Source organism: Poecilia reticulata, chromosome 12, assembly GCF_904066995.2.
Source record: "Poecilia reticulata chromosome 12, P_reticulata-male-v2, whole genome shotgun sequence".
Lineage (NCBI taxonomy): Eukaryota > Metazoa > Chordata > Actinopteri > Cyprinodontiformes > Poeciliidae > Poecilia > Poecilia reticulata.
In genome coordinates, this window is record NC_088841.1 from 5,631,196 (window position 1) to 5,753,091 (window position 121,896).

General features: G+C 40.6%; 2 protein-coding genes and 2 long non-coding RNA genes across 5 annotated transcripts; 1 reads left to right on the forward strand and 3 right to left on the reverse strand.

Annotated features, from left to right (window-relative positions):
- Nucleotides 1-7,571: 7,571 nt before the first annotated feature.
- On the reverse strand, nt 7,572-18,297 carry LOC145554317 (uncharacterized). The gene is made up of 3 exons (XR_014090323.1): nt 8,383-18,297; nt 8,067-8,204; nt 7,572-7,958 (listed from the first exon to the last, which is right to left on the reverse strand). It is a non-coding gene; the product is annotated as an uncharacterized LOC145554317 (long non-coding RNA).
- A 984-nt stretch (nt 18,298-19,281) lies between these two features.
- On the reverse strand, nt 19,282-98,817 carry ap3b1a (adaptor related protein complex 3 subunit beta 1a). The gene is made up of 29 exons (XM_081613869.1): nt 98,322-98,817; nt 95,458-95,533; nt 95,283-95,357; nt 91,673-91,768; nt 90,607-90,767; nt 88,687-88,753; nt 83,132-83,314; nt 82,766-82,918; nt 81,421-81,518; nt 80,700-80,754; nt 80,539-80,610; nt 79,692-79,754; nt 79,473-79,605; nt 79,286-79,395; nt 78,418-78,594; nt 77,356-77,542; nt 76,515-76,645; nt 75,341-75,506; nt 74,907-75,081; nt 72,781-72,919; nt 71,125-71,294; nt 68,633-68,804; nt 67,094-67,142; nt 47,962-48,065; nt 35,535-35,763; nt 32,915-32,999; nt 31,891-31,988; nt 29,614-29,752; nt 19,282-20,583 (listed from the first exon to the last, which is right to left on the reverse strand). The coding sequence occupies exons 1-29, from the start codon at nt 98,489-98,491 to the stop codon at nt 20,430-20,432; spliced, it is 3,687 nt and encodes a 1,228-aa protein (XP_081469995.1). The 5' UTR covers nt 98,492-98,817; the 3' UTR covers nt 19,282-20,429.
- An 8,047-nt stretch (nt 98,818-106,864) lies between these two features.
- On the forward strand, nt 106,865-121,217 carry LOC103473303 (secretory carrier-associated membrane protein 1). 2 transcript variants are annotated; one of them, XM_008423417.3, is made up of 9 exons: nt 106,865-107,201; nt 113,769-113,846; nt 114,873-114,980; nt 115,293-115,404; nt 116,222-116,350; nt 118,426-118,585; nt 118,671-118,772; nt 119,059-119,176; nt 119,248-121,217. In XM_008423417.3, exons 1-9 carry the CDS (start codon nt 107,145-107,147, stop codon nt 119,395-119,397), a joined length of 1,014 nt encoding a protein of 337 aa, XP_008421639.1. In that variant the 5' UTR covers nt 106,865-107,144; the 3' UTR covers nt 119,398-121,217. The 2 variants fall into 2 exon arrangements, with proteins under 2 accessions (XP_008421639.1, XP_008421640.1); XM_008423418.3 differs by lacking the exon at nt 106,865-107,201 and adding an exon at nt 112,280-112,610.
- Nucleotides 116,344-118,473, reverse strand: LOC103473302 (uncharacterized). The gene is made up of 3 exons (XR_534997.2): nt 118,385-118,473; nt 118,165-118,276; nt 116,344-117,226 (listed from the first exon to the last, which is right to left on the reverse strand). It is a non-coding gene; the product is annotated as an uncharacterized LOC103473302 (long non-coding RNA).
- Nucleotides 121,218-121,896: the final 679 nt, after the last annotated feature.

Here is a 121,896-nt window from a genome sequence, read left to right on the forward strand (position 1 = left end):
TGAGACCGGAGCACCAGACTGAAGACTTTTTTCATCCAGTTTTGACAGAAAGAGAGAAAAACAATAAATCATGCAAACAGAAATGATTGAGTTTATTTTAACTTATCATGCGATTAATTGATTTATTGCTTACTGCAACAGGCCTAGGTACGACACATTTCTATGTGTTTTATTTGGTGCTTTACATGCATTTATTTTTCAAATCTAAATCTACACAATTATTTTCAGAATCATCATAAAGTAACTTCTAGTGGAGGACCAGAATGGGTTACAAAATAAACGAATAACTATTCTATAAGATAATTCAATGTAAATGTACTAAATTCACCAAAAAATGTCCCATTCAATTATTATTATTATTCATAAAGGGTTACGGTCTGCAAAGTTTGTGAACCTCTGTAGTAAACAAACAGCTCAGTGAAGACCAAAGGAGAACGCTGTGGAGAAGTTTTAAGCATCATTGGGTTAAAAGAAGAAACGTCCCTGACCTTAATCTGAAATGGACTGGAAATTCACAGCCAAGGTGGGAAAAATTAGTTGACAAGACGACTAGTGATGGGCCAGACAATACCGAGACTCGACAAAGAGATGGTAGGGGGCGCTAAATGCAGGACAAATCTGCAAGAACATGTGAGATGATTCAAAAGACTTGACACTGGTTGATGGTCTGTCTTCCAGCAGGACAACGATCCCAAACATGCAGCCAGAGATCTAATGGAATGGTAGAGGTAGAATGGTCCAGTCAAAGTTCAAAGATAAATATGGATGTGAAACTGACTGGAAAATAGACGACCAGAGAAACTCTCGATTTTGGACTTATTTTGGGTTTTCTTTCCTTCCCACCATTCATGCCCCATGTTGTGTTGGTTCTGCCACATGAAATCCAAACACGACACGGATAAACTCTGCGGTTCTTCCAGGGGTTTGAATACTTTTTGCAAGGCAGCATGTTCAGTTATAACAAGGGTAAGCGGAGACCTTGAGTGGAGCTGCGCCCTTTCGCCTCTCTGCCGTCGTTCATACCTGGAGCATAAAGGAGGGAGGCTCTAAAAAAACCTTTTCAGACCATAAATCAGCATCATCAGCGCCAGCAGCAGCAGCAGCATCCTGCACTCTGAGAGCCACGCTGGCTGCACGCACCTAAATGTCACTACATCCCTTTATGGCCTCTGCATGTTTGGTTGCGCAAAACAATCTCATCGGACATTATTGATGTTACAGATGTTATAGTAATCAAATTATCGGCCTGTGAAGGGCCCCCGTGTCACAGCGCCGTGTGATGAATTATAGGAAAGGTCACTGGCTGCTGCTGCTGCCGGAGCGTTGATGCTGACGCTCAGGTGAAAGGATGCAAACACTGTTTTCATTTGATTTTTTTTTTTTGTCCTGTTCAGCTGAGGCACGCGGGGCTTCGGCTACGTCTCCAGCGAGGAAGAACGAGCTTTTTTTTGTGACGCAGCCTTTACCTTTTTTTGTATTTACAAGTGGCAGGAGAAACAAAAAGTGTTTGTTGACAATTCTGAGGAAAGTTTTCTTAAATTTAAAAGCATAAAAAACTAATCATGAGAGTGTCATTATGCCTTCAGTGCTTTGTGGAAAGATTTTTTTTAGGTGTGACTATAAGCTAAAGGTGTTCGAAGCTGATTATAAATGTACTGTTACAAATTGAAAATGGTTTTCTGGGGACAAACAGGGTTTTGTCTTTTTTGTTAGGCTACGAGACTAATTATTTAGAAGTCATGAGGTCCTATTTAAAGTTCGACACAATAAGGAACATGACAAAACATGTGGAAGAAAGTGTTCTATAGTCAGAAAATAACAATTTAGCTTCCTAAAGCTACATTAGGCTGGAAATAAACGCTGTAGCTCACCCTTTATACACATTTCCCATAAGTAGAACACGGTGGTGGCAGCAGTATGCTGTGGAGATGCTTTTTCACAGCAAGGACAAGGCAGATGGTTGGGGTTGGTATGCAGGGAAAAAACATGCTAGAAGCAAAACAGCTCACCTTCCATAAGGTATCTAACAGAATCGTCTGATTCTGTTAGATACGTTTCCTTATTTTAAGCAATTTGTACCCAATATTTGTACTATTTTCCTTTTTGCTTTTGAAAGGTGACTTTTTGCAGCATAATCATCTTTCAAGGTAGGTACACTGTAAAAAGAAAACAGGTGATCCATGTTAAATATAGGGCATTACAAGCAATCACATTAAATTTACCCAAGTAAATGTATTACGTTGTCATGTTAAACAAGCGTAACTAAAGGAGGTTTGACAAAATTTTATTACATGTGGCAGATTACCTGTTTATCTTGTTTTTGTTGGGGGTTTTTAAGTTGGAGCTCCATTTATCTTGAAGTCTGACATTTTCAAATTCAAAAATATTTTATCGATCCCAAGGGGAAATTAAATTAGGTTTATGAACACAACAAATACTGTCATTGCTAAAAATAAATAAATAAATCTACCTTTTGCTTTATAGTAGATGAGTCAAATGTGCTCAACAGCAGCACTTTCGGTTTAATTTTTGATCAACAGAGTGAGATCGTCCCGCTGGTCCTTTCAGAGCGGAGAGAACCGGCTGCTTAATGCGGGAAGCTCCGCTGTCACTTCCGGCCGCATTAATCCAGGCGCAATTAGGTGTCAAAGCGCCGCTGCTCTCTGCTGTGATGACGGCCTTGAGGCTGAGAGAGAGAGAGAGAGAGAGAGAGAGAGAGAGAGAGAGAGAGAGAGAGAGAGAGAGAGAGAGAGAGAGAGAGCCCTAATCAGGAGAGTAAACTCCGCTATATTTCAATTTGGGAGGGCGCTCTTCCGCTCCGGGGGGCTGTGGCACCGGTGATAAATAAAACGCCCATTTACTCCCCATTTCGCCCGCAACGCAGACATCCAAAAAAAAAAAAAAAAACTGCGCTGCGCCATCGGCCCCGGTAATCATCGCCGAGCGCGCATTTTTTGGACGCCGAACATAAATCACGCAATTGGAAACGCCGTGATTAGAGGAGGAGGGGGAGGAGGGGGAGGGGTGCCAAACTCAAACAAATGCAGCGTGTAACCTTGTCAGCTCCTGGAATCATCTCCAATGAGAAATGAAACAAAATGGAACAATTGACTCATATCCAAACAGGAGGAGATGGAGGAGCGGTGTGTGTGTGTGTGAGGGGGGGGAGGGGGGGGGATCAGTTCCACGTGAAGAAAGAAAGGAAGAAGAAGGAGGAGGGGGAAAAAAAGCTCAAGATAACAAGATTACAACCTCCTCGGGTGTAATCCCTCTGTATTATGACACATCTGTTATTAAGAAATGTGACAAAGGTGGCCCCCCGAGTGGCCCGGGCCCTAAAGGCCCTTTCAAATGTTAACCAGCAGGTTCCCGGAGCCGCTCCGGAGTGCTAATTGGCCGATTGAGTCCATTTATGTAATCCCTGCGCTCCCCTGCTGCCCTCGAACCCTCCGCGCCGCCAGTGGATTTCGGGCTGAAGTGCCGCACACGGTTCTCTATTCAAATACTTCCATATGACAACTGCTCACAGAGCGCTCCAATTAAAGGCCAGTCACTTTCCATTTGGGCCGCGTCAATGGATCTGCGCCGTGTGCGTGGCGCAAACAAAAGGACGCTTCCAAAGCATTTAACTCCCCCTCCCTCATACATCCCCAAAAAGTGACCGCTGGGTGCCGCCCCTTCAAAAAAAAAAAAGCCCCTCTTGGGGATTACAGGCTGGACTTGGGAAAAGAATCGGGGCTGCGCTAAAGAGATCCGTGGCTGTACGTGCTCAGCAGCGTGGAAATGAGATGCGCATTTAAATCTGGGAGCGGCTGGGTCCACGCGCCTGCCAGGGAAGCCCGGACCGGCACCGGCACCGCCCCACCAGGCCGGGCGGGGCGGGGCCGGGCCGGGCCGGGCTGGGGTTAATTAAGCGGCCTTCAGAGCGACAGAGGCAGGAGAGGCCAGCCTCGATTCTCCCTACATCTGTGATTTCAGATTCATCCCCGGTGGCAGAGGGGAGGATTTTAAATGGTAAATTAGCATTCAGATGAGAGGCGGCTGCAGATGACACATTCTTCAGAGCAGCATTCAGAGAAACAGTCCGCCTGTAGCAGGAGGTTCATGCAGCCAACTGCGGCTCAGAGCAAACTCTCTACAAATGTCTCCGTAATGTGGAACACGAAATAAAAAATGTATATTTCGGAAAACATTTTTGTGATGTCAAAATAGAATTTAATCATCACTAAGTTTGATCTATCTGCAACTATTGATCCCATAAAGTCAATAGGCCATGCAACACCTCTCGATTAAAATCTCAGTTCATAGACAGTCTGAGATTTATGCCATTCACTTGGATTCCCCTTTGGTTGAATTTCAACCAGCCAATCTGCAAACATAAGAAGAAGTGGTGAATGATGACATCGATTTTCTCAGCCTTTTCAGAACTGTAGCATGTCTGTAGTTTTAGCAATGGCAGCGGAGGAAGTGAACCAAGCTGATCAGTCCGTGTTGGCCACGCTTCCAAATATTGAATCAACATGAACAGCCATCTTGTTCCGCTCAGCACTTCTTTCCTTGCAGTGCAGGATGGTTGTTCACAGCACAGACAATTTCCGGTAAACTTCTCACCGTTGTACTGCCATATTACATATGTCACGGACAAACATTTGGCAATTGGGTCAAATTTGGAACTTCAGCAGAGTCCATGCCTCCAGGAAGATTTTTTTTCTCTATAGCCGAGAGTTCAGCCCAAGAGACCACTTTGTTACCAGGCTAGGAAAGCAGCAGAAAACAGCTGAGATCTGGGAAAGCAAGTGAACGTGTCCTTCTGATCAGAAAGATTTAGGGTGTTTTTACGCCAAAAGGCTAATTGTTCAAAAGACTCGGTTCTGTCTGGGACCAAAATTGTAACTTTTGTTGCATTTTCAGCTGCTGTGATTCCCTTTCACACTGCACTGAGTCAAAGGAACCAAACTAATCAAAAAACCTGTTCCCCTTCTTGCCTGTGGTGGCGCTGCACCAAGAACCATTGAGGTAAATGACCTGAAAACCTCTGAAGAAGACAAGAGCTGAACTTTCTTCTTCATAAAATGCAAACAAAAATGGAGCGGGGGTCAGATTTTAGCAGTTGTAGGATTTCACTTTTGTTGTTGGTAAAAGACCACGAGTCATTTCTCAAAGTAGCGCTAGACTCGCGTTCGTTTTGTGTGTTTACTCTGAACGCCTTCCACTATAGTCTGCTACCTGCTCTTAAAGCAGCCTGCAGCTTTTTTGGCAATCATAGATGAATTCAAACCCCACCAGAGTTCACTTCAACTGAGGTCCCCTATGGTTTTGAGCCGCATCAGAGTCTGATTGTGCATTCACGCCTTCCCAAACGAACCAGACTTTCTAGGCAAACGAATAGAGTTTTTTTTTTAAAGTGCACTAAACAGGGCTGGTGAGAATTCAGCCTCCTCAGTCTTAGCTATTAGTTACAACACTTTCAGTCCGGCTTCATCCACAGCTAAAGTTCCACCTGAATGACTCTAGTTTTGTCATCTTTATGTTTGAAGGTGAAAAGGTCAGTCGTAGTTCTGCTAACATGGCATGGTTTTTTATTTAGTTTTGTCTCAGTTTTAGTCCAGAAAAATAGTCATAATTCAAGAAGTTTTTCATCATTAAACTAAAAGGCTGTTTTGTATTTTAAATGACCTCACTGTATTTGATTATCTATAACTCAAAATCTGCAACACTGGCTGTGTTTCCATTACAAACTGTCAATATTCTGCTAATGTTGAAAAAAAAAAACGACACAATTTTGCTATTGCTGTGTTTCCCAATTAAAATCACACATGAATAAGTTTGTTTGTGCAATAACTCATTAAGAATGATACTGACCATCATCCTCCAACTACTTCCTGTTTTCTTCTTCGTGGTTCGCAGCAGCCGCAACATCGGTTTGTTGGTCAAATGACTCCTATGATGCGAAAGAAAGCGTTTCCATTGCAGTTTTGCGAAATAAATTTTGATACTGCTGAAATGTTTTTTTCCTTATCCTAGTGCCAAACTTTTTTTGAGCAAAAACCAAGAGTTGCTTTCACACTCGTGGTAGCATGAGACGGACTCTATAACCCACACAAGTGGCTCAGGTAGTGCAGCTCATCCAGGATGGCACATCAATGCGAGCTGTGGCAAGAAGGTTTGCTGTGTCTGTCAGCGTAGTGTCCAGAGGCTGGAGGCGCTACCAGGAGACAGGCCAGTACACCAGGAGACGTGGAGGAGGCCGTAGGAGGGCAACAACCCAGCAGCAGGACCGCTACCTCCGCCTTTGTGCAAGAAGGAACAGAAGGAGCACTGCCAGAGCCCTGCAAAATGACCTCCAGCAGGCCACAAATGTGCATGTGTCTGCACAAACGGTTAGAAACCGACTCCATGAGGATGGAATGAGGGCCTGACGTCCACAGATGGGGGTTGTGCTCACAGCCCAACACCGGGCAGGACGCTTGGCATTTGCCAGAGAACACCAGGATTGGCAAATTCGCCACTGGCGCCTTGTGCTCTTCACAGATGAAAGCAGGTTCACACTGACCACATGTGACAGACGTGACAGAGTCTGGAGACGCCGTGGAGAGCGGTCTGCTGCCTGCAACATCCTTCAGCATGACCGGTTTGGCAGTGGGTCAGTAATGGTGTGGGGTGGCATTTCTTTGGAGGGCCGCTCAGCCCTCCATGTGCTCACCACAGGTAGCCTAACTGCCATTAGGTACCGAGATGAGATCCTCAGACCCCTTGTGAGACCATATGCTGGTGCGGTTGGCCCTGGGTTCCTTCTAATGCAGGACAATGCTAGACCTCATGTGGCTGGAGTGTGTCAGCAGTTCCTGCAAGATGAAGGCATTGAAGCTGTGGACTGGCCCGCCCGTTCCCCAGGCCTGAATCCGATTGAGCACATCTGGGACATCATGTCTCGCTCCATCCACCAACGTCATGTTACACCACAGACTGTCCAGGAGTTGGCGGATGCTTTAGTCCAGGTCTGGGAGGAGATCCCTCAGGAGACCATCCACCTCATCAGGAGCGTGCCCAGGCGTTGTAGGGAGGTCATACAGGCACGTGGAGGCCATACACAATACTGAGCCTCATTTTGACTTGTTTTAAGGACATTACATTAAAGTTGGATCAGCCTGTAGTGTGTTTTTTCACTTTAATTTTGTGTGTGGCTCCAAATCCAGGCCTCCATTGGTTAATAAATTTGATTTCCATTGATGATTTTTGTGTGATTTTGTTGTCAGCACATTCAACTTTGTACAGAACAAAGTATTCAATGAGAATATTTCATTCATTCAGATCTAGGATGTGTTATTTGAGTGTTCCCTTTATTTTTTTGAGCAGTGTATTTTAAATATACTATTAATATATTAGCAATGTATTTAAATTACACTTAATTTTTTATTAACTGCTATTAATAATAAACTACAATTTTAATTACTCATAAGTCTATTCATACTTTGTACATTGCATGCAAACTACGCTTTAGAACTACGCTTTACACTGTTCTAGGCTACAATTACATGGAAAGATTAATTATACAAGATGTTCAAGGTAATTAAAATATTTTCTTTTATTACCGACATTTTAAAATTGTCCAATTTTACTCACAACTTTATGAACTTTACATAAATTATCAGTTTACACATCAAAAGTGAACACAATGAACATGAAAATTGAAGTGTGACAATAAAACATGACAGTGAGGATCAATGACAGAACATTCTCGTTCACTGCACCTTACAGGAACCTACAAAAAAGAACAATAGAGCAATTAAACAGAGAAAGTATTTGTATTTAAAGAGAACAGAAAAATGGCAAATAAAAAAATAATACTTACAATTTTAAGACGTTGTGGACTCGCCATGTATGTGACATCATAAGAACTGATGATGATTGGGACCGGATGCCTGGGGTGGAAAATCATTTCTGGGTGTCGTCTTTGCCTGTTGATGTTAGAAGTAGAAAAAAATAGTCAGCAATGTCATAGAATCAGTTGATGTTGGCATCAACTATGAAGCTGTTTTAAGTGTGGACTTAAGGAGACAAACTACCTTAAAATCTTTCCATCCATGATCTGAACACACTGATCCTTGCAGGGTGGTGAGGGGGGCTTGTGGTGCCCATCTCCAGCAGCCATCAGATGAGAGGCAGGGTTCACCCTGGACAGGTCACCAGTCCATCACAGGGCCCTGAAAGCCAACAACAAATTTAAAAAAATGAAAGATAAATGTTAGATTAACAAGAAGAGAAAAATTATTTCCAGTTACCTTTAAATCAAATCATGTTTATTAAGCACTTAGTGTTGGTAACACAGCAGTTTTTGTTGTTGAAAATGTATCTAGCTCCTTATTGAAAAAACAAACTTACATCATGAAGACGATGTGAAGGTTCATCTTCAGAGCTGGTTGGTGATCTGGTGGAGTCAGATTCTTCTGAGACAGGAAAGCCTTTTGTTTTCTAACACCTGATTTCTCTGGCTTCCTCTTTAATCTTCATTTGCTTAGACTGCAAACATATGTTGAAGATAAAAACATTGATGAAGGAGTTAGAACAACCTCACAATATCAAAGTCTCTCTGTCTTATGGAGCTTAATTAAAACCAGGTTAGTTTATGAATTAAAGTATAAGTCGCAACAAACAGCCTCCATACAGTTATAACATGAAGCTGAATGATTCCTATTGTAATAATCATACAAGTCACAATAAAATTGATAAAATAATTATTTAAGAAACCAACGTAAGTTATATATCTTTACTGCACTGTTTATAATTAAATGAAGATAATTAATAAGCAAACTTACCACCAGCTAGCAACACTTAGCAGCCTTCGTCCCTCTGGGCTCCTTTTGTGACCCACATTTCCATCGGTTGTTGTCCCGTTGTGTTGTCGTCTAACTTGGACTAGGACGTCACCAGCTTGAATTTACCAGAATTAGTAACTATTGTCAAGGCCCTCTCTACTTTTAAGGCATTATGCAAGTAAAAATGGCGAATTAGAACAGTTTGTTATCTTCTCTGCGTTCAAGTATTTTCTTCTCTTTGTGGCGTTTTTTAAATAAATGAAAGTGTGCAATACCGCCACCATCTGGTCTGGAGTGTGAACTGGAGCTAATGCCGTTGATTATAAGGTTTTACATCACACATCTGAAAATTGATTGGATACTTTCTTAAAAATTACATCATGATTATCCAATTATGCAATTTTAATAAATAGTAAAAGATTATTAAGGCACTTAAAAATTCATACATATTCATTAATATTTTGCTCACTTCAAGTATACTTTTATTTAATATATTAAAAGTGTATTTTGGTACAATTATGTTTCAGTGTTTAAAATGCTAATTTCGAAATTGGTACAAGTGCATTTTTAGTATACTTCAGATATACTTATAGGTAATACACTTAATAATTAGTATACTTAAAGTGTACTTTCACAAATTTAAGTATGTTTGAAGTATACTAAAGTACAAATGTTTTTCACCTGGGTTACAAAAAGGTAGAAAACAACATGTATTTCTGCATTTGCAATTAACAGAAATATTGCAGCCCCACTAGTGAGAAGAAATGAACTCGAATGAGGAAAAAATAAAAAATAGACTAGACAAGAACATGAGCAACGACAACCGTGAGGAGGCGAATCACGATTAGAAAAAAAAAATGGCGAACTCAAATTCCACGAACCAACAATACGTTCATTGAAAACAAGACAAACAGGCACGCCGAGGCACTTCTCCCCTGATTTCCAGCCTCCGTCTCGGCTTTTATCATCATTGAGAGCCCGATGCGGACGCAAAGTGTTTGCGGGCTCCGAGGCCCGGCCTGGCACTCATCTCCTGGTGCTTTATTGTGCGCTCGCCGTGCCATACAGGTCTTCATTATGAGCATCTAGAGACTCAGTGAGGGAGGCGGGAGTTGGAGGGGGGCTTTTGTGTGCCTGTATCCTCGTAGTTTATGTGTCTTTAGCACCGCTAATACGCCACTATGTCAGATGGAGTCTGTTTTAGTGCGCGAGCCTTTATGGGCGGCAAATTGGTGGCGAATAGGACAGCGGAGCACTTTAGCAGCACTCACCTTCTCCTCACCCCTTTTAACTTATTAACTTATATTAACTCAGTTTAAACCTGTCAACAGGGCTCGCGCGCGGATCGCAAATAAATCCCGGCAGCTGGGCGTGGAAGAGTGAGCGAAATGTGTTTACCGCCGTGTGAAAAGGCCCGCACGCGCGTTCGCTCGAGGCTTTTTTTTTTTTTTTTTTTTTTACCTCGCAGTCACTATTAATGAAGCCAATCTTTATTTTGACCGCGTGATCACTTTTTAATGCACTTGAGTGGCTTTTAAAGCGCAATCAAATGCTAATTAAAGGCCAGGGCTGACCATAAATGCTCTTTCGTGTTTTCGTTTCTTTTTTTTTCCGTTTCTTTTTTTTTTTTTGAGCATGCTCTCAACTCCAGACTGAACGCAAAGCATGAGTCAATTGTTAAATGCATCTGCAAGGAGGTCGTTTCTATGAACTGTGCGCTTCACAGGAGGAACACAACAACAAGAAAAGAAAGGAGTCCGATCATAAAAGCAGGCTTTTAAAGAATTTGTGCTGAACTGGTTTTGTTTGTCCTCTGAGAGGCTCATCCAGAGGCATACATTAGAACAGGTCTTTAATAGTCATGCTAGCCATTTAAAGACGTGGCATGGCTATTTTTAAGGGATTTCAGATGCAGAAAAAAGGGGGAAAAAAGGACTTCCACTTCACCATCCTTGATTATTTTTGAACCAAAATAAAAATTTCACATTTTGTCAGGCAGTAAACATCCATCAGTTTTATTTTGATTTCATGTCAGAACTCAAAGTGGCGCATAACTGTGGTACATTGTTTTCCAATGTGTATGTATGTACAAATATTATATTTACAAGCGTTGTGTACAATATTCCCATCAGCTCTGACTAGCTTCCCTGTTCCTGCTGAAGAAAACCCTCCTGACAGCATGATGCAGCCACCACCGTGCATCACTTTGGAAACGCCGTGTTCTATTTTACCAGTCACAAGTAAAGTTTGTTGGTTGAAAAGTTGAATTCTGAACTTATCCGCTGCACATGCTCAACTGAAATGAGGTCTGGACTTTGACTGGGCCGCTCTAAAATATAAATATGCTTCAGTATGGCCGGAAGTTTGGCACGTGGATCGCTGTTCATCTAGCCTTTTCAAATCCTTTGCCAGCCTCAACAACTTTCTACAACCTGGGCAGCTGCAGGGATTTTTTTGCCCTCACTTTATTTTTCTTCTTTTTAGATAGTTATGACGCATAACCATGGCAACAAAGTATTGCTTTTACATCTTGGAGCAGACGATTAGCATCTCTAACCTCTAGCCAAATGGCCAGACAGATCTAAAGTGGAGCGGTGAAAGCAAATGAGGCAGATTAGCGGCGCTTGCTAACAATTTACGCCGTCCAGGACATTTTTCTGTGGAATATCGCATCTTCTGTCCAGATGTTAGCATGTGACGACAACAACGAGACCGTCATCCAGCGACAGTCTTCAGTCAGAGGCCTCTTCAGATTCAGTGCATGACTGACTGCTACTGGAGATCCTTCCAGCCCACGGCGTCACCATCCTCAACGACGACGTTCGTTTTCCTCCGAAACAGGGTGGGAACAGTCAGTAAATCGAGGACAGCATCACCTGATTTTCTCAGGGGCATTTCAGTCACAGGAAATGTACTTGGCTCATCCTTGTGATTTGTTTAAGCCGCCTTGTACAAAGCATTTAGTAACCAGAACGTGGATGTGAGTTCAGAGTAGTCTCGTTTGTTTCTAGGACTGATTAATGAAGACGTTTCCTCATAAACCGATGCTTTATTCCGCATCTGATCTTTTCCCAAACCGCAATTTCAGCTCCTCCTCCAGCGACGTAACATAAACGTCCCCAGTAACGCGCTAAGCAGTCACAGAACCACAATCTCTCACCCCCCAAAAAACAATCACAATGTAACTCCAGCACACCGCTGGGAACAGTAATTGTAGTGATTATGCTTTGCAGCCATTCCTGTGTTTCTTGTATCGTAATTAGATTTTTTTTTTATCTCTCTCTCTCTTTCTCTTTTAGTCACACCGAAGTTTCTTTTTAGAAGCTTCTTTGGAGCGTGGAGACTAATGACTACATGTTTCCGCGCCGAAATATTCAATAAACGGCTCATTAGGGCTACAGACACATTCAGCTCCGCTGATTTGATTTTTCACTCTCCTGTTTTATTTATTTTTTATTTTTTCTCGGAGTCGTGTATTTATCAATCTGCGGTCCGGAGGAGATGAGAGGAGCGATTCCTGACAGGTTACTTGATCCCTATACTGCAGGATGCAGTGTGTTGCAAAAGTATACTTATACTTATTATACTTATTAAGTATACTTATACTGTATACTTTTACTTATACTTTTTACTTTTGTAAAGTATACTTTTTTATAAATATATTTGAACTTAAAAAAAGAAAGAAAACATTTTGACGCATTAAAGTCACAGAGTTAATTTCTGTGATGTGATAGTCCAACAAAAAGTAATTCAGAACAACAAAATTAAAGAAAAAATGAAAATTTTCCCTTGTTTCCCCCCCAAAATGGAGATCTGAAAAGTGTGTCATGCATCTGTATTCTCCCCTTTTTGACACAGATTTCCCTAAATAACATCAAATGCAAAGACCAGATAGAAAGTGGTAAGTTGAGCACTCAGCTCATTTTCTTTATGGAAGGAGACATGGTCTTATATGGTGGTGGCAGCATGATGCTGTGGGAAAGTGTCTCTCCACCTCGGATGAAGCTTCTTACCCAAACATGCTCTTTAATGCATAGGATGGTTTCTTCTAGCATATTTAGCAAACAAAAAAAGTCCAGAAAATCACAGTATTCTCAGAAATAAGTCATTTTATTTTTGTTTTGTTCTGCTTTAAAAATCGGTCTATTTTGAATTTCTCCCTGCACTCATACTGAAACATTTTTGAATATTTGCCATCCAGCTAAACATTTTTTACCACTTTACTGTCCTAAACATCGTCACCAAAATGAGCCAAGGTCAGCCAACAAACACTGACGTAGCCAAATTCCCCACCGAACTGGTCTCTCCTTTTCTTCACAACTGCATAACCAGCAGGTCAACAGTTTAAATCAGGTATAATGACTAGGTGGATTCTTTGTGTCTCCAAACACCCAACAAGTGACCCATGCCACTCATTACTTCAGCTTCTACAAAAAGCAATATGGCTGCCACATGGAAGAAAGGCATTTTTTCCTGTATTTAAACCGCCAGTATTTTTGCTACATCGACCTTTTTGAGATTTGCAACCTGTTATGTTTTTCATTCATTAAAAACATACCTGAAATGTTGCCGTGATTCTTTCAAACATATTTGAGAAATCCTGTTATCTCCCATGGCAACCATTCAACTCTACCAAATTCCTGGGTGGACCAAGCTCCACCTTCGAGGATGAAGTTCCTCCTCAGCGTTGCAGTGTCCAAGCTTCAGAGCGTCTGCCTCACGGTGCAGCCCCTCAACCGCGACACCCCCACTCAGCTCCTTCAGACTAGCCAGAAGCAATTAGCAAACACCTGCTGAGCGAATTATAGGAGCTACTTCTCAGTGCAACGCTGGTAAAAACTTTGTTAAAGGGTTAATAGAGGAGACGTGATGACTTCCTGTAGGTGAAGTTTCAGAAAGAGCAGGAGTTTCTAAAGAGACAGAGGCCCAATTTCAAGACGTTAAATATCAAACTCAGATTTCTTTTCAGTTATATTTGATATACATCGTATTTTTATAAAAACTGAAGGCAACTATTACTTGATTGTTCCATGAAATGTCACTGTGTGTCTGGAAAACACTGTTTAATGAAAATAAAGAACTCACGGAAGATGAAACATGAAGATCCGACTTGGTGGAGGATAACATTCCTACACCTGTCATGGTGATGCCGTTAGTCATTAGAGGTATTGCTGAGAATTAGGAGATAATGATGTTGGGGGTCATGATAGTCAAACATATTCACAACAATTCAAAAGTGGACAATGACTTGTGCAGGTAGTCCAACTGGGAGGTGAACTCTTTGCTCTACGTACCATGATGTACACGTTGCTAACAGATCAGAGCGAGTGCTAACATCAGTGGTTAACCAAGATTATAATGCTAGCTAGAGGAAGTCGTCATCATCATCTGAAAGCAGCCTCACAGGTTTTCTGTATCCATCATTTAAAAACCCCAAAACGTCATCTGCACAGAGGAGTCAGTGGATTTGTTGCGGATTGCAGATGGGAAACAAACACATAAAGCTTATTATAGGAAGTAGTCCCATCAGTTCTTATAAAACTAACGCAATTGCAGGCACTTTGCCTGAGGACGATATTTTCAAAGCTCCACTAGTTTGTTTTTTTCCCTACTAGCAAGAAGAAGAAGAAGAAGAAGAAAAAAAAGCTACTTTGGCAAAAGCAACTTAAGACAAGAAAATACTTCAAGTTTTCTTTATTTCTACCAAGTCATAGTGGAAAAATGTGCCTTCCTTCTCTCTCCTTCTCTCTTTCTGGATGACAACTTGATTTTTACGATTTGGGGATGTTTCCAGAAAATGGATGCAAGTCGGCGCGACGTCCTCCGAAGCAGTGATGGAAACACGACTGTGTGCGAGAAAGATCCATTTCCTCGGCCCTGGCACCTGCTGTGATGGGCTCTGGGGTGGAAACGAGAGAACGCGGAGCCGCCTCTCCTCCCCGTCGGCGGCTCCCTCAACCCGGCCGGCTGGTGACAGCTTGATTTTCGGCGCCTCTCTGAGGCAGAGCAGAGCGCGCAGACGTGACGGGTCTGTTCTGCTGGTCTTATCACAGCCTCTGGCGTACAAAGAGGTCGGGAGCGGAGATGGAGAAAGAAGCGGAGAGGACAGAAGCAGACACCGGCTGAGGAACCGTCTGTCTGACCAACCAGTGAGATTCATCTGTCGTCAGCCAGGTCATCTTGGATCATCCCAATGCAGACCTGACAGGGACTCACAGATACGCACGTAAAAATGGTCTAAACAAAGGCAAATTGATAAATCCTTTACCAATTTGCAAAAAACTCGCATAGAAATAACACTTTAAAGGGGCAGTATTACCATACGTAAAATGACATTTTTTGAGCTTTTCCTCATGTTATGTCAATCCCTCTTCAAAAATGTACCTGGAGTGTTGCTGTGATTCTTTAGAACATTGTTTGAGAAATCCTTTCATCTGCCAGGCAAAATGCCTGGATGGACGTGGCTGCAGTTTTCACCACTGAGCTCCTTCAGACTAGCCAGCAGCAATTAGCAAACACCTGGTGGAACATCAGCTGAGCTCCGAGCTCATTATAGGATCTACTTCTCAGTGAAATGCTGGTTAGAAACGCTGCTGAAGGGTTAATAGAGGAGCCATGTGGTGATGACTTCCTGAAGGCGGAGTTTAGAAAGAGCAGGAGTTTTTAAAGAGACAGAGGCCCAATTTCACAAGGCCTTAAAATACAAAAATTACTTTGAAGTCATGTTTGATACATAAAGCATTTCTATAGCAACTCAAGCTAATAGTTATTTGATTATGCTATGAAATGGCACAATGTGCCTGGAAAATACATAATCCAGTTTGTTCTGAGGTCATTTTGCAGAATGTCATCACAAACCTTTAAATTTGCTGAAACTATCACCGGTGCTCCCTGATCAGATTGTGTTTAACGACTAATAACTAAGAAATATGAACTCAACAGTGAGAAGGAGTTAGGACATTGTTTTACCAGGAAGTTCCTTGAGATTATCTTTTTAAAGGGGAGACCTAAACACAAGGGTAAAATGGTTGGTATCCCTCTGCCAATGAACGTAAAACCAACAATGGTCACTGAAATAACTTGAAATTGACAAAAGTGACAGCAAATATAATAACCAATGAAAATCAGATACGGGTTTTGAATTGTGTCTCAACAGAACCACGTTTAAAAAACAAACTATTGAAAATAAGCCTGGAAAAAAACTGATGCTACCTGCAGCTTAATTTTGGGTTTTGCAACCTGCTGAGGAAATCACTGCGATCAAAAGATTCCTGTCGCCGTCGAGGAAACTTCTGGAACTGTTCAGATATTTTTGTTCTTATCCTCTCATGTGTTTTTAGCTCTATTTTGCCTTATGATTACAGTGAAATATAATCCCCTTCTTTTGCAGACTTTGAAAAAATTAGACCTTCATTTGTGAATATTTATTAATAAAGAGCTACATGATAATGGGACATTCTGATTTGTTTTTCTCTCCATCTGGCCGGATGAAGAGAAGCATTTGCCGTTGTTTTTTCTTGGTCATCTGGAATTGATATAATTGTTGTTGTGAAACAGGATTTGAATCAGCTGCGTCTCTCGTTCATACAATCTTGTGCTATTGAAGGCAGTTGCTCATTATATTACTAGATGAGCTGCTTATGAAACGGAAATGATACAACACGCCAATGACAAATGAATAATTAGCACTAATGAATCAGGCCTCGTCAACAAACACCGATGTAATGATCTTTGGATAATCGAAATGTTTTCTCCACTGCTTGCTCTTTTCTCAATACGGTAATGGACTCAGATGATATGAATATAGGACATTATAGACTTTTAATAAATTCCCACGTTTTTAAGAAGTGGCAAATGAAAATTCTGTCTCAAATGAAAGAACAAGACACCAGCAAAGGTTTTCTGTTCATTTTTCACTACAGAATACATTATTCAGTCATAAGCTAACAGAGGCTAACAGAGGCTGGAGAGGTTAAGACTTTCCAGCACATGATCACTGGAGCGTATACACGCCACTGCCACAAAATCAATGTAAACTCAGCAGTGAAACAGTCAGTTAATTGCAGACACTTTACTTACCTCAGTATGCTAGATGCTTGACACGGAAAGTGAAACTCTAAACGTGCCTATTAGATGATTTTGCTACCACTCAACTGATTGGTTGGAAGTCATTAGACACTGAAGTTTCATTATGAGATGACCAATCGACTCTCCTACACAATGAAACCTCAGAAAAAGCAACATACGGGGCCCTGATGCAGCAGAACACTCTGAATTTCACACCGTTGATCCCAATATGTATGCACTATTCAGAACTAGATTGGGCAAAAAGTGATGTATTTCTCAGAGTTGACATGTTCCCAAATCGCCACCATTTCCTCACATTTCGTCCTGCGCAGCGAGCAAGAGCAGTTTGACAACTTTCAACACAAAAGGTGCAGCAGTGTCCTTTAAAAATGGCTTTGTGTGCGACTTTTAAAGACATATTTTAAAAGGTTTTTCTAAACCTATGACTTTTCTGTGAATAACACAGGAATAACACAGGAAGATTTCATCACTTTGTAGTGTTGGAGAGGCACATTTTCTTCTCCCCTCTGTAGCAGAAAGTAAAAACAATCACGGCATTAACGAACATCCACTTTGTTAAAGTGTTCTTTTCATGAAGTAGCATGCCAGGTGTGCAGATATGTCTGAAACTCTGATGGAGTAGAGAGGCACCATGTTGAGGGGGGAGAAGTAGGTGTGTGTATGTGTGTGAAATGGGAACAGCTGGCTGAGGGAATGAGTACAGAGGGAGAGGTGATGGATGCGAGTGGAGCTCCTGTGACAGATGAGCTAACAGGTGTTCACCACGGCCCTCAGAGAGACGCTATTTATGAGCCAGAGAAGACAGCCAGACGCAATGCACACCACGCCGTACCGCGCCGCGCCGCCGGCCTCCTCAATGCCGAAACACATCACAGACATCTGCACAACTTCACTCGACGAGGAGCAACACAGCAGAACCGGCTCCAGCCGGCGGCGCAGCGTCCGCCTTCTTATTCTCACGTAGCGGCCAGGTTAAGGCATTTCATCCATCAGTCTGCGAAAAACAGGAGGGGAAAAAAAACCTTCATATAGGTTTTATTGCTAAATATTTAACAGCAGATCATTTTATACAACTCAGTGTCTTCGTATGATAGCTGAGAAATTATTGTGCTGCTACGACACTTAAGATTTACTCCCAAAGTCTGTCATTGGCGTTTTTAGTGTCTGTGGTGCATTAAATAAAACATTTACAGTATCACTAAATTGCACAGTAGAATGTTTATTATTCAGTAATGTTTGGGTTTGTTGTTCTGAAGCTGTTAGAAATTATATACAAGAAGGAAATGGAGCCATTTTATTGTTTTTGAGAAAGATGCATACGATTTTAGTGACTGTTTATCCACCTACATGGTGTGTTTGTGTGTGTGTTCCCATCAGTTATCCTTGTTGCATCGTTTCCACTCAACTTTCCTTGTACAAGCTTAGACACAGCCAGCTTCTTTCAACAAAGATCTTTTGTAGTTTACACTGCTGGAGGACATTCTCTAGCTACGCTTCCATTACAAATGTGCGTAAAACGTCTGCATTACGCTTATGTCCAGCATAATACAGACACAATAATATTCAAACACTTACAAGCATTTCCATTAAATAAGAAACGCAATTAAAATCACATGCGATTAAGTTTGTTAATGCAATAAAAATAAAAAAAAAAAAACACACCATCCCCCTACCACTTCCTGTCGTTATCTTTGTCTTTTCCGCCAGTAGTAACATCTGGTTGTTGATCCTGTGAATCATGTGATGCAAAAAAAAGTGTTTCAGTTGCAGTTTTGCAAATTGCACTCATTTTGATGGAGCCAAAAAAAACCTCACTTCATCGCTGCACAAAAACTTTTTATTGAAAAACTTTAAGCATCAAAATTCACTGTGATGAGTATACGAGTGTCACTTTCTGAAAGGAGTAAAAAAAAAAAGGAATATTTTTCATTATATTCCTTTTTTTTACAGGTTTATGGTAGTAAACATCTGATTCCCACTTTAAATACTCACCTCCACCTGCAAACACAAAGTCATTTAAAAGTCATGAATTAAATTGATCCATTTTGCTAATGGCAACTAATTGAACTTCTCTTCTAACAAAATGTCAAGTTTGTGGCTTGGGCAAAGTAAAAGGAACTACAATTACATCACGCTGCTTCTAATGTGGCAAAAACAGACATTTAAAAGGAAAGAGAACAACCAGTGACACAATGTATTCAACAAATCTTGAACAGGTCAGATTAGTTATTTTATAAAAACCCGATGTGAAATGCCCACAAATAACTGCAGAAGTTTCAGGGTAAGACAACATTTTGGTTACAAATTGTCTTCCTAACATTTTGTAACCAAAATATCAGTTTAAAAAAAATGATGAAAAAAGATGACGGAAAAATAATAAACTTTGACAAAGTCACGTTTTATTGATCAGAAAAGCATACAGATAAAAGACCTTGGAGCCTAATTGATCATTGGTTTTCTACGTAACATTATTACCAGCTGGAGGAGCTTCAGCCAAGAATCAACAGGGTTTGTTTAAAGGCTGGAGTGTAAAGATAAAGAGTTTCTCTAATTCGTAGTTTCCTGATGAGAAAGTCAATCTCTCCTTTCTGACCTTGGCAAGAAAAAAACCCCAGAGTGGATCACAGTGATGATTCATCGGTACGGTAACCGATGCAGCGATAAACACTGTTTTAGTATATAGACCGTTTCAAAAACGGGATATTGAGTCACATAAATTGACAGGAAGAAACAAATAAACTTCAGAAATATGGAATGACTGGAGTGCCAAAAAAAGAGAAGAAATAAATTTGTTTAAAATAAATTATATAAGCAAGGACAAGAAGAAAAAAACCTGACAGATTTATGAAATACAGATCTTAATGGATGTAGAATTTTGTTTATAATTTCAGAAAATATATAGAAAGAGCTTCTGCATCTTTTGATATTTGTTCTGCTAGTTTTTTGCATTAATTTCTGCTTTGTGAGTGCACAGTTGTCAAACCCTAATCATCTTAAAAATTGAAGAAATTAAAATAAAAAAAAAAGCCAAAAAGAAAATTTTTTCTACTTTTCATTGTTTTTCAAATTATTATTATTATTATTAGACAAACATATTCATTTTTTGGCACTTCTATCATCCCATACAGTCCAGATAAAGTCAGTGTTTTTGTGAATGGAGTCTTGACAGTATTTTTTATTTATTTTTTTGGCCAAAATGGTAGTGGATATGTAAACACAATGAGAAAAGTGTCACATCTGAAAATGTAGTCATATCTGTGATGCTTTCCAACACTGCTGAGACTTTCACATATTTATTCTGATGCTTCGGGAAAACCCTCGCTAAAGACGCCGGCCTTTTAAAGTAGAAAACACTGAACAGGAGTTTCTTCATTGCTTCCAGTCCATTTTGAGTCAAGTCTCCTGGATTTCAGTTACAAAGCGCCACGCACTTGTTAACAGATCCAGAGTCGTCCCAAAATAGGGGAATAAAAAAATACGTGAGATCTTCTAATAAGAACTGTTCCCCCTTCTTGGTAGCTTGATCTACGCCTGGAAGAGGGCTTGTTTGAGATCTCTGAGCAACATGGAAGCCATGACGGTCTTCTCTGTGTTGATGGTGAGGAGGGCAGTGGAGGACTCTCTCAGCTCCAGCGTAACCAAAACCAGAGCTCCACTGCTGACAGTGCGCCCAGCAAACCTGCAGGAACACAAAAAAACTTCAGCAGGGACAAAAAAAAAAAAAAAAGCTACGCACTATTAGGCTAACGGCTTAAATACTAAAGTGTATACAAAACCATAGCCAAGAGATAAAAGTACCAAAATGCAGCCTATGCAACACTTTAAAAACCCTTCCACCACATGAAGGTGAATTATGCATAGCTAGACATGTCACAATACATTTTGCTGGACGATAAATTACTAAATTATTATCATGATAAACAATAATATTGTTTTGAGATCATTTTCAAGTAACACAAAGGTAATGGTTTAATAATGGAAGACAACATTTTCAAAGAAACTTTGAATTCTAATTAACATTTAACACTGGAACTGGGAGACATTTTAAATATCCAAAATAAACAAAACAACAGAAACAAGAAATAAATTGAATTGTGAAGTCAAAATTGTCCTTCACAGAATGGGTTGGTTGAGACCAAAGCACTAGACTGAAGACTTTTTGTCATCCAGTTATTTTTAGAGAGAGAGAAAAGAGAAAAACAATAAATCGTACAAATGGAAATTATTGAGTTTGTTTTCATTTATCATTCGACTGATTGCGACAGGCCTATGTATGGCCTTCAAATCTAGGAAGGAGTTCACTAAAGTGAATCTTGAGTTCACTTTAGTGAACTCAAGATTAGAGGCATTAACCTCAGACAACTACTGACTGAAATCATTTCAGATATTTCCAGTCCACTTTCAAAAAGCTTCACATAATGAGAATTTTAATCATTTTTTTCAACGGAAATGTCTTATGAAAACTTACCTACCACTTCAACATTTACATTTTGTTGCATTACAGACAAAACCTAATGGATTTTATTAATATTTTGGGGGATGGACTGTAAATGACCCCTAATTAGGAAGGTAGCTGCATTTGGTTTGAGTAAAACCAATAGACTTTGTAACAAAAGTAGTTTCATTACTTCTAAAAAAAAAAAAAAAAAAAGACCAAGCAAACAAGAAAACAATTTCTTTCAGGAATATCACAATTTTTTCTTACTGGACATAAAGTATGTTTGTAGAAACGAACGAGGTGAGCAAAGTGAGTCTGGCTCTGCACTAAGCCACATGTAGCAGAGCAACAGAGTCTATTATCCCATCGGACCGGGGCCATCGGGGACAGAACACGCTCTTTATGCCCGTCAAACAGCACTCAACCTCTTTTATGGACTGTGAGAGTCTATGACTGTGTGGGAGCTCTGGGACTTCCATGGCCAACGCCTCCTCCTCCCCCCCAAAGCCCCGTCCCACCAGCTCCCTCTGGGGCCATGCGGACGATTCAGTCCACCCCCGTTTCCTTGGATACCTTCCCCGCAGACCGGGGGGGCAAATCTGGGCGCACATGGTCCCCATTGAGAGAAGCTAACAAGAGGTAGACAGAGGCTATGACCCGGCGTGACCCTCTTTGAGCGTGACAGTGTCGAGCCGGGACCTCACGTGACACATTCCTAGCCATCTGGCTCCGTTTAACACTACATCTCCCGCAACAAAGACCCCCTGCGGCGGCCTGCTTAGGCCTGACAAACAGCCCACAAAGGGACCCACTTAGGCCTGACTAAAGCCTGTGAAGAGCCCCCACAGGACGGGCTGAGGACGGGCGCCTTGCCGCGCTGCGACCGGGGGCCTAACGCCTGGGCTAATTAGCACACGCACGCGTTAGCAACGGGGAGCAGAGGAGACGACGCGCACGCACAGACCGAAGAGTCTGGAGGAGGGGGTGACGTCTCTGGGGAGCCGCTAAATTACCATCAACAGACAAGAGGGAGTTTATCACAACGCTCTCAGTGAGGAAAGAGAGAGTCCTCCTTGGACTTAATTAAAATATTAGCCACTTCAGCAGGAACAGACTCATTTAGGAATGGAAAAAAAAAACAAAAAAAAAACCTGTTTCTGCTTTCATTTCTTCAAATAATTAAATTGTTGTAAATCAGTTACCCGACAGGCATTCATGCTGTGGCCTCGGCCTCTTCAAACTCTTAAAATGATCAAATTTGATATATTACTTTCTCTATGTGACAAATAAACACAGTTGCTTTGTTTCCCTCCCTCCTCACCTCTCTGTCAGTAGCCTGGGGTCGGGGGGGGGGGGGGGGGTTCTATGCGGTCCCTGCGGCTTTGCTAATGGATTTAGGATATAAATCTATCATTTATTCAGCCAGTTAACACCACCCTGAGGCCGCTAGCATTTCGTCTCAGGAGATGCGGATGTGTGCTCTCGTTCACGAGCTCGCAGCTCCAACAAGAGCTGCCGAAAGCACAATATCGCGTTTGATTTCCGAGGCCGTTTTCATTGAATGCTTTGCGGTTGTGTGCACGTTCTGGTGCACAAAGGGATGAAAAGAAGAAGAAAAAAAAAATCACCACATCTGGATGTAGCACAACATCAGCGCATCTTCATGGACCAGGAGGGAGCGATTAAGGTCGAGCGTGCCCTTAAACGGGTCATTGGTATTCTGCTCTCTCCGTAGAGCGGGCTAAGCGCTGGATTAATTGCGGCGCGTGGAAGAGAAAAGCAAAGCATTAGCCCTGGACTTAAAGCAGGTGGATTGACATCGATCGTCGGGGCTGCGGCTAAGCATCGCTCTCCAATTATCTGTGATTCTCTCCGCACCGAGCGGAGCCTGGGAGTGCCATCTGCCTCTCCTCCGCCCGGCCACAGCAAACACAAACTGGGCTTCACCTTTTACACAGGCTTCCTCTTTAAACCATCTTTTCATACTTCTCCAAACTCGTAGATCAAATTAGAAATAGTATTTCAAATCACAATATTAAATCGTCCAGATGTCAAAATCGACCAATTTCCTCTCGATCGTTTCTGATCGGTGGAGTACAGTAGAAAGATATTTTCTTTTATCCTGTTCATTAAACACATCAAAACATGTGAATTCCCATATTTTCTGGTGTAGAATCATCAATGTAATGTTGGTGACTATGTAGGGGTGCACCGATTGCAGTTTCGGCAGATACAGATTTTTTTTTTTTTGCCTGAAAAGTCGCCAAATACGACAACAAAATTCCTAAACTGACAACAAAAAGTTGTCACGGGAAAACAGTGGACAATGATTGATTTTGAGATCTTTGTGGATAATATTTGTTTCACAAAAATGGCTGAAAATTCAGGAAATCTCAGCAGATTTATCGGCGCACGCATAGACATATGATCGAAGCATTAATAGTCATAATCGTGTAATCCCTTCATTTTCTTCTGCAATCTAAACTAAGATCAAATAATCAGTGTTTAAAGAGAAAAATGTTAATCAAAATTAAATGCAAACTCTTTGAACATAGCACTGTGATATTAGCTGCATCATCAGTGGAGTTACAGGTGGGAGTCCTTTAGTCACAGTCACCTGAAATATTTCCAAATTATGTTCAGCTTGCAAAAAGGGAAAAACAACAACAAAGCACAGCAGTCATATTTAAGCCTGCCATATTTAAGCCTGCTGACTGGCAGTGCCAAGTTGTCTTTGTTCCATTCAACTGGAGGATTCTGGGAAGTTTTCTTGAGCACATTGTAGAAACTCTCTGATGGAGCGTTTTTGCTTTTGTTTTTTTTAAACCAGAAACTTTTATAGACTCTGCAGTCGATTTAATACTTTGGTCAGAATACCAACAACCTTACAGGGTTTCTGTTAGTTTCAGGTAAAAGTCCTTTTTGAAACCATTTTTAGTTAAATTTTATGCCAAAACAACTTACTAACTTCATCAATTATATACCTGTAACTTATAGCTTATACAATTATAATTTTTCCAGCTTTTGTGGACATTTTTTACTCTATTCAAATCCAGAGCTGTTATTCTACGTCAATCCAGTGGTCACTTTAATGGATTTCAACCTACTATTAAAATCCTGTATTAAATTTAGACTTTTCAACAATAAAACGACCAATTGTAGATAACGTTACAAAAATTTTATTAGCCTCAACGTGAACAGAATTGGGGAACTGGGTACCACCTGCTGGATTTAGCAAAGGCTAATCAATGAAAACAGAAACATCGTTAATAAAAGAAAAAAATACTTTGCTTTATACCTAAATAAACAAACGTTTTATGATGATTAAATTTGTCTGGAAAAATCTTGAAGCTATCGCAAATTTGCCTCCTTCTTGAATGGGTCCAAGAATAGTCATTCAGAGTGCCGCAAATGGCCCCGGGGCCACAGTTTGGACATCCCTGGTTTAGAAGGTAAAAAAAAAAACTACAATTTAAAATCTAAAAAGAAAAATGGTTATAGAATGTGAAACGCAATCTGGTAATTCAGAGCTAAAGGATGCATTAAATTATTTAAAGGAGTAAAAAAAATATACAGATTTTATCTTTCACAAAAGGTGTGATATAGAACCATTTTCTGTACTCTTATTTTCATTTTTACATCCAAACCCGCTAAATAATGAAAGCTAATACTGTAGCTGAACACTAAAGGAACAGTGGCCACAGGGGGAATCGAGCTCCGCGACCAAGACTGAACCAAACATTCAAACAACGTCCGACGCTCCATAAATGAGCGAGTCAGGTGAGACGATGACTAAACGGCACGTTTCGGTCCCGGTCAGACGGATACAGAAGCTGCAGCTGTGAGGCCGTTTCGGTTCCTGGCTGGAGCTGGACGCAGGCGGGTCGAGTCAGACCAGGCAGCTAGCCAAAGCTATTAGCTCCAATTAGAACCAGGAAGCCCGCGCGCATCGCGGCCGTACGGCGGGGACGGCACGAGCGAAGACGAGGAGGGGAGGACAAACGAACGACGGAGGCAAAATATATATATATTTAAAAAAAGCACCAGAGCGAAACGAGGAGAACACGAAGCTTCACAGAAGAGCCCGGCCCTTTAATTAGGTCGCAGTAAATTAAACACAGAACGGGAAGAACGAGAACGCAACAGAGGGGAGAAAGAAAGAAAAAAAATCTGTTTAGAGAAACATAATCCAATTATAATCAAGTGTAAAAAGACAAAGCACAGTTTATGAATCAAAAGGGTTCAGATTTGATTTTTTTTTTTTTTTTCCTCCAAACTTATTTTGGGTGGGGGAAAATTGGGCTCTAACCAGTGGGGATTGGCAACGCATGCAAAATTCGATCAAATTTGCTTTCAAACGGACTGAAAAATAGAGCACATTTATTCTATTCCGCCTGTTTAGACATAAACAAGAACAGCGTTTTCTACATTTGCTTTCCTGCTTGATTTATTGCCATCCCCCCTTTCCAGCAATCAATTTCTCTGTTTCAGTGGCAATGCTCCCCCCTCCTCTTTGCACCCCACCACCTCGGCTTTGACGGCCTGCGTGGGAAAAGCAGTGCTGCACCCTGCTGACGGACGGCAGGAGTGCAGGGACGCAAAGGAGAACGGGTTGTCGCTTTGTCAAACAAAACCAGAGCTCAATTCCACTCCACGCGCTGATATTACGTTTTATTTTCAATCTAAATCCAAACTTCTAATCCTGTTTTTTTTCTCCCCTTCAGATTTTACAGAGATTTTCTCTGGGGATTTCTTTGGAAATAAGGGATTCTTGATGGAGGTCACTTTACGCGTCACATTTAATGCAGAGTGACCTCTACATTAAGCTCTCAGTGGGTGTATCCGATCTGAATGATTAATCTAATGTCTGTGTGTGAGCGCCATTTAAAGCAGGAACTGCAGCAATGTGTGGGTAATTTGGGCCACTTATGGGGAGGGGGGGAAATAAATAAAAAATACTCGCTTTTTTGTGTGTCCAGCAAAAAAGTAATGAGAGCTAATCTGTATTTTCAACATGGCACAATATTCCGCAAAATAATCATTAAAGCTAATCGTTGACATGAATAAATCAGTGCTAATAAAGCTACTAGTCATGGATGGAGGTGTTCAATATTAAATGCAAAACTATTATATTTCTCCCCTGTTGTGCAAGCTTTTGTTTTGAACATTACTGGAAAAGTTTTTATTAACATTGTTCCTGTCAAGCAATTCTTAAAATTTCATTAAAACATAAAAATGTTAACAATCTAACTGACTAACAGTTTCTTGACACTTTTACAAACATCGGGATTTTTGCATAAGAAAAGTGAAGTTGCATTCTTTCAGCCAGCTGAAAGGAGTGTGCAGAAACAGGCAGGGGAGGGGCAGCACCACATTGCTCCACACAGCAGGAGAAAACCCTTTCATTAGCATGTCAATGCTAGCCTTTTTGACAAAACTTGGGTGAATCTTGATTCCAGTTGCCTGGATACATGCAGAACTTATTTTGACATTGGAAATATAACCAGAGATTGGAATCTGCTCATTTTCTCCTGATCAGGTCTGATTGGTGGTTGGCTGGTCAAATATTAAAACATATCAGATTTTTATTTTTAATAACTGCAGCAAGACTAAGAATACACAGGTAGGAAATAGGAATTGATCATAATCAAAATAATAATGGAAAAAAGTCCACAAATTTTAGAGGTGTACTAATTGCAGTTTTCTGGCAGATTGCTGATTTTAAAAAAGCCTGGCCTGCTGATTTTAGCCGATACCGATTGTTTCGTCTAAAAAGTTGCCTAATGTAGTGAAAAGTTGCTAAGTTGGCACCAGTGGGGTGAGTTTTGTTAACCGTGTACCTGCAGATGTGTTGCAGGTATACGTCGGAAGCAAAAGTTGGAAGTATTGGTCGATTAAGAATTTGAGAGAATCAGAGATTTGAAGAAGAAAGAAGTAAACTAATGGAATGTTGCGTTTCTGTTAATGGAACAAATCTGTGGAACAATCCGTATAAAGAAACCAAAGAGTAGGTCAATTTCTACTTAAAAAAAAAAAGATTCTATCAAGGCATAATGAAGCATATTGATTCAGTAAAGTGCTGTGTTATTACAAAGATATGTTTATTTCTTTATCATTATCATCTATAGCTGCACATTGCCTGTTTTGTGTTTTTTGAAGATGTATCTATATGGATGGTTGATTGATATTTAGTTGCTTATGGCACAGCAAATTGACTTGACAGACTGTATGAGATTTGTTTTCTCCAAACTAATCCTTTTCATTAAAAATTTTTAACATATTACAAAAAATATGTTTTTTGTCATAATGAACTGTAAATAAATGAAATAAAAGTAAGAATGTTGGCGGCAATTTATCAATCAACCCAGACGAGATCAATATTGACCAGAAAAATGTCTGATCGGTGCATTTCTAATTAGAAGTAGACATGCCTATGAAGCCAGCGCTGCAGGAGCTTTGATAAAGCCAATTCCTTTCTGGCCGGCAGTTGTTTGTGTGCAAAACAAAAGAAGAAGAAGAAGAAGAAGCGGAGACTTGGAGGACGGCCAGAGTGAAATATGACAGAACAGATCCAAGCCTCTGAACCCGGGTGGTTAACTTTATTGGGCATTCTGTCGGCGAGGAACTCCATCAAGCTGCTGATCATAGGGACAGCTTGGAAGAGCGTCTTCATTACCGCAGGACAGCGTCTTCCTCTTGAGCCGTCACAGAGGCAGAAAAGGAGATTGATGGCGCAGAGTCGTCTGATCTATTGGTTATTCTGAATGAAGTATGGGCGTATCGGTCGCCGGCCTCTCCCACCGGCTACCATTGATTTCCACTCAGTCTTTCGGCTCTCTGTGCCCTTGTGCAAAATACCTCCCTCTTATTTTATTTATTTTTATTTTATTTTTTTTCCACTCCCAACTTCCTCGGTGGCCCTCATTTATCCAACGTCTCGGACGATTCGCAGCTGTTCAAGCCTAAATATTTAAAGAAATCACGACCAGGCAGAGAGGAGGACGAGGAGGAGGAAGAGGAGGAGAGGGAAGGAGTGAAAGACAAAGAGGAAGTAAAAGACGGACAGCAGTGCAAAGGGTGAGACAGGTTGGGGTGTTTGTGGGGGGGAGAGGAACTGAAAGAGGGACAGAGCAGGAAACAGAGGGAGAGCGGGAGGTGTAATTATCCATCAGGTGTTCGGGTGTGCGTGACAGAGGAGGAAGCTCATTAGCACACTCTGTGTACACCAATTACACAGCCAGGCTTCTCAGGGCATTCCCCTGGCTCTGTGTGTGTCTGTGTGTGTGTATGTGTGTGTGTGCGCGCGCGTCACAACAGGCACCTTCACGCTGACAGAAACGCACTTTAGCAAAACTTTCAATTCGAAAGGATGCCTGAAGAAATATCCAATAATAATAGTAATAAAAAAAAAGTTGGATTTCCTTTAGATTTAAAGTAGTTCAGTATGATTGTATTCAATGCATCAACAGAAACAGGACATGTCTGTGATGGAAAATGTTTTTTTGAAAAATAAAAGTAAACGCAACAGCTGTTTGTAGCCCTTTAATCTGGAACTCATAAATCTAACTTAATGCAACTAATAACATCTATTTACGTAGAAGTTGTGTGAATAGATGATGCCAGGTTACAAAACAGCAGCCGTTCTATAATCTAAAAGGCCCGGAAAAAAAAAAATAAATTAAAAAAAAAAATTAAAAAAAGTGTAATAATTATGGAAGAAAGTGGAGCTGCAGAGATCCAGTGTCCAAGATCCAAACAACAGATCTGGTGTTGTGTCAAGACTTTCACAAATGCTCTCTTTCCAGTTTAACTAAGGGTACTTTATTTTTCTTTGTAAAAAAGTTGTCAATCTTCAGTTTCCGAGATGTCAACTTTTTTCCCCTATAAAGGGGTAAAAAAAAAAATGTATATACATATATATATATATATATATATATATATATATATATATATATATATATATATAGTGAAATGAATCTGTATTTTTCCCTGTTCAGTTTAAGAACTCATGTCATGACTAATTTAAGAAGTAACATGACCTTTAAAATGTGTGATCACAGCTGCAGTTCTGCAATCACTAAGAAATAAAACCTACTAAAACCTGGCAAAGCCATGCATTTGGAAACCACTGCACAAAACAAATTAGACTGAAATAAATGAGCATTCAAATATTTATAACAAGCTATGTGTAAGCATCATTACATACATAATACATGATAAGACATGTTATGAATACACGTTTTCATAAATGTGTGTGTGTGTGTTAGTTACCGTTGAAGGTTGTTTTGGTCAGATGAAACCACTCCTACATTAGCCACCGACAGGACCTGCTTGCTGATGTTCTGCTTGGAGGTGTTGGCAGTTGCCATGGTGATGGTTGCAGAAGTCTCATTCATGCCCATGAGCTTTTCTGAGAAGATGTAAAATATTTGCTCAGAAAAATCACAAAACAACAAAAACGTAATTTTATGTGTTAAGTTACGTATAAAATTGAAGTGAAACTTGAAGATTCAGTGCTTAATCAATCCTTGACAAGCTGATGAGTAACTCAAAAATACAATATTTTTCAAAGGGGTGAATGCACCGCTTCCTAAGCACTACCAGATCACACCAACACTTTTCAGCACGGATGTCTTTACTGAGGGAAAACGCTACATTAGCTTTTTCCAGAATCAGTTAAATGCTTAAATAAAGTGGTTTCAGTAATGCTAGCCATGCTAACAGCAGTAATTATCAATAAAAAGCTCCTAAAGATAGTCAAAATGGCGGCTTTTCAAACTTATTTAACACGGTTTCACAGAAACTCCTCTGAAGCATGAAATCGCCTAAGAACCATTAAAATGATTTTCAATGTCTTTTTTATCTTCTTATAGTATAGCTTGGAATATGCCAAAACTGGTATCGGCAGCTCAAAATCTTCTAACTCGACCCCGAAATTCTGATCGGTCCATCTCAAAGTACAGAACCGAATAATGAAACCATCCACAACCTTTCAGCATGTGAATATAATTTATCCTGTGTAAAAGAGCGTAAGTAACAATAAAAGACCAACAAAAAAAAAAGGAGAGCTCATCTGTGCCAAGTAATGGGAAAGGATTTAAATAAATTGAGACAAATAGGAACATTTTAGGTAGAAATTAAAGTGGTCCCACTGTCAAATATAATAAAAGCCTATTACCTGAAATAAGTTATTGACTTCCCTCCAATGGTATACATTAAAGTACATTTGTTCGAGAGAAAATGGTCCGAATGAACAAGCCGTTACTTCATCTTAAATCTCGCTTTGCTTTTATCCAAGTGCAGTTGAGCTCAGACAATCATGAATAAGGTTAATTAATGCAGAAGCAGCATTTAGCAGCACTCAGAAGCTCGCTGACGGGTGGGAGGCGTTCCTCTCCGCTCCCTAAAAGGAACCACATCATCCAGAGGATGTGGACCAGCTGGAAGAGTTTACACATTTTGTTATTATTACTCTATGCACATGTAAACATATATGGTTAATAGGTTTTATGTGATAGTGGTTGGTGTACATAAAAAATAAGCCCACAGTGATCACAAGCAGGACTGTATCAGAATGAAATGTGGAGTTTAGATTTACAACCCAAACCGAAATTTGGAAAAGCTGTTTTCTACTTCTTAAAGTGTAACTAGGTAATTAGATAGATTACCCTGTTGACAGACAGAAGAAATTAAGGTGTAGAAGTTCAGTAGACTGTAATGAGCGCAGCGCACTGCACAATGCGCCCTGTTCCGCTCCTATCAATCACACATCCCAGACGATTTGCACTCGACTCAGACAGTGACTACAGCAAGCGACAAAATAGAGCTGGAACATGTTAAACAAGCAGAAAATGAGAGAAGTTATACTGCTCACTCCAATTATAGTCTAAAAACGAAATCAATAATATCTTAATTAAAATAACGTGCTTACTGTGGGCATAAGCCTATAATTTGTCGGGTCGGGCTCGGACACGATGCCTAAATGCTCGGGTTGGATTATTTAGACCCAGTGTATTATAAGCCTGGCAGCCCACCAGGCTTTACTTGCCCTTCCGCCAGGCTAAGGGTTGAGCAACAATTGCATTGTCCCTGCACCTGCCTGTTGGCCTCACACTATTATTTCCAAATTATAATGCCTGCTTGTGCACCTCCTAACTTTTTTTTTACTTTTAACAGTTTTCAACACAAAAACACGGGAGCCCGCTGATGAACTGCCCTAACACCCCATCAACGCTCGTTACACTGATTCCTCATTTGATTCAGGCTAGCAGTTCTCTGGCTCACATACATTGAAAACAGACAAGTAGCATATTCACATACTTCTGCCTGATCTAAAGGAGCTAAAGTAGTAAAGTCATCAAACCTAGACTGAGACTCTGTCAGCAAATATTAAAACTGAGGGAAAAGGTCAATGCCAAAGGTTTTTATCAATTAAAACCACCGTGGATCAGGATTACATACACAGTGACGCTCGTCTCTGAGAATCTGTTGGACTGTGACACATTTTACGTCTTCAAAGAGAAAAGCATGACACAAACATGCACTGACTTTGCTCACTGCAGAAGTCTGGCTCTTTCATGGTGCTGGGCATCAGCAGCTCTCCTACGGCGGGCTGGATGGACACGCTGAACTGGTCCTCCTTGGTGCTGAGGAGGGACAAACAGGATTACAAAGAGTCCATGAAAAAAAAAACTAACGCTTTCCTTACTGGACCTTGTATTGTTTTGTGGACAGAATGTCTTGACCAGGGCTGTCAACGTTAACACATGTGATCAGTCTAAAAAGCTCAACTTTCTTAGAACTGTATTAGATTTGAAACTGCACTCATAACATAATGCAGATTAATCGAATTACCCATTTGTACTAAAGCCCTCCATCCCGCAGAGTGTTACTTCAAAGCAGAGTGTTACACGGCCTGGTACTGCGGTCAACAATGCAAACGAGAACCCTTTAGTGCTTCCTTGTTTTAGGCTTTACACAAAAAGTTACAAATATCCAGATCAGATTTAGTAGAGCTCAGCCTTTAATTTCCACAGCATCCAAACACGGCTTTTCATCAGAACTAAATTAAAGGGCTAGTTCCCAGATTTTAGAGAATCTGGACATTTCAAAACCTGAATCAGAGATAAACTAAAGTGGAAAAAACTTTCTTGCATCCCTCTTCCTTTTTTTTGGAAACATTTCTCCTCTGGATGCCGAGCAAACTGATGGCTCTGTGAATAGAATTTTGGAGCGGATTGATCCGTCCTCTCCATCTCAGACAGATTTTCTGATAACGTTATTGATCAGCTGAGCAGCAGTGCCAATGGCATTCAGCAGGCCGATTTGGGTTGGGGCTGATTAGTGGAAGGGGAGAGGGGGGAATAATTGTTATCCCAGTGAAACGAGATCAATCGCGTTTGATGTCTCACCTGGGAACGAAGGCAAAGTGAGGGGGGGGAAAACAAAAAGAACAAAAATTAACAGCAAGAACAAACAAAAGAGGCAAAACCAGCAGTTGGCGAAATTGATTCAAGCAGTCATACATGTGAGTTTTTAAAAAAAAATTTCCCAGGGTTTCCCGTTATCTTACCATAACTGGAAGTTGGCTGCTTGTGTTGAGTCGCTGAAGTCGATGCCCATGGACACGCTCACCGAGGCCCCCGGCTCCAGCCGCTCTGAGAGTGGAAGTAAAGGGGAGGGGGAAAAAAAACACGAGAAGAGAGAGTGAGCTCCAAGGGCAAGGCATGCGGCACGGGGGGGGGGAGGATGAAGGAAAGGGAGAGCGGAGTGGAACAGACAAGCGTCTACACGACGTGTGTTTTCTACATCGCAAAGCAAGGCCGCCACGTGTGAGAAATCTATCCTTCAATCTACTTTCCCGACAAATTCAGCCTCTGAAGAGGAAAAAAAAGAAGAAAGAAGCATCTTTCCAAAGCAACAGAGCCGTCAAGGACTAAATCAGCATCAGGAGAGCTGAGGTAGAAAATAGTAGAAAATACGAGGAGTTTAAAAATGTTGGAGAGAATCGGAATCTGAAAGCGACACATGGAGTTTGGAGCGCCTTTACACAAGTTAGAAAATGTGATCACTGCTGATATTTTTTTCTTTATTTGCATGACAGGATCCTTAAGGCCCGTCTCTTTTTAACTTTGCTGGATAATAAACAGTTCCAGAACTTATTGTGATACATGATAATATCGTCGTTTGAGACCATTACAGCCATTTTCAATCAATATAATAATATTAGCATAATAATCCAAGTACACCCACTCAAATATCCACATTAATTTAATTTCTAAAGAACATTTAATTTGGAACCAGAAAACATTTCAAGTATCCAAATTAAACAAACAAACCAATTAAAATGGATTGTGAAGCTTGTAAAAACTAAAATAGTCATTCAGCTGAGACGGGGAAAACGGGTAAAAGAGGCAGGAAGGTCAAACTGCTTTGTACTGTCAAATGTTTGCAACGTTTCTCAAAATGGCAGCTTTTCAATTACTTTAAAGGACAGCGTTTTTTGTTTTTTTTTTACATGACTGTTGTCCAAATGGAAATTATTGCGCTCCTTTTAATTAATTTTCTGACTAATTGATTTACTGCTTATTGTGACGAGCTTGAGGAGGCCTCTTCACGCATAACCAGAAGAAACTGAACACAAAAGTAAACACCAAAGTCCTTTGGTATAATGCTACATGACAATAGGCAGCAGAAAAGAGCAAATTTACTCATTGTCATCATCCTTCAGCAAACGGGCATAAAGCAGCTCAACACAAAGCTTTTGTCTGTATTCATCCCCCTGCGGTTCATCCAGGCTAGGGCCAGCCTCTGGCTCACCGTACCCACACTCAATCGATCCAAATTACCCACCGTTTGGCTGCATGAGTTCCTTCAATGCCCAATCAATCCCCTGCAAAGGGCGCTTTTAGCATGCTTCACCGCGCACCGCTTCTGTCTCGCGGTGCGTTCAGGGCCCGCACGCACCAGAGGTTTTAAAGGTACAGTTTATCAGATGGAAAACTGGGGACTGTGTGTCAATTTCCTTTTTCTGATCGATATCAATGAAAATGTGACTTGATTAGATCTGGTGATTAGTCGTTGGGTGTTTTTATTTAATTGTTTTTAGTAGAAGTGAGGCTAAATGGGCTTAGAGGGTATTCGACAATTTGATGATCATTTAAGATCCGTCCAGAAAACATGAGCCAAGAAAAATCTCAATATGTCACATAGAGTAGGGGTGTCCAAAGTGTGGCCCGAGGACCATTTGCGGCCCATGAATTAATTTTTTTTTTTTATAAAGCAAAAGTCAAAAGTCTTATTTATGTGTTTGATCGTTAATGACATACAAATTTCAGAAACTTTCATAAAAGCCTATAAATCACAAACTAAGTTTTGTATTTTAAATTTAATACATTTTGTGGCCCACCAGTAGTTTTTAAATTTGTCTGTTTTGGCCAAAGAAGAAAAGAGGAGATCTCAAAATTTCAAGATATAAAGGTTTAATATACATCACTAACAATTCTATACAATATTTAAAATAAAAATGTTATAGCACAATCAAGTAAGGTTAACTTCAGTTGTTAAAAAAATGCTACATATATGAAATAAAGACTAAGTCTTTTTACTTAATAATTTAATGCCTTGAAATTGGGCCTCTGTCTCTTTAAGAACTCCCCATCTTTCTGAAACTCCGCCTTCAGGAAGTCATCACAACATGGCCGCTATTTTAACCCTTTAAAAACACTGACAGGCGTTGCTCTGAGAAGTAGCTCATATAGCTCACTAGGTGTTTGCTAATTGCTGCAGGCTAGTCTGAAGGAGCTGAGTGCCAGAGTCGGAAGCTCACAAACTGTAGCTGCATCTCAGAGGCGGGGCTAGGTCCACCCAAGTGTTTTGCAAAGCTGAATAGTTGCCATGGAGATTGGCAAATTTCTCAGTCATGCATGAAAGAATCAAAGGAACACCCCAGGTGTGTTTTTTGAGGAGAGGCTAACATTAAAACATGATGTAAAGCTAAACGCCCCCCCAAAAAACCCTACATGTTAAATAATAGTTCCGCTTTAAAGCAAATGGAGTTTTTTTTTTTTTTTTTTAAGTGACTAACAAACTCATACAAAGCATCTATCCGGGCAGAGGAGACATTTTCATGCTGTTGCTACCAATGTACGGAGTAACGGGTGTTGGCGTTTTTGTGTGTGCAAGCGACTCACCAACAGAGTTAAAGCAGTGGACGTTCAGGCTGCCTGGGCTCCGATCTCCTATATGGATCTCTTCCAGGCTGTGATCTGAGCTGTTGGTCAGGATGACCTGCACTGCAACCATACTGGGCTGGTATAAGCATGGCTGCCGGGGGAAATGGTACTTGGCCGACAAGCCTTTTCCCGTCATATGGTGGAGCAGCTCGTGGGTTTTCACGGGGCCAAACGGTGAAGACGTGACCTGGAGAGAGATCGGAATAAAATCAGTGACAGAAATAGGCAGCCATGACGGATCAATTCTTCTAGATAAGTCTCTACACATTTTGTCAACGTATTGTATTTCACTGAGGTTCTATGTGACAAAGTCGTAAGCGAGAATTGCATACATGTAATTTTACATTATTTTATTTATTTATTTTTTTACAAATAGAAATCTGAAATGCCTAATTTGTAAACTGAGTCCACCGTTTTCTAATTTAATCTCAGAATGACTGAAGCAGAGAACAAACACAATCATCAAGACCAAGAAACAACAAACAGAACTTCATTCAGAATGATGTGTAGCAAAAATCAAAAGAGAAAACACACACTGAACATCAGTATTCAACATGGTGGTGGCAGAGTCATGCTGCGCCGGGATACGGAAGCTGGTTAACGATAGATGGGAAATTAGATGGAGCTAGTTAAGTGAAGAACATCTGTCAGAAGCAAAAAAAAAAAAAAAGAGTCAAAGGTTTTCCTTCTACAAGGACAATGAGCCCAAACCTTCAGCCAAGAGTTAGAAAGAGATTAAAGAATATTCTTTTGTTAAAAGGGCCTAAACAAAGTTCAGACATAAATCTGTAGCCAGAGAACAGCTGCAACTAGCAATCGATTAATCGCATAAAATTGGCACTTTCTGCAGACTTGTCAATTTATAACTTATGCTGTTTTAACATAAAATTAAAAATACACTAACATATGCAAATAAAGTAATAAATTACCTTTTAGAAATAGGAAAACATTCGTCTAAGACACAATAACGTTCCATTAGTGAACGCTTGATCATTTGTAGCAAAGGATGCATCTACAGCTAAAGAGAATAAAAAAAACTTCAGGTTTTTTGTTGTTTTTTTATTTAAAAGCAAGATGTGTATCTTTTGTACAGCTTTGATATAATTACGGCTCTGGGTGTGTTCTCTGAGCAAAATGATTCCCCCCCCACCAGGAATTGGTGTACTCCAATTAGCGATTAATCAATGACTAAATTAGTTGATGATCATTTAAAAAAATCGATCAGGATTAATTGTTTCAGGTCCAAGTCAGACCTGAAAACTGATGATCACAGTTTCAATCGTATCACGCATTACAATTACGCATCACCTTGTGAAAAAGTCTGAGCATGAACCCCTTTTGCGAGGCAGCTTTCTGCAAAAACTCAATATTTCGTGCAATATCGTGCAACTGCATCCAAACTAAAGTCCAGAATAACACGAGAATATCCGTCTGTCACGTGACGAACGCTCATACAGCTGAACGTCTCTAATCAACAGCTAGAAGGCGCCTCTTGTTAGCGAAGAACTCTCCCTTCGTTAAGTCTGGAAGGTGAAGAGGAGTGCGTCGAGGAAACGTCCTCAATCAGCTGAGTTAGATGAAAATGGGCCGGATGCTCAGGCAAAGCAGGCTGAATAAAAACACCCCTAATGAATAGAAACACAAGTGGCTGCCTCGGCCCAGAGCCCCTGCCTCTGGCTGGCTGTTTAAAAGGAGCTTTTACCCTTTCAGAGGCAGGAAATTGTATTACCTCAGAGAGGTGCTGAAAAGAAAGGAGGTGGAGGCGGCGTTTTAGTTTCTATCTGTGGAATTAACATCCTGTTACAGCAGATGAACGCCGTTCGCACTCTGTGGTGTGGAGATTCTCGACTGCCTGCTCTCATTAGAGAGACGAGATGTCACAGGCAGCCCACACAAGGCAACACAATACAGCAGGAAAAATGTGTGTGTGTGTGTGTTTTTTTTTTTAAAGCGGAAAATTATCACATAATGTCCATAAACAGCAGAAGCGTTTGTGTTGTGTTCAAAACAAAACAAACAACAAGCACCACAAAAAGTATGGGTATTTTTGTCAAAAAGGTCAGATCTTTTCTTTCTTGAGTGACAGCACTAATTAGATCTAATTAGACTAAAATAAACTAAAAAAAAAAAAAAAAAAAAAAAAGATTCATTAAGACTCGAAAAATAATTATCACCAGATGGCACTCAATTCGAGTTCAGGGAATAAAAAACAAAAATATCAATCGAAAATAGGGACGAGAGGATTAGAAAAACAGAAATGAAAAGTATTTTTAAAAATAATAAGGCTGGACACAAACTTAATGATTCTACAAACTTACAAACCCAAAAGGTGTGATAATAATGTGTCATTTGGGGTCAATTATTAATTTTGGGTTTTATTTTTCGATCCAGTGCAAATTGATTATGCGACATTAAGGTTCCGTTATGTTGATGCGAAATTAAGAATTTTGTTAAGTCCAAATAATTGGAGATTTTCTCTTATTAACACAGAGTCTAAATAACATCAATCAAGTTCAGTGGTGCAGCACATTTCAGCAGCAACGCAGTTCAAAGTGCTTTGTTTCATGAAAACATGTGAAACAAAAACATTGTGAAACCAGTAACAAAAATAAGAGTCGTTATTAAAATCGATAAACATCAAACATGTTGGTCAAAATTCCAGTTGTTATTAATCAAAAGCAACTTTAAACAGGTGGGATTTTGGCCTCGATTTAACATTTAACAATGTTTCAACTGTTTTGCAGTTTTCTGGGAGTTTGTTCCAGATTTGTCAAGCATAGAAGCTGAATGCTGCTCCTCCATAAGCTCCAATCTAATGTTTGGATAACTGGTGAAAAACATCTATGCCTAAATGCATCAAAATCTGTGAATAGCTGAATGTGAATGAATCAAATGTCTCGTTGATGGGATAACCTGCTCATTCAGCATCTTCAGGTAGTCAGATTACCTCATGACGGTGCTGAACTTTGACCTGAGCAACAACAGTAACACCGGATCATAGCGCTGTAGTCACAAGGCGCTATTGTAGAAACTAGGCATGATGGGTAAATCACTTCATCTGCTTCTTAGCAAGAGCACTTATCAGGTCACACAACCTTCTTATTTCGCTCCCAAGTAGAAACTTTAGTCTCCTTCACAATTTGCAGTCTTTTCCTTTGGTTAGCCTCACAGATTAGTGGTTTTCTTACGACTACAAAGTTGTTCCACTGAGTTTTCTTCATTGTACATGCAGTCAACCTATTGTTTTTATAAGTTTCAGTTTCTTTAATATTTATTTTTTACATAGGCCGTTATATTCCTAATACACTGGCTGAACAAATTACATTTGTGTTGTTTATAAATGTTTGACCAAACTTGTGAAGCTATAAGCGTATCCAAGTGTGCTTTACCAATGCAGAGTTAGCAAATAAATATGTAATTCGGCCCATTTATGTCTGTGTTAAAAAAATAAAAAGTTTTAAGTCAATTCAGCACCGATTTCTGTATCAGATCAGTGTCTGCCGATACCGATATCTGAGGTTCAGTATTGGAAGTCAACAAAGTGGATCGGTGCCTCCCTAGAATTTAAACTTTTCTATTAAAAACCTGTGGAGTTAGCTGCAATCATAACATCTTCAGAGAACCAGTAATTTGTAATTATTTTTAAGAATATAGGAAAAGCAGACTTGCAGAAAGATTAGAGACACTATATAAAAAAAAGAAACAATTGAGGTGTAAAAAAAAAAAAAAAAAAAATAGAAATGTAATATAAAACGTGCATCTCCTGCTACTATACCATCGAAGCATCTGTAACAGAGGTCACAAAAACATTCGTCTCTTGCGGCCGTCACGCCGCCACGCAAATTTATCGGACCACTTTTGGATGTGTCGGAGCAGTCGGTATCGATAAAGCCCGCCGTAATGTTTGCCAGGCCGTCACGACGGAGATTTACCTCCCTGACAGAGACATTCCGCCTTCAAGGTCCTCCTGTGTGCCTTCTCGCCCCCCCTGTCTGAACGGGGACGGGGACAGCGCTTCAAACTGCATATTATCACCAATTTGACATGGTGGACAGTTAAAGGCTGACACGAGTGCCCACACACCATCCGCTGTTGTTCTACGCCGCGCGGAGCAATCCCATAACACCTCAAGTGTAAATAAGAGAGGGAGAGGGATGCAACCTTGACTTCTCTGTCAGTCTTTTTTTTTTTCCTTCTTCCCTTCGGGTCTGCGCTCGGAGGCTCGGTCCCGGACAGGAAAGGAGGAAGGTGACAATGAGAGAGGAAGTTGATTGAGAGGCTCTATTATGCATCAACTTAAAGGAAGCTCCAGTGATGGATGACACAGACACGCCAGTCACCTTCAGAGCACGGACGCCGTGTTCCCAGCATCCTCTCTGGCAAATGACCTGAAAATCCCGCTGACGTGCTAAAAAAAAAAAAAAAAAAGTCTATGTGGATTGAGGCGGGCTTCGCATTGAAACGAAAGAGCTATGAAGTGCACAGCGACGCATGGTTTATATATTGAAAAATCCAGTTTTAGTTTTTTGCAGATATTGTCCACTTGGGATTTTATTAAACTCTCCAAGAGTCGGTGGGTTTAAGGTAAGGGGGACATGTGTTTGATTTTTAGGGCCCGACCGTTTCCCCCTTCGATCTGAAGATGACAATTAATTGAAGGGGCATCACAAAGACCTTGGGTGCAGATTGAATTAAATAAATGTTAGCACGGTCGCCCTAAACCTACTTTAACTTGACAATGAGCCTCTCCAGAACACACATACAGAGATTAGTTCATTTGTGTCAATTTTTCAGGAAATTAGATTTTCTCAAATGATTAATTTTGATTTTTTTTCTTCATTAAGGCAGATTAGCAATAATAGAAGATTGATATTCATAGGCAGGAGTGTCCTTCATCCAGCTTTACAAGTGCCACACACACTTTTTATTCATCTATTTACTGAACGCGAGGCGTAGATTGAAGGAATCCCACTAACAACAATTCCTGTGAAAACCGAATGTAATTTAATCTAAAATCCCCCAAAACATTTTAAAACTAAAAATATTAACATACGTAATTGTACGTTTGTAAATGTGCAATTAAAATTAGCATCTTTTTCCCAGGTGTCTGGATATTTAGATAGTCAGGGCCGGATATAAAAGGATGTGGGCCACTGGGCAGGACCAAGTTTGGTGCCTTAAAGAAAAAGTATTTCACAAAAGCAAATTACAGTGCATCAATAAGCGGTCTTACCAATTTTCTGAGCATCGTTTCTATTCATAAAAGTCCCAAAATATTTATACAACTCACATAATATGCGCTGATGACTTTTAAATAAAGTACAGTGTTCGCAAAACACACTTTCAAAAAAAAAAAAAAAAAAGAGGCCCTGGGCTACTGCCCCTTTATAAAATCTGTCCTAGGGGAAAATTATTAACCATTTAAAATGGATTCAACCATAAAAGACAATGTATTTTATTATTATTTATCTGTTGTAGACCAAGTAGTAATCATTTTTCAAGAAGGGGCAAAAGAATGCTTTCAAATCTGAAAAGTGTGGCTGAATGCTTAACAAACATGCCACCACAAGTGATGAGTTGGGCCCCTTGAGCTTCTACACCATGATTGTCCATGTTTTTATGAAAGCAAGCATTTCTAAACAGTCAAATTTGTCTCGTTTTCTAGCATTCTTTCTATCTGCTGACCTGCAGTGTGCAGTAAGAGAGGAATTGTGCCACATTCCTAAATGCTCCATACAGCCCAAAAGGGTTCACATTAAAAATGTATTACAGTGGGAAAAGTATGAATTAGGAAGCCGAGCAAAAGAGGACAGAGGCTGATTTTCAAACCTCTGCTGAGTAAGATCAGTTTAAGATCAGATTGTAAAGATCAGTTACTCGAGCAAGTATCGGCCGATTACAGATCTCCCAAGAATAAGGAAATCAGGGCCAGTAAAGCCTGGTGGCCCGCCAGGATTATAACATACTGGAGGAAACCCTGTACTGTAAAAGACAAATGGAGCTTTATAAATTAAAAAATGAAACATTAATAAGTTCTGAATGGCAACAAATTCACATGTCATAAATGTAAGCAGTAGGCCTGTCACAATCAATAACAACTCAATTAATTGCATGATAAATTAAAACGAGCTCAACAATTTCTATTTGCAGGATTTATTGTTTTTCTCTCTCTCTCTCTAGCAAAACCTGGTGCTTTAGACTCAACTAGCCCGTTTGTTCAATGTATTTGGTTGTTGTGTTTGTTTATTTTGGCTCTTTAAAATGTCTTCCAGTTCTACTGTTAAATTTTTATTAGAATTTAAAATTTATTGATCTTTGAGAATATGTTTTTTTATTATGCTATTACCATTATATAGCTTGAGAACGATCTCACGGTAACTTCTGGGAGAATTTGTTATTGTGACAGGCCTAGTCAGCAGTTAAATTCAGAAAAAGATAAAGAAGTGAAGAGAGAAGAGAACAGGGAAAAACCTGGCCGACAAGCCTTGTTGTCGGCCAGGGGCTCGATGAGTCGGTTTCCTGGGTTCGGCGGAGCCTCTGCCGCGGAGGTAAAGACACAGTTGTGTAAAGTCATGATGACGCCCCCCGCTTTGTCATCACTTGCTGCAGAGGATCACGTTACATTGCTTAACCAATCAGTGCTGAGGAGGAGCCCTGATTGAAGGAGCTCCACTCTCAGTATGGATTTGAACTTGTGTCTTTAATTACTTCAGCAAAGCTCACAGTTTTTACCAAATTCTGTAGTCTACTCCTAAGTTGCATCTTTTCGGGGTTGCTACTGCCTCTAGTGGCGGGGGAAGGTAACACAGCTAATATAATTACATTACTAAATCAGAATAACGCAAAGTATTTTGTGTGTGTGTGTGTGTGTGTGTGTGGAGGGGAGGGGGCGGGGTGATAAGAAAGGTTCGGTGAATGAGCATATGAAACTGGAGGGTTCGGTACCTCAAAAAAGGTTAAGAACCACTGGACTAAAGAGATGCTTTAAAACCCGTCCGTTCTCCATAACAAGCGGCCGGTTCACCTGACTGACCGCTTCCTCGCGGACATTTCTTCCTATTTAAGAAGCAATCTCTGCAGTTTGAGTGGCAGCGAGAGGTTTGGAGGGCAGGAGCCGCTATATTCGCAGCACTGGAGGTCCTTCTGCTGATTCATAATTAGACGTGAACCCTGGGGCTTACGGCGGTGTGTGAGGCGGGGGGGCTACGGGGAGGTCACGGGGGTGAGGCGAGAGACGGGGGAGCAGAAGGGGGGGGAGCCCATGCCCGCCTGATGGACACCAAATGAACAAATTATGATGGGCCCCTCTGGGCGTGATGGGGTCAAACGCCCCGCGCCCCGCCGCTGACAGTTCAATTTCCCCCTAACGCGGCCCCATTCGCCGACCGCTAATTATGAATGAAAAGTTATCAGCCTCGGCCGCCCGCACCACCTCACCCCCAGCCCCGCCGCCGCACACACACGGACAGCGGTCGGAAGAGGTTCGGGGGTGGTGGATGGGGGGTGGGTGAATTTAAGAGGCAATTGTGAGAGATCCTGATGTCAAAATGTTATTAGAGAGAGCGGTAGCATGCAGAAACGAGGGGAGAGGAGCAGGAGACGGAAGAGGGAGGTGGGTCAAAGACAGTGACCGGGGTTAATCTAAACGCCTTTGATAACCATGCAGTAATTCTCTAAAAGGGCCCGAGCGCTCAGCTGAGACACAACCGCTGCCTCTGTGGGCAGATTGCTGAGAAATAGAAATGACACTGGGGCCAGTTGGTGTGAGTGTGTGTGTGTGAGGGGGGGCGAGAATGTGCATATGCACGAGCTGGTGTGTGTATGAGTGTGTGGGTAAAGGTGAGGTTATTTACCCTTGTCTATGAATTCTGCAGCCCCATCATGTATTTATGCATAGAATTGACTCTAAATCAGATGGCGACGTGCAAAAAGTTCCCTGTTCTAATCTGCATTTCTATTCGCCATTACTCCCTGGCCTTCACCTGAGAGGAGAGACTGACTAACGAGACTCCAGCTGCATCCATGTTGGCTGGAGAGCAGCTGTCAGTCATCCTGACAGGCAGGCAGGAAGGCAGAGGGGCAGGAGGGTGGCGGGCAAACGCAAACTACCTGCTAACTTGACGTAAAACTCATTGGAAGAGAGGGGGACAGTAGGAAGAACATTTAGGGTGCGTTCACACCAATACTATTTAGTCCATTTTAATCAAACTTCAGGTTGCTTTGTCTAGAGTAGCGGTTCTCAACGTGGGCGGTACCGCCCCCCAGGGGGCGTTCAGAGGACGGCAGGGGGCGCTGGCGGACATTTTTACAAAAGAGGGGCGCTGGGATGCCTTTGGGGGGCGTTTGGTCGAAGGTCAACTTTACACCTTAAATGTACAACAATGCCAGTTTAGACTTTGAGCAACTTGGTAAAACTGCATTGTGTAACATTAAATCATGCTTGGCTGCAACTTTATCGATGGCAGCTCTTCTTCTATTCAGTGTTTGTAGCTTCTTGGCGCAGCTCCGTTCTCCTGCTACTGGTAGCTAAAATCACGATACGCTCACTGTGTATCCCTCTGAAAAATTAACTCATTTAAATAAAGAAATCAAGAAATCCCTCCATGGGTGATACCACGATAGAGAGCGTTCATTTTATAGCGTTAACACCGGAGCTGTAAGTGGTCCGGTATGAAACGGGGGTGATAGAACAACACAGCATTTTTAAATTTCAATAATCAAAATGCAGAAATTGTTTCCGTTGTTTTAAAAGGTTTATGTCAGTCTGCCTTTTCCCCATCAATATGCTTCCTGAATGCTGTCCACGATAGGGAGTAAAAAAGAAAAGAAAAAAAAAAGACGCGCACATTGCGCAAAACTCTGAAACAGGAGAAGCGGGACATAAAACGGAGCGACGAACTAGATGTGAATTATGGCATAAAAACAGAGAATCCGATGCTGAACAGTGGAAAAATCAACACATGGAGGAGGTGCAGCAGGTGATGCGATTACTGATGGTGAGGGTCAATAAATGATAAAATAAATCTAGCAACAGGAAAGAAACTAAAGTGGACATAGCAATAAACCAAGAGAGGATAATACTAATCAAATGAAACTAAATGGAAATTAATGAAGAACGAAATGCAAGAATAAACTAAGAAACTAAAGTAAATACAGGGGAATAAACTCGTATGGCAAGACCTTTCGAGCAATACTTAATACAGAGGACTGTATGGCAAGAATAAACAGACACTATTTCCAGATAAAAGTTAAAATAATACTGTTGAAATGTCATGGGTTTGTTGAGACCATATCTAGTACTGAAAATAAATATATCTTACAGACCATAACAGTAAAGAACTTATCATTTATGTTTTTAATTAGATTTGATATATTTATTTCTTCAATATTATTTTTCATGTCAGTGTTAATGTCAGGAGGCTGATGACTCCATGACACTTTCAATTTGACTCATTAGGATTTAATTAAGAACCATCTTTGTTCTTTGTAATTTCTGTCCAGTAAAACTATTAATCTATAATCAATAGACAGGTCTATATAAAGATATAATCCATGTTTCTGTCTCATATTTGTATGGCATTAAAAGGACCTGGAACTTTAGTTTTTCCACTGAAAGCTCTGGTTTGCACAATAAATGCCATGTGGGTGAAATTTTATGGATGATACTCTGATGTCCCATTCTCCTGAAGGCAGCACAGAGCTGCACCACCAGAAACTAGCACTGAAGAGAAGAAGAGCTATGATTAATGTAGTTACAGTTCTATCCATGTTTTAATGTTGCAGAGCTCAGTCGTTTGCAAATAGTTCAAAGTTTAAACTGGCATGTTGAACATCTTTTATCTGGTCATTTTGTGGAATATTTAACAACTAGAAAATGACAGAATAAGAATATTTTTTCCACTCTGATTGGCTGCTGTTAGGCCTACCAATTTTAACTTGAATGTTAATTGCATTTTTCATAGACGCCTGTGAAAATAATTTCTATTCCCATGACATTTTTGTTCTCTGGGAGATTATTTTTGATGATAAATACAGAAACAAGCATAAAAAACATCTACAATGGTGATAGTAATATTAATGATAAAATAATGGTCAGTGCAAAGTAGCCTGCAAATTCTTTGGTGGGGGGCGGTGAGGGACCTGGATAAGGGCTACAGGGGCGCTGGCCCAAAAAAGGTTGAGAAACACTGTATTAGAAAGTCCGGTTTGTTTGGGGAGAATTGAACTCTGATGCGGACCCAGAAATTTAACTCTGTTCCAGTGAAAACCTAAGTATCGGATCAACTGAAGTGAATTCTGGTTTGGTTCAAAAGCAGATGTGAAGGACAAGCGGACCGGAGACCGCTCCGAAGGCAGGAAGTGGACTACAGCGCAGGGCATTCTGGGTAAATACAATCAAAACAAATGTCAGAGCCTAGCACTAGTGGGAGAAATGGCTTGTGGTCTTTTAAACGACCAAACAGGAATCCTGCAGCCAATAAAGTCTGACGCTGCTCCATTTTTTTGTTTACATTCTGTGAAAAAGGAAGTTGAGCTCATGTCTTCCTCAGATGTTTTTATGTTGCTTCCTTCAGTGGTTCTTGGTACAGCGCCACCACAGGTGAGGAGAGGAACAAGTTTTTAAAAAAAGGTTTGTTTTGTTTGACTCAGTGCAGAGTGAGAGAGAACCAAAGCGGTTGAAAATGTAACAAATGTTGCAATTGTGGTCCCGAAATCGAACCAAGACTACCAGACCAGGGCTGAGACCATGTGCGCCAGGATTGAAGCTTTTTGTGATCCAGTCTTTGACAGAAAGAGAGAGAGATATGGAAGAAACAAACATAAAAAATCATGCAAATGGAAATTATCGAGTTCTTTTATCATGTGATTAAATCACTTATTGCTCACTGCGACAGACTTGGCTCCAACCCTGAGAAATTTTAAAGAAAAAGAATAAATGCTCTCCTTTTGAGAAAAGTGAGTTCTACATTGCAGAGCCAATAGGGGTACCACTAGTTACGATTATTTTATTTAAAAAAATTTTAAAAAGTCGGAACTTTTTTTGTCTCCATTGAACAGATGTACTTAAGTCGAGGATAGAAATTAAATAATGTATTTATCTGTTCTGAAGCTTACAGAAAGTCGATCAGCTATGACTGAACTATGGTCTCATGGCCTAATAAAGTATCATGCAACCTAATAATGCCATTCTGCTAGAAAATCATGACTTGTTCCACTATAGCTAAAGGTGGAGTCGGATGATATGGCTGAAAAATGTATCACGATATAAGCATGCATTTCATATCAGTAGACACTGATAACTATTGATCCAATTTTAAATATCAATGTCAAACTGGTAGCATGACCTTTACAGTTTTATCCACAATTTTCTCTCCACACGTTAATTTTTAAGAAGTTATGAGGCAAGGTGGCGAAACATGAAACTACTGCTGCGCAAGTTACTCAACAGGTTGTTGTTAGGTAACCAAAGAGTGAGTGAATGAGTCGATGCCAGCTAGCTCACAGCTAGCTTAACTGGCTGTGAGAGATTGAGCAGATCAAGTCTTTCCTCTGCCTACATCTCCCACAATGCTGTGCAGTTCTGGATAGGAAATCAGTGAATATTCTATATATTGAATATTCCACCAAAAGTATTATCAATTGATAATGATCACTTGTCTATTGATTTATTGTCTAGCCATACATAAAATTAACATAACATCCCTATGAAAGGTGACAATGAGTTGCATAAGTTTAATATCTTCATGATTCGTTGCGATTTAAAAATCCTCAAACTGCAGCATTTCTAAACATCCGACTTTGTCGTAGAAAAATAGACACAGCCGTAGCTGAGAGAGTGTTTTGGACGTTCCCCTCCCAGGGGAGGAGACGGGATACAAAACACACAGATGTGAAGAGCTGCTCACATACTGTGGAGAGAAAGGAGCCGTCACACCAGGAAAGGTCAACCATCAGATATACACAATACGGAGACACGAGGGACGCAACACCTGACAGGAAGAGATGGAGGGCGGCAGAGGAGGAGAGAGAGAATCAAAGCGGTTGGACTTCTAGATGAGGCGCAGAAATAGAGTTCAAGGGTGTGGAAGAACGAAAAGACGGCGACGGTCGAAAAAGACAGACTATAAGAGATACAGGAAACGGGAAGAGCTGCTGCGCCATCCCGACTGGCTATAAATATAGCGAGGCGGGAAAGGTCAATAGTTGGCGTCTGGCGCCGAAATGTTCCTCAAGGGAGAGGAGGCTCATTTTGCCATTGCGCATTGATGCTGCGGTGTCAGGGAGAAAGGAACAATCGAGTCCCGGCACACACTGCTGGAGGAAATGTCACTCGGTCTGGCCGTGACGCGGTCAGACGGAAAGTTTGGAAACGGCGGGCACCAACCTGCATGGCGGACGAGACGTTGGAGAGAGAGAGGCCTTCGAGGTCGGACAGCAGGCTCGAGGAGAACACAGAGGACTTTGGTGCACTCGGAGGCGCAGAAGAAACTAAACAATAGAAGAAACAATGAGTCAAACTGGAAAACTGATTGTGTTAAGCTATAAGATCAAAAAAGTCAAAACTGAGAATACACAAGCATTAAGCCCCCTCAACAATGGATTAGGACTGTCGTAGACTCCCCAAAAACCTTTATTTTCAGTTAAATCTGGATGGATTCCAGCAAAATAGGAAAAAATTGATTTTGTGTGAATGCTTGCTACCTTCTTAATGCCTAGAAAAAAAGGAAGGTATTCCCCTCTGTCGTAAAACATTACAAAAACATTAACTTGCTCCCCATCTTAGCAAAACTCTCTCGGTCTTCTCATTAGCTTGTAGCTTTATGTGGGAAGATCACTCCACATTCACTATAATCATTCCCAACTTCCTTTAGTCTGCCAGCAACCAGCGTAACTAAGTGTGTATTTATTAGTAAATAGTAGAGGTGTGCTGATCGATCGGTCACCGATCATAATCGGCCGATTTTCGTGAAAAAGTGCATGATCGGTGATCATTGACTCTTGTTGCCGATACCGATCACCTGCATCTCATTTCGCAGCCTGCCTGTGCAGGTGGTCTCCTCTTTCCTTCACACTGCGCAAACGCGTAGCAACAAGTCCTAAGCGATGTGGAACTATAATGCACTGAATGATTGAGGACGTTTGCGTGTTGCGGCAGAAAATTGAAGCACGTCAAAATGCATCAACACAACGAAGCTAATACGACATAAAAACAATGCCATACATGACAGAGTTTGGCTACATGGAGGCTCACTGCAGTAAAAAAGACATATGGAGGATCAGATAGCAGGTAAAGCAGCTACACACACTCACCCTGATTAGCATGGCTGTCAGAAAGCTAAACAAATAACCCGCAAAATTATTCAATTCTTTGAGCTGCGATGTATTCACAGGTTCTGCTCTCGCTGTTGAACCGCTGCTATGCTACAGGTAGTAATATTTCACAGACGGAGCGCCGCTTCTGTTCCACCTGGTAGTGACTCTCACACCGAACCTCTGCTTAAAGCTGCAGCATCTAAATTAAAAAAAATACATTTTACATACGTATTAAAACTTTCGCTGTCCTAACATGAGACAGATAATCTCTAAAAAAATAATCGATCTCCTCCCTGCTCTGCATAATTACTCCGCTCAGTCAGAAACAGCCACTCAGAACTGGCAGTAATCAGCTAGCCGCCATGCTATCAGGACGTTTTCATTCAGTAACTGGACTGTTTATTGTAATGGATCCTGTATTTGCCTTTGAATGTTAAGTTTTATACTTGAATTTTTTTGGCAATGTTGAGAGGTTTTATTTTGGCTCTTTGCATTATTTAGCCTCTTCAGAGCCTTCATATGTTATCAGTCTGTTAAAGATAGTATTATTGATAGCAGTACAATTTGCACAATGCCTGTTTTGTTTAGTTTTCTTCTTGGAAAAAGTTATTAAAAACAAGTTTTTGTCTAAATTAAGGTGAATTCATGGTTCCTTTTTCCACATAATGTAACCGGTAGTGTTTATGATAAAAAATAAATAATTATGTGATCGGTGATTGGTATCGTATCGGTGATCAGCCCTCATGGGTGATCGGTATCGGCAAGAAAAAACCTGATCGGCACATCTCTAGTAAATAACCATAAATTGTTGACTGCAACAAAAGTATTACAGCTTCATCTGGGCCTGATGAGGATCTAGATTCACCTAAAGCCAGCGTGGCCAGTCCAGATTCAAAGTTTTTTTAAGTTGGAGAAGATTCTCCATAGCAAAGTTCTGCAGTGCAAACAATATATAATTTGCTGACATAAGTCGTAATATTCATGATCCCTGCATTATGGAGCAACCAGGCTTTCATGGAGCAATTTTGACATTGACAGAATTTTTGTCTCTCTAACCACCTCATAAATAAAAGTACAAATAAAGTATAAATAAAGTCCTTCCACCTAAGGAAGATTTATTTTGGGTGAATAATTCAACTACTCGACAGTCATTATTGTTCCTACAGCTAATTAGGGATGAGGCAGGATGATGATGCATGTGATGGCTGCAGTGACAGCCACACAAATGTGGTAACATTCACTTTCACCACACGCAACAGGTTCACATTCACTCTCACTACAAATGGGTTCACCTCACTTATATTTGGGTTTCTTTAAGTCTAGGATTCAATTTACAGAATAACTGGTTTTGGTTTAGAAGGCAACACATGGCATTGTATTCTGGAATAAGTGCGCACATTTTAGTCTACATTGTTGTGTTATGCTTGATTTAACCTTTGTTTGGTTTTTGAGTTTCCTCAGGGCTGGCTGCTCCAATCCTTTAGGAGAGCAGAGAGGTGGAGATGGGGTGGAGCAAGCCAGCTGAGACTGCAAATTGGTTCATACCACTACTCATCATCCAGAGGGGGGGAATGGGATTTTTCTGTTAGTTTCAGTTAGGTTTTGTGTATTTTCCCCTTAGTGTGTTGTATGTGGCCTGATCAGCCAGTATTTAAGTTTCCCCTTTTGTCTGTGTTAGTTAGGTCTGTTTGTTTGAGTTATTATGAGTTGATGTCTGTTACTTTGACCTCTTTTATGGGCCCAATTTTTGTCATTTTTTCTATTATTTACCCAAGTGTTGTTTGGGTTAAATAAAAAACAATTATTTTTGACTTAAAACTGGTGCCTGGCTGTTCCTTTACTGCTCGGTCCATCACAGTGGTGTCAGAAGTGGGATCTTGCAGTTAAAGGCACCAGTTATTTTTTTTTTGTAGCCCTCTCCCCTTACCAAGCCATGCAAAGAGCAGGAAGGAGTGCCAAAGGACAAAAAGGAGAACCTCAAAACCAGCCTGTCGGAATGGAGGAGCAAGTTGGAGAGGAAAATGGAGCCTCTGGAGGGGTGGATAGTAATGAGGGTAAGGAACCCACAATATCAGAAGTGATTTCCATTCTTCGTTCTCATATGGGCCAGCAGGAAGCCCAGGAAGCAAGACGAAGGGAGGAGTTTAATCGGCAGGAACAGTGCTTCAGAGCATTGCGACACCAATTTCAGCTGCTACAGGTGGAAGTGCAAGCGCGTACCAACCCTGCTCGTGAGCTTCAATTGGATGAGTCTCAACAATCTGATGTAGAATCAAATGAAGGTGATGAGCCCACCTGCTGTAATAATGAGCAAAGGCATGCTCCCTCAGGTCAGTTTTACTCTCATGAACCGAGACTTGAAAAACTGATGGATGAGGATGACATTGAACATTTTCTAACAACATTTGAACGCATGGCTCTAGTTTGCCGGTGGAAAAAAGCAGATTGGGTTTTTTATCTGATTCCATTACTCACTGGCAAAGCAAGAGGTGCGTATGTTCACATGGATATGGATGACTCTTTGGAGTATGATAAAGTTAAAGAAGCGGTGCTTCAAAAGTACGACATTAATCCTGAAACATACAGATTGAGATTTCGATCATTGGAAGTAAAACCTGAGGAGAATCCAAAAGAATTGTATGCAAGATTGAAGGAGTTATATGGAAAGTGGGTGATGCCAAGACAAAAAACTGTGCATGAGGTCGGTGAAATAATCATTTTGGAACAATACTTAAGAATGCTGTCTCCTGAGTTGCAGATATGGATTAAAGAACATAACCCAAAGTCGGCTGCAGAGGCTGCACAGCTGGCTGACGTGTTTGTGGCAGCACGAAAAAAAGGACAACCCTGGAGTCAAAAAGCATGGAAAATGAGGGAGGTTGCAAGACCTGTTCCCTATTACCAAAAGACAGGGGTGAGTAAACCTCTAAAGGTCCAGTCATTGAATGAACCATTAAGAGTCCCAGCCAAGACGGTGATTTGTTATCTGTGTGGGATGGAAGGACACACAAAACCAATGTGCCCGAAGAACTCCACAAAGATAACACAAATGTGTTTTGTGCCCAGACAAAGTGTGGACTCTAAAGTGGCGTTTGGTTTAAGGACGACCTCAATTGAAGTTGAGGGTAAACAATTAAAGGCACTCATTGACTCAGGAAGTACCCAAACCCTGGTGCACAGAGACTTTGTTCCAGCAAATAAAGTTAATGTGGAAACAATTCCTGTCCGCTGCATTCATGGGGATGAGTTGTCATATCAAACAGCAGACTTGTATATTAAAGTACAAGACCAACTTTATCTTCTAAATATTGGTGTGGCTGAGAATCTGCCATTTCCTGCAGTACTGGGTCAAGATCTGCCTGTGTTATGTGATTTATTGAATTCCAGCAATATGTGCAATGTTGCATTAACCAGATTTGGAGCTAAAAGGAGAGAGGAGTTTATACAACCACTCTGCGCCTTGCCTTTTTATGATGCGGACCTGGAGACCACACCCGGGAAGTCTCGCAAGTCCCGCAGACAGCGACGGCAAGAGAAATTTCAACACACTGTTGTTAAATCACCTTTTAGCTCTGAGCCTGAGTTACCTTTGGGGTTTAAAATCCCCACGGACATCAGAGAAATGCAGCACAGGGATCCAGCTCTGACATCTTTATTTCAGAAAGCAGAGGGAAATACACGTCCTGAACGAGGTTTGAACGGCCTGGGGGAATTTTTTCTGAACGATGGCATCCTATATCGTCAGCAGGGGTCAGCAGTGCAGTTGGTGGTTCCTGAACCAGTCCAGAAGGTAGTGCTGTCTTTAGGACATTCCATTCCATGGGCTGGTCATCTTGGACAACACAAGACAATGGCCCGCATCAGAAAATATTTTGATTGGCCTGGAATACGATCTGATGTGGCTCTGTTCTGCAAAAGCTGCCCTCAGTGCCAAAAGTCTTCCCTAAGAATTCCCCCAGAGCTCCTCTCCAGTCTTTACCAATCATCAACACCCCGTTTGAACGGCTGGGAATGGACATCGTTGGTCCCCTAGAAAGAAGTAAATCAGGTAATCGTTACATGTTGGTGATCCTGGATTATGCTACAAAGTATCCAGAGGTTTTTCCTTTGAAATCAATAAAAGCTAAAGCAGTTGCCTTCTGTCTCATACAGCTCTTCTCACGAGTTGGGTTTCCAACTGAAATTCTCACTGACTGTGGAACTAATTTTCTGTCCACTTTGTTGAAGCAGGTGTACCAACTCCTTGGAATTAAGAGCCTGAAGACCACTCCATACCATCCTCAGACAGATGGCCTGACAGAGCGCTTCAATCAGACCTTGAAGCAAATGTTGCGCAAGTTTGTCGATGAAACCGGTACAGACTGGGACCAGTGGCTACCTTACCTTCTCTTTGCATATAGAGAAGTGCCGCAGGCCTCTACTGGTTTTTCACCCTTTGAATTGCTGTATGGCTATGAGGTCCGGGGTCCCTATCTCTGTTAAGGGAGACGTGGGAGGGTGACAAAGAAAGATCTCAAGCTGTAAATGTTGTCTCTTATGTTGTTCAGATGCGGGAACGACTGGAAAAGATGATGGCGTTGGCCCAAGCTCATAAGGAAGAAGCACAGAAACATCAGAAAAACTGGTATGACCAGTCGGCGCGCCAGAGGTCTTTCAGTCCTGGCCAGAAAGTGCTGGTGCTCCTTCCCAGTGCTGACAGTAAACTGTTGGCGAAATGGCAAGGTCCGTATGAAATCCAGAGCAAACTGGGGCAAACAACCTACAAGATTGCCATTCCAGATCAGCCCCGTTCCACCAGAGTGCTCCATGTCAACCTGCTTAAAGAATGGGTGGAGAGGCCAAAGGCAGATGTTTTTCTTATTCAAGATGTGACAGAGGAGGAGGAAGAGGATAACCAGTACCTGCCAAAGCCCTCACCTCAATTACTGGTTCTGGACCACCTCTCGGAAGAAAGGCAGGCTCAGGTGAGAAATCTGTGCAACTCAAATATGTTTCAGGGAAATCCTGGTAAAACAGACCTTGTCCAGCATGACATAGTATTAAAAGATGGAGCGTCTGTGAGAAGGTTGAGTTACAGAATACCTGAGCGTCTGTTGGTTTCACTGAAAGAGGAAGTCGATCTGATGCTGTCACTCGGAATCATTGAACCATCAAGAAGCGAGTGGTGCCATCCAGTGGTTTTGGTGCCAAAGAAGGATGGCAGCATACGTTTCTGCATTGATTTCAGGTATTTGAATGGAATAACACAGTTTGATTCATATCCAGCTCCCCGCATTGATGACATGGTGGAGCGGATTGGGAAGGCCAGATATTTAACAACCATAGATCTCTGCAAGGGTTATTGGCAGGTACCTCTGACGGCACGGTCAAAAGAGCTTACTGCTTTCCGGACACCGTGGGGCCTGTTCCAGTTTAAAGTCATGCCCTTTGGACTACATGGTGCCCCGGCAACATTCCAGAGACTGATGGATCAGGTACTGTCTGACATGTCTGATTTTGCTGCAGCCTACCTTGATGACATAGTCATTTTCAGTTCTACCTGGGAAGATCACCTGAAATGTCTGGAGAAGGTGTTGGAGCGCCTCCAGTCTGCAGGGTTGACTATTAATCCAGCCAAGTGTGTGATTGCCAAAACTGAAACTGAGTACCTGGGGTTTGTTATAGGAAATGGAGTGATAAAGCCTCAAATAAATAAAATTACCGCTATAGAGGCCTGCCCTCTGCCTGAGACCAGAAAACAGTTAAGATCCTTTCTGGGTATGGCAGGGTTCTATCATCGTTTTATCCCTCATTTCTCGGCCAGGGCCGCGCTATTAACGGACCTCACTGGTTCCCGAAGCCCCATCAAGATCATCTGGACAGAGGAGGCCAAAACCGCTTTTCAAGACCTACGGCAATCTCTTAGTAAGAGTCCAGTCCTGCACAGCCCTGATTTTGAGAGATCTTTTATTCTACAGACTGATGCCTCTGAGAGAGGTTTGGGAGCTGTTCTGTTGCAGGGACCCCTGGAGAGCGCCATCCAGTGGCTTTTATTAGCCGCAAGCTGTTTCCCAGGGAAGTACGATACTCAACCATTGAGAAAGAGGCACTGGCCATTAAATGGGCCCTGGATTCCTTCAAGTACTACCTTCTTGGCAGAGAGTTTACCTTGGAAACCGACCATAAAGCTCTCCAATGGATAGAGAAGATGAAAGATACTAATGGAAGGATTACGCGATGGTACCTTGCCATCCAACCATTTCGATTCACCATCCACCATATCCCGGGCAAGGACAACTGCATCGCAGACTGCCTCTCTCGCTGTCCAGCGAGAGATCTGAAGAGGGGGAGTGTGTGATGGCTGCAGTGACAGCCACACAAATGTGGTAACATTCACTTTCACCACACGCAACAGGTTCACATTCACTCTCACTACAAATGGGTTCACCTCACTTATATTTGGGTTTCTTTAAGTCTAGGGTTCAATTTACAGAATAACTGGTTTTTGTTTAGAAGGCAACACATGGCATTGTATTCTGGAATAAGTGCGCACATTTTAGTCTACATTGTTGTGTTATGCTTGATTTAACCTTTGTTTGGTTTTTGAGTTTCCTCAGGGCTGGCTGCTCCAATCCTTTAGGAGAGCAGAGAGGTGGAGATGGGGTGGAGCAAGCCAGCTGAGACTGCAAATTGGTTCATACCACTACTCATCATCCAGAGGGGGGGGAATGGGATTTTTCTGTTAGTTTCAGTTAGGTTTTGTGTATTTTCCCCTTAGTGTGTTGTATGTGGCCTGATCAGCCAGTATTTAAGTTTCCCCTTTTGTCTGTGTTAGTGAGGTCTGTTTGTTTGAGTTATTATGAGTTGATGTCTGTTACTTTGACCTCTTTTATGGGCCCAATTTTTGTCATTTTTTCTATTATTTACCCAAGTGTTGTTTGGGTTAAATAAAAAACAATTATTTTTGACTTAAAACTGGTGCCTGGCTGTTCCTTTACTGCTCGGTCCATCACAGTGGTGTCAGAAGTGGGATCTTGCAGTTAAAGGCACCAGTTATTTTTTTTTTTTTTTTGTAGCCCTCTCCCCTTACCAAGCCATGCAAAGAGCAGGAAGGAGTGCCAAAGGACAAAAAGGAGAACCTCAAAACCAGCCTGTCGGAATGGAGGAGCAAGTTGGAGAGGAAAATGGAGCCTCTGGAGGGGTGGATAGTAATGAGGGTAAGGAACCCACAATATCAGAAGTGATTTCCATTCTTCGTTCTCATATGGGCCAGCAGGAAGCCCAGGAAGCAAGACGAAGGGAGGAGTTTAATCGGCAGGAACAGTGCTTCAGAGCATTGCGACACCAATTTCAGCTGCTACAGGTGGAAGTGCAAGCGCGTACCAACCCTGCTCGTGAGCTTCAATTGGATGAGTCTCAACAATCTGATGTAGAATCAAATGAAGGTGATGAGCCCACCTGCTGTAATAATGAGCAAAGGCATGCTCCTCAGGTCAGTTTTACTCTCATGAACCGAGACTTGAAAAACTGATGGATGAGGATGACATTGAACATTTTCTAACAACATTTGAACGCATGGCTCTAGTTTGCCGGTGGAAAAAAGCAGATTGGGTTTTTTATCTGATTCCATTACTCACTGGCAAAGCAAGAGGTGCGTATGTTCACATGGATATGGATGACTCTTTGGAGTATGATAAAGTTAAAGAAGCGGTGCTTCAAAAGTACGACATTAATCCTGAAACATACAGATTGAGATTTCGATCATTGGAAGTAAAACCTGAGGAGAATCCAAAAGAATTGTATGCAAGATTGAAGGAGTTATATGGAAAGTGGGTGATGCCAAGACAAAAAACTGTGCATGAGGTCGGTGAAATAATCATTTTGGAACAATACTTAAGAATGCTGTCTCCTGAGTTGCAGATATGGATTAAAGAACATAACCCAAAGTCGGCTGCAGAGGCTGCACAGCTGGCTGACGTGTTTGTGGCAGCACGAAAAAAAGGACAACCCTGGAGTCAAAAAGCATGGAAAATGAGGGAGGTTGCAAGACCTGTTCCCTATTACCAAAAGACAGGGGTGAGTAAACCTCTAAAGGTCCAGTCATTGAATGAACCATTAAGAGTCCCAGCCAAGACGGTGATTTGTTATCTGTGTGGGATGGAAGGACACACAAAACCAATGTGCCCGAAGAACTCCACAAAGATAACACAAATGTGTTTTGTGCCCAGACAAAGTGTGGACTCTAAAGTGGCGTTTGGTTTAAGGACGACCTCAATTGAAGTTGAGGGTAAACAATTAAAGGCACTCATTGACTCAGGAAGTACCCAAACCCTGGTGCACAGAGACTTTGTTCCAGCAAATAAAGTTAATGTGGAAACAATTCCTGTCCGCTGCATTCATGGGGATGAGTTGTCATATCAAACAGCAGACTTGTATATTAAAGTACAAGACCAACTTTATCTTCTAAATATTGGTGTGGCTGAGAATCTGCCATTTCCTGCAGTACTGGGTCAAGATCTGCCTGTGTTATGTGATTTATTGAATTCCAGCAATATGTGCAATGTTGCATTAACCAGATTTGGAGCTAAAAGGAGAGAGGAGTTTATACAACCACTCTGCGCCTTGCCTTTTTATGATGCGGACCTGGAGACCACACCCGGGAAGTCTCGCAAGTCCCGCAGACAGCGACGGCAAGAGAAATTTCAACACACTGTTGTTAAATCACCTTTTAGCTCTGAGCCTGAGTTACCTTTGGGGTTTAAAATCCCCACGGACATCAGAGAAATGCAGCACAGGGATCCAGCTCTGACATCTTTATTTCAGAAAGCAGAGGGAAATACACGTCCTGAACGAGGTTTGAACGGCCTGGGGGAATTTTTTCTGAACGATGGCATCCTATATCGTCAGCAGGGGTCAGCAGTGCAGTTGGTGGTTCCTGAACCAGTCCAGAAGGTAGTGCTGTCTTTAGGACATTCCATTCCATGGGCTGGTCATCTTGGACAGCACAAGACAATGGCCCGCATCAGAAATATTTTGATTGGCCTGGAATACGATCTGATGTGGCTCTGTTCTGCAAAAGCTGCCCTCAGTGCCAAAAGTCTTCCCTAAGAATTCCCCCCAGAGCTCCTCTCCAGTCTTTACCAATCATCAACACCCCGTTTGAACGGCTGGGAATGGACATCGTTGGTCCCCTAGAAAGAAGTAAATCAGGTAATCGTTACATGTTGGTGATCCTGGATTATGCTACAAAGTATCCAGAGGTTTTTCCTTTGAAATCAATAAAAGCTAAAGCAGTTGCCTTCTGTCTCATACAGCTCTTCTCACGAGTTGGGTTTCCAACTGAAATTCTCACTGACTGTGGAACTAATTTTCTGTCCACTTTGTTGAAGCAGGTGTACCAACTCCTTGGAATTAAGAGCCTGAAGACCACTCCATACCATCCTCAGACAGATGGCCTGACAGAGCGCTTCAATCAGACCTTGAAGCAAATGTTGCGCAAGTTTGTCGATGAAACCGGTACAGACTGGGACCAGTGGCTACCTTACCTTCTCTTTGCATATAGAGAAGTGCCGCAGGCCTCTACTGGTTTTTCACCCTTTGAATTGCTGTATGGCTATGAGGTCCGGGGTCCCCTATCTCTGTTAAGGGAGACGTGGGAGGGTGACAAAGAAAGATCTCAAGCTGTAAATGTTGTCTCTTATGTTGTTCAGATGCGGGAACGACTGGAAAAGATGATGGCGTTGGCCCAAGCTCATAAGGAAGAAGCACAGAAACATCAGAAAAACTGGTATGACCAGTCGGCGCGCCAGAGGTCTTTCAGTCCTGGCCAGAAAGTGCTGGTGCTCCTTCCCAGTGCTGACAGTAAACTGTTGGCGAAATGGCAAGGTCCGTATGAAATCCAGAGCAAACTGGGGCAAACAACCTACAAGATTGCCATTCCAGATCAGCCCCGTTCCACCAGAGTGCTCCATGTCAACCTGCTTAAAGAATGGGTGGAGAGGCCAAAGGCAGATGTTTTTCTTATTCAAGATGTGACAGAGGAGGAGGAAGAGGATAACCAGTACCTGCCAAAGCCCTCACCTCAATTACTGGTTCTGGACCACCTCTCGGAAGAAAGGCAGGCTCAGGTGAGAAATCTGTGCAACTCAAATATGTTTCAGGGAAATCCTGGTAAAACAGACCTTGTCCAGCATGACATAGTATTAAAAGATGGAGCGTCTGTGAGAAGGTTGAGTTACAGAATACCTGAGCGTCTGTTGGTTTCACTGAAAGAGGAAGTCGATCTGATGCTGTCACTCGGAATCATTGAACCATCAAGAAGCGAGTGGTGCCATCCAGTGGTTTTGGTGCCAAAGAAGGATGGCAGCATACGTTTCTGCATTGATTTCAGGTATTTGAATGGAATAACACAGTTTGATTCATATCCAGCTCCCCGCATTGATGACATGGTGGAGCGGATTGGGAAGGCCAGATATTTAACAACCATAGATCTCTGCAAGGGTTATTGGCAGGTACCTCTGACGGCACGGTCAAAAGAGCTTACTGCTTTCCGGACACCGTGGGGCCTGTTCCAGTTTAAAGTCATGCCCTTTGGACTACATGGTGCCCCGGCAACATTCCAGAGACTGATGGATCAGGTACTGTCTGACATGTCTGATTTTGCTGCAGCCTACCTTGATGACATAGTCATTTTCAGTTCTACCTGGGAAGATCACCTGAAATGTCTGGAGAAGGTGTTGGAGCGCCTCCAGTCTGCAGGGTTGACTATTAATCCAGCCAAGTGTGTGATTGCCAAAACTGAAACTGAGTACCTGGGGTTTGTTATAGGAAATGGAGTGATAAAGCCTCAAATAAATAAAATTACCGCTATAGAGGCCTGCCCTCTGCCTGAGACCAGAAAACAGTTAAGATCCTTTCTGGGTATGGCAGGGTTCTATCATCGTTTTATCCCTCATTTCTCGGCCAGGGCCGCGCTATTAACGGACCTCACTGGTTCCCGAAGCCCCATCAAGATCATCTGGACAGAGGAGGCCAAAACCGCTTTTCAAGACCTACGGCAATCTCTTAGTAAGAGTCCAGTCCTGCACAGCCCTGATTTTGAGAGATCTTTTATTCTACAGACTGATGCCTCTGAGAGAGGTTTGGGAGCTGTTCTGTTGCAGGGACCCCCTGGAGAGCGCCATCCAGTGGCTTTTATTAGCCGCAAGCTGTTTCCCAGGGAAGTACGATACTCAACCATTGAGAAAGAGGCACTGGCCATTAAATGGGCCCTGGATTCCTTCAAGTACTACCTTCTTGGCAGAGAGTTTACCTTGGAAACCGACCATAAAGCTCTCCAATGGATAGAGAAGATGAAAGATACTAATGGAAGGATTACGCGATGGTACCTTGCCATCCAACCATTTCGATTCACCATCCACCATATCCCGGGCAAGGACAACTGCATCGCAGACTGCCTCTCTCGCTGTCCCAGCGAGAGATCTGAAGAGGGGGAGTGTGTGATGGCTGCAGTGACAGCCACACAAATGTGGTAACATTCACTTTCACCACACGCAACAGGTTCACATTCACTCTCACTACAAATGGGTTCACCTCACTTATATTTGGGTTTCTTTAAGTCTAGGGTTCAATTTACAGAATAACTGGTTTTTGTTTAGAAGGCAACACATGGCATTGTATTCTGGAATAAGTGCGCACATTTTAGTCTACATTGTTGTGTTATGCTTGATTTAACCTTTGTTTGGTTTTTGAGTTTCCTCAGGGCTGGCTGCTCCAATCCTTTAGGAGAGCAGAGAGGTGGAGATGGGGTGGAGCAAGCCAGCTGAGACTGCAAATTGGTTCATACCACTACTCATCATCCAGAGGGGGGGAATGGGATTTTTCTGTTAGTTTCAGTTAGGTTTTTGTGTATTTTCCCCTTAGTGTGTTGTATGTGGCCTGATCAGCCAGTATTTAAGTTTCCCCTTTTGTCTGTGTTAGTGAGGTCTGTTTGTTTGAGTTATTATGAGTTGATGTCTGTTACTTTGACCTCTTTTATGGGCCCAATTTTTGTCATTTTTTCTATTATTTACCCAAGTGTTGTTTGGGTTAAATAAAAAACAATTATTTTTGACTTAAAACTGGTGCCTGGCTGTTCCTTTACTGCTCGGTCCATCACAGTGGTGTCAGAAGTGGGATCTTGCAGTTAAAGGCACCAGTTATTTTTTTTTTTTTTTTTGTAGCCCTCTCCCCTTACCAAGCCATGCAAAGAGCAGGAAGGAGTGCCAAAGGACAAAAAGGAGAACCTCAAAACCAGCCTGTCGGAATGGAGGAGCAAGTTGGAGAGGAAAATGGAGCCTCTGGAGGGGTGGATAGTAATGAGGGTAAGGAACCCACAATATCAGAAGTGATTTCCATTCTTCGTTCTCATATGGGCCAGCAGGAAGCCCAGGAAGCAAGACGAAGGGAGGAGTTTAATCGGCAGGAACAGTGCTTCAGAGCATTGCGACACCAATTTCAGCTGCTACAGGTGGAAGTGCAAGCGCGTACCAACCCTGCTCGTGAGCTTCAATTGGATGAGTCTCAACAATCTGATGTAGAATCAAATGAAGGTGATGAGCCCACCTGCTGTAATAATGAGCAAAGGCATGCTCCCTCAGGTCAGTTTTACTCTCATGAACCGAGACTTGAAAAACTGATGGATGAGGATGACATTGAACATTTTCTAACAACATTTGAACGCATGGCTCTAGTTTGCCGGTGGAAAAAAGCAGATTGGGTTTTTTATCTGATTCCATTACTCACTGGCAAAGCAAGAGGTGCGTATGTTCACATGGATATGGATGACTCTTTGGAGTATGATAAAGTTAAAGAAGCGGTGCTTCAAAAGTACGACATTAATCCTGAAACATACAGATTGAGATTTCGATCATTGGAAGTAAAACCTGAGGAGAATCCAAAAGAATTGTATGCAAGATTGAAGGAGTTATATGGAAAGTGGGTGATGCCAAGACAAAAAACTGTGCATGAGGTCGGTGAAATAATCATTTTGGAACAATACTTAAGAATGCTGTCTCCTGAGTTGCAGATATGGATTAAAGAACATAACCCAAAGTCGGCTGCAGAGGCTGCACAGCTGGCTGACGTGTTTGTGGCAGCACGAAAAAAAGGACAACCCTGGAGTCAAAAAGCATGGAAAATGAGGGAGGTTGCAAGACCTGTTCCCTATTACCAAAAGACAGGGGTGAGTAAACCTCTAAAGGTCCAGTCATTGAATGAACCATTAAGAGTCCCAGCCAAGACGGTGATTTGTTATCTGTGTGGGATGGAAGGACACACAAAACCAATGTGCCCGAAGAACTCCACAAAGATAACACAAATGTGTTTTGTGCCCAGACAAAGTGTGGACTCTAAAGTGGCGTTTGGTTTAAGGACGACCTCAATTGAAGTTGAGGGTAAACAATTAAAGGCACTCATTGACTCAGGAAGTACCCAAACCCTGGTGCACAGAGACTTTGTTCCAGCAAATAAAGTTAATGTGGAAACAATTCCTGTCCGCTGCATTCATGGGGATGAGTTGTCATATCAAACAGCAGACTTGTATATTAAAGTACAAGACCAACTTTATCTTCTAAATATTGGTGTGGCTGAGAATCTGCCATTTCCTGCAGTACTGGGTCAAGATCTGCCTGTGTTATGTGATTTATTGAATTCCAGCAATATGTGCAATGTTGCATTAACCAGATTTGGAGCTAAAAGGAGAGAGGAGTTTATACAACCACTCTGCGCCTTGCCTTTTTATGATGCGGACCTGGAGACCACACCCGGGAAGTCTCGCAAGTCCCGCAGACAGCGACGGCAAGAGAAATTTCAACACACTGTTGTTAAATCACCTTTTAGCTCTGAGCCTGAGTTACCTTTGGGGTTTAAAATCCCCACGGACATCAGAGAAATGCAGCACAGGGATCCAGCTCTGACATCTTTATTTCAGAAAGCAGAGGGAAATACACGTCCTGAACGAGGTTTGAACGGCCTGGGGGAATTTTTTCTGAACGATGGCATCCTATATCGTCAGCAGGGGTCAGCAGTGCAGTTGGTGGTTCCTGAACCAGTCCAGAAGGTAGTGCTGTCTTTAGGACATTCCATTCCATGGGCTGGTCATCTTGGACAGCACAAGACAATGGCCCGCATCAGAAAATATTTTGATTGGCCTGGAATACGATCTGATGTGGCTCTGTTCTGCAAAAGCTGCCCTCAGTGCCAAAAGTCTTCCCTAAGAATTCCCCCCAGAGCTCCTCTCCAGTCTTTACCAATCATCAACACCCCGTTTGAACGGCTGGGAATGGACATCGTTGGTCCCCTAGAAAGAAGTAAATCAGGTAATCGTTACATGTTGGTGATCCTGGATTATGCTACAAAGTATCCAGAGGTTTTTCCTTTGAAATCAATAAAAGCTAAAGCAGTTGCCTTCTGTCTCATACAGCTCTTCTCACGAGTTGGGTTTCCAACTGAAATTCTCACTGACTGTGGAACTAATTTTCTGTCCACTTTGTTGAAGCAGGTGTACCAACTCCTTGGAATTAAGAGCCTGAAGACCACTCCATACCATCCTCAGACAGATGGCCTGACAGAGCGCTTCAATCAGACCTTGAAGCAAATGTTGCGCAAGTTTGTCGATGAAACCGGTACAGACTGGGACCAGTGGCTACCTTACCTTCTCTTTGCATATAGAGAAGTGCCGCAGGCCTCTACTGGTTTTTCACCCTTTGAATTGCTGTATGGCTATGAGGTCCGGGGTCCCCTATCTCTGTTAAGGGAGACGTGGGAGGGTGACAAAGAAAGATCTCAAGCTGTAAATGTTGTCTCTTATGTTGTTCAGATGCGGGAACGACTGGAAAAGATGATGGCGTTGGCCCAAGCTCATAAGGAAGAAGCACAGAAACATCAGAAAAACTGGTATGACCAGTCGGCGCGCCAGAGGTCTTTCAGTCCTGGCCAGAAAGTGCTGGTGCTCCTTCCCAGTGCTGACAGTAAACTGTTGGCGAAATGGCAAGGTCCGTATGAAATCCAGAGCAAACTGGGGCAAACAACCTACAAGATTGCCATTCCAGATCAGCCCCGTTCCACCAGAGTGCTCCATGTCAACCTGCTTAAAGAATGGGTGGAGAGGCCAAAGGCAGATGTTTTTCTTATTCAAGATGTGACAGAGGAGGAGGAAGAGGATAACCAGTACCTGCCAAAGCCCTCACCTCAATTACTGGTTCTGGACCACCTCTCGGAAGAAAGGCAGGCTCAGGTGAGAAATCTGTGCAACTCAAATATGTTTCAGGGAAATCCTGGTAAAACAGACCTTGTCCAGCATGACATAGTATTAAAAGATGGAGCGTCTGTGAGAAGGTTGAGTTACAGAATACCTGAGCGTCTGTTGGTTTCACTGAAAGAGGAAGTCGATCTGATGCTGTCACTCGGAATCATTGAACCATCAAGAAGCGAGTGGTGCCATCCAGTGGTTTTGGTGCCAAAGAAGGATGGCAGCATACGTTTCTGCATTGATTTCAGGTATTTGAATGGAATAACACAGTTTGATTCATATCCAGCTCCCCGCATTGATGACATGGTGGAGCGGATTGGGAAGGCCAGATATTTAACAACCATAGATCTCTGCAAGGGTTATTGGCAGGTACCTCTGACGGCACGGTCAAAAGAGCTTACTGCTTTCCGGACACCGTGGGGCCTGTTCCAGTTTAAAGTCATGCCCTTTGGACTACATGGTGCCCCGGCAACATTCCAGAGACTGATGGATCAGGTACTGTCTGACATGTCTGATTTTGCTGCAGCCTACCTTGATGACATAGTCATTTTCAGTTCTACCTGGGAAGATCACCTGAAATGTCTGGAGAAGGTGTTGGAGCGCCTCCAGTCTGCAGGGTTGACTATTAATCCAGCCAAGTGTGTGATTGCCAAAACTGAAACTGAGTACCTGGGGTTTGTTATAGGAAATGGAGTGATAAAGCCTCAAATAAATAAAATTACCGCTATAGAGGCCTGCCCTCTGCCTGAGACCAGAAAACAGTTAAGATCCTTTCTGGGTATGGCAGGGTTCTATCATCGTTTTATCCCTCATTTCTCGGCCAGGGCCGCGCTATTAACGGACCTCACTGGTTCCCGAAGCCCCATCAAGATCATCTGGACAGAGGAGGCCAAAACCGCTTTTCAAGACCTACGGCAATCTCTTAGTAAGAGTCCAGTCCTGCACAGCCCTGATTTTGAGAGATCTTTTATTCTACAGACTGATGCCTCTGAGAGAGGTTTGGGAGCTGTTCTGTTGCAGGGACCCCCTGGAGAGCGCCATCCAGTGGCTTTTATTAGCCGCAAGCTGTTTCCCAGGGAAGTACGATACTCAACCATTGAGAAAGAGGCACTGGCCATTAAATGGGCCCTGGATTCCTTCAAGTACTACCTTCTTGGCAGAGAGTTTACCTTAGAAACCGACCATAAAGCTCTCCAATGGATAGAGAAGATGAAAGATACTAATGGAAGGATTACGCGATGGTACCTTGCCATCCAACCATTTCGATTCACCATCCACCATATCCCGGGCAAGGACAACTGCATCGCAGACTGCCTCTCTCGCTGTCCCAGCGAGAGATCTGAAGAGGGGGAGTGTGTGATGGCTGCAGTGACAGCCACACAAATGTGGTAACATTCACTTTCACCACACGCAACAGGTTCACATTCACTCTCACTACAAATGGGTTCACCTCACTTATATTTGGGTTTCTTTAAGTCTAGGGTTCAATTTACAGAATAACTGGTTTTTGTTTAGAAGGCAACACATGGCATTGTATTCTGGAATAAGTGCGCACATTTTAGTCTACATTGTTGTGTTATGCTTGATTTAACCTTTGTTTGGTTTTTGAGTTTCCTCAGGGCTGGCTGCTCCAATCCTTTAGGAGAGCAGAGAGGTGGAGATGGGGTGGAGCAAGCCAGCTGAGACTGCAAATTGGTTCATACCACTACTCATCATCCAGAGGGGGGGGAATGGGATTTTTCTGTTAGTTTCAGTTAGGTTTTGTGTATTTTCCCCTTAGTGTGTTGTATGTGGCCTGATCAGCCAGTATTTAAGTTTCCCCTTTTGTCTGTGTTAGTGAGGTCTGTTTGTTTGAGTTATTATGAGTTGATGTCTGTTACTTTGACCTCTTTTATGGGCCCAATTTTTGTCATTTTTTCTATTATTTACCCAAGTGTTGTTTGGGTTAAATAAAAAACAATTATTTTTGACTTAAAACTGGTGCCTGGCTGTTCCTTTACTGCTCGGTCCATCACAATGCAGAACACAAATCTGAAAACGGAAAACTTTCCACATTTGATTATTTTTCTGTGGAATGTGACTCGCAAGTTATTCATTGAAAATGTATCTAAAACATTTGGAAGAAAATGCAACTTGTGAAGCTGGAATTGACTGGGCACTTGACTCGCTATTGGCTTGTATTAGAAAAACAGGCAATCCATGACCTGCATTTATTTTCCATTGGAACAACAATAAGGGAGACTCTATATTTTATGCTGCGTTGCATTTGTAGTTGGAACTCGGAAATTTTGACTTCCAAGTTGGCAAAAATGGACTGGAACGCTCCACGACTCCCAAAGTTGGACTTCCGCTTAAAAAATATTCTGAGAATCTTTCAAAAAGACAACTTCAAGATTCAATATGGCTGCTCCTCATATCAACAATAGTAAACTGTGGTGAAAACATGTTTATTTTTACAAGTCATACTTGTAAGAGTGTGTCTGAAACCAATGATGCATGTAAGCGCCTTCAGCTATACTGAACAAATGAAATGTGTTGTTGTGGAAGGTACAGCCAACGACGATGTTCGTCAGAGGCACAGAGTACAATGGCTACTTGGGCGTCACGATATAGGAATCCTGACTTCTCTGACTAAGTTAACTGGAATGCTGTTAACTTGGGCTTGATGTTATTCACCGCTCCGAGTTCAGACTTCTGAGGTCAGTGGGAGCATTAGCTTCTGCAGTAGTATATATATATATATATATATATATATATATATATATATATATATATATACACACAGTGTATATTTGGTATGTAGATTATTAAAACAGGCAGCTCTGGGCAATTTTGGAGGTAGTCTCAAGTTCGCAGGCGATACTGGCTGTACTGGGGGTCTCACTATAGTTTACAGCCTGCTGCCATAGGGAAACAGTCTTAGAAATGAACTTACAGTCATCTAGATCCAATAGAGAGACTTCCTTCTTGGACTTTACCTCCACCTAAAAAGCAAGCACAGCAAATTCCCAATGAGTGTAAAAATAAAAAAAAACAAGAAGATGAACTGCAGCATTGTGGCAATTCCACCTAAAGAGAGAGAAACATTTCAATTTCAATAACGAGACCTTGAAGATGTTACACATTCCTCCCCAAATCAATTGGTTTACATTTCTATGCAACTTGTGCTATACAGAGTCTGGTGGAGAAAAGCACACATGCTTCAATCTCACAGACCTGCAATAAAAATCTGATTTAAACATTTGAGCATGTTTTTATCACCCTTTCTCCATACCCACCTAACCAAGCTGAGTTTATCACATCGCATAAAGAACCATAAAATCCCACTCTGCCAACTCCAGGCTAGATAAGCAGCAAACAAACAGGACAAAGGAGTGAGAGGCAAACAGGAGTAAAGAAAAAAAAAAACAAACCGTAAAGTTCCAGGTGGCCGTATCTTATCAGATTTTCTGTGATCGAAGCTTGGTGGGGGTAATAGAGACGGAAACCCTGTTACTGGAAAAGCGGTCTGAAAGAGCCGTGCAGGAAAAAATAAATGGCTGAGGGAAAAAGATGCATAATTCATAGGCCATAACCAAATGACAAAGTGAATGAAATGAGAATTTCATAGCGCCGAACGGCAAAAGGGTGAGAGAAAGATAATGTGATGAGCGTAACAGGTAAGAAAAAGATTGTGAGAACTGGAAAACTGGGGGGGGGGGGGGACTTAAAAGGGGTGGAAGAGAAAAACAAAATAAAGGAGATGCCATGGAGCCAAATGATATCCCAGAGAGTAAATCAGGATTTTGAAGCTTTCAGCACACACAGCTGGGAGAATATCATGTTAATACTCAGTGGGAGCCGAAAAGAAGAGGGCTGTTCTCCTGTTTACAATTTCAACCCCATTATATCCCATCAATTGGGCTGCGACTCGTACCACACAGATGAATGGTACAACATGAAAGTGAATGTTCCACTGTAGCTTTTTATCAGCAGCCCTCAGCAACGTTAATCCAGTAAAACCAACATTCTGTAGGCGTACATTCAGGTTTTCTTTTATCTCTTTAATAAGCTCTAAAGCTCAACGTTTTACTGGCAGTAAACCGTCCAGAATGCAGAGAGAGATCTCTGTATGATAGTGGGGATCAGATGAGACCAAATGCTGTCACTGTACGTTTTGCTGGACAATAAATAGTCGCTGTAATTATGGGATAAACGACAATATTGTTGTTTTCAGACCATTTTCATGTAATATATGCGTTACCGTTTTATGAGAGTGGAAATGTGAAAATTTGTAGCACTTGATTGACTGTAATGATTGTTTTATTGACTTATGGCAGAAGTGGACTAAACACTTCAATAAGCGAAAGGATGGATTTGCACTGTAACTCAAAGTTGTCCTAACTCTGAGTTGCAAAGTCAGGACTTTGAGGTACTGAGCAAGTACCTCTGCTCAGCTGTGCGAAGCTATAATGATGCTGAAGCGTGACATCACCTTCGGTTTAGTCTTTGCAACAGTCTTCTTCTGCAGAGCTGGAGAGTCGGAGTCGGAGTCAGACTCCGAGTCGGAGGAGCTTTCAGCGGATGAGCTGCTGGTTTTGCCCACAGGACCGTTTCCGTTTTCATCCGAGTCACTAAAACAATCAGGCAAAAGAAAAACAAAATGTCTCAAACATACAAGGAAGTTTCACCAAAACCATTATTTTACATTGTATATAGAATTTCTAATTGCACTTTCTGAATAATTTGACAGGTTTGCTGCAGTTTATTTTTACGTTTGACCAAGACAGTCAACCTTTTGCTTTAGTCAGTTTCTTTATTATTAATTCTACGTTGGCTGCTCTACTCCTAATTGGACTGACTGAACAAATTAAAATTGTGTTGTTTTAACATGTTTGACCAAGCTTGTGAAGCTATTGGCATACGTGTCATCAAATAAGTGTGTAATTCAGTACATTCATGTCTGTGTAAAAAAAATTGTTCCAAGTCAATTCAGCACTGTTTTTCTGTATCGGATCGAATCGGCCGATGCCAATTATCTGATATTGTTATCGGAAGTGGAAAAAAGTGGTTAATCCCTAATAATTTAATTTATAAGTAAAATAACTTTGCGTCACAATAAACACATTCAGCTGTAACAAAAACACTTGGGGGGGGGAGAGGGGATGCGTTGAGAAGTGAAAGCAAAACAAACTTTAAGGCGTCTGAAAGCTTTCAGTGCACCCGATCAAAACGACGATCAATCTGTTTTTGTTTGCAAAGTGAATTCAATACGGCGCTCAGTCAAGAAAGATTTTCTCCATCTTTCTCCCCTCTCTTTCACTTGCTCTGTCCCTCTTCAATTTGTTCCAATAATGAGTGTTTACTCCGCCTGCCTGGGATTTTCAGCCGTTAAATTAATGAGGGGAATTGTGACGGTAACTAGCTTTTTAACTTGGGCGATGATGAAAAGCCAGTATTAATTTGGCCTACAGATTTCATTTGCTGCGAACAGGAAAAAGTGATATAAATCACTGTGGGACTGATTAGGCCCTGCCTGAAATGACTGGGCCATAATGAGGGCATTATGCTGTGTTTGTTGTGGAAGCACTGGGGTGAGCGGCTCTAATTACCGACTGTACGCGTGTGTGCGCGCGTTCTGGTGTGTTTGAGCACTGGGGTGAGTTGCTCTAATTATACTCTCTAATGGAGAGAACAGGGTCAGCCGGCGGCCTGTCACACAGCAAAAAAAAAAAAAAAGAAAAAAGAAAAGAAAGAAAGAAAGAAAAAAAAATCAGGTACGTTTGGTGATTTTGTGTGTCCGTGAGTAAATGAAGTGCGCTGCGTAAGAAACTAAATTTGCCAGTTGTGTAAGGGAGAGTGCGTGAGCATATTCTGTAGTAATGACTCAAATCTCGTTTATTGGTAACACCAGGCTGCTAAATGACCAATCAAAAGTCATTATCCATTAGCCATGTAAATGTGGGTTACGCTACTGGAGGAAAATTCTCCTTGATTAGCTTGTTAATGGAACTCACGCCAGCGACACTCCTGCAGACCGACCGACCCGAGAGAGAGGGACAAAGGGAGAGAGAGAGAGAGGGTTTGTGTGGTAAAGAAAGGACAGAAGCTACAGTACATTAAATTTGCATGGATTTAGAGTTTATTCTGCTTTTAAACAGAGTTTATTCAACAGAGTTTATCACCTCCTACCCCGAACACAAATCTGAAAACGGAAAACTTTCCACATTTGATTATTTTTCTGTGGAATGTGACTCGCAAGTTATTCATTGAAAATGTATCTAAAACATTTGGAAGAAAATGCAACTTGTGAAGCTGGAATTGACTGGGCACTTGACTCGCTATTGGCTTGTATTAGAAAAACAGGCAATCCATGACCTGCATTTATTTTCCATTGGAACAACAATAAGGGAGACTCTATATTTTATGCTGCGTTGCATTTGTAGTTGGAACTCGGAAATTTTGACTTCCAAGTTGGCAAAAATGGACTGGAACGCTCCACGACTCCCAAAGTTGGACTTCCGCTTAAAAAATATTCTGAGAATCTTTCAAAAAGACAACTTCAAGATTCAATATGGCTGCTCCTCATATCAACAATAGTAAACTGTGGTGAAAACATGTTTATTTTACAAGGCATACTTGTAAGAGTGTGTCTGAAACCAATGATGCATGTAAGCGCCTTCAGCTATACTGAACAAATGAAATGTGTTGTTGTGGAAGGTACAGCCAACGACGATGTTCGTCAGAGGCACAGAGTACAATGGCTACTTGGGCGTCACGATATAGGAATCCTGACTTCTCTGACTAAGTTAACTGGAATGCTGTTAACTTGGGCTTGATGTTATTCACCGCTCCGAGTTCAGACTTCTGAGGTCAGTGGGAGCATTAGCTTCTGCAGTAGTATATATATATATATATATATATATATATATATATATATATATATATATACACACAGTGTATATTTGGTATGTAGATTATTAAAACAGGCAGCTCTGGGCAATTTTGGAGGTAGTCTCAAGTTCGCAGGCGATACTGGCTGTACTGGGGGTCTCACTATAGTTTACAGCCTGCTGCCATAGGGAAACAGTCTTAGAAATGAACTTACAGTCATCTAGATCCAATAGAGAGACTTCCTTCTTGGACTTTACCTCCACCTAAAAAGCAAGCACAGCAAATTCCCAATGAGTGTAAAAATAAAAAAACAAGAAGATGAACTGCAGCATTGTGGCAATTCCACCTAAAGAGAGAGAAACATTTCAATTTCAATAACGAGACCTTGAAGATGTTACACATTCCTCCCCAAATCAATTGGTTTACATTTCTATGCAACTTGTGCTATACAGAGTCTGGTGGAGAAAAGCACACATGCTTCAATCTCACAGACCTGCAATAAAAATCTGATTTAAACATTTGAGCATGTTTTTATCACCCTTTCTCCATACCCACCTAACCAAGCTGAGTTTATCACATCGCATAAAGAACCATAAAATCCCACTCTGCCAACTCCAGGCTAGATAAGCAGCAAACAAACAGGACAAAGGAGTGAGAGGCAAACAGGAGTAAAGAAAAAAAAAAACAAACCGTAAAGTTCCAGGTGGCCGTATCTTATCAGATTTTCTGTGATCGAAGCTTGGTGGGGGTAATAGAGACGGAAACCCTGTTACTGGAAAAGCGGTCTGAAAGAGCCGTGCAGAAAAAATAAATGGCTGAGGGAAAAAGATGCATAATTCATAGGCCATAACCAAATGACAAAGTGAATGAAATGAGAATTTCATAGCGCCGAACGGCAAAAGGGTGAGAGAAAGATAATGTGATGAGCGTAACAGGTAAGAAAAAGATTGTGAGAACTGGAAAACTGGGGGGGGGGGGGACTTAAAAGGGGGGGAAGAGAAAAACAAAATAAAGGAGATGCCATGGAGCCAAATGATATCCCAGAGAGTAAATCAGGATTTTGAAGCTTTCAGCACACACAGCTGGGAGAATATCATGTTAATACTCAGTGGGAGCCGAAAAGAAGAGGGCTGTTCTCCTGTTTACAATTTCAACCCCATTATATCCCATCAATTGGGCTGCGACTCGTACCACACAGATGAATGGTACAACATGAAAGTGAATGTTCCACTGTAGCTTTTTATCAGCAGCCCTCAGCAACGTTAATCCAGTAAAACCAACATTCTGTAGGCGTACATTCAGGTTTTCTTTTATCTCTTTAATAAGCTCTAAAGCTCAACGTTTTACTGGCAGTAAACCGTCCAGAATGCAGAGAGAGATCTCTGTATGATAGTGGGGATCAGATGAGACCAAATGCTGTCACTGTACGTTTTGCTGGACAATAAATAGTCGCTGTAATTATGGGATAAACGACAATATTGTTGTTTTCAGACCATTTTCATGTAATATATGCGTTACCGTTTTATGAGAGTGGAAATGTGAAAATTTGTAGCACTTGATTGACTGTAATGATTGTTTTATTGACTTATGGCAGAAGTGGACTAAACACTTCAATAAGCGAAAGGATGGATTTGCACTGTAACTCAAAGTTGTCCTAACTCTGAGTTGCAAAGTCAGGACTTTGAGGTACTGAGCAAGTACCTCTGCTCAGCTGTGCGAAGCTATAATGATGCTGAAGCGTGACATCACCTTCGGTTTAGTCTTTGCAACAGTCTTCTTCTGCAGAGCTGGAGAGTCGGAGTCGGAGTCAGACTCCGAGTCGGAGGAGCTTTCAGCGGATGAGCTGCTGGTTTTGCCCACAGGACCGTTTCCGTTTTCATCCGAGTCACTAAAACAATCAGGCAAAAGAAAAACAAAATGTCTCAAACATACAAGGAAGTTTCACCAAAACCATTATTTTACATTGTATATAGAATTTCTAATTGCACTTTCTGAATAATTTGACAGGTTTGCTGCAGTTTATTTTTACGTTTGACCAAGACAGTCAACCTTTTGCTTTAGTCAGTTTCTTTATTATTAATTCTACGTTGGCTGCTCTACTCCTAATTGGACTGACTGAACAAATTAAAATTGTGTTGTTTTAACATGTTTGACCAAGCTTGTGAAGCTATTGGCATACGTGTCATCAAATAAGTGTGTAATTCAGTACATTCATGTCTGTGTAAAAAAAATTGTTCCAAGTCAATTCAGCACTGTTTTTCTGTATCGGATCGAATCGGCCGATGCCAATTATCTGATATTGTTATCGGAAGTGGAAAAAAGTGGTTAATCCCTAATAATTTAATTTATAAGTAAAATAACTTTGCGTCACAATAAACACATTCAGCTGTAACAAAAACACTTGGGGGGGGGAGAGGGGATGCGTTGAGAAGTGAAAGCAAAACAAACTTTAAGGCGTCTGAAAGCTTTCAGTGCACCCGATCAAAACGACGATCAATCTGTTTTTGTTTGCAAAGTGAATTCAATACGGCGCTCAGTCAAGAAAGATTTTCTCCATCTTTCTCCCCTCTCTTTCACTTGCTCTGTCCCTCTTCAATTTGTTCCAATAATGAGTGTTTACTCCGCCTGCCTGGGATTTTCAGCCGTTAAATTAATGAGGGGAATTGTGACGGTAACTAGCTTTTTAACTTGGGCGATGATGAAAAGCCAGTATTAATTTGGCCTACAGATTTCATTTGCTGCGAACAGGAAAAAGTGATATAAATCACTGTGGGACTGATTAGGCCCTGCCTGAAATGACTGGGCCATAATGAGGGCATTATGCTGTGTTTGTTGTGGAAGCACTGGGGTGAGCGGCTCTAATTACCGACTGTACGCGTGTGTGCGCGCGTTCTGGTGTGTTTGAGCACTGGGGTGAGTTGCTCTAATTATACTCTCTAATGGAGAGAACAGGGTCAGCCGGCGGCCTGTCACACAGCAAAAAAAAAAAAAAAGAAAAAAGAAAAGAAAGAAAGAAAGAAAAAAAAATCAGGTACGTTTGGTGATTTTGTGTGTCCGTGAGTAAATGAAGTGCGCTGCGTAAGAAACTAAATTTGCCAGTTGTGTAAGGGAGAGTGCGTGAGCATATTCTGTAGTAATGACTCAAATCTCGTTTATTGGTAACACCAGGCTGCTAAATGACCAATCAAAAGTCATTATCCATTAGCCATGTAAATGTGGGTTACGCTACTGGAGGAAAATTCTCCTTGATTAGCTTGTTAATGGAACTCACGCCAGCGACACTCCTGCAGACCGACCGACCCGAGAGAGAGGGACAAAGGGAGAGAGAGAGAGAGGGTTTGTGTGGTAAAGAAAGGACAGAAGCTACAGTACATTAAATTTGCATGGATTTAGAGTTTATTCTGCTTTTAAACAGAGTTTATTCAACTTTGGTGGTTGGAATAAGTTTCCTGGATGGATGTTAATGTCACCTCTATGAAGGGGGTAGGGGGGTGGGGAGGTGGGGGGGGAGGTGTAGATTTTATTTGGGAGACAAATTATCCAAATGGGGAAAACTTTGCTTCCTTCAAAAGCTAATGACGCTAAAGCTAGCATCGATTCACAGCTTTCGATGCGTAACTAAAGCGTTACTCCACTGGATTTAACAACTATGGGAAGAGCTGTAACTAACAATTAATTTAGTTATCGATTATTTTGATGATTAATTAAACGGATAAAAAAATTGGTACATTCTGCTAATTTTCCTCAAGTCTATATTGTGTTAGAAATTCATCACACAAATTTAGACAAGTCAAATGTGGAAAAGTTGCTTTATTACTGACTGACTCTACACAGCGTAGTTAGCGATTTGTGAAACCTGGAGGATTTCCCCTCACCTGTACGCAGCAGTTTGCTTGCTTTTCCTCGGCATCGCCTTCTTAGTTCGTTTCTTCTTTTGTTTGGATTCAGACTCGCTGGAGCTCGCTTCAGATCCGCTCGAACTCTTCCCGGAATCGCTGGAGGTCTTCTCCGAGTCTTCGCTGCTCTCCTCTTCGCTCTCACTGCTTGACTCTAAAGAACAACACAGTAACTGTGGTTCAATATAGTTATTTTTACTCTAATAAACCTTATTTTGGTGTAGTTTGTACGTTTAATTTAATTGGTTTTGATCGTCATCTGAAATCAGCCAACCTATTTAATTCGTGTTCCAAATATTTTCTAATGTAAGTAAAATAAAATCGATTTCTGTCAAAATCTAAAGGAATAAAAAAGCATTTCTATCAGTTTCTGAAACCCAGTGTAACTTTTAAACTCTAAAACACAAACATACCTTCACTGCTACTACTGCTGCTGCTGCTGCCACTGCTGCTGCTGCTGCTGTCTTCACTACCACTTCCAGATCCTTCCTTCTCCTTCTCCTCCTCATCGTCTGAGTAGAACCTGTCATCAGATTTGGGTTTCTTGGCTTTCCCCAGAGACGGCGCCCACTCTTGTACCTAATGCAAAGCAACACATCAAATTATGTTGCTGAGAGCGACGAGATATACTAAACGAGCTCAGCAATTAGCAGATTTGTTCTTTTCCATTTCTTATTGCTAAAGGCCACATTTAAAAATATTAAAGCTTTCTTTAAACACCAAACAGAGTTGTTTTGTTATTATTGTGTCAAAAAGAGACAGTTGTTTCACTTTGGAGTTTAAAAGATTTAAGTAGACAGAGAAATGGATGAACAGAGAATTTTGTTTCTCCAGACATTTTTCTCCTGGCTTTCAGCAGTGGGTGTTAATCGACTTTCACTTTGCGGATGTTATCTGATGCCGTGTTTTGAGTTTTGTGCAACCCAAAGCAAGTTACGGACAAATACTTTAAAGTACAAATGTAAATCCTTCATTTCCTCTTGGATCATCTATAAAACAGGCGACACGAACTGGACAGGACTCCATATTATCACCAATGTGACAGCTAAAACTTACAGTAAAAATATGTATCTTTTAAAATATTTGTTAAAACTGTCACCATGTCCTGATGGTATGGGACAGATAATCTATGCACAGAAATGCTCCGCTCCCCGTCAGAAACAACCAATCAGAGTCAGGAGGAGGGTCTTAGCGCTGTCAATCAGGCTACTCACACCCAGTTTTTACTTTATCCATTAAATAGATATTTCTCACAACCTTGTTATCATTTTTAAGCCTGTTGGGATAAGATAAATTTGAGTGTAAAAGTAAAAACATACAGAAATGTTCAAGAAAGTAGGTGACAATTGTTTTGGTGAGAAACAGAAATACTCTAAATGTTTTTTTCTTTTTCATCCCTGAATTGTTTGCATGTTAAATACGACAGTAAAAATTGACATGGCTGATGATGAAGATGATGATGGCATGAAATATTTGTATTTAATTGAATTCAATGCATCTGAAGGTGTACCTGTTACAATTTACTGCTGGAGTAACTTGAATACGTCAAAAACTGTTAAATGAGAATGCTTCTGATGAAAACCGTACCGGTTCGATCACTTCCACGTTCCTCACAGACGGATCAGGCGCCGCCGCTGGCCAGTCAGACAGCTCCTGGTAGCCGGTGGTTTTAATGTTCAGGCTGTGGGAGAGCGTCCCCAGCTGGAAACGGTCTCTGTCTGGACGCAGAGACAAGGAAAATGGAAGGAAGTCAAAGAAACCCGACACAAATTAGCAAGAAGCTCAACCGTCAGTGAAGAAGTCGGTGATGAGGAATATTTGTTTTCATCGTTTATCGCCACAATCACCCAGTACTTTTCCTCTGTGACCAACAAGATAATGAGTGCTTTTGTCCTTATAGGGTGAAATAAAAAACAGTGCTCCTCTGTTTGATAGGGGAAAAAAAAGAAAACTTCACTTGTGAATATTAAGAATGACAGGAGTGAATAAGACCATCCATAAACATGCAGTGGGTGCAAACCGCCTGTGAATCTTAATGTCACAGGAGACTGTTTTGTCCATTTTGTCAAGGAGGAAGAGAGAAAATGAAGTTTTTTTCCCCCACCTCCCAGTGTCTGAACAAAGGTTAGCGCCGGCTCGATAATTTACCCATCTCATTAGTCCAAGGTAAAGGGGTCTGACCTAACTGCCCTTCAAAGACACACACACACACAAGAATAGCGAAAGCACCGCATGAATCCACTGGAAATAGAGCCACTCAATTTGAAGTAAAGCTTCCCCTAATTCATATTCAGAGATTCTCTTCTGGTTTAAGAAAAACAGGCAGGAGAAAGTAATGGATTTAATCGCAACTAGAAAAGTGGTTTAGGAGGCCTGACGCGTTTCAAAAATAAGGCTTAGAGGTTGAAACGATGAGCGGATGAAGTACCTTTGAAAGCGGACTCGAGGACCGGCGCAGGCTTGGAGGCCAGCAGGATGCGGCGGGCGTATTTGTTGAGGGCGCCGCTCTTCTCGCTGGGCACAATCAGCTGTCGGATGAAGCGCGTCCGGTCTCGGATGTCGTAGTTCTGGTCGTATTTGCCGAGGTTCAGGATGTACTGGGTCAGCAGCTTGGTCTGGGAGTGAAAGAAGAGGTAGGACCTAGCGCCGATTCATGCACAATGTAATCTACTGAAAAGAAAGGTTCCTGTTGCTGCTGGTCCTTTTTAATGCTTCTGTTGGCACAAAGTGCAAACAACATCAATATTTAGCCAAATTTTCCAATGCTTTTATCTTCCTAGTTTAAAAAATATATATATTAGTTAAAACTGATTCTTGAACATTTCTTGCTATACGACTCTTCTGCTTAAAAGAAACCATGAATGGTTGGAAAAGTTTTCTGACAGAAATGATGGTTGAGACAGAAATGGAGGAAATGAAACACGACCATTAAACTGTCGTAACAGCAATGTTACAATTCTTTAAGAAATGATTTAAATTGGCTAAATAAATTGAACAGGATTTTTAGTAGAGATGCATCAAGAAACTATCTGGTAACTGGAATCGTTTCATAACTGGGCGACAGCTAGCCTGTTAGAAACCAACAAATATACATATTTTTTTCCAAATTAGTGAAGGGCCCAAACTACCATATAAATAATATAGTGATATTTTAATTAATATATTATATTCTTTATTGTAATTGCTTAATAGTCTCTTCACTGTTTTTGGCAGGAAAGTGACGTCATACGTCAGCCGATAGTTTAACTTTCCTCCAACATTCTCTCATTACTAATGTAGCAGCTGCAAATTTTACAGAGGTGATTCCGTCTTATCCAAATAAAAGCACTTCCTGTTCATTTATGACTTCATCATCTCTCATTCACCCACGTCGTGATGACGCATGCTTTAACTGTGAGCTGCAGTTAAATATTGAGCTGTTTGAAATATCTAAGGTCAACATCGGAAAATTTGTCAACGTATTTTCCTTCAGGTGGAAAACTTTCTGCACCTGCTTGGAGTTGGTCAGGTACAACTTTGCCGCCAAGTTGACAGTCTGCAGCTTGACGATATCCTCCTCAGAGGTGAAAGTCTTCGCCATCTTTCGCAGCACGTCTGGCGCTATCTTCGGCACCCTCTCGCAGTACTCTCCCATCAGCCACAGGATGCTGGCCCGAGCCATGGGAACCTGCCAAGGTAAAGATAGAAGCAAAATGGCCACCTGTATCTACGCTGTTTAACAGCAAAGTTCAACAGCGGCTTTGTTTCCGTCAACCACAGAATGGCGCAAATTAAAATTCCAAAAATTAATTTGCGAGCTTTGAAAACACATTTTTCAAAATAGTTATTGCGCTAGGATGAGGCGGTTTTTCAGTCATATCAAAATAGATGTAAGTATTACAAAACTGCAATGGAAACTTTTTTCGCATCACACGAGTCAACAGCTGGACGTTACTACTGCTGAAAACAATGAAGAAGGCGACAGGAAGTGGTCGTCTAGAAAGATGACGGTTTGTTTTGTTTTTGCAACAATATGCAACTAGCTGCCGCAGAGCTCACAGCATCACACAGCTCACAAAAAGTTGTGCGTCATTCTAACGTGTTGAATCCACAGCTCTTCTGTAAAAAGGCTGACTACAATTTTCTCCAAAATGCCGGATATGCAGCGGCTCCAAAAGTATAAGAGGCCTGTCGCTCCAACGCTTGAATAAGACTCCAGCGTTCCTCTGATGGCCGAGTTATGAATACATCTCAAGTAACTCTTTACATCAAAATCAGCCATGATTTTTAATAACTTATTATGTGAGAAAGCAGAATATCGACAAAGATTTGGGCACATTGGCAGTGGAAACGCAGCTAGCGATGAGGACGTCACGTACGGTGATGTTGTCGAAGAGCTTGGCCATGTGCTTGATGATGTCACAGTGCTGGGTGGGCTGAGTCTGCAGCAGTTTCTTGATGACCACCACGCTCTCGGCCACGACTGTCTCTGTCGAAACAAACCAAGAAACCAACTACAGTCGCCCCAGAGACGAACGCGCTGCATGCGGCTGCGCATTTTCCTACCGTCTCTGTTGGAAAGCAGCAGCACCAGGCCGTTGAGGCAGGTGTCTGTGACCTCGGAGATGTTGGTGGCACACCTGCCAATGGCCTGGATGGTAGCGGCAGCAAACGCCTTATCCTGGCTCTTCACGTAGGTCTGGAGTGCGATCGGAACCATGAGGAGAACGGCGAGGGAAGGAAAATTTGGTTACTGAAGACAAGAATTTAAGAGAAACAACAAACCTGGAATTCCCTCAGGATGGTGGAAATGTTGGCTTCGTTGGCGAGATTAGTCAGAATCTCCAACTGTAAAAATCGGAAGAGAAACTCGATTATCGGAAAGTGGATAAAGAAACAGAGCAGGATTTGGGGAAATACAAAACACTGTGGAAACCAGAAGTTTACACACACTGGATAAAATAACACACACATTTTTTCTTAAAGTCTGAAGTTAAATCAAATTAAACTTTACTTGTTTTAGGTCCATTTGAATTACCCAAATTATTTCTGTTTGCTAAATATCACAATAGTGACAGAAGGAAACAAACATCTCAGGACTTGTCTCCAAAATTAAAGGTCTTTGTCACTGTGTGTACTTATAAACTGCAATCTGACTTTTTAATGTTTCTTTTGGAGGATTTGAGTTTCCTCCTCAGAGTGACTTTACAGGCCATGTTGAATCTCTATGTATATTTCTGATCTTTAAGATATCAATTGGTACATTGAATTTTATGATATGTACAGCATGTATATGAGGATTTGACCTCTAATCAATTGATAGACAAAATTAACACAAAACAATTAATTTATCTGCAGAATTATATAACAAAAAAACCTATGAATATAAGGATTTTCAAAACATCATGCTCTTTTCAAATTTAAATGTTAATTTTGATTTACCTGAAAACTAATCCCCTAATGAACTTAGAAACATTATGATAATTTAAATAGGCAAATATGCTATACCGATCTGTTCCATACGTTTACATTTTTCCTACAGGTTACCAAGCAACACAGTAAAATAATTAGTGCTCATCATTTAGGTTCACTTTAAACTCATGTAGTTTGCAATGAAGCAGAAATCTGTTACCTTCAGTGTTTTTATGTGTGTGGCATCTGTGGACCTGACATAGAAACTCTTCATGTACGGCTCAAACATCCCCTGTTTGAGAAGAATTAAAAGAAAAAATAAACTTATTGGAAAAGCAATAAAAGGAATCGATTGTTATAACGTTTCATGAACAGCCTCACCTTCCTCTGAATGGACATGGTGGCGATGTTCTGCAGCACGACGTACTGAACCTCTCTGCACGAGAACAAGAAGGAAAACAACCTTAAGATGCAGACACTGCAGAGTACAACGGCACATTAGGGCCATCGTAGAGAGAAACAAAACAGGAGCACATGTCTGACAAAAAAACTCTGAAGTTTCAAGATTAATCTCAAAACGTTTTGGGTTAATCTCAAAAATATTCAAGAAAAAGACGAGGAAATGGTCAGAGCTCCAAAAGTTTTTACATTTGAGAGAAAAAAACTCACATTTTATTAATTTCAGAAATTTTCAAGAGAAAGACAAGGAAATTCTCAAAGCTCCAAAAGTTGTAAATTTCCAAGAATAAAACTCAGCAATTTTGAATGATTTCAGAAGTTTTCAAGAAAAAAAAAAAAACAAATCGAGGAAATTCTCTGGGCTCAAAGTTGCAAATTCAAAAAAGTGTCAAAATGTTAATATTTTCAAGAAAAGAAATTTTCTATTAAAGTAAAAAAAATTCAACTTTTTGAGCTCAGGCAATTTCCTCGTTTTTTGTAGTTTTTTATTTCTGAGATTGATCTCAAAATGTCTGAGTTTTTTTGGCTAATATTCTCTCTTTTTTTAGTCCTCTAACATGCCATCATAGCAGAGCTCTACCTTTACATTTCACTTTTGATTTTTAACACAATACCGAATAGTAAGAAGTTGTTTTTTGGTTACCTGTGGCTTCTCAACAGTCGAACTAGTGATTTAGTGACAATGCTCACTTCGTGTTTAGGGGAGAGATGCCAGTAAAGTTGAGCAACAGCCATCACAACCTGAACACAGCAACAACAAAACAGTAAATCATTAAACAAAGTCAGCTTCTTTTTTTTTTTTTAACAGATTCGTCCTTTACCAGAACACATCAACACACTGAAAACATTCTACAAAAGCGCTCAAGATACAAGGTAATTTTTCAGGGGGAGCTTTAAATAGCAGGAAGACGCGTGTCCGTCGTGGGGAGGCAGAATGAAAGGCCCGAGGCAGCTATGAAGATGGAGGATGTCACTGTGCTGTCACGAGTAAAGACACAGCGTGTCACATTTTAATCAACACTTTCATTTGGGAGCATTTTTCCTCCCGCTGCTACACTGAGACACAGACCTTGAGACTCCTGGTTGATGGAAATCTGTAATCAGTTTTCTTTTCTTTTTTTCTTCTTAGGTTCACTAAGAGATGTGCAAGAACAAAAAAAATGGGAAAAGGAGAGTTGTGTGTCTAAAAATAATAGTCATAAGTTACTATAGTTGGTCATATTATTATTATTAATACGCTTGATGAGTTTTGTGTTTTATCTGTTTAGATTTGTCTGTCTGGTTGGTTACAATTCAAAATAGGATTGACAGCAATTATTGTGATTCATTTTTTTAATTCTTAATTTTTTATATTTATTTGTTGAGTCCAGTTACCCGATTTAATGTAACTGGAACAGTGAAATTGTTTATTTGATAAGTCATAAGTTTCATTTTTGGAGAATGTTTACACCCAAAAACAATGAAAATTACAAAAAAAACAACAACAAAAAAAAACCAATTATTGCAGCTTTTTTTCATCATAATGATAAATGAACCATTGATCACCACATTGATCTTTTTTTACATCGTTTCAATAAGACATTTTCTGCAGCCTCTAGTGGCCAACTGTGGTACTGCTTTTTATTCATTCCATATTAGCTTCATTAATAGAAAGTCACTGCAATTTACGTCCTGTCTGCCAATTCATAAAAGAAAAACTAACAGATAGAAACCAGTAAAGTTGTTTGTGTCGGTTTTAAATTTCCCCTCCATGATTATTGTCGATAATAAAAATGGAAACGCATCACCGTTACTGTTGATCATTAGCAGCATAAAATAGCTCCCGTTTCCTCTCTTTTCTACCCTCGAAACATTGATGGTGTGATGGAAATGGAAAATTACTGCTGATTTCCAGCACAGACATTTACATTACATCACATGTTCATATAGGAGGAGGTTATTTCAGACGGTTCTCCAACAGGAGGTGCAGGTGTTGTATGTGAACTCACTGCAGTGTTCCTGCTCTGCAGAAGAGGTTTGGTGTTCCTCAGCAGCAGCCTGTGATCTGGATCCATGATGTACGGCTTTGCTTCTCTCTGGCCTTGTTTCTCCTCAGAGTCGGAGTCGTAGAAGGCTTTCTCGCTCTCGTCAAAAATGCCATCCTAAAATAAAAAAAAAACAAAAAAACATTTATACAAGTTTCTAATGTAAACCAAATCATTTTGTAAAGGATTAAATGTCATTAAGCTTTCTGGTTAGATTCTTGGAGAATCAATGATGCTGTTGCAATCAGAAATGTTTTTCTAATTGGGATTTTACATAAGTCAAAAATAAAGACTTACTTAACAGTAAGTTTAAAACACTGCGCCTCTCACCTCCTTCCAGGGACTGGTGAACTGCGTCCGGGCGTAGCGCGTCAACATGTTGATGATGACCACCTGGCCCCACTCCTCCACATCCACCAGCAGGTTGCACAGCTTCCTGTAGTTTCTGTGGATCAGGTCAATGCGGTCTGGGCACACCTCCTCGAAGGCCACCACCACACTGCCGGCCACCAGCTGGAGGACAGATTTCACTCCGTTAAGAAGAAACTCTGGAGACATGGTGCGTTTTTATCCTTTTTTTTTTGTTTGCCATTTAAGTGTAACGGTTATTTCCAGTTAAATCTGTTAATTGAGGTTATGAACATTTCAAGCGGATTTCTCCTCAGATAAATTGAGCAAATACTTCATCTCTTGAACAAGCAGTATTATAGGATCTCTAGAGAAATAAAGCGCCGTTACGTACGACTCTTGTTGCAAACTTTGTAGTGCGGCTGCAATTTCAGTCCACATAATAGCAATTTACAGCTCTGATTACAACAAACTCTTTTAGCCCTTGAAGGAGTTAGATGATAATTAAAACAACAACAATAAAAGTAAAAACACTTTATTGAAGAGAGAGCAGGCAAAGGCCGAAGCGGTGGCGAAGAGAACCAATTATCAACCGTTTAATTAGTTTGTTGTCTGCTAGCAACGCCCTGCTCTCCCAAACACATCAATTTCAAACCGTCTGTTACTCTGTGATCATCAGTGAGACCAAGAGAAGGACAACGTGAAATATGAATCAATAAACCACAACATAAAGTTATAATAAGGCAAAAAGAACCAGAATCCAGTTTTTCTTCTGTTCTGACCAACCCAATGCTCTGCATCTGTTTTTCAAAATAAGGGCCGCCAGGGGGCGCTGTGGAGGCATCAAAGTTGGAAGGGAGACAAAAAAAGAAAAAGAAAATTTAATTAATCCTGTAAATGTTTTAATCTTAATTTTTATAAGTTAAAGTAAAGGATTTAAACACTTTTTCTGATGCTCTGTTTCTAGTTGGCGTTCAGTTAAATTCATCAAGCTGTTTTGTTGTTCAAGCTAGCACAACGGAAAATTAAAAGTTTCTCACAAGATGCAAAACACCACAAGAACTGCGGGAATAAAATTTAATTTGATGTGATTAGTGTATAATATTACTTAGTTTCTTACAATCAAGAGGATTGTGATGAAAAATTGTATAATCTGGTAATAAAGTTATGATTTTATTTTTAAAAAATTGGCCATCTACAAATCAGACAATACAAGGAAGTATTTAAGCTAAATTAATGTAGTAATTATGGAACAGTAAATAAAAACCATTTTAAAATGTGATATGTAGGGGAGGAGTTCTAGCATACATGAGGTTGATTGACAGCTCTAAGGCACTTATCCTGTCTGATTGGCTCCCTCTGACTGGGAGCCGTTTATTAATCAGTTGATTAAACTATTAAATCAACCAGCTGTTAAGACCAGTTTAATGTATGAAGAGTAGAACAGATTCTGCACAGTGACAGCATCTATCAAACCAGTTTATTCTAAATCGTTCCATTAGTGGTGAAATCACTATTACTAGTATCACATAATCAATATGTGATCCTATTTTAGGCAGTAGTGGAAATGTGAGAGTTTATGTTTTAAATAGAAGCATTTAGATTTTTTTTTTTAAATTTGTGTAAATACAGTTAAACTGGGATGTTTTTTTTTTTTACTCTAAAGTCGTCATGTGGTGGAAAAAAGGACACAAGTCCCCACATTTTAACCTTTGTAGTTTTGTGTTTTAGGAACACTTCCACCTAGCGTTTTACCGTGTCACTTCCTCTCTTCGCAACCATCCAGCTCTCATTTCCGACAAAGACCACCGACCTCCACCCCTACCCCCCCGATTAGATCCAACTCCAAGGTAAACTACACGCACCATCAACAAATCTGACACCCCAATCTATGGCGTTCATACGCCGCCGCCTCCCCCCGGCCATATTATCTACCCCCGCGTGACAAGCCGGTAATGGAAAAATCACACTAAGCAAATGGTTCTTCTAATAACAATAAATTTCCTATAAAATTATGAAGGGGCCCAAAGCGTTTCCTTGCATCTACTTTGCTATGAATTCTAATTAAGGTGGCGGGGAGGCGGAGAGTGCTGGGTCATCACGTCAGAGACAACGCTCGCCTTTTTGATGGATGGCCCGGCGTGGGGTTGGCCTATCCTCCGCTCCTCCTCCCTTCTCTTAAATTAATGGGCATCTCACCTAGGCCCTAATCATAGTACCCCACCGCCCCCGCCCTGCTCTTCCTTTCTGTTTTCATTTCAATTTTGCAGAAGGTGCAGGGAGGGGGGACGGATGGGAGAGATCGATCATTTATCTTGTAATGGCTGGATAATAGATCCATCACGGTAAAACAGCTGCACAAACTCCTATGTTGTCTCCGTCATCAGGCGCTCCCCATTTTCTCTTTAAAGCGTCCTGCCTACAAGCAGCCCGCCGTGTGCCACGGGCGTTTAGCTAAACGCCAGCAAAGGTGTGTGTTAGGGGGGTGAGAAGAAGACGCACGACGAGCAACAACCGGGTGTTTCAGCACCAGAAGAAAACCCACCAGATTAACCATTTACCTGATGTTCATCTTTCCTATTGTGCGATATTGTGAGACAACTGAAATTTTAAAAGGTTACTTTAAATATCAAACTGATTTAAAAAACAAAACCACACAAACACAAGGGAAAGTTAATTATTCCTTGATAATCTCTGATTGGTGAGATTTTTTTCCCTGCAAATCACAAAAATGATTAAAAAAAATTTCCTTCTAAATCTGTAAATGCATCAACATGATATCTAAAGCATAAACAGGAATGGTCCTGTAGTTCTCTCCCTACCTGTTGGATTCAAAGCAAGGGACAAATGTTTTTTTTTCTTTTTTAAAATAGTACGTGTTACAGTCCTTAAACAGAACATCGAGAAGACCGTCCAGAATCAAAATCGACGGGTCAGACTTTGAAAAAAGTAAATATCGGTATCAGTCCCTGGGAAGATCGGTGCATCGCTATAAAGAAGAGTCGGTAAGGTTTTGTCAAAGTTGCTTTCATCGGGAAATTTTAGTCATGTCAAGAAAAGCACCAAAAAAAAAAGAATACTTAAAATTAATGTTAAAAAGAAAAGAAAAATAAGTCAAATTTTTCCTTAGTAACTACTTCAACTTAACAATAACGTAAAAGTAGGAGCCCTTCTCAGACTTTTTTTTCCCCACAAGGAAAAAAATGTTAAGTCAAATTTTAACTCAGAAATTAAAAGAGAAAACTGAAAATGATCCAACTTAATGCTACAAAACACAAAGATGTGCCTTGCAACACAGCTAGACATGATTGAAAAGGATTTTGGCTGTGGCACCACTTAAAGATGTCAATGAACTGGTTCTTTTTGATTTGATTGGATAAAACTCAATTATGAAAGAGACAACATTGATCCAGTCCAAGTTATATAAAAAGTTCCCAGAAGACCAAATGAAAACAGGCAACATCAGCCAAAAACAGAAGTAATTCAGCTTATGTGAAGTAATTCAGCTTATAAGAGATGCACATAGAGATCAGCTGCTGATCAGAATCAAGACAGTTTTTGACCTGTTTGGAAACTCAAAAATCCAGTTTTTATCCAATCAGTGAACACAACATATGTTCAAGAATCCAGCTGCTACTCCAGGAACAAGACTCAAAGTTAACCATTTTCAGTATTACTGGATTATTTAAGATGAAGTCAGAAGTGGTACAGGAAAATAAAAAGCCATTTCAAATAAAACAGGGCCTCCAGCAGCATGTTCAGGCTCGTCTGTGACTTAATCAGGATGCAAACAAAAGCAAGATTTTCAGCAGGTAAAAAGAAGGCTGAGCTAAGTCAGTGGTTTTGTGTTTTCCCTCTGAGTTTCACGCCGTCGGTCATTGAACCTGATTGGAAATACTGGGAGTCTTTTGGGAAGTTTAGAGTCGAGGGAAGGATCTGAATTATCTAGGGAATACACACAGACTGATATTTTAACAAAGCTAAAGCTAGCTGCTTGCTAGCTAGGTAATTTCTATGTTTACCTGGCTTGTTGCAAAAGCTTATTTTACTGCAACTTCTCCCTCACAAACGAGGTTTGTTCCTTCAGCTTCAAATAGAAATAATGAATGACCAGAGCAGAGACAGGAAAAAAATACCTTGAATGCCGTTTTACATGTTTTTTTAATACAGTTCTTTTAACAGGCAGTATTATGTGTTTTCATAGTGTCATTTTATAGCACAATCGAGTAACTACGTTACCATCAGTTGTAAATTTCTGTATTTATCAAATATGACTTAAGAAAAGAAATGTTACATCCTGATTTAATGGCTTGAAATTGGGCCTCCGTCTCTTTAAAATCTCACCCTTTCTGAAACTCCACCTTCAGGTAGTCTAAACATGGCTCCTCTCTTAACCCTTTAACAACATTTTTACCAGCGTTGCCCTGAGAAGTGGCTCTTATAATGAGCTCAGCAGATGTGCAGTTCCTCCAGGTGTTTGCTAATTGCTGCTGGCTAGTCTGAAAGAGCTGAGTGGGAAAGTCACTTGCCACAGTTGATTGAAGAATTTATTAAATGTGCATGAAAGAATCAAAGCCACACTCCAGCTATGCTTTTGATGAAGGGAATAACATAACATGATTCGAGTCAGCTAAAAGCTGGAATCAGGAGGTCAAGGTTTTACTGGTCATCTCATCAAAACAAAAATTATTTTTTGTTATTTTGTTATTTTACATGGTTAGCTTTTGTTGTCGTTGCGGCTGCAAGTCCAAAAGATCCTCGCACGGCTTGGGTCTTAGCGTCACAAAAATGCATTACTTTGCAGACATTAGGCATGCGCTGTGTTTAGGATTTTTTCCGCCATTCATCACCGACTGATGCGCTTGTGTGTCTGTGTGATGATGCTGCCCTTTCCCTCTGTCCCCTGCCTCGCAATGTGGGCTCCGGCACGGAGAAGTCATCTGTCTTCGTTAGCGTCTGGTGGCTAAATATGCTCTGCATCTGGTACCGGGCTTTCCACCCACCACTCCCACCCCACACCTCCTTCCCCCCCCTTTTGGCCTAAGCCGTTTTGTTTTGTTTGTATAATGATTGTTGGACTCTATGAATACGTAATCACAACAAACTGTGCGCGATCTGTGCGTGCCAACACAGCCCACGGTGCACTCTCTAGCCTGTATCTACATATCTGAAATTGCCATTTAAAGACCCTTTAGTATTTGCTGTGACCTCCTCGAAGCGAAATGTGCCGCCTGCTGGCTTCCAATGGGCCGTCCGCGTTGTTTCTAAACACAGAATCCAGCTCATTTAAGGTCTACTTTAGAGGGGGAAAAAAGAAAAAAAAGAGGAGCTGGCCTTCGAGAAAATTAAGCTGACACTAGCATCAGTGCGAAAATTCCTTCCAAATGGACACTTAACAGGGAGCATCTGAAGACGTGTGGGTTTAAGTGGGTGTTAACAAACCATGGCATTGCTGAATGAGCTGGGGTGCCGGAGGACTTGCTTGACTCCGGCGCCCTCCGGTGGCCTGCGTGGCGAACTGCGTGGCAGGGACTCACCGTGCTTTTGTCTTTCAATAGTTTCTCGATCACTTCGATCAGATGCTCCTTCTGGTCTGCGTCCAAGCTGAGAGGAAAAGAGAAACGCTTTGAAAAAAGGGGCAAACGGTGAGATGTTACGATGCAATTATTCACATGAAAGAACAGAAATTAAATCACCAGCACTGTGTGGACAGCGAGCAGTTTCATGTGTCTATGGACACCATCTACACTGGTTACAGCCACAAATCTGAATGCATTTTATTGGGATTTTGACTAATAGAGCGACACAAAGTATTGGATAACTGTAAACAAGAAGCAAAATGTGTGATTTTGAACATGTTTTTCAAATTAAAATCAGATGTGTGCTTAGGATTTTCACCCTCACTATTTGGATGCTTTGTAGAACCGGCTTTCTCTACACAAGTGAACTTTCTATCATTTTGTCCATTCTTACGCGCAAAATAGCTCAGCTGGACTTAATGGAGAGCATCTGAACATTATTTTTCCAAGTCTTGCAAAAGTTTCTTTATTGTATTTAGGTCTGGACTTTGTCTAGGACATTCAAAAACATGAACATGCTTTCATCTTAACCAGTGATGTTCTGACATTTTGGTCACATGGGGGCATAATGTCAAGTCAAAAGTACTTGTGGGCATTAAAAAAAAATTTTTTCAGAAATTATATTTACAAAAAGAATGATTTTTTTAAAACTGCTAAACAAACTAAGCATTAAGTATTTGAATTAAACAAATGAAGTTTGTAGGAATGTAGGGTGTAAATTACTGTGTATCATAACGAAATTTTTATTTTGCATGTCTGCCTTATGAAAAGAAAGGCTGTTATTTTAGTTATTTATTATTTTATTATCATATTAGTTGAAAATGATCTCAAAATGACAATATTATTGTTTATCACAATCATTTCTAGGACAATTTATCGTCCAGCACAATCTGTTATCACAGATATTAGGTTTGCAGGCTTGATATTTATTTTGCAATTATTAATAAGCCTCTCATGAACACAGCGGTGGTTGATTAGTTAATTTTAAACTCCTGCTCTGCTCGTTATTTTGATATTGGAACCGAAACGCACAGAATTGCGCAACATCTTGTTGAAACAATAATCACTGAGATTATTATTGCTGTGGGGTCATTAATTTGAGCACGTTTTGTTGATTTTTTTGTTGTTATTCTTTAATAAAGTTATGAACGTTTTAAGCGAGCCAGAGGTGGACGTGCTGGTCTCAGCCTGCTGGTGGCGTTCAGTTTGTCACCTAATGCCAAAATCGACTCAAAACCTTCCGCGATTATTGTACCGCTGCTCTAACAACGCACAAACAGTTCAGTAACAATATGAAATGGGGGAAAAAAGCTGTTTACCAACTGATTAAGTCGTGTTTGAGATTGTTCTTGAAAAACAAATCAGTCACGGCTGATTAGTGGGTGCACTAACGGCTCACAGTGAACCCATTAATTTTTTACAGCAGACAGCCACTCCCCTCTCTTGCAGGTACTGCGTACCCCCGCTAAATCTTTTAGGGGTACGCAGTATCCTGCCGTACCCCCTTACTTTCACCCCTGGTTATTACCTAATCCAGTTTGCTCGTCCTTTTCAGCTAGACTGAATAAAAAGCTTTTCAGCAGTGAGAACAAAGTCTGATCCATTTTTGTATTTAGCCAAGTTTAATCAAATAAAAGCAGACTTATGTGCCACCAAAGATGGCTACCAGGCATTGCAACCCTGTCCACATCCTATAGTCATTCCCTCCTCTCATTACCATACTTCCTGTCCACTAATGAAGAAAGGACAATAGTTTATAAAAACCTTTTGAAAATAAAGTCACAGTTATTAAAAGATGAACACTTTGTGGCAAAATAGGGATCAATCCATATAGGATGAATGTCCACCAATGAGGGCCATTTGTGCATAAAGTCCTACCTGTACAGTTTTTGGATAGCATGCGCAGAGGTCTTCCTGACGTAAGGGGAAAGGTCAGAGGCCGCCTCCTTGATGGCCAGCATCATGATGGGGACGATAATCGGGACGCGGATGCTGGACAGGACCCTTAAGGCACTGGCTCGGATGAACTGGTTTGGGTCCTGGTGCAGAAATGAAGAAGAAAAGTGAAAACATGCCCGTTGTAATGACTGTGATATTTGAGTCAAGAGGGAAAGAAAAAGTAGAAGTTATTTTTGTTTTTATCTCTCCATTATAGCCTAATACTGTATGTTCTCAAACTGTGGCACAAGAAGCACTGACACCAAGTAGTACCGATCTTGAAATCAGATCTCTACAAGAAAATAGAAGTAAAATGAAGTTGGACAAACAGGAAGTTTTGCGGAAAATAATTCAAGATGGAGCAAAAACTGAAGCAGACAATTGTGGAGAGAGAGAGAAAAAACACTGGTGGAAAGTTAAACTCAGATCAAGAAATGACATCAAATCTCAACTTATCCATTTTTGAAACAAGCAGGATTTATTTCCCTCAATGACCCAGCTGATTAGCATTAGCTAATTTCAGAACATTTTCACCAATTTTAGTGGAGGGTTAGATTTACTAGTGGGCTTCAAACTGCCATGTAATGTTGGGGAATATCGCTGTAACAATAAAAAAACAAATGCTCATCTCATGATAATGGCTCTCTGCACTGTGATGATTGCAAACATGCATAACAAGTAGCTTCTCCAATAGTTTCACCACCTTCTGAATCATGTTTATGCAGCACTAAGCAAAAAGCTGCTGGCATGAATGTGTGATACCTCAATAATTTGCTTAAATTTATATGCAATCCAGGCAGTTCTTTGCTATACTGGTGTGGCAAACATGAGAAATTAATTCCCATGGAGTGGAAATGAGTAAGAATGCGTTCCAAATGGATGCAACACCATTTAGACATTACTTGGCGGCTGAAACACTTTGGATTTATTTCAAAGTTGGAGAATAAAACTCCTATGTTTATAAGGCTTCAGACAAAGAAAAGGCCTCAGATTGGACTATTGTTACCTTGAGGGCCCGTTGAAAGGTGCTTATTGACAACAAAGCCAAGTCCTGTTGCTCCTCTGCGTACCTCACCAGGTAGACGTACACAAGCTTCTTCAGCTGCCCAACACATGAAAGAGAACAAAGAGTTAATTTAGAAAGTTCATGTTTTAAGTCAGAGAAGGAAACAAACTGGTGGTTGGTTGTAAAGTCGCTGAAAAAGCCTTGGACTGGAGTTATCAAATGGAAAATAAGAACAATGATGTATGAGATAAAAAGGACAGCTTTCCTGCAGTTTGTTTTTTATTTTTCACTGGAAGTCCATTTATTCAAAGGGCTGAAAAAAGTGTTGCTATAAAAGGTTTCCCGTCTTCAGAAGTTTGTGGTTTGAGTCAGCCTTGCTCTTCGTTTCTGACAGGAACGCTTGAGATTATGTTTGTCTTGCTTTCCTGACTAGCTCAGATGTCAAAAGGTCGGTCGTCCGTTGATTTGTATCGGCTCCTCAGCTAGGAAAGAAGAATAAAACCAGAGACGCCCCAAAGACCAGGCGGCTGGGAGCTCAAAGATCCAATCTGTTTCAGACCGGCGAGCAGACAACGAGGTCGCGCTGACAACACCGAAACGATTTTAAAAAGCCAGTCCTGGAATGTTGGATGTTCATGCAGATCGCAGGCCGTTTTTTTACATTACAATCACACACAAAGTGCTTTCGGAACACCTTTTCAACCCAGGATTTACGCCTAGTCATCAGCTAAAAAGGTCCTGACCCAGAACGGGAACCTGGAGCCTTTGACCCGCACACAGAAGAAAATCACAGGCTAGTAACTACGAAGTCCGTTCTCACTAAGATTAAGAACGGACGGTGTCATTTTTGTCTTCCAAGTGGATTTTCTAGAAGAATCCAATATGAGAAACAAGCAAATAAAAAAAAATAGGCTAACACATAGAGGACTCTGGTGTTTGCTAACTGCTGCTGGCTAGTCTACAGGAGTTGAGTAAGAGGGCTGCTCTGTGAGGCAGAAGCTTGGAAGCTGCAGCTCTAAGAACGAGCTACGCCTTTTGCAGCGAACGAGAAGAGTTTTGCACAGCTGAATGGTTGCCATGGAGATGAAAGGATTTCTCAAACAAGCATGAACCAATCAAAGCAACACCCCAAGTATGATTTTGATGAGCGAACATTATATAACATGACGTAAAGTGCAAAAAAGTCGATTTTACATAAAACTGCCCCTTTAAACTTTGTAGTCATCGTCTTTGTTTTTCAAACACAGTCCACTCTCACACACAGTGTGACGTCACCTCAGCTCAGAGTGAAAACATTTTGTTAGAATATTTAGATTGCTGTTAATTAATTATAGCTCTAAAAGATAAATTAGGATCATTTAAAAATCAGTGTCTGCAAGTCAAAGCTTTACAAAAACAGATTTAAAAATCAGCTTCAAATCTTGTTATGAGCTCAAGAAACAAACCAATGAGACAGAAAAGAGGAAAGAAAAAGTGTGAAAAATGACGACTTGCTTGAGGAATTACTTATCCCATTTATGAGCCGATTTTAGCTGGAGGTCAAGAGAAAGGTTATATTTCAGGTACAATCACGGAGATCTTCAGCCAGTAATCGGGCCTGTGCGTTCCAATCCAGCACGTATTGACCAGCAGCAGAGAACCACAGTTCTCCATCATCATTCTGGTCATTACTGCTGGAATTAATGGCATTACTCACTATAAGAAAGGAGACACAACCCATCTGCCCTCAAGGATCGGCTCCCTTTGATAAAAAAAAAATAACTGGAAAAAAAAATTAAAAAATCTAAAATTTGTCTAAAAAAATGAAACCAAATTTGCTCAATTGTTTGTTTTTTTCCATTATTCTAAATTGGCTTCAAAAAATGTAAACCAATGTTTCTAAATTGGTTTTAAAAAATTTTAAAAATTAAAAAATGTGAAAAAAATTTGAAAAAATTATTTCAATTGGTAAAAAAAAAAAAAACTTTAATTGATTACAAAAAATTTAACCAATCTTTTAAAAATGGTTAAAAAAAGAAGTTTTTAAAAAAAGAAGTTGAACAGCCAATTTAATGTAATGATTTCAGAAAAAAAAATTGTTTCTGAATCAACATCTGACCCTTTCAGGATTAGAAAGACACTGAAAGATTTGCATCTGTTGCACACACACACACACACACACACACTTTTTACTAATAACTATAAATCTAGACCAAAGAAAAAGCAAAACACACAGCTTCAACGTTTGTGGGAATCACAGAGCAGAAATGATAAGAATAAAAATAAAAAGCTTTCATATGAAATCGCAGCAGCTGTCAGCAAACTGCGCTTGCACTCTTCAGGTTGTGCAGTAATTAGTGCGACGCGGTCGCTCGCAAAGATGTGAGGCAGGCGAGTGAGAATGAGGAGGCCATTTTTAGAGACAGACACACACATACCCACTGGAAAGAGCCGGGGAAAGACAAGGGAGGTAAGATGAAGTAAGAAGACCTCACACAACCCTAGCAGCTGGTGCAGACGAGGCAGGAGAGAGAAGATGTGACTGCAGACCGCCTCTGTCCAATTATATCCGCTGGTCTGTCCCCGCTCCCTGCCGCCCAGCTGCTTCGGTGCCATGACTCGTACGCGGCGCCCGGCCTCTGGCCCCCTGCTCACATGCTAGCCCCCTTCGCGCATCGTGATTTATTCTGCTGCTGCTAATCAATATTCACAGGCTCTGGGCATGGACCCCTTTCTGGAACAGCTGCTTAGAGTTCGGTTATTTGCTAAAATCAGCTTCGTGGGGAGGATACCGAGGCCCGTCCTCGGGATGAGAGAAACTCACAACATGCTTGAGTCTTATAACCAAAAAAAAAAAAGAGATTAAACTATGTGTTATCTTTGTGTTTTACAAACTACGCACTACTTTTCAAGTTTAAAAAAAATTTAATTAAAACACATTGAATTTTGTAGTTGTAATTAGTCTTGTCACAATAAACCTTTCTGGACAATAAATTGTCCCGGGAGTTATTGCGATAAACAATATTGTTGCTTTAAGACCATTTTCAAGCAATATAATGAACACATTCTCAAATAAACTTTAAATTCTGATGAACATTTAATACTGGAACTGGAAGACATTTTAAATATCCAAAATAAATAAAACAACAAATAAAATTAATTATGAAGTCTTTGTAAACAAAATTATCCTTCTAAAAACAAAACAAAAAAAAAACAGACCAAAGCACCAGACTGAAGAATTTTAGAAAACTGGATGACAAAAGTCAGAGAGAAAAGAGAAAAACGGCAAACAATGCAAATTAATTTAATTTATCATGCAATTAATTGATTTATTGATTATTGCAAAAGGCCTGGTTGTAATATAAACAAAAGAAAAATCTACAGCAGCCAAACAGACAAACCAAGCTAAATCTGGTTCAATTTGAAACAGAATCAGCTTTTTATAAAATATCCTGATTTAGTTAGGTCATCCACTGCATGGATAATAATAATGCTGCAACTCAATTAAGCCATCCACATGATCCAATTCTTGCTTTATATGAGGAAATTTGTTCCAGCGCCATGCGAGCAGAAACCACGTGGTGAGTCATGCCAACATGAAATGAATCATCTCCTCTCAATGGTGTCATACCTCAATGTTCTTGCTTGCGACATTCTTCACCACCGCCGGAAACAAGTCGGATGCATTTTTCCCCTTAGAAATGAGCTAAAAGGAATACAAATATATAAGTATATATACATAGTAGTTGTGGTAGTTTTTTTTCTCTAAAAAAGTAAAAACAGCAAATAAATAAGAACAAACTCACTTGAACAATCCTCTTCATGGCCTCCAGTTTGAGGGACTCCTTGTTGCTCTCCAGCATCTCTTTCAGGTCTTCGTTTCTGGGAACACGAAGACATTTCTGGTCAACGTCTCAGCTGGAACACGGTGTGCACCGTGGCTATTCAACTAATCAGTTTCAAAGTTTCAACTGGGTCAAAGGTGCTGTGAAATCCCCATGTTCTGGACATCTGGATCCATCTCACCCATTACAGCTACCCCCACCGTGCGCACACACACACACACACACACACACACACACACACACACACACACACACACACACACGTTTAGGTGGCCATCTTTGTGGGGACGTACTATTGACTTCCATTCATTTTCTACAGTCTAAACCAGTGTTTCTCAACCCTGGTCCTCACCACCCCCTGTCCTGCATGTTTTAGGTTTTTCCCCTTCTGCTACACACCTGAATTGTGTCTCTCGGTGATTAACAGGCTTCTGCAGAACTTGATGGTCATGCAATCCTTTGAATCAGCTGTTCTTGAATAGAGGCACATCTAAAACATGCCGAGCAGAGCAGGGGGGCGGTGAGGACCAGGGTTAAGAAACACTCGGAACCCATCCAATCACTGAATAGATGCTTAGAACAGATAAATATGTGGATGTGCCAAAACGTTCTCCAGCTAAACAGAAACAAAACTGAAGTTATTATCTTTGGACCTAAAGATGAGCGAACTAGAATCAATGCACAGCTTCAGTTATTACAACTAAAAACCAGCGATCAGGCCCGAAACCTGGGAGTAGTGATGGACTCTGACCTGAACCTTCAGAGCCACATTAAGACATTCACAAAGTCGGCCTTCTATCACCTGAAGAACATCTCTAGGATTAGAGGACTTATGTCTCAGCACGATCTAGAGAAACTCATCCATGCGTTTATCTTTAGCCGCATTGATTACTGCAACAGCGTCTTCACAGGTCTGACTAATAAATCAATCAAACAGCTGCAGCTGATCCAGAATGCTGCTGCTCGGGTTCTCACTAAAACCAGGAAGATAGAGCACATAACACCAGTTTTAAAGTCCCTACACTGGCTCCCTGTAGCTCAGAGAATAGACTTTAAAATACTGATGTTAGTTTATAAATCACTGAACGGTTTAGCACCACAATACCTTAAAGATCTGTTATTACTGTACCAACCGTCTAGACCCCTCAGATCTTCTGGTTCTGGTTCTGCTCTGCATCCCCAGAACCAGAACCAGACGAGGAGAAGCAGCATTCAGTTTCTATGCACCACAGATTTGGAACAAACTTCCAGAAAACTGTAAAACAGCTGAAACACTGGGTGCTTTTAAATCTCAACTTAAAACTCACCTGTTTAGAGTTGCTTATGGCTAAATTAGGATTAGAGTGCGGGTTTTGATGTCTTCCATCTTTTTATGTCTTTAATGTTTTTAATTTCTTCTTCTTTCTTTTCGACGTTTTAATGATGTAATGTTTTTTGTTTTTTTTATTTTTTTTTTAATCTCTCCCTTTCTCACTGATTATTTCTGTTTTTATTATGTAAAGCACTTTGAAATGCCTTGCTGCTGAAATGTGCTATACAAATAAAATTTGATTGATTGATTGACTGGTCTAAATCTTACCATTACGTATCTAACCCTAACCAAAACTCAATTCACACCTTAGACCTAAATCTAACCCCCTGACCAAGAAACAGCGTTTCTCCTTATGGCGACCACACAGGTCCCCATAACGTCGGATACATCAAGAAAATGGTCCACACACACACGCAAAGGTAACGCTGCACAACAGCAGCACAGTCTGAAAACAACGCTGTCCTCGGAAAAAGATGATTTAAACCGGCTCATTGTTGACATGACGACAATGATCATGTTTTAGGAAGCTAACAGGCCAAGTCACAATGGTTGTTCTCAGTGTCCCATGCGGAGAACAGCAGGACATTGTTACCAGTCAACTGTTTCAGCGAACTCTCAGACAGTTCCCATGTCAAGCATTGTTACGTTTTATTGAGGCTAATTGATGCAAAACTCTGCAGATGCCTTGATTTCACCTCATTTCATTCCACCTATTCAGTCTAATTCTATTTTTTGTGCTCTGAGCAACTTCGTGCTTTTTCTTTCTTTTAACAATATATTTAGAATTCCCAATTACTTTCTGTACAATTCAAAAGAAAGTTTATTCACATTTTATCCATTTTTTTCCACTTCTGATACAGATATCCAAGGTGTAGAATCAGCCGATACCAATTTGATACAAAAACAATGCTGAATTGATTTAAAATTTATCCTTTTTTTTTAAGCAGACATAAATATGCTGAATTACACATTTATTTGATAACTTTGTACCAGTGCAGCATGTTTAAATTTACCAACAGCTTCACAAGCTTGGTCAAACATGTAAAAACTTTCATTTGTTCAGTCACTGCAGCTGAAAGAGTAACAGCCAATGTAAAATAAATAATAAAGAAAGTGAAGGACACGGGTTGAAAACCTTGAATAAACTGCAACAAACCTTCATTCAGATGGTCCAACAAGTGAAATTAGGAATTCTGAACAAAGTGTAAGATAGTAAAACATGACGTCGCTCAGAGCACAAAGCATAGAATTAGACTGAATATCTGATCTTATGAATTGGACACATTCATGGAAACCTGATTTTTTTTTCAATATCTGGACCAATACAGATATCAGTATCAGATTGGTGCATCTCTAGTTTCACACATAAACGCAGTGATTTAAATATTTCTGCTCCACACCGCTTCAAACCACCTAGTCGTCGTTTTAATTCTCCTAATGTTTTTCTGTCTACTTCATCTGGCTCAGTAACCAAGCAGAAATCTCTTCTCAGACAACGGCCTTACTGCTGTACCCGGCTTTGAGATTCTCCCTGGGTTTACCGCCGGCGGTGGCGTGCGTCAGGGCCTGCTCCTCCTGAGTGAGCTCAGGCTTCAGAGTGAGCTGCAAGCTCTCGGCGGACACCAGTACCGTCCTCATAGCCCCTGCCACCTCCGAACGCAGTGACGAGAAACCGCCGTTCATCCTGGACCGTCTTCTGACGGAAAATCCACAAACGTTTGTTTCTTCTTCAGGTTCAGAATGAAGTCGTCATTTTTTGCCAAAGCCAGACACTGCTGGGAAAACACCCCAAGACAGGCTGCATAGACTTTGTCATTCACTTCTCTCTTCCTCTTCTGTTGTGCAAAAAAAAAGAAAGAAAGTCACAAGATGCCCCCTTTAACTCGCTAACGGCTGGTCATCCTTATGCCTGAGGACAGGGTTTGTTCACGTTCTCTCCTCCTGCTGCTGCTGGATGGACGTCATTCGACTGTTTCTGCTCCCTGCTGGCACATGTGGCCCTGGCTGCCTCACCTGCCTCCTGGCTTTGTGTGCGACTCAACAGCACTTCCCTCTAGGGGAAAAAGGAGGGCCTTATCTTGACTGGTGGGTAAACATAGAGCCACTTTTCCTCTGCTACCGCCGTACGATAAACCACTTTTGGACCGACACGGCCGGGGTCTGCATGCCCTGCCAAGTTTGGCAGGCGAGGCCAACAGGACAGGCCTTTAATTAAAGATAGCCGAGCCAGGATGAATGTGAGGAAATAGCCTTGAAGACGTGGAGTACAAAAGAAGGGAGGTTCTTTTTTTAATATTGTAAATGTAGAAATCTGGCTTATGACAAATTTAGTTTTGGCCCATTTGAAACCCGTATTGTTTTCTTTGAAGGGATGGATTGACAGTTTTTGGTTGATGTGTTATGCGTTTTCAGTCCACGTAGTATCATTTAATAGCACAAACAGGTAATTACTTCACCTTCAGTGATTATAAAAACAATGCATATATCAAATATGACTTAAAAGAAATTTGACGCCTTGAAATTGGGCCCCCGTCTCTTTAAGAAGCCCCTGCTATTTCCAATACTCAGCACTTCATCACACAACAAACCTATATTACGCATTTACAAATATTCGTTAGAGCACCAGAAATAGTTCGTATAATGAGCTCAGTAGATGCACTAGGTGTTTGGTAATTGCTGCTGCTAGTCCGAAGGAGCTGTGTGTGGGAGGTGCGTAGCAAGGCTGCTTTGTGATGTGGAAGCTCTGCTTTTATAAACTCGAATGGTTGAACTAAAGGATTTCTCAAACATGCATGTAAGAATCAAAGCAGCACTCCAGGTATATTTTTGATGAGGGAATAACAATATACAATGATCAATAGCTTAAAAAAAAGTTGATTTTACATAGTACTGCCCATTTAAAGTATATTTTTTGAAAGTCTGTAATGTAACATTCTTTTCCTAATACAGGGTTTAATATAATGTCTTCCCACCTTTTGCGAATATAACAGCTTCCACTCTTCTGGAACGACATTTCATAAGCTTAGGGAATGTATCTGTGGGAACTTTTGTTCACTCTTTCAGCGTCACTATTCATACGCATGATGAACTCTGTTTTGACACATTATTCATATCTTGTACTTTTCTTCTCAGTCTCTTAGCTCGTCAAGAGACATTACACTTCTGCAGATTTGTTGCTGAGGTTTAAAGACAAAATATAAAAAATAAATAAGTAAAAAGTTCTCTTATCACACACACCTTGGATAACTTAAATCTGCAGCTCTCTTCACTAATGTGTTTGATTTTAAAAGTAACGGATACAAAAGCTGATTCAGATTGTGATTTGCTGACCTCTGGTGGTCGTTTTCTGACCTAAAATGTTAAAAACAAAAAAAACTTCCAACATGCTAACTGTAGCCTCCTTTATACCAAACTAAATTGAAGAATAAGCAATGTGAAAAGTTTTGCAACTAGAAAAGGTGTTTGACATTCTTATCACATCTTTGCTCCAACAGTCACAGTTTGCAAAACTGCAAAATTATATCAGAATGTAATTGGGAAAACAGTATGTTTTCTACAGCTCACGCTAGAAATGTGTAGTAAAATTCTGCTTTTTAATGATTGACTTTGAAAGATTAAAAGCATAACCATTGTAAAAAAAAAATAAAAATGCATGACAAAGTTACACACCGACGTGAAGATTAGGCAAACGACCTACAAACAAGGAGCAAAAAATGACAAAGAAAATCAAAAACATTAAACTAATAAAAGCACATTTGATAGAGGGACGCACAGATCAAGTTTTTTTCTGGCCACTTCAAATTTCAAGCTCAATTCCTGTTTTTTTTTTGTTACTTCAAGAACTCAAACAGAAAATATAACATAAAATTTAAATAATACAAACTTCTCTTTTACATCAAAGCTTGTCCCTAAGGTAGGCATTTACTGCATCATTTATTGTGACAAATTTCTTGTAAAAATTTTGATTTATGGCAATAAATTCCAATTAATAATGCTTGGGGGATGAGGGGACTAAAACTGACTGTATTGTTGGAATCATTTTCTCCATCTTTTCATGAGGGCATCAATAGCTTCCAAAAAATTGTATAGGATGACTAAAGTGATAAAAATAACAATCAGCTCCATATGAATTAGACCATTTCAAACATCTTTCAAAAGCGGCATTGTGCGACTTTGATTGCTGTGCCCATAGGCGTAGGAAGAGGGGGGAACGGGGGGACATGTCCCCCCCAATATTGGAGACAGTCACATTCGTCCCCCCCAATAATTTCACCGCAGTTGCGAAGAATTTTTAAATCTTCCACTCGCACGCTTTTATTTTGAAGGCGCACAACAACGCATTCAGCAGAGCGCTTTCTCCCCTTCCCCCCTCTGAACGGCTCAGAGTAAAGGCAGCAACAGACGGAGTCAGAGAAACTCCGTTTGAATGAAGTAAACGATCTGTCAGGAATGTTGCCATGAATATCGCTCGTTTATAACATCTTACTTTCATATATAGAACTAAATCTTTTTGGTTAAGCGGTTTTAATTCTGGGATAGTCACATGTTCAAAATTTTACTGCCAACTTTGATTAAAAGTTAGCTAGTCTAGTCACAATGATTTAGAATGAGACTGAAACAGCAGCGAAATGAGCCTTTTTATTATGTAAGCAACACCTGATTGTACTGACCACTTAACATGTATTTATATTATTTAGATATTTAGGAGACAGCGTGCTGAATGTGAAGAAATGAGGAGTCTGGTGAGGTCTCATTTAGTTTATTGAATATGCATCAACTGTTTTTATTTTAAATAACTAAATTATTTATTAAGAGGAGCAGTCAAGACTTAGGAGCAGTGGAGTTTTCAGATGAAGATATAAAATTATATTAATTTCAGTAAAACCAGAAAGGAGAACAGGTGAAGACTGATGTCAGGTTGATTTCTTTCAACGTTTCAATATTTCTTTCATTGTTTCCACACTATAAGGGTAATGGTTAGGAGACAATAAAAAAAGTGCTTGAGGAGAGGTTTAAAAATAAATTAGTGAAATTTTTTGCTACACAGTAAATAGTGTGTAGCACTCTATTTACTGTGCTACAGTAAATAGCACAGTAAATATTTACTGTATAGTGCAAATATTGTATAATAATAATGTATAATAATATACATTATTATTATACATCTCAATAATGTGTACATTATTGAGATGTATAATAATGTATACATATGAAAATTAAGTTGTTTAAATTCTCATTCTGTATGATAAAAACATACTTTTTATATTTAGTTCCAGTGTTGTAGTACTCGAGATCGGTCTTGGTCTCGAGAACATTTTTTGATGGTCTCGGTCTCGTCTCGGACTCGACCGCATTTGGTCTTGGTCGCTGAGGACTCGGCATTTTATTTCAAGACCAGTCGAGACCGCAACTGTGAAAATGTCACTAAACATGCAGCATATTATCCAATTCATTTGTTAACATATGCAAAACGCACCGATTAAAATCCAACCAAAAACGTGACTTGCCAATTACGCGTTTATGTTCCTCCCTTCCCCCCTCACCTTTTACTCGCACGCGGCGCTCCAAGACATGCGCAGTGGTTTTCTCTCAGCAGCAGAAGATCTGTCTAATAGTCAGCAATAGAATAACGCTGCATAAATCATAAGAAATCCGATGGCCACAGCTAACTCAGCAGCGCTTCGCTTTCACAGACGGTGGGGACAACGTCTAACTTTTTTCGTCACTTAGAAAAGTATCTCAAAGAAAGGTAAGCTCCGTTGACGTGGTGTTAGTAAAGCTAGCTGTACAGAGACACATAAGAATTGTGATGAAAAAAAGTTGTCACTCACTGCTCTGAATCATTGTGCGGAGGTGTTGACTGACTTGTCACACATATGAGACAACGCTGTGTCCAAAAGTCTGCAATGTAGTGATGCGACATTCAGGAGCAGTACAATTCTTCTGCACGGGTCTTTACTCATTGGATAGGACTGGAGTGTTTCCGAGAGCCTATCAGATTACCATACGCTATCAGAATAGCATACATCAGAGGTTCCCAAACTGTGGGGCGCGCCCCCCAGGGGGTTTGCGCCGTGCCATTGCAGGGGGGGTGCAGGAAGCCGTTTGGATTAAAAAGAAAAACAAAAAAACATGAATACTATATGTCTGTTATTCCTGTCAATTTGATACAGTAGGGGCTTCCACACTTCCCATATCTGTGTCCTCTGTCACTTTTATCAGCGGTTAAAACTTTAATCCGTTGTTAACATGTGGTAATCAGTTTTTCGGAGCCTCCTTTAAACGCAACATGAGCGCTACGACGCTGGGTTTACACCTGTGCGGCAGCGAAGGAGACCTGCTGCTGCTGTGCGAAGCTGCACAGGTGTGTTAGAATCATGGCAGCAAACCAGCAAAACGCAAAGAACTTTTCACAGTTTTCCCCCCAAACTAATAGACTGTTTAGTAAAGCTGCTTGATGCAGGTAAAGTCAGCTAAAAGATGACTAGCTAGCTAATATGAATACATCACTTTAAGCTTAACAAGTAGCTTATAGGCTAAGTTGTTGTCCATGTTCAGCTACATAGATTCATTTTGCCCCTGAAAAAGTCAATGCCCCCCTCAAAAATACATCGTTCAACCACACAGCTATTTGTAGCGGGTTGCAAAAAATGTTTGGAAACCACTGGGGTTTCCAAACATCGGATCGGATCGTAGCAAAGCAGAACAAAGAGTTTGGTAAATTTAATATTGGTTAAATTTATTAAGTATTTAATATCTATGTGTTTTTATGGGAATATGGATCTTTCAGATCAATTTGAGAAGTAATTTTGATCATATTTCACATTTTATCATATCATGTATAGCGTGGCGCTGGTCTTTGTCTTGACTTGGTCTCGGACCCTAAAAGTCTTGGTCTTGTCTCGGTCTCGATACACTATGGTCTTGGTCTTGTCTTGGTCTCGGGTTAGGTCAGTGGTTCTTAACCTTTTTTGAGGTACCGAACCCCCCAGTTGCGACTAAGGAGCAGATTTAGACTATAGAATGTGGTAAAAACTGTGGGCTTTGCTGAAGTAATTAAAGACAAAAGTTCAAATCCATGCTGAGAGTGGAACTCCTTCAATCAGTGCTCCTCCGCAGCCCTGATTGGCTAAGCAATGTAATATGATTCTCTGGAGCAAGTGATGGCAAAGCGGGGCGTCATCACGACTTTACACAAGTGTGTATAACACCGCGGCAGAGGCTCCGCCGAACCCCTGAGACCGACTCATCGAGCCCCTGGGGTTCGATCGAACCCAGGTTAAGAACCACTGGGTTTGGTGGACTTGACCACAACACTGTTTAGTTCACATTCTGACACTGTACATTACTGTAGTGTCTGTTGTAAATCCATGAATCCATGCAGGAACATCAGGCTGTAGAGACTCAGAGGGAGGCAGAGACAGAAACGCATATCTGTATACATTTCAGTTAAATGTTTGCGGCTGAAAATGACAGGAGAAAAAAAACTTTTAGGCTTTTTGCTTTAGCATTTTTATGGCTCATGTTTGGTAAGTTACTGAATGCAGAGCTGGAAAGTGAGACTGAGTTTACAGTGAGGAGCTAAGGTGTCTGTTAGATGTGAAAAGTATCATTTTTTATTTATTTTGTAGATCAAACTGTTGATGTAGAGAGTTGTTCAAGAAGAACAAAACTTGTTTTTTAGATTTTATTTTTGTTGGTCATACTGCTGTATTGAGTTTAAAACTGTCGAGTCCTATTTTATGAGCCGTTTTCTACTTTGGTTTTAGAAAGAGGTAGAACCTGTTCAATTACCAGTCAATTTATATCCGTGCATTTTGACAAATAATCAAATGTCTTTTGGCCAATAACATATTTCAGAATCTGGTAGCCTGTCTGTGCTACCAGAGTGTGTAGCTTGCTAGTTGTGAGGCAAATGCTAAAGTGAATGTTCATCCTGGAATGACCGTCATTGTACTATGCATAATTTTAATCTGATTATTGGATTGTTAATAGTAACATTTTAGAATACTTGTTACTGAAACAAGGGTCAGATTAGACTAACGCATTACTGATGTGTTGATGGCACAATAGATTATGACATTTCTGCTCAAGCTATTTACTGATCTGTCAGGATTCCGATATGCGTCCCCCCCAATGACAGACTAGTTCCTACGCCCTTGGCTGTGCCTTAAAAAAAACAACTGAAAAGAAGGGATAGTATTTTTATTATTATCACGATAAACATCAACCAAAAATATCGTGATGAAATTTGAAGCCCATATCGCCAACCCCGAATTCTTAACTATTTGCAGTCAAATTTGGAAAAACTAAAACCGTTTGCGCAACAGCATAACAGAGTATACATACAAAACGGTGACATGTACTACATTATTATTTTATTGGAGTCAGCTGAAGTTAAAGGGGTGTAGTTGGAGCTCACATGACAAGTCAAAGGTCCTTAATGATGGTGTGCAACAAGGAATGCTAGCAAGTCTTTCAGAGGCTGCTGGCCGCAAACAGCTGCATGGCGTCGACCACAAACCTGTTCACTCAAAAGCTCGGAAGTATTTGATAGCGAAACATATGGAGTTGACTTACTTCTTAAAGTCGGTGCTGAAAAGTCCAAAGGCAGCCCCGCCGCTGGAGGAGGTGGCGGTGGTCTCCTGCCCCGCTTCCACCGCAGCCTCCGCGCCTCCTTGCTGGTCGTTGTACAGAGCTGTAGTCGACATGACTTCGCTTCTAAAACTGCAGGCCCCAGAGGAAAACTGACTCCGCGTATGTTCGGAGCGGTAAACGTCGCGTTACCTTGTCAAGAAAAACGTCACCGTAGTGTCTTTTTTTAAAGTTCCTGCAGAGCTAAACTTCTTCCAGATTTTTCACAACTTTTTTACACGCAGAAGCGGAAGTGTGAGTTGGACAAGTTGGCGTCACATGACTGGGCTTCAGCTGCAGGGCGGCCATAGATATACAACAACTAGAGCCTGATGCAGGCGAACCAAGTGTGTTTTCAGTTTTTTAAATGAAAAACCCTCTGACATAAAAACATTCAGAGAAATAATTAAAACTCGTTCAAATCAAAATGAAATTGATCAAAGTTGGGGGAAAAAATATTTCATTTGACCGTGAAATGAAAAAAAAAACATTTTTAATTTGTGAAATTTGTCAAGTATAATTCCAATGCAAATTTCACAGTTTAAAATGATTACAACTTGAAGCCATTGTACTAAAATTACAAAATCAAAAAGTAAACAATTTACTGGATAAAATTGCCAGAATATTCAGTTCAACCATAATTTATTGATTCCGAAGCGACCATTTGAGTTATGTCTTTTTTTTTACATAGTTCAAATGATATCTATGGCTATGGTTATGTAAAAATTATGTTTTTTTTCATTTCATGTTTATTAATAACAAGCACAATTGTGTTTTCCTTATGTTAAGTAGAGCAACTGCAAGAAAACAAGTAGCAGCGAAACCATGCTCTACAAATATAATTATAGAAAAACATGGTTTTTTCAGTCTGTCAATTAAAACAGTCTAGTTAGCGATGGCCCCACCTTTAAACTTCTCACATTCCTAATGTGTAGATCTATGGCTGAAACGCCACGAGTTCGCCTGTTACTTGGGAAGCAACAAAGAGAACAAAATGCACAAATGTCGTAGGGAGCTATTCTACCAAGTGCCTTTCATGCCATCTTTGCTGAAATAATTTCGAAAGTAACTGGTTAAGTAACAATGTATCATTTGATTTGCAACATTTGTTATAAAAATGTTACTGTTCGTGTCATTTCTTATCCCCGCCCACTGACTCTGCTTGGTCAAAGCTCATTGATCAAAAATACATTCTTACAAATTAATTACTGACTCATTTGAGTAAACATTAACAAATGTATCTGTGTATATTTTTTCATCTTTGCCATCAGCAGTAAGTTAATAAACTTTCCAGATTCAAGAGGTTTTGAATAATACAATTAAAATCTGAAATATTTCCAAATTAAGAAGCAGACTTCGCTGCTTTTTTTTTTTCATGCTACTGGGAATTACATAATGCGCAAGAATCGCATCCTATTATGAGAACGCTCTTAGTGAATACTTTTTCCGTTCGTGTTTCTCCTCTGTGACGTTTTTGCACTTCCGCCTGACGTGTCCTCGTGTCGCGCTTGATCCGGTGTTCTCCTCCAGGATACTGTTTCTGGGACCGGTCAACATTTTCCCTCACCTCCACCTGTCAGCTGTTTCGTCGGCTGCCTCAGAGCCACTTCACCCGGCTTTCACGTTTAAATATTACCAGAACCACTAACACATTAGACGGACGTGGACGGAACCGACGTGAAGCTGTCCATTCAGCGGAAGAATGTCCGACTTCGACAGCAACCCATTCGCGGACCAGGACTTTAGCAACCCGTTTCAGGTAACACTGGCTGGCTAAGTTAGCTGCTGTAGCGTTAGCCGCTGTATTCATACAACATTTATAGCAACTACATGGCGACACGTAAGACGGGAGGAAAATTTGGCACCGACTGGGTTCTGTGAAGGGACTGGAATAGAACTACTTGAATTTGAAGCTTTATAGGAAATATAGAAATATAAAGCAGGTGTTAGCGCTAACTCAGACCGCAGCATCAACAGGTATATATATACGCATTTAGGTTTTCACGTTTGACTTGATTCATTTAATTTATACACTGAATCATATGTTTATATAGAAGCTTAACAAGATATTAAAAAGTTGAGTGATAAGCAGGAACTCAAAACAAAGCAGAGCTATGAGAGCATCTCGTCTTTTTATCAAAATGTATACAAAGAAGATGTATACATCGTCTTTGCACGGCTTGCGTTTGATCAGGTGCACTTTGACCTCTTAACCTCCTACCGTCCCTATAAATCATATCTGATGGTGCAAACATGCACAAATGGGCATCAATTGTTGGTTGGGGATGTTTTTGGTTAAAAAGAAATTTGTGACTGATTTAAGGAGAGGGCAAATTCCTAAAAGGGCTCCCACCCAGGGCCGGATTTAAAAGGATAAGGGCACCTGGGCTAGAGTTAGTTTTGGTGCCCTGTCCAAAAATAAATAAATAAAGCATTTTACTTATGCAAAGTACTGTGCACCAATAGATAGACTTCTACATTAGCAGGTTTGAAACGTCCCATGTAAAGATGGTTGGTCCCAAAAAGAAAATTATAGCTTCCAAATTTTCAAACATACATGTATTATATATGTATTATTACACATCCACATTTGTAAAGAATGTGGATGGGGAAAAATGAAGTCGTCGGCTGCTTACCGTAGTTGCTAGACCTGTTGTGGCTCAATATTGGTCCATATATTAGGCGCACCGGATTATAAGGTGCACTGTCGTCTTTACAGGAAATTGAAGGTTTTTAGGTGCGCCTTTTAGTGTGGAAAATGCGGTACTCTTATTGAAAATGAATAACTTTGAGTCTTATTCCCTCAGTAAAACCATACACATCGAACAGTGTTCAGGGTTTCCCCCAGAAAACCTGTTAAGCCCGGTGGTCGGGGCGTCAAGTCGGTTCACCGGCGGTGCACCGTGTTTTTGTATTAAAAGATGTTAAGTTGACAGGAAATGTAAAAGTATTACTGTGTAATTATATGTTACGGGAAAAGATCTCCAGTGAAATGCTATTTAAATAAACAACTAGTCTAAAAACAACAAATTTGCACATCTGTTTAATCCAAATTAAGTCAGTGGCTCCATCAGGCCCCGAAGGGCTTCAGGGCCCCATAAATGCTAATAATTTAAAACAGACCATAGATATATAACTGTAACACTTGTTTATTGAGATTATCAATGCTGTTAAATTTTATTCAATTGTTTAGGCATACATAAATTAAATTATTTTAAATTGTTTAACATTTTATATACAAGATTTTAAGGAGCTGGCAAGTTTACTTAGTAAATCTTCAAAGAACAATATTCATAGTTAGATTGTTTTGTTACCATAGCAACAATTTGATGATGTGAGTTTAATCTTTGAATTTACAAATACAAATTAGTAAACTTCGATAATAACTTATTGCTTTTTAGGCTGGCCAATTAAACTACTCCCTTCTGCCATATTTCACTAAATCTAACACAGAAGCTGTTAGAGGTGCTGATATTGTTTAGCAACAAAAGGGGCCCCTAAGTCAGATTCTGCTCCAGGCCTCACACAGCCTTGGACAGGCCCTGTAATCTGCTGCACTACGCAGAGATGAGCAACAAACGGGAGATTTCATTCAATGCTGCTAATGTGGCTTCAGTAGCTCTTCCATTTCGTGTCTGTTGAGTTTTTAATAAGCGTCACAGAAACTATTCTGGTTGTCGAGTTTATGGGACGAGTTTCTCAGATCTCTGTGTGGCCGCGCGTATTAACTCTAAGTAAACAACGCATTTGATATGGTTTGATGCATCGTGTAACCGGAAAAATACTACCAAGAATAATAAAATATAAAATCAGCGTGATGCCTGACTCCGAGAAGAGCGTTAAAGCTCCTCAGCGGGCTGAACCTGCATGATGAGGTTAGCGCTGCTCGTTATCCACAAACGCTCCGGCCAACCGGGACCATAAACTTTACAGGGAAGACAGACACAGAGCCACATGCTGGGCAGCGCGTTGAGATGTAAGCACCGCATATAATTGTTCGTTCACAAAGATAAATCATTCTCACTGCTCCACAACGCGACCTCTGAATTCGCTACAAGTTATTCCTGCGGTTCACATTGAGCTGCGCAACCAGAGCTAACGCGGCGGGCTTTAAACTCTTACCTAGAATTCTCTAAAGGATCATAATTCCTCAAAGTAGGTTGATGTAAATATCCATACAGCCTGTGTCCAGTTTGGGTGAAAGGAGGCGCGCCATCCGCGCTGAAGTAAAGCAGCGGCGATTCAAAGCGCACAGGCGCCAGCTGTGTGATTAGTACGCACGCTGTCGGGTTTAAATGCATAAACTATAAGCCTATCTATTATAAACCTGTCCTTTAGGAATAAATCTGCTCTGCTAGTGAAATGCTAAAAGATAAAGAGACGCTTGCAGCCCGGCTTTTAAAAAAAAACGATTCGATTATTATATATTTTTCTTTTTTTTCCTAGAAACGTAAACAGCAACGCTTAGCCTGGCGACGGGGCTAGTAAAGCATGGCGGTCCGCCAGGCTTATAATACACTGGGGGAAACCCTGGTGTTGTAGTATTCATGACCTTGTAGAGCTTATGTGTGGGTAAAGCAGTAAAATGTGTAAACTTACTATCTTCTTCGCAGTATCATCACGGTGTGTAATATTGCTTTTGAACAAGAACTGCTTGCTCGTTTTGTAGAATCTTATACTTTATTGCATGCAAATTATGGATTCCAACAATACTAAATAAAAAAAAGAAAAGAAGGAAATGGTGTTTAGTTGAAAAAAATATAACATTATTAGCCCATATTATTGCCATGGCATTTTGGATCCTGGTGCCTTTCTATAACAGAGGTCACAGCCAACAACGTGGAAAAACTTTGGATTCTTCGGACACTTTTCCCACATCTGTTGTTTTTAGGGAAGACACAATGTTTGGCTGCCTCTCTAACGTAACTGAACATGTACTAGATAGTTATGATAGTAATTATAATGATCAAATTAGTTCACATAATCATCTAACCTAATTCCTTTTTAACAGAAGAAGTTGCTTTTGAGTTTTGTCTGGTTTTAGATTGTCATTGTATGGTAATCTAAAGTATCAGTGTAATCACACACACAAAAAAAAATCTATTAAAAACCTGAAACATCATCAGATTGCTTTCATTATAAACAAAATTAGCAATTATTCCTACTGCCTCATAAATATTATGAACATGATATGGATAATTACAACTGTAAGAATTTAAATTATAGCACGTGTTATAATGTAGAAGTAAGAGAATAAACAACACTAAATTTAGCAGTTTACTATGCAGAATATAGTTTCATTTTACTGTTTTGCTCTTTATAGAGTAACTCTGAGGTTTAGCTTTTAGCTTGTTGCTTATAACGGTGTTACCTTGTCATGAGATGGGTGGCTCTCCCTTCGTTTTCCCTGCATAGCTCTTTTGATTTTTCACTATTATAAATATTTCAAAAATATCCTGATTTGTGTTTCTTGTATAGGTAAAGGAAAAGTGTACTATCCATACTTCAGCCAGCTGGCCAGCAGTGCACATCTCCATCCTGTCTCATTAAATTAAACTTAAAACCAGAAGAGTGGAAGAATAGGCCTGTCATGATAACAAATTTTGCTGGACGATAAATTGTCCTAGAAGCTATTGGGATAAATGATAATATTGTTCTTTTCAGACCATTTTCAAGTAATGTAATGCAAGAACACATTCTCAAATATCAGTAAATATTAAATTGTAATGGATATTTAAACACTGGAACTGGAAAACATTTTAAATATCCAAAATAGATAAGCAAAACAACAGAAACAGCAAATGGAATGATGAAGACTCTGTAAACAAAATTGTCCTTAAACAACATGAGCTAGTTGAGACTAAATCACCAGACTGAAGACTTTTTGCCATTCCAGTTTTTGATATAAAGAGAGAAAAGATTTGAAAAAAAAAACAAAAAACGATAAATCATGTAAATGGAAATTATTGAGCTCAATTTAATTTACCATGCCGTTTATTGATTTATTGCTCACTGCAACACACTGATGAACGGAAAATATTTGAAGACTTTTGTAACCGTGACATGATTTTCAGCTTTGAAAATTAATAGAATGTCGTCATCATCATCCGATGATGACCACATCATTCGTCATCATCGAATGATGGGTGATGATGACGAATGATGGGTACATTTTACTGGATAAATTAATGATTTACCCAGTAAATCACTAATTTCCTTCATTTCCCGATCCTGCGCTCTGCTGCCTCATGTCGGTCATCTGCTGGCTAACGCCATTACGCTCGGAGCCAGTGGCGCAAAAAGTGGGTATGCAGGGTATGCAACGCATAGGGGCGCAGCACCAGAGGGGGCGCCAAAACACCGTCTGGAGGGGGCGGCACGCCGATGTTTTCCCATACAGTTCAGCACGCCTTACGCTCCTTCACCTCTAGCACATAACGAGGTAAATGTAGCGAGTTTTACCTTTCACGTGTCGTCGCCTCGGGGGGGGGGGGGGGGTGGGGGGGGTTTGAGTGAGCGACGCTCCTTCACCCTGACATTCCTTCCCCCGGGGGGGGGGGGGGGCGCCGATCTATGTTTTCGCATCCACCTGAATAATGTGTAGTTGCGCCACTGCTCGGAGCAATCATCAATACTTCATGGAATCATATGGTGGCGTTATTGGCGACATATGGGACGAATTGACCCTCTGGTCTTTGACTGTTTTGTCCCATTTCTCAGAAAATAGGCTAATTAGAGTCTGTCAGATCTTTTTTTTTTTATGATGGAGATATCACATCACAACTCAGCGGCTTGCTCGGATCCAGGATATGGTAGAAATGTTTCTACATTAAAATCTGTCTCCATTGTTTCATGCAGCAGGCAGAGCGTGCCAGGTGATGATGTTCCAAAAGAAAAAAAAACACAGTTAATTTGCTTTGGGTGTGCGGAGCCAGGCAGTAGGACAGCATTAAATTTTAAACGCAGTGTACACTGAAAAATTAACGACAGCGCTCCGGTGACGCCTCATTTGCATGCATGCGGCAGCGGAATAGCTGCTGCGAGACATTCAAGAGTCCGGGAGAGACGGGACTGGGTAAGGCTGGCACTTCAGGAATAACCCAGATTGGATGTTTGTCTCCAGCAGCCATTTGAGTGACACTAGCGCGAGGCTAACCGGCAGCTCATGGTAAGCTAATTATGAAACAGGACGGTGACGATATAAATTCAACTGTTGCGTGCGGGGACGAATATTTTAATGCAATTACATGATTACTAGGGCTGTGCGATGTGGTTTAAAAATAAAGTCTTTCATTTTGTCAAATCATTTCCGGTTTTAATTAATTTTTGTTTGTTTCTGTTTTGGGGACCGGATACCTGTGACGCACGCGTCTGTGGGTCGCGCGCCTTACTCCTGCACCTCCGCCTTATCATTTTACCAAACGATAAAGTCTTAAAATTATGTGAAAAAAAATTATTTTGAGGGGGAAAACCCCCTCCGTTATCAGGAGCTCCTCAGTTCTGTTGTTTGTTCTTCGAAATAGATTCGTTTTCAGAATCGTTTCGAAGTTCTGCTACTGATAATTCAATGCTAATGTGTTAAACATTTCAATATTTCTATTTAGTATTAACGGTGAAATCTATGCATAAGTATAACTTGACAAGAACCTCAACATTCTTCATTAAATTTGTTTTTATTTTTTGTGTGTTGGTCTCCTAAAATTACTACATTATTCTTCTAATTTTACAAAGGTATTTGTGTAATACGAATTTATTCATGTTATAAAAAAACAAGAAATCTAATATACCATCATAGAGTTTACATGATTTGAAAGTCCAAATAGAAGCTGTAAAAGATGCTTGCCAAAGAACATGTTTGGCCAAATTGCGATTTTCCAAAAATGAAATCTTCAAAAAGCAAAATTTCGATTTATTGGTTAAATCAGATTTTTGCCCTGCCCTAAAAAAAAAAAAATATATATATATATATATATATATATATATATATATAAATTTTTTAATTTTTTTTCTCAGCTGTCATTTCTTAGCAATTGAGAGTTATGATAGTTTTGCAATTCAATAATTAGTTGAATTCTTGTGAGAAACGTGCCAGGTGATGCTTGTCTGTTTATTAGTCGGAAGCGATCAAAAGGATTTGCCCTCCTATTTGAACTTTTAGCTGCTGTCATGTGAAAATTGAGATTATCTTTTCTTTGACCTAAATATTAAATTATAGACTAGTTTGAACAAAGAGAGCTCTCATACCCTCTCTCATGTTACTTTTCAAAATCCAAATCTTGTGATATTTGAAAGCACTGCCACATGAAGCCAATTGTTTTCGTTTCAGGATCCATCGGTGACACAAGCAAGACAGACGGCCACTTCAGGGCTGGAGGAGTACAACCCCTTCACAGATGCCAAACCAGTGAGTCTTTGAACACTCATAGATTTGGATATACTGATAAATATCTATTTTTTTTCTCTGAATTGATCCTTGATGCTCACTTGTTCCAAGTTAAAACCTCACTTGTCATCTTCTCTTATGAAGTCACAGCACAAACAGGTTTAAAATTTAGATTATTTCTGCAGAAATGTTGATTCTATTAGGGCTGAAATGATTAATTGTTATTAATCGATAATTGAAATACTGGTCAACTAATTTAGTAGCTGATTAATCGTTAACTAGAGCAAACAGTCTCTAAAAAAAGACCATTTGCTGAAAAAAAAATAGCTACTCTCTTCATTTGGAGATTTATGATTTTGGCTACAATCATGCACATATGCCACTACAGATGAAAAATATAGAAAACAAGCAAAAACAAACTATAATGCTGAATGTATTCTTACAAAATGGATTTTTTAAAAATGTTTTGTGTTGATATTTTCTGTGAAATATTCCATCAGAATCAGTCATTTCAGTGTTTTCCTGGAGGGAAATGGTTCACCAAGTGTTTCAATGCAATGTTATCAGATTTTTACTGTCCTATTGGAAGAATTTATCTAAAACGAATTCAAGAAAAGATACTCAGCCATAGTTGAGATGTCACAAATCAGAGACTGACTTTACATTTTAAAAACAAGGACACAAATGGCTTCACATTTCTCCTCCATTAACGATTATCTTTGTATTGTTTTGCTGCTACAGCTGGTATCCTCCACTCCACGCAGCATTTCTTTTTATTGAATCTTTTTTTTAAATATCATTTTATTCATACAGTAATGTGCTGTACTTTTGAGGGGTTCTTTTTCTCATCACTAATTAACAGATCAGCATGTTCGCCATTTGAAGAAACATTAACTTCCACATTTACTTGCAGCAGTTTTGTTTTTGTTTTGTTTTTTTACTATAAACTTTTGCCATGTCACCTCCCTGTCCGGCAGTGTGAGATAGTGGCGATCTCACTAAAAATAGAAACTTAAATGGCTGTTTCCTCTTTGGCTTCCTGCGCAGAGCCCTGCAGGTGTGGCTCCCAGGAGTGCAGGCCCCGGGGCCTCCACACAGCCTGCCATCATGAGGGCCTCAGAGGAGCCTCCAGCCTACGCACAACCTCAGGCACAGGTACAACAATAAAAAAACTGCATGTTTGGTGTTTTAGTCATTTTTACGTTTTTGTAGTTTTGCTGCAGGTTTCCAGTGTGAGGAAGCCAAACAGCCCCCAGCATCACTGAGCCACTTCTATGCACTTCATAGAACAAAATCCCCAAACCTCTTTTGGCTGAAATTAGGCCATCTCGATGCTGCAGGAGGCAACATTTGTGAAGACAGAATTTAGTTCTAATCTGCAGGAGCAACAACAGAAAAACACAAAAGCAGAAGAACCCAAAACGTTTTCCGGCGTGTTGATGGATTCCTTCTGGATTGTGCTTGCAGGAGTCGTCAGGAGCAGCTTCTGAGCTTCTGCGGCGGCAGGAGGAGCTGGAGCGGAAGGCGGCAGAGCTGGACCGACGGGAGAGGGAGATGCAGACCCTCAGCGCGTCAGGAGGTCAGAGAGACGGAGGAGAAGAATCTGATGTTTTGTAATTGTACAAAAATATCTTTGCCAAACATTTATTTTACACACAAATGTCGTCTCTTTAGCAACAATAAGTTTTTTTGACAACTTGGTATAACTTAGATCATTTTTTTTTTCAAAATGGGAAATGGAAAAGTTTCTGACAAGGAAACAGAAGGGACCATCCAGCAAGAACTGCGGGGATGAAATAAAATTTGAAGTGATTAATATAAAACATGATCTTATAAAAACAGAACTGTCTACAGTCAGAAGCTTCTTCAAATTCGCTGTAATACAGAATACAGACTGCTACAGGAGATTTTTCCTGCCCACAGCCATCACCATCTACAGCAACACTTTGAAGTATTTTGAATTAATATGAGTTACAGTAAAATTTAATTTGAATAATCAAAAAAATTGATTGTGGTGAAAATCTTTATTGTCAGATAACATACTCTCACGTGAACAACAGATCATTAAAGTCATAACATTATATTAAAATGTTCCACCACAAAACTCTTGGCCAAGTAAAATCAGAAGGTATGAGGCAGCATTTATGCTAAATGAAAGTATTAATTATTAAATGGTGAATAAAAGTGAGGAAAAAAAAACATTCTTAAGGTTGATGTTCACATATATTGAAGCATCTTTTGTGGCTTTGGCTGTTTGGGGAGCCACAAAAAAGTTTGGAAACCTCCTGACTTACATGATCATATTGAGAATTAAACTATTCTCTGATCCTTCTTTACCTTTTAACTGTTTTTGTTACATTTTGAGCTTTTAATGAACTCTATGTTTATTGATTCAGGCAGGAAAAACAACTGGCCTCCTCTCCCGGAGAAGTTCCCAGTGGGGCCGTGTTTCTACCATGACATCACTGTGGATATTCCTGTCGACTTCCAGAAGACAGTCAAAATCATGTACTACCTCTGGATGTGTGAGTGGCTTCTCCCCTTTTAGGATTCACAAATCTTTAACACCTCCTTTTACACATCTAGGGCTGAAATGATCAATCAGATTAGTCGTGATGAATTGGTTATTGAAATAATCGTCAGCTTATTTAGTAATCGATTAATTGTTAACTGGAGTATTGGAGACTCTAAAAAAGGGCAAATTGCTGGAAGGACAAAACACTCAGAGCAGTTTAAGCATAAACTGTACAAAAATATTTATGATGATGAAAAAACCTTTGCCTGTAAACATATGCTACCCAAAACTTTTCCAGTGACTTAGTTTTAGCTTCCTCCTGTTCAGATTCACATGTATTAATAATGTTGTATTAAAAAAACTTTAAGAATATGCAGAATCTGCCAAGTTTTTAATTATTTAATTAATCGTCTGAATAATCGATAGATTAATCGATAACTGAAATAGACCTAAGTCAAATTGGTGACAAGATTTAAAAATTGATTTTCAGAAACAATCCTCTAGCAGTTTTTTTCTTCTAAGCCTGTCACTAATAGTCCCCCATACAAACTGCTCCAATAAAATACATGCAAGACTGTGCTTGTAAGATGAAAGAAACGAGAACAAAAGAAGTCCAGGGGTATGAATACTTTTTGCAAGGCACCGTATTGTTGTTATTGCCTTCACTGGAGGGTTATTTAAGTTAAACAGGGTCTCGGTTGTTTAGTCCAAGCGACTCTCCTCACCCCTGAATCTTGCAGCTGGTGTCTGAGTGTAAACTGGAAGATGAAGGACTTGGTGTGGAATTCAGTCGCCACATGACAAACACGTGTTGTGTGATCATGTGGTCCGATGAAAGGAGTGGGTCAGATGATTCCTTAAAGGTTGTTCTAGTCTACATCCAAACCTAAGAGAACAAGTCAGATTGGTATTCAGTAAAATGCTTGGTTAAGCCAACAACCTGGAGGTTTTTAAACAAAACAAAAACTGAGGAGCTTTAAACAGGAATCTCTCTTGAGTCTGTTCACCAGCAGCCTCGTGTTATATTCCACACCGTGATATGAAATCCCAGAGGCAGACAAACTGTGCTTTTAGTAGAGACGCCCAATAGGGCTCATAGAGCAAATGCTAATGAAAAATTAAGTGCGCCTGTTTTGTTTCCCAAACTGACTTGTTGAAATATTAACCATCCATTTTCTTCTGCCCACTAGGGATTATCGATCAATGAATTAATCTAAAGTTGATTGATTGTATCGTTCAACTAACAATTATTTGAGAAGCAGCTATTTTCTTGAAACTCTTGTTTTCTCTTGGATAAAGAGGGCCGACAGTATTTTCATATCATCAAGGGCTTAATTTTTCATAAGCTGTTTTGTTTTTGTTTATCAAATTTTAACATTATTTTGTGAGCTGTTAGAAATACTGACAGAAATTGTGGTTTTCTCACATGATTAAACTAACAGTACAGGATCTTATTGTGTTCTCCTGCTGTAGAGAAATAAAAGATGAAAAGAATCAAATCTACAAAGCTCTTAATTTCCCATGAACAGAGAGCTGTTCATACAGAAACAGTTGCTCTGGAAGAAAAGCTAAATCTTCGCTCCATGAAGTGTATTAACTCACGGCAAGCCTCAGAATCGACCTTGCTTATTGGCACCATGTTTTCGTAGCCCAGGAGTAATTCCTGAATGAGAAGTTGATGCTGCACCATCATGCAGGTCAGGTGAATGAGCGCTATTAAAAGTCTTAACTTTAAGAACTTGGTGAATGTTCATATTTTAAATATAACAGTATAAAGTGTTTTTTGCATCCTACACCGGACTTTGTTCAGACCGTTTCTCTTACCCATTATGCTACGACTCCGCCATCTTTATTCCTGTATCCACTGGCTCCACTTAAGAATGACCAGCGGTGCCCTCTCCTGGATGTAGGCCAAACTGCAACACTAAAAGAAGGCCTAAGCGGACATCATTAGTTAATCGACTAGAATTCATTCTGACCTAACAAACCATTAATTGATAGTTAATTGGAAGTCAATTAATTGTTTGCATCCCTAAAGTCTTACAGTTTCAGTAAACGCTCCTTCATCCTCCTCTCCTGTTTCAGTTCACGCAGGGACGCTGCTGGCCAACCTGGTGGGCTGCCTGGCCTGGTTCTGCGTGGACGCAACACGCGGAGTGGACTTTGGCTTGTCCATCCTCTGGGTGCTGCTTTTCACGCCTTGTTCTTTCGTCTGTTGGTACAGGCCGCTTTACGGAGCGTTCAGGTGAACAGATCTGGAAGAAAAGACAAACAGTACGAACAATGTTTCCTCTGTCTCACTCATGTTTTTCTCTTTGTTCTTCCTGCAGGAGCGACAGCTCTTTCAGATTTTTTGTCTTCTTCTTCGTGTACATCTGTCAGTTCGGCGTCTACGTCCTCCAGAGTATTGGGATTACTGGTTGGGGTGCGAGGTGAGACGATAAGGTCAACATTTTGTGTTTTCAGCAGAATGTATTTCACTTATACAGCAGGATTATGACTAAAAGTTTGTTTTTTTTACATTTCGTGAAGAAGGAAGTTGTTTTTTTTGTAATTTCCTTCAGTGGTTCTTTGTGGCAAAGTGTAAAGATAAACATGAGTATTTAGTGCAGGAAATGGCATGTTCTTTGGTTTCAGAGCTAGAATAAGTAGTGAAAAAAATGTCACCATGCGTCTGTAGAGTTATTAATGTTCTGTCGTGCTTTTCCTCCATCTTAGTGGCTGGATCTCGGCTTTGACTGGCCTGAACAAAAGCATCCCAGTGGGCATCCTAATGATCCTCATTGCAGCTCTCTTCACCTCCCTGGCTGTCCTGTCCCTTATTATGTTCAAGAAGGTAAGCCTCCAACCGATTCGTCAAACCTTTGTGAATGTAGCGGTCAAATTAACCCTCTGGTTGTTTTCCAGATCCACACGCTCTACCGTACCACTGGCGCCAGCTTCGAGAAGGCCCAGCAGGAGTTTGCCACGGGCGTCATGTCCAACAAGACGGTTCGGACGGCAGCTGCCAACGCCGCCTCCACGGCTGCACAAGGAGCGTTCAAAGAGCAAGTCTAATCAACGTGAAGAGCTCAGTCCCCTCCCACCTCCCTCTCTTATTGAGCCTCCCTCCAGCTGTCAGACGGAAACCGAGGAGGTTAACAAGCGGTCTTTGATCTAACATTCAACTACGATCTCAGCATTGGTGAGAAACAATCACCTGGAACGTTCCTGGGACCCGGCCGTGTTGCACACTCTGGAGCCTCCTCTTAACCACTTAACCGGTGTGCTCGACTTCCTCTGTGTGTGTGCGTGTGTGTGTGTGTGTGTGTGTGTGTGTGTGTGTGTGTGTGTGTGTGTGTGTGTGTGTGTGTGTGTGTGTGTGTGTGTGTGTGTGTGTGTGTGTGTGTGTGTGGCCAAGTTAATAAATGCTTGTGTGCCTTTTTGGATGTTTGCTGTTGCCTGTAGGATCAGGGGCAGATTTTTCCAACTCTCTCTGTCTTTGAGATCTTCGGGAAGTTATTTTTCCCTCTATTAACCACTTTGGAATACTTTGACCTCTCGTTCAAATCACTTGATATTAATGAGTTTATTACTGGGTGAAAAGAAAATGCAAAAATGTCTTCTGGTACTTTTAATCTATGCTAAAATCAAAAGTTGCATAACTTAAGACCAGGGGCCCCTAGTGGAGGGTCTGTGTATTTCTAAAAGATGGATGCTGTGCATTCTAGGTCATAACCTTGTATTTTTCCATCCTTGCTTTTTTTCCCCCTCCAAGTTTTAATGCAAATTCTGGAAGTCTTAAGGTCATTCGCCCAAAATCTTAAATGCTCCAATCAAGTCTGTGTTGCATTTTTATGCACAGTAGCTTAGCAAATTAAGGTAGAGCAAAAACATTAAATTGAAGAAACTTGTATCAGCAGCTGTAGTAGGAACAATGTCCTCTGGATGGCAGTGTTGATTAATCAGCAAACCACAAGTATCCATACAATCATGACTTCCTGTGTTCATCCAGGGGGTGGAGCCTATCACCTGTCCATCCTATCCTTTCCCCTTACTGTTATCTTTTTTTAGTATGTTAAGAAAACATGTTTGAAATATTTGATGTAATTTGCTTTGAAACTTTTCTCCTATTTTGTAACAGACCTTGAAAAAATGAACTATTTATCTTAGATTTTTCCTGACATGTTTTTTGCTTGTATCATTCAGCATGTTCTTTCCTTTGTGCAATCCAAAGAACATGGCACTTTAAATTTGGAAGTACAGCTCAGACTCCGATGAAGACATCAGTTATCAAGCATTGTCTGTGCATTTTATCTTCTAAAAGAAAAAAATATTTGAATATCTATTTTTCTAGAGATATTACAAGCCCCAAGGTGCTTTTCCATTGCTTGAATGTCTCCTCCATCACAGTTTGTTATGAAGTATCACAGCCGCATAAGCCTTTGAAAGAAGATGTATAACAAAACAAAAATAAGTCTTTATTTACTGTCCGTCTCCCATCAATGATGTTACTAAGCAACGAGAGGTCATTCATGAAAGAAGGGTATTTCTGCATGGTTCCTGCTAATATTTTTTTATTTATTTTTTGATCAATAATGTGGTAAAACTGAAAGAAGTGCTTAACTTTTATGCAGTGTGTTAATGTAGATGCACAGTGGCTTCAGGTTATTCCTTACAGTCGGCATGGTTTGATATATACACTGGAACTTAATTTATCTCTAAGCCATTTCTGATGACTAGAGGGGAGAGAAGGACTGTATGTATATTTTGTATGCTATCAGATGGTTTGGTGTCATTTTAAAATGCACACTGGTTTTACCTTCAGTCATGTGTTGAGTAGTTTGAGATTGAGTTTTGTATATTTATTGTTCTAATGAATAAAATTCTCCTTCTGTGTGGGTTCCATTGGGGTTTTTTTGCAGCCATTTCGACCTAAAGTAGTCTGCCTCTGTAAAATGCAAAAACAATTAAAAAGTGGACTTGTAGTATCAGCTAAATACCACAAGAGGTCACCAGTTTTCCACCAATGTCTGATTTGACGTTGGTGGATTTGACACCCGATTTATTATGAAGGGATTGAGAACAGTAATCATACGGAACACCATAATGTATGTGAAAGATTTTCATATGCATCATTATCTACACCTTTTCATTTCTCTGTCTCCATCTGTTCTTGTTTTACTGTATGCAATTTAAAGTCCTGAAAAGTTGCACTGGACACGGAGTGTAGCCTGAAACGACCGTAAACTATGATTTTATTTTTGGAACAAGGAATCGTGACTTTTTATATCGTTTGCTTTTTTTTTTTTGCTTGTTTAATCAATGTTTAGAAGTTTAATTTTGATTTTTCATGTTTTGCTTCAGTACATTAACATGAAATTTAATAGAGGTTGAGGTTTAGATTTGGACTGTTTTTGCACACTGTTTGGACTGGCAACTTGCATTGTGTTTCTACTGGAAACTGTCAGACCTGGTAATCCTGCTGAACAGGTGCACGTGTCATGTGCAATGTCGACATGGAGCTTCTACGGCCCACGTGCTTGGTCACACAGCGACATGAAACCGGCGTTCTGA

What these genes read in the sequence shown, in the direction of transcription:
- LOC103473303 (XM_008423417.3), top strand. Translation starts at nt 107,145, where the DNA reads ATGTCCGACTTCGACAGCAACCCATTCGCGGACCAGGACTTTAGCAAC. An exon ending in CCTTCACAGATGCCAAACCA is followed by an intron (nt 113,847 to 114,872) that starts GTGAGTCTTTGA and finishes CTTCCTGCGCAG; the next exon opens with AGCCCTGCAGGTGTGGCTCC. An exon ending in GACCCTCAGCGCGTCAGGAG is followed by an intron (nt 115,405 to 116,221) that starts GTCAGAGAGACG and finishes TTATTGATTCAG; the next exon opens with GCAGGAAAAACAACTGGCCT.
- ap3b1a (XM_081613869.1), bottom strand. Translation starts at nt 98,491, where the DNA reads ATGAACGGCGGTTTCTCGTCACTGCGTTCGGAGGTGGCAGGGGCTATG. An exon ending in TTGCAAAGACTAAACCGAAG is followed by an intron (nt 71,295 to 72,780) that starts GTGATGTCACGC and finishes CTTGCTTTTTAG; the next exon opens with GTGGAGGTAAAGTCCAAGAA. An exon ending in ACGTCTCGTCCGCCATGCAG is followed by an intron (nt 35,764 to 47,961) that starts GTTGGTGCCCGC and finishes ATCTCTCTCCAG; the next exon opens with GTCACGTCTTCACCGTTTGG.